Source organism: Bombina bombina, chromosome 2 (assembly GCF_027579735.1).
Source record: "Bombina bombina isolate aBomBom1 chromosome 2, aBomBom1.pri, whole genome shotgun sequence".
Classification (NCBI taxonomy): domain Eukaryota; kingdom Metazoa; phylum Chordata; class Amphibia; order Anura; family Bombinatoridae; genus Bombina; species Bombina bombina.
In genome coordinates, this window is record NC_069500.1 from 424,961,693 (window position 1) to 425,105,871 (window position 144,179).

Here is a 144,179-nt window from a genome sequence, read left to right on the forward strand (position 1 = left end):
TCTGTTTTAACCAATACTAAACTCTACAGCTGTCAGAAGGTAGCAAATCAAGAGGTCGATCACACAATCTATTTAGCTATCTGCTACTAAAAATTATTTTTTGTTTTGGTTGAATTCAGATCTGAGTGATCACAATGCTATATCGTATGGTTTCTTAAAAACTTGTTGCCACAAATGTGTTTTCAACCGAAAAGCTCCGGAAATGGACTGTTAAAGGGATACATTTTTTTTATTTATTTTTTTATTGTTGTGAAAGAGTTTTCACTTAGCATGCATAGAGGCTTGTCCCCTATAAAAACCCGTTCATGATTGTGCAATGTCGTTTAGGGGTCTCTTAGGTACTAAGCAGTAAGGAAGCAGGGTCGAGATTTACAGTTGTAAAGAAATGAAAATCCTGTATATAAAAAAAAAAAGTATGTGTTTTGCATAGAAACTCACAGTTGCTATTTTGTGTAGAGTTCATGCCAAAATAGAACAAGGCCTTTAACAAACAAAAGATATAACTATACACTAATGTGCAAAAGTTTTAGGCAGGTGCGTAAAAATGCTTTCAAGTAAGAATGCTTTCAAAAATAGAAATGTTAATAGTTTATTTTAACCAATCAACAAAGAAAAATCTAAATCAAATTTTTCTAGGTACACTTACATACAGTTTTTAAGGAACTTGGCGGGTAGGTTGTTCCAAACTTCTTGGAGAACTAATCATAGTTCTGTGGATTTAGGCAGCCTCAGTTGCTTCTGTCTTGTAATGTAATTCCAGACAGAATCGATGTTGAAGTGAATGTAAATTTAGATCATAAAGTGCCCGTTTTTTAAAAATCCGATTAAAAACAGGGGCACTTTAATTCATCAAATATTACATTTCACTTGTGTTGTGAAAATACTTACCTTTTAATCTTGACAGCCACTTCATCGCTTCCCCCGCCCGTCGCAAAGCCTCTTCCTGGGTCTAAAATGAGGAATCCGGCTTCCTCCAATCACAGCGTTAACTCAGACACAGATTCCCCGGGGGGGGAGCCGTGATTGGATGATGACCGATCCGTTATTTCTGATGTATGAAGAGGCTTGCGACGACCGGGGGAATCGCTTGAGCGGTTGTCAAGATTAAAAGGTAAGTATTTTCACAACATGAGTAAAATGTAAATTTTGATGAATTAATGTGCCCCCTGTTTTTAATCAGAGTTTTAAAAACCGGGCACTTTATCATCTAAATTTACATTCACTTTAAGATCACATCTATGTGGGGGCCATACCATCACTTCCAGGACTCCTTGTTCTTCTTTATGCTGAAGATAGTTCTTAATGACTTTAGCTATATGTTTTTGGTCATTATCATGCTGCAGAATAAATGTGGGGCTATCCGATGCCTCAGTGATGGGGTTGCATGATAGGTCAGTACAGTTGTGCTCATAAGCTTACATACCCTGGCAGAATTTATGATTTCTTGGCCATTTTTCAGAGAATATGAATGATAACACAAAAACTTTTCTTTCATTCATGGTTAGTGTTTGGCTGAAGCCATTTATTATCAATCAACTGTGTTTACTCTTTTTAAATCAAGCCAAAATCACCAGGGTATGTAAACTTTTGATCAGGGTCATTTGGGTAGTTTCTGTTGTCATTATGATTTAAAAAGAGTAAACACAGTTGATTGATAATAAATGGCTTCAGCCAAACACTAACCATGAGTGAAAGAAAAGTTTTTGTGTTATCATTCATATTCTCTGAAAAATGGCCAAGAAATCATAAATTCTGCCAGGGTATGTAAGCTTATGAGCACAACTGTACTGACCTATCATGCAACCCCATCACTGAGGCATCGGATAGCCCCACATTTATTCTGCAGCATGATAATGACCAAAAACATATAGCTAAAGTCATTAAGAACTATCTTCAGCATAAAGAAGAACAAGGAGTCCTGGAAGTGATGGTATGGCCCCCACATAGCACAACTTGTACATCTCAGCATTGAATAGACCATTCTGACAAAATCTCCAACTCCAATTGCAGAAATGTAGCCACAATCTTGCGAGGAACCTCAACCATGCTTTACTGTTTGCAGACATTCATTTTTGTACCACTCAACAGCCCTTCGGTGAACAAACTGCCTTCTGCTACAGCCAAACAGCCATTTTGACTCATCAGTCCAGAGCACCTGCTTACATTTTTCAAGTGTTAGAAAAACGCACCTTATATTGACAATATAAGTAATCTATATAAATAAATTATGACTAATAATGATCTAAACCAATGAATTCCTAAAGAGAATAACTAACTACTGGACCTAAACTGTGTCAAACTGTAAACTAATTACACATATTAAATAAAAGTAAATAAATAAGAGTAGTATTATTGGTATCTTTAATTAAACCCCACTCCACATAGGTTTTCATATGAAATGTCCACCAGATCTCTCTTTTTAAAAGTGCTTTTTCTATATCTCCCCCTCTCTAATGTGGGACAACTTTTTCAATGTCTATCCATTGAAATGTCTCAATCTTGTAAGACATTTTTACTACTACAGTGTAGGGAAACCTCTGAAGCCCAAAGGTTTCTCCTTTAGCGGTTCTGGGGACAAGGATAAACCACCTAAGGTCTGCCCCCAACAGGACCTTAGGTGTGAGCATTTCCCGGCCGTGTAGGACAAGACTTCAAAAGGTGGCCCTGTAACCCACAATAGAGGCAGAGCCCCTCCCTCCTCCTAAAGGCCCTCTCCGCCGCGGAGAGATGTGTTAATCCCAACTGCATCGGCTCAGCAGTATCTGGTGACTCGGGACCAGGAGGCATGGGAGGAGAGGGAGGCATGGGTGGGAACGAACACGTAGGAGACAACGGTACAGGAGGCTTCCGCAAGCGCTCCTTGAAAGAAGGCCTCTCACTTAGTCTGATGTCAATTAGGATCAAAAAAGACACCAATGCCTCGAGATCTTCTGGTAAATCTCTGGCAGCAACTTCGTCTTTAATCGCATCAGAGAGCTCATGAAAGAAGGCGGCAACAAGGGCGTCATTGTTCCAGCCTACCTCTGCTGCAAGCGTACGGAACTCAATGGCATACTGAGCAACAGATCTTGTACCTTGCTGAATGGACATGAGTCGTTTAGCAGCAGAAGAGGAGCGAGCTGGAACATCAAATACCCTTCAAAAGGAGGCCACAAATTCAGGGTAATTTGAAATCACAGGTTTATTAGTCTCCCACAAAGGATTAGCCTAGGCAAGAGCTGTGTCAGAGAGTAACGAGATGAGAAATCCCACCTTAGCTCTGTCAGAGGGAAACGCCTGAGGTAACATCTCAAAGTAAATGCCCACCTGGTTCAAAAACCCTCTGCACTGATTAGGATCGCCTCCATATCGCTGAGGTAGAGGTGCAGAACTGGACATGCTCCTGGTAGGCATAGGTGCAGCAGTGGAAACAGGAGCAGCCATAACTTGCGGGACACTTTGGTCCAAATGTGCAGTGCGAGTCAGCAGGGTTTGCAGGGCTAGTGCAAATTGATCCAAGCGGTGATCCTGTTCATCTATCCTGGAAATTATGGCAGGTAAAGGTGGATTATTAGCACCATCAGGATTCATGGCCCTTGTGTAATGTCAGGGTGCCAGGAATCAGACTGAGACGAGAAGTGCAAAAATAGTCACACCTTTATTAATAGCAAAAAATAATAAAAAGTCCACAAGTCAAATAACAAGCCAGGAGTCAAAACTAGAGCTGGTAGTCAGACAAGCCGAGTCAGGAGCCAAAGCGAGTAATCAGACGAGCTGGAATCAGGAACAAGGAGAACAGCAGAGTCAGGAACAAGCCAGGGATCAGGAACCAGAAGGGACGTCAGACAGCCAGGTAATACACAGGAGCTCTCACAAACAGGTCTGAGACAACGCAAGGGCAAAGCATACTGAACAAAGGCCCTTTAAATAATAAGTGATGATGGGCGGAGTTAGCTGCCTGTCTGGTAGGACGCACTTGTTAAGAGCTCCAGACACTTTCACCGATAAAACTTCTTATAAACCCACTTTTGCTGCCTTAATCTGGTCTTTTATAAGATATCCTAACTACCAAACCTCTGGACACTCGTTGCCTGTCTGGGTAACATGAACTTTGGTTCTTAAAGTGAGCGGACCAGCCCGACTTGCATCACACCTGACTGAGGACACTTGGCTCTTGATCCACATCTGGCTCCGGAGGGTCGGGGCTACGCTCCGGAGCTAAGTGGCTATCACACAGACCTCGGGGCAGAGTGAGGTTATGTTGGCTGGCCCTGCCTGTGAAGATCGGAAACCAGCAAATTTCCTCACCCGATCGTGCCAGCTGCAGTCCGGTGATGACCGGAATTTAACACGCCAGCTCCCACTAGGCCGGGCATTCTGGAGGTGTAAGAGGAGGAGGAGGTTGGCAGATACCCCATCTAGAGCTAGCGGAGGACAGCCGGAGGTCCGGAGACAAACGCCAGCTTCATTTGGCGCGAAGCACGGCCATCTTGGAAGACCGTGACCAGCAGCCCTAGGAACTACAATTACGCCAGCGCTGAACTCACCTTACAGTGAAGAAGCGGTGCCCGTCTCCTCCAGACACTGGGAATTGGTGGGCACTGTGGTGGAGGTCTGGTGCGAAGCAGGATACCCCTAACAGGACGGGCCTAAGCCTAAAGGTGTTACAGATCCTGGACGGTGTCACAAGGAGCCACGTGGATACGGGTGAGAACTGACCATTTTTATACCTTGTGTGCTCCCCACGCTGTCTGTACTTAACCCATTTAAGAGGCCTCTGGTATTAAATAGGGTGCATGGGCCTCATTGCACAATATTGTAGCACAGCCTGTTTAGCTTAACACGGGCTTCTCTCCCTAAATCAGAGGTTGCACCCGGAACATGCTGCCTATCTGTTTCTATAGCAGTATGCACTTTACCATCTGAAGTGCCTGTGTTTGGCCGGTCTCCCCTCACTGTTGCCTATAATATCATAATCTTTGTGGCCATATTTTAGCAATCTAAGTGGCAGTATCAACATATGTGACAACACCTGGGGCCCCAATATATTGGACTTTGATGCCTACCTACTGACTCACTAACCCAGCCTCCTTTTCTGGATTATTGTTTCTCACCTTAAGCCCACAAGCATTGCTGAAGTCCCATTTAACAGAAGCTTGGCTTCTCTGACCTCAATTTTGTGTCACAGCTCATAAGATTGGGTGTATAGCTAAATAAACCCCTTTATAAGTCTACCAGCTAAGCCCTTGGGGGAAGAGAGAAAATTTTATTTTAACTGGGGTCTAGCACTAGATTCACCCAGTAACAGAAATATTAACTATTTGTATGTGCTATACACTATCAGGACAGCTCCCTACATCTTGTCAAGCCCTTATGCGGGCTACTCTGGACTTAGAGGCTTTTGCCTAGATCAATTACTTCAGAAATATAGGTGCTGCTGCGTCAGCTAAACTGTTCTTGGGCTATCACACCCAAGTGTAGTGTCATTATTTTTTCTAACCTAATATTCTTTTTTACAGGTTACATAAGATTTGAGCAGCTGGGGAAGGGAGATCTGAATAAGCATTACATCTGGTTCCTTCTCCGCATAGCAGGGATATAGCCTCTAGTGAACCAGACATACAGTTGGGATTGGCGGTACGGCTAAATACTGCCCAAACCCCACAGAAGAGAATATATTTAATACCTTCTCCCCTTCCTTTTCCCGCCAGTCCCTAGGGGCGACAGGTCATATCCCCTATACCCTTTCCCGTGATCGTCCTGTGAGGACAACCGCCCTGGGGAGAAGGGTATTTGTAGAGAGCTAGACCTTCTTGCTGAAGAAGGAGGGATACCGGGAGTATTATTGTTTAAAGACTTTGCTCACTTGACACCTCAGTCTCGCAAATAAAAGCAACTCTAAGGCAACATTTAACTCACACCTCCGACCTATAAGTACTGACATGTAGTCTGCATGACAGGGCTTCAGGGAGGAGTCCGTCTAGCAAAATAAAACACAGCAAAGATTAAACCCTCCGGATCTATGGGATAATAATATCCACTTGCCTTCCGGAATACTACATCAACGCCACATGTAAAGGTCCAAAAAAGACTAAAATACTAACTAAGATCTCTCACAGGTGGGGCTTAACCACACAATACAAAGGAACAATACACTTCTTTCACAACAAAATGTCTTCTAGGAGAGTAATGAAGGGAGATAAGTCAATCACTAAACCTCCCACAGTGTCCTCCTTCTTTAAGTCCTCGCAATCTACCAAATCCAATAAAGACATAGAGGCGGAAGAGGATTCGGACCTTGACTCCATTCCACAAACAGAGAATAATACCCCACTAACTAAGGCTGACCTGCAGACTCTGGTCTCCAAGAAAGACATTGCTGACAACTTTGAGAAGCTTTGGGAGAAAATTGATTCCATTCATTCATCGGTTACCAATATCTTAGCAGAGATTAAATCTGATCTGACAGATATGGGGAACAGGATAGACACACTCGAGGACCAGAAGGATGCCATGGTGGAGAATATGGATGAAATGTCGCAAGTGGTCTCAAAACAACAACAACAATTACTAGATTTCCAGGACAAATTAGACGACCTGGAGAACAATCTCAGGTTGAAGGGAGTTACAGAGGAGATCACAGGCGGGGAGCTACCGGCTTATCTAACACAGCTTTTCACCCAGATCACAAGCTCACCCTCAGATTATATTTTCCATGTAGAGAGGGCACACAGAGCGCTAAAAGCCAAACCAAAAGTGGGCCTCCCACCAAGAGATATCGTGATTAAAATGACTTTCTTTCCAGACAAAGAAAAAATCCTCCAGGCGGCTAGGAAACAACCCACCTTCAAGTTCCAAGGCAATGTGATCCAATTTTATCAGGACTTGAGCCTTAGGACCCTGCAGAGGTGTAGTGCTCTACGTCCCCTTACCTCTCTGCTGAGGAAAAATCAGATACAATACAGATGGGGTTTCCCTTTCGCATTAATTATAACAAAGGACACTAAAGTTATAACTATTAAGGAACCAGAAGTTATCCCCGAAGTATGTGAGGCATTGGGTTTAGAGACCCCTCCACTACCTGAGAGAGAAACAACTTCGGCACCTAGACCGACATCCACACGTACAGTGGACCAATCAAAGTGGCACAAATCAAAACACAAGAAGCTGAAGACAAGGGAGCCCAGAGATAAAGAACTTTAATTACAACATTCTTTTTAAACCTCTGGAAAGCTGAGGTTAAAATCCTTGTGTACTGGACTTCAAAGATGAGGCATCTAAGTGGAAGAAGATGCTGAAAAAGAGTGACTCAGGCTTTGTATACTCCATTATTGACAGTTTGGAGTAATAGGTTGATTGTCACTCAAACATGTAGCCTGAATATTATAGGCGAGGCTTAAGTTTACATTATTGTCTTGTTTACATGATTGATATATGTCTAATATTTTCTAATGTTTTCCTTTTCTTATATTAGGATAATGTTGATATGTCTAGACGGGCCCTCCCAGCCCTCCCTCTAATAAAGGGATTAACAGGGACTATGCAAAAGTTAACCAGTTATTTTTTTCAAAGGTTCATCCCCAAAGATGGGGATAAAGTTTTGGTTTTGGTTCCCACTAGTGGGGCATGTTCTCCCCCCCCCCCCCAAATGTTGTTTTTTTTCTTTTCAGAGACGTCTCGGCGGCGCACCCCTGTAGAACCCAGGCTTCAAAGGATGGTAACATAACAGATACGACCTTTCATCTGAAGGTAACAATTGACACATATTACACGCTCAGAGCGAGGATAGGAGATAGAGAACATAATTATGCCTACTAACATACATGTAGTGTCACACAATGTCAGAGGACTCAACACTGTTACCAAATGGAGAGTAGCTATGTCCCAATACACACGTCTAAACGCCAATATCCTGTTCCTTCAGGAGACACATTTCCTTAAAACTAACGTTCCAAAATATTGGGCAAAACATTTCAGCACACACTATCATGCTACCAAAGATACGAAAAAAAGGGGAGTTTCAATCCTTATACATTCCTCCATTAAATTTACTATGGAAAGCACTTTAGCGGATCCGGAGGGTCGATACCTAATAGTCAGAGGGCGGATGCTGGACACTGAAGTTATCTTATGTAATATCTATGCCCCCAATGAAAATCAACATGATTTTTTTAGAGGCATTTCCCTTCTCTTAACTCATTGGTCCCAAACTAAAATTATACTAGCAGGAGATTTTAATATAAATATGGCCCCACATGCAATGGTTAAGAAGGTCTCCTTATCCAATAAACAACACAGACATAATAGATTAGTCAAATCGATACAAGAGTCTCTAGCACCACATTCCATGATGGACTCATGGCACACGCTATATGGGGTGACGAACGACACCACATTTTATTCCACGGCACATAAAACCTACACACGGCTGGATTATATTTACGTTAGTCAAGCTCTCAACCCGTTGCTGCAGAGTTCATCCATACACACATGTGTGTGGTCAGACCACTCTATCCTATCACTAGAGTTGAGTGGGATGCAATATATTAAAAGACAAAGGTCATGGACTTTCGATCCATCACTTATGAAAGACCCACAAAGACATGATAGGATTCTGCGGTCACTGAGGGAGTACTGGGGGATAAATGTGGATACTACAACCAACCCTATAAACACATGGTCAGCTTATACAAGAGAAAGCCAAATTAAATTGTCAAAATAGACACTTATTATACCAGTTGCAAGGAGAGATAGAAAAACTAGAGAGACAACACAAACTAACAGGGAGGGGATCGATATTGCAGACTCTTCAAACTAAGAAAACCATGCTAGCAAAAATATTAAACTCTGAGGCTGCATCTGAGGCTGCAAGAGCGATTCAAAAATTAAAAGCTCACTATTTCATCTGTGCCAACAAGCCAGATAAATATATGGCACACAAAATTAGGGAGAGAGGCAAGGCCTCATTTATCCCTCAGATAGAAACAGAACAAGGGACCCTGACATCTGACCCACAAACCATAGTGGACACATTTGCTACTTTCTACAGTAAACTGTATGACGGACAAAAAGTTTTCCATAGTTTAGAGACAGAAAAACGTACGGAAGAATTCCTTGCTAATTGCCCACTGAAAGTACTTACTAAAGATCAAATCGATAGTCTTAATGCCCCAATTACTACCCTGGAGGTGGTGAAAGCAGTAAAAGGCCTTAAACCTGGTAAGGCAGCAGGCCCAGACGGCTTTTCGGGAGAATACTATAAATTGTTTCGTGACACCTTAATCCCACATTTGACCAAATTCTGCAACCACATCCTAGAGGGGAATTCTATTCTGTGTGAGCTGCAGCTAGCTAAAATAGTGGTGATCCCTAAACCCGATAGAGACCATAAAAGATGTAAAAACTACCGTCCAATTTCATTAATAAATCAAGACTTGAACCTTTTTACTAAAGTATTAGCAAATCGGCTTAAGGAGATCCTCCCTGGTTTGGTTCACCCGGACCAGGTGGGATTTATCAAGGATAGGGAAGCCCCAGATAACATACGCCAAATCACTAACATTATTTGCCACTTAGAAAGACAGAGGACGCCTTCTCTGCTATTATCGCTGGATGCGGAGAAGGCGTTCGACAGAATTGATTGGGAATACATGACCAAGGTTTTACAGAGGATGGGCTTTGAGGGTGCCTTTATGACAGCTATTCGAGCAATCTATTCGCGGCCCCAAGCTCAGGTGACGGCGGAGGACTATAGATCGGCAACCTTCCCCATACTTAATGGCACGAGGCAGGGGTGCCCACTGTCACCCTTATTATTTGCACTATGCATTGAACCATTGGCAGCAGGAATAAGAACACATCCAGACATAGAGGGAGTTAAGATAGCACAGTCAGAATACAAACTGGCCCTATTCGCAGATGATATTTTATTAACAATCACAAAACCTCTCATATCATTACCCAATCTATATGAGGTGTTGGCATCTTTCTCGAGCATCTCAGGCTACAAAATTAACTCAGATAAATGTGAGGTTCTCCCCATTGCCATCCCCCACCAGACTCAGAAATTATTGGAGCTAAACTTCGACTTTAGATGGGTCAAGCATACACTTAAATACTTGGGGATTAATCTTCCACAACAGATACAACACCTATACAAATACAACTACCCATCTTTATTCCAAAGAATCAGACAAGATATTACAAAATGTCGAAAATACAACTTTTCTTGGATGGGAAGACTGGCGGCAGTTAAAATGACCATTTTACCCCGATTACTTTATTTATTTAGAGCACTACCAATAAAGATTTTTACTGCGGATATAGAAAGGCTTCAGACAGATATCTCAGCCTTCATTAGAGGGACAAAATTAGCAAGGATTTCTAAATACTTAATACATAGACATAGATCACTAGGAGGGATCGGAGGCCCCAACTTGATGGACTATTATAGAGCAGCTAGAATAGCACAAGACGCAATGATATTGAAGAGGGAGAAGCCATTTGGATTACCCTAGAGTCGGAATTAGAGGGGAGGGGACACCCAGACTCCATTTTGTGGAGCACACAACAGATTAAGACTGATGACCACCACTTAGAAACGCACACAAGAGACCTTACAGTAAGTCTATGGTCAAAAATAAGGAACAGAGAGGACATAATTCCTAAAAACTCCTTGCTGATGCCAATTAGATACCTCTTACAGGGGGACACACATAAATATCTTAAGAAATGGGAAAACAAAGGCCTTTATAGAGTGGCAGTCATCTTAGAGAAGGGTATGATGTTGCCTTTTTCTCAGCTACAAGAGAGGATTGCACCTTTGAAGCTACACTGGTTTATATATTTACAATTACAATCCTCTCTTCGAGAATTTCTCAAAAATGCACCAGGTAAGGTGGCCACGACATTAGAAGTCTCCAGCATGAGCCCACATAGGCCCAAACACTCAATATCCAGATTATATATAGCAATTCAATCCCCCCCAACCGCATCAAAACACACATAATGCTAGCATGGGAACGGGAATTGGAAATAGTAAAAGATAAACAGGAGTGGGAACTGATATTCCAATTGGGAGACAAGGGCTTATTAAGCGTTGATTTAAAGGAAAACACACTGAAAACAGCCTTTAGATGGTACCTAACCCCAGTTAGGTCCGCACATATTAGTCCCCAGGGAAGCAGCCTGTGTTACATGGGTTGTGGACAGAGAGGCACATATAAACACATGTGGTGGGATTGTGGGGTTGTGCAAGAGGTGTGGAGGAGGCTATCTGCATTTATAGGTCAGCTGATAGACGAGGAGTTTACTCTCAACATACAGCAGGCATTACTACATGAACCCATAGAAAGTTACCATAGGCATCTAAATACTTTCATTAGAATTCTATGTACGGTTACCAGAATCTGTATTGCGAGATACTGGAAGATAGGAGCTCCAACATGGCATGAGATATATAATAAAATACAATTCACATACACTATGTATGAAGAAGCAGCAGGAATTCTAAATAATAGGGAAACATTACAAAAGGTATGGTTCTACTGGATAGGTAGGCAGGAACAAACACCTACAGTCCAAATTTAACGTGAGCCGATGTGGGGTTGTCGGGGTGTGCGCCGTAATAAGAGGCATCTCTACTTTTCAGGTATTGTACTATTTACAAATCGAGACATTGCTCTGCATGAGAAGGGGGGAGCTGTTGGTTTATTTATCGTTACTATTTTGAAGTTTCACTTTTTTCTGTTAGATCAAATTATTACTCATTTCCCAATTACGGTGTTTGGATTTACAAGTAGGTATGCACACAGGAGCACTGATTTTTTTATATGATTTGAATACCTGTATCTCAGAAAGGATGAGTATGTAATGATAAAAGTACCTTTTTTTTTTTCTTTTTTTTTTATGTATATTGCAAAAATTCTTTCAATAAAAAAATTATTTTAGATAAATAATAAGTGATGACATCACAATTCTGAGACTGCATCCTGTCTCACATGGATGATGTAAACCAGTCTGGCCATAAAAGGAAGTACAGGAAGTGAGCATCTCCCAGAATGCACCAAAATCAGCAAGAGAGGTGAGTAAAATGGCTGCCAGCAGCACATGGCAAACAAGTCAGGAAAAAACCCTGACAGATGCCTTGTCTGATTCAAGTTTAGGTGAGACTCCGTTGGAGGAGATCCAAGATAGGATTAAGGCTCTCAAACTAGCCACTTCTTTATTTCTGATGCTAACATGCAGGTTATTAGACTGGGAGCCAAGATGTCTGACTTCACTGTCTTAGCCCGCAGGGCTTTGTGGCTAAAATTTTGGTCAGCTGATGTTACCTCCAAGCTTCTGGCTCTTCCTTACAAGGGTAAAACCTTGTTTGGACCTGTAAAAAGAAATAAGAGGAGCACTGGCAAGGGTAAATTGCAAGTAAAAATGTATTTATTACAAGTCGCGCAAAAGCGCAGTATGAGTGAAAAAACACGTTTGTATAGCAACAAACAAACATGAACAAACACAGTGTGAGGGGGGAAAAACAACCACCCCGGGGTTAGAAACTGAACAAAAATTATCTTACAAGCTGTTGTTTGGACCTGGTCTGGCAGAAATAATTTCTGATATTACCAGGTGGAAAAGGGTCTTTTCTACCACAAGACAAGAAGAATAGACCTAAAGGACGTCAAAGTAATTTTCGTTCGTTTTGTAACTTCAAAGGCCAAAGGTCTTCATCTTCCAAGCAGGAGCAGTCCAAGTCTTCTTGGGAACCCAATCAGTCTTGGAACAAGGGGCAGCAATCAAAGAAACCCTCAGCTGAGTCTAAGTCAGCATGAAGGGTCTGCCCCTGGTCCGGGATCTGATCAAGTGGGGGGCAAACTTTCCCTGTTTTGTCAAGCGTGGATACAAGATGTCCCAGATCCTTGGGCTGTGGACATAGTATTTCAGGGTTACAAAATAGAATTGAAATCTTGTCCTCCCAGGGGCAGATTCTACCTCTTAAGATTATCTGCAGACCAGGTAAAAAGTGAGGCATTCTTGAACTGCGTTCAGGACCTTTTCTCCCTGGGAGTGATTGTTCCAGTTCCACTAAGGGAACAGGGTCTAGGATTTTATTCAAATCTGTTTGTGGTTCCCAAAAAAGAGGGAACTTTTCGACCTATTTTAGACCAGAAGTGTCTAAACAGATTTCTCAGGGTACCGACCTTTAAAATGGAAACCATTTGTTCCATTCTTCCTTTGGTCCAAGAGGGTCAGATCATGATGACCATAGACCTGAAGGACACGTATCTTCATTTTCCCATCCACAGGGATCATCACAAATTCCTGAAATTTGCTTTCCTAGACACGCATTTTCAGTTTGTTGCTCTTCCGTTTGGCCTTGCCACTGCTCCCAGATTTTTTCAAAGGTTTTGAGGGCTCTTTTGGCAGTGATCAGGTCTTGGGGAATTGCAGTGGCGCCCTACCTGGACGACATATTTGTTCAGGCGCCATCTTTTCAACAAGCAAACTCTCATACAGAGATCTTGTTGTCTTTTCTAAGTTCCCACGGATGGAAAGTGAATCTGGAAAAGAGTTCCCTTGTTCCAGCTACAAGGGTGGTTTTCTTAGGGACCATCATAGATTCCCAATCTATGAAGATTTTTCTGCCGGAGGTAAGAAAATCCAAAATTCTTTCCTCTTGCCTCTCTCTTCAGTCTACTGTTCGGCCATCAGTGGCTCAATGTATGGAGGTAATTGGTCTGATGGTCGCTTCCATGGACATCATTCCATTTGCTTGATTCCATTTGATAGCTCTGCAGTTATGCATGCTCAGACAGTGGAGCGGAGACCATTCAGATCTGTCTCAGAGAATAGATCTGGACCAGTTGACAAGAGACTCTCTCTCGTAGTGGCTTTCTCAGGACCAGCTGTCTCAGGGCACATGTTTCCGGAGACCCTCCTGGGTGATTGTGACCACGGACGCCTGGGGAGCAGTCTGGGACTCGTAAAAGGAGCAGGGCCTATGGACTCGGGAGGAGTCTGCTCTCCCCATAAATATCCTGGATTTGAGAGCAATCTACAATGCTCTGATAGCTTGGCCTCAATTGTCCTTAACCCGGTTTATCAGGTTCCAATCGGACAACATCACCTCAGTGGCTTACATCAACCACCAGGGAGGAACTCGGAGTTCCTTAGCCATGAAGGAAGTGGCACGGATTATTCAGTGGGCGGAAGCTCACAATTGTTGTCTGGCATCCACATTCAAGGAGTGGACAACTGGGAGGTGGATTTCCTGAGCAGACAGACATTTCATCCCGGGGAGTGGGCTCTCCATCCGGTGGTGTTTTTCAGGTTAACCCTCAAGTGGCGGGTGCCGGAGTTGGATCTGATGGCAACTCGGCAGAACGCCAAGCTTCCAAGGTACGGTTCAAGGTCAAGAGATCCGCAGGCCGCTCTGATAGATGCTCTTGCGGTTCCTTGGGTTTTCCGTCTAGCATACCTGTTTCCTCCGTTTGCGCTCCTTCCACGAGTCATTGCTCGTATCAAGCAGGAAAGAGCGTTGGTAATTCTAATAGCTCCTGCATGGCCTCGCAGGATCTGGTATGCAGACCTAGTGAAGATGTCATCTCTGCCACCTTGGAAGTTTCCTCTGAGGAAGGACCTTCTAGCTCAGGGTCCATTCCTCCATCCAAATCTCTTTTCTCTGCTTGAAGATTGAACGTTTAGTTCTGGTTAAGTGTGGGTTTTCTTAATCAGTCATTGAGACCATGATACAGGCTTGCAAGCCTGTTACTCGTAAAATTTACCATAAGGTGTGGCGTAAATACCTTTATTGGTGTGAATCAAATGGCCACTCTTGGAGTAGGGTCAGGATTCCGAGAATTTTGTCTTTTCTTCAGGAAGGTCTGGAGAAAGGGTTGTCAGTCAGTTCTCTGAAGGGTCAGATTTCTGTACTATCTATTCTTTTACATAAGCGTTTGGCGGATGTGCCAGATGTTCAATCTTTTTGTCAGGTCCTGGTCAGAATCAGGCCTGTGTTTAAACCCGTTGCTCCTCCTTGGAGCCTTAACCTTGTTCTTAAAGTTTTACAGCAGGCTCCGTTTGAGCCAATGCATTCCATAGATATTAGGTTGTTATCTTGGAAAGTTTTGTTTCTCTCTCTTCTGCTCAGAGAGTTTCTGAACTCTCGGCTTTACAGTGTGATTCTCCTTACCTTATATTTCATGCGGATAAGGCGGTCCTTCGTACTAAATTGGGGTTTCTCCCTAAGTTAGTTTCAGATAGAAATATTAATGAGGTTCCTTCTCTCTGTCCTAATCCTTCTCATAAGGAATGTCTGTTGCACAACTTGGATGTGGTGCATGCTCTAAAATTCTATCTACAGGCTACTAAGGATTTTCGCCAGTCCTCTGCCCTGTTTGTTTGTTTCTCTGAAAAGCATAAGGGTCAGAAGGCTACTGCTACTTCTCTTTCCCTCTGGTTGAGAAATATGATTTGTTTTGCTTATGAGACTGCTAGACAGCAGCCTCCTGAGAGAGTTACAGCTCATTCCACTAGGGCTGTCTCATCTTCGTGGGCTTTCAAAAATGAAGCTTCTGTGGAACAGATGCAAGGCTGCAACTTGGTCCTCTTTGCATACTTTTTCCAAATTCTACAAGTTTGATACTTTGCCTCGGCTGAGGCTTCTTTTAGGAGAAAGGTTCTTCAAGAAAACAAAATTTATGCTTACCTGATAAATTTCTTTCCGGACATGGAGAGTCCACGACCCCACCCTTAATTTAGACAGTTATTTTTTACTAAACCTCAAGCACCTCTACACCTTTGTGTTATCTCCTTTTCTTCCCATTTCCCTTTGTGCAGGGATTATGGGTAAGGGGAGTGACACTTAACAGCTTTGCTGTGGTGCTCTTTGCCTCCTCCTGCTGGCCAGGAGTTAATATACCACTAGTAATTGGAATGACGTCATGGACTCTCCATGTCCGGAAAGAAAGAAATATATCAGGTAAGCATACATTTTGTTTTTATTTAAATGTTATAAGATTCTGTTTCCTAAGAATCTGTTCCAAAATAACTGGGAAAGAATATAAAATAAAATTATTAATTAGCTTTAAATCTTGTAATGTTATTTTATACTTACGCCCTGGTGGATTTGCAATACTAATACATAAAGGTAATCACTCAAAACAAAAACAAAAAATAAGGAAAATTAAAAATGGTCAAGCTATGTTGGACCACTTGAGATGGATTAACCCTGGCCAGGCCTATTACAACATCACAATTGAACAGAAGCTTGTGCTCCAAATCAAGCCACCCTTATCCACTCTGGAGTGAGCATTCCTAGTCTGTCTGCAACATAAGCAGACCACACCCATCAGCTTGGATAATGTAGGTAGCAGATTCTATTTTAGAGATAGAGGTCACCCCTGTTGAAAATCTGGAACAGTCAAAGCCTCCATAATCTTATGTTCACCTATCTTCAATGCTACATCCAACTGCCTTGCAAACTCCTCTATGATGTGCAGCAGACCACAATCACTCACCTATATACTTTCCATTGCAGTGTCTGATTCAAAATGTTGTCAAGGTATGATCAGAGGATGTGATAAATCGTAAAAAAGTTGCTATACCAGGATAACAAGAGGGTTAGGTGAAGGCCATTACCATGTTACATACTTCACTGTAAGCCTCATCGTTCAAGTTCTTCAGGGCTGGCAATTTCTGCAAAATATAATTCAGTTTATGCAACAAACTTAGTTGTAGCAGAAATTGCAGTAGATAAGAATATATAACTATTATATCAGGTGATATACAACAGGTTTATTCACTTGGCTGGAATCATCCCCTAGAATATATCTTTATTGATATCAATTAGTGAATGGGTCTGCAGCCTCACATCTTTTTTTTTCATCCCAAGCCTTGGAATGGCAGGGTGGTGACCTTAAAAAATACTATTGAAAAGGTTCCCAAAGTCATGCTCTTATCTTAGCCCACCGGTAATACTTACCAGTGAGACCCCTTCTCCAGAGGGGCGTGGACAGATCCATCCACTCCCCTAATTACCTAATAAAGGTAGCTTAGAGACACCATCCTCCCTCCTCCTAACTCTGTCCAGCCTTAAGGTGGGCTAGGAGTCCCTCTCAAATTTTTTTTTATGTATTAAGATGGGGAGTGGCTGTTTCCCATGTTTTGCTTACCTTTTTGCCAATTCCGCTTGTAAACTCGATGAAATTAAAATCTTTGACTCTGGTTACTGGTGTGGCGAGAGGCGGCAGAAACTGCTCCCTACAGTTTCTTTCTGGGAGCCGTCATGTTTCCGTGACATCATTGAGAGCAGTCTTTTTTGTGCATGCGCAAGTGATTTCAATAAGTTTGTTTTTCTGCTGCTACAGCTTTGTTTCTTGTTAGTTTCCATTTACTACCAGTGAGTGATTGCTTTTTCTAAAGATTGCAGCATGGGGATAACTTATATCCATGCTTATGCTTTACAATGCATTGATACAGCCTGCTATTTCATTATGGATCCTGAAGATCCTCAGCCTGCTACTGCCCAGGGAGGCTCAGAGCTTTAAGGTATGTTACTTTGTTTTATCCAATGTCATGTTTATACTTAGTATACTGTATATGTATGTATATGTGTATATATATACTGTATATATATATATATATATATATATATATACACACACATGATGCATTTATTGAGGGCTGGCTATATTTTTTCTTTAGTCATGCAACCCAGCCTATCCCCACCTGTTCCCTATGTGCAAATTCCCTGTTGCTGCTGGCAAGTTAAGAAACAATCAGGTAGATTACAAGTTATGCGCATTAGAGGGTATTTAACGAACGCAACAAAAGTTGCGTTATTTCACCCTCTATAGCGCTGCCATTACAAGTTTTGAAACAGCCGGCTTGTGCGTGCGATATGGTTGCGTTGAGCTCCATACTGCACAAAATACAAGCTCTGTTTTAATGTGCTTGTGCACGCTTTCCCCATAGATATCAATGGGGAGAGCGGGTTAGAAAAAACCCTGAGATCGTGGAATGAAAAGCTCCGTAACGCAGCCCCATTGATGTCTATGGGGGGAAAAAAGTTACGTTTAAACCTAACACCCTAACATAAACCCCATGTCTAAACACCCCTAATCTTGTGCCCCCGACATCGCCAACACCTAAATAAAGTTATTAACCCCTAATCTGCCATGTGTGGCGGACGATCACATGAAGAGGACCTCCACGTCGGATCGATGGACCTCCGCCTTGGACCTTCGCCTAGACCTCCGCCTCCGCGCATCGACCGCTACGCCTCCGCAGGGATGAAAAAGATGCCGGTACCACGATGGATGAAGATGGAGCTGCCGGGAAGAAGATCCTTTAAGCGGGACTTCAGCAACTGTGAGTACCTAAAGAGGGGTTAGTGTTTTTTTTAGATTACGGGTTTGGCATCTCTTAAAAGAGCTAAATGCCCTTTTAAGGGCAAGAAAAAGAGCTAAATGCCCATACAAATGCCCTTTTCAGGGCAATGGGTAGATTAGGTTTTTTGGATAGTTTTTTTTTATTTTGTGGGTTTAGCGGGGTGGGGGTTTGTAATGTTAGTGGGTCTTTGTATTTTTTTTTTTTTTAAAAAAGAGCTGATTTCTCTTGCAAGTTATATCCAGTCCACGGATTCATCCTTACTTGTGGGATATTCTCATTCCCTACAGGAAGTGGCAAAGAGAGCACACAGCAGAGCTGTCCATATAGCTCCCCCTCTGGCTCCGCCCCCCAGTCATTCTCTTTGCCGCTCTAACAGATAGGGCATCTCCACGGGAGGGTAAAGTGAATGTGGTGTTAGATTTGTAGTTTTATATCTTCAATCAAAAGTTTGTTATTTTTAAATAGTACCGATTTGTGCTATTTACTCTCTGGCAGAAATGTGATGAAGAATTCTGCTGAGAGGAAAATGATTTTAGCATGTTGTAACTAAAATCCATTGCTGTTCCCACACAGGACTGATGAGTACCAGAAAACTTCAGTTGGGGGGAACAGTTTGCAGGCTTATCTGCTTTGAGGTATGTTTCAGTCATCTTTTTTCTAGTCAAGACAAGATAATGCTAGAAGACTGACAAGATTCCCCATGTGGGAAGGGTAAGCCATGTTCTGAGACTTAGTATAGAACTAGAGGCTTATTTAAGAGGGCTCAATAGACTGGTTATCACTCTTGCAGGGCAATCGATTATTTTATTTAACAAAATACTCTTTATTGACACTTTTAAAGCACTTTTGGTGTGTTTATTTGGGGTTTTATTCCACATGGCATTATTTTTAGTCACCTAAATTGGGTTCTGAAGGCCCCACAGCTCCGGAGTGGAGTGGGAGGGGCCTAATTTCGCGCCTCTGTTACACAGTTTATTCTGACAGATTTCCTTGCATGCTGCTTCACATGGGTCCAGAGACTGCTTGAGGACTTCAGGAGGCTTGCTTTTCTCAAATCCAATCCTTAAGGGAAGGTAGGGCCACAGCAGGCTGCTGTGGCAAGGTGCTGTAGTTTATTAACAGGTTGTTTGCTTTAGGCGGCTCCGGTTTGGGCATTAAAGGGTTAATCAGGCTGAAACTTGCTGTGCAATCATATCGAAGCATTTGGCATATACTGTAAAAATTTCAAGAGATTTGGTTAATTTTTCACCGTTTTTGTAAAATTGTGTGCGCTTTTATTTCTTAAAGGCACAGTACCATTTATTGCAAATTGTATTTTTTACTTGATAAAGTGTTTTTCCAAGCCTGCTTGTGTATAATACTAATCTGTTAAACATGTCTGACACTAAGGAAAAGCCTTGCTCTATGTGTTCAGAAGCCATGGTGGAACCCCCACTCAAAATGTGTCCCAAGTGCACTAATGTGTCTATACACTTTAAAGATCATATTGTGTCACTTAAAAATATAGCCCTAGATGATTCTTTGACTGAAGGTAATGAGGATAGTCCGCCTTCCTCTCCCCATGTGTCATCACCAGTTACACCCGCTCAAGCGATACCTAGTACCTCTAGTGCATTGGCACCTATTACATTGCAACAACTGGCGGCAGTCATGGATAATTCCCTTGCAGCCTTTCTATCCAAACTGCCAGTTTTCCCTAAAAAGCGTGATAGCTCTGTTTTGAGAACAGATGAGGAGCAGTCGGAAGCTTTGGGAGGTTTATCTGATGTACCCTCACAACACTCTGAAGTAGGGGCGAGGGATGTAATGTCTGAGGGAGAAATTTCTGACTCAGGAAAAGTTTCTCAGCGGGCAGAATCAGATTCACTAGCGTTTAAATTTAAATTGGAACACCTCCGCGTACTGCTTAGGGAGGTCTTATCAACTCTGGATGATTGTGACCCTATGGTGGTCCCAGAGAAATTGTGTAAAATGGAAAAATATCTAGAAGTCCCTGTATACACTGATGCGTTTCCGATCCCTAAGAGGGTGGCGGATATTGTTGCTAGGGAGTGGGAGAGACCAGGTGTACCTTTTTGTTCCCCCCCCCCTATCTTTAAGAAAATGTTCCCCATAACTGACCCCAGGCGGGACGCGTGGCAGACGGTCCCTAAGGTAGAGGGGGCAGTTTCAACACTAGCCAAGCGCACAACCATACCAATTGAAGACAGTTGTGCTTTCAAAGATCCTATGGATAAAAAATTAGAAGGTTTACTAAAGAAAATATTTGTTCAACAAGGTTTCCTTCTCCAACCTATTGCCTGCATTATTCCAGTAACTACTGCAGCGGCTTTTTGGTTTGAGGCGCTGGAGGAGTCGATCCAGAGGGAGACTTCATATGACAAAGTCATGTATAGAATTAATGCTCTAAAACTGACTAATTCTTTTATCACAGATGCCGCTTTGCAATTAGCTAAGTTAGCGGCGAAAAATTCTGGTTTTGCCATCATGGCGCGCAGAGCGCTTTGGCTCAAGTCATGGTCGGCCGACGTGTCGTCCAAAACAAAATTACTAAATATTCCTTTCAAGGGAAAGACCCTTTTCAGGCCCGAGTTGAAAGAGATTATTTCGGATATCACTGGGGGAAAGGGCCATGCCCTCCCGCAAGATAGGCCTTTTAAGGCTAAAAACAAGGCTAATTTTCGTTCCTTTCGCAACTTCAGGAGCGGTCCTGCTTCAACCTCTGCAACCGCAAAGCAAGAGGGTAACGCTTCACAGCCCAAGGCAACCTGGAAACCTTTGCAGGGCTGGAACAAGGGTAAACAGGCCAAAAAGCCTGCGGCTACTACTAAGACAACATGAAGGGGTAGCCCCCGATCCGGGACCGGATCTGGTAGGGGGCAGACTCTCTCTCTTTGCTCAGGCTTGGGCAAGAGATGTTCCCGATCCCTGGGCATTAGAGATCGTTGCTCAGGGATATCTTCTAGAATTCAAGGACTCTCCTCCAAGGGGAAGGTTCCACATTTCTCGTCTGTCTACAGACCAGACAAAGAAAGAGACGTTCTTACGCTGTGTAGAAGATCTACTCAAGATGGGAGTGATATATCCAGTTCCAATTACAGAACAAGGACTGGGTTTTTACTCAAACCTGTTTGTGGTTCCCAAAAAGGAAGGAACTTTCAGGCCAATCCTGGATCTAAGAATTCTAAACAAATTCCTCAGAGTTCCATCATTCAAAATCGAGACCATTCAGACAATCTTACCAATGATCCAGGAAGGTCAATTTATGACTACCGTGGATCTAAAGGATGCGTACCTTCATATTCCTATCCACAAAGATCACCATCAGTTCCTAAGGTTCGCCTTTCTGGACAAGCATTACCAGTTTGTGGCCCTTCCCTTCGGGTTGGCCACCGCTCCCAGAATTTTCACAAAAGTGCTAGGGTCCCTTCTAGCGGTACTAAGACCGCGGGGCATTGCAGTAGCACCTTATCTGGACGACATCTTAATACAGGCATCGTCTTTTCCCAGAGCCAAGGCTCATACAGAGATTGTTCTGGCCTTTCTAAGGTCTCACGGGTGGAAGGTGAACACCGAAAAAAGTTCTCTGTCCCCGCTCACAAGGGTTCCCTTCCTGGGAACATTAATAGACTCGGTAGAAATGAAAATATTTCTGACGGAGGTCAGAAGGTTAAAGCTTTTAACTACTTGCCGAGCTCTTCATTCCATTCCTCGGCCATCTGTAGCTCAGTGCATGGAGGTAATCGGATTAATGGTAGCAGCAATGGATGTAGTCCCTTTTGCTTGAATTCATCTCAGGCCACTGCAATTGTGCATGCTCAAACAGTGGAATGGGGATTATGCAGATTTGTCTCCTCAAATCCAACTGGACCAGAAAACCAGAGATTCTCTTCTCTGGTGGTTGTCTCAGGATCACCTGTCTCAGGGAATGTGCTTCCGCAGACCGGAGTGGATCATTGTAACGACCGACGCCAGTCTGTTAGGCTGGGGCACGGTCTGGGGCTCCCTGAAAGCTCAGGGCCTATGGTCTCGGGAAGAGTCTCTTCTCCCGATAAACATTTTGGAACTGAGAGCGATATTCAACACGCTCCAGGCATGGCCTCAGCTAGCGGCGGCCAAATTAATCAGATTTCAGTCGGACAACATCACGACTGTAGCATACATCAATCATCAGGGAGGAACAAAGAGTTCCTTAGCGATGAAGGAAGTAACCAAAATAATCAGGTGGGCGGAGGATCACTCTTGCCATCTATCTGCAATTCACATCCCAGGAGTAGACAACTGCGAAGCGGATTTCCTAAGTTGTCAGACTTTTCACCCGGGGGAGTGGGAACTCCACCCGGAGATTTTTGCTCAGCTGACCCAGCTATGGGGTATTCCAGAGTTGGATCTGATGGCGTCCCATCAGAACACCAAACTTCCTCTTTACGGATCCAGGTCCAGGGACCCCAAGGCAGCATTGATAGATGCTCTAGTAGCGCCTTGGTCCTTCAGTCTAGCTTATGTCTTTCCACCGTTTCCCCTTCTCCCTCGGCTGGTAGCCAGAATCAAACAGGAGAAGGCCTCGGTAATTCTAATAGCGCCTGCGTGGCCACGCAGGACTTGGTATGCAGACCTAGTGGACATGTCATCTGTCCCACCATGGACACTGCCAACGAGGCAGGATCTTCTAATACAGGGTCCATTCAAGCATCCAAATCTAGTTTCTCTGCAGCTGACTGCTTGGAGATTGAACGCTTAATTCTATCCAAGCGTGGGTTCTCTGAATCAGTCATAGATACTCTGATCCAAGCTAGAAAGCCTGTCACCAGGAAAATTTACCATAAGATATGGCGGAAATATCCTTTTTGGTGTGAATCCAAGGGTTACTCGTGGAGTAAGATTAGGATTCCAAGGATATTGTCTTTTCTCCAAGAAGGATTGGAGAAAGGTTTGTCAGCTAGTTCCTTAAAGGGACAGATATCCGCTCTGTCTATCCTTTTACACAAGCGTCTGGCAGAAGTACCAGACGTTCAAGCGTTTGCACAGGCTTTAGTCAGAATCAAGCCTGTCTATAGACCTGTGGCTCCTCCATGGAGTCTAAATTTAGTTCTTTCAGTTCTTCAAGGGGTTCCGTTTGAACCTTTACATTCCATAGATATTAAGTTATTATCTTGGAAAGTTTTGTTTTTGGTAGCTATATCTTCTGCACGAAGAGTTTCAGAATTGTCTGCTTTGCAGTGTAATTCACCCTATCTGGTGTTCCATGCAGATAAGGTAGTTTTGCGTACCAAACCTGGTTTTCTTCCTAAAGTTGTTTCTAATAAGAACATTAACCAGGAAATCATTGTTCCTTCCCTGTGTCCTAATCCAGTTTCTAAGAAGGAACGGCTTTTACACAATCTTGATGTGGTTCGTGCTTTGAAATTCTATTTACAAGCAACCAAGGATTTCAGACAAACATCATCTTTGTTTGTTGTCTATTCCGGTAAGAGGAGAGGTCAGAAAGCGACAGCTACCTCTCTTTCCTTCTGGTTGAAAAGCATCATCCGATTGGCTTATGAGACTGCTGGGCAGCAGCCTCCTGAACGAATTACAGCTCATTCCACCAGAGCTGTGGCTTCCACTTGGGCTTTCAAGAATGAGGCTTCTGTTGAACAGATTTGTAAGGCAGCGACTTGGTCTTCACTGCATACTTTTGCCAAATTTTACAAATTCGATACTTTTGCTTCTTCGGAGGCTATTTTTGGGAGAAAGGTTTTGCAAGCAGTGGTGCCTTCCGTTTAGGTTACCTGTCTTGTTCCCTCCCTTCATCCGTGTCCTAAAGCTTTGGTATTGGTATCCCACAAGTAAGGATGAATCCGTGGACTGGATACACCTTGCAAGAGAAAACAGAATTTATGCTTATCTGATAAATTACTTTCTCTTGCGGTGTATCCAGTCCACGGCCCGCCCTGGCAATTAAGTCAGGTTAAAATTTATTGTTTAAACTACAGTCACCACTGCACCCTATGGTTTCTCCTTTTTCTCCTAACCGTCGGTCGAATGACTGGAGGGCAGAGCCAGTGGGGGAGCTATATGGACAGCTCTGCTGTGTGCTCTCTTTGCCACTTCCTGTAGGGAATGAGAATATCCCACAAGTAAGGATGAATCCGTGGACTGGTATACACCGCAAGAGAAAGTAATTTATCAGGTAAGCATAAATTCTGTTTTCTTTAGGGCAATGCCTTACAAAAGGCCCTTTTAAGGGCTATTGGTAGTCTATTATAGATTAGGTTTCTTTTATTTTGGGGTGTTTTTTTTTTTAAATGGGTATTAGAATAGGAATAATTGTTATTATTTTGGATAATTTGTTTGTTATTTTGTGTATTTTTTTTTTTCATTTTGGGTGGGTTTTTATTTTTAGAATAGCCATTTTTTATTTTTAATGGGCAGCAAAAGAGCTGAATGCCCTTTTAAGGGCAATGCCCATACAAATGCCATTTTCAGGGCAATGGGTAGATTAGGTTTTACTTTATTTTTATTTTGTAGGTTTGGGGGGGTTGGGGTTTGTATACTGTTAAGGGGTTTTTGTTTTTCTTTTGTAGAAAAAGAGCTGATTTATTTAGGGCAATGCTTTACAAAAGGCCCTTTTAAGGGCCCACAAAAGGCTCTTTTAAGGGCCCTTGGTTGTTTATTATAGATTAGGGTTTTTTTTTGGGGTGTTTTTTTTAACCCCTTAATGACCACAGCACTTTTCCATTTTCTGTCCGTTTGGGACCAAGGCTATTTTTACATTTTGCGGTGTTTGTGTTTAGCTGTAATTTTCCTCTTACTCATTTACTGTACCCACACATATTATATACCGTTTTTCTCGCCATTAAATGAACTTTCAAAAGATACCATTATTTTCATCATATCTTATAATTTGCTATAAAAAAAATACTAAATATATGGAAAAAAATTGAAAAAAACACATTTTTTTCTAACTTTGACCCCTAAAATCTGTTACACATCTACAACCACCAAAAAATTGTTTCTAAATTTTGTCCTGAGTTTAGAAATACCCAATATTTACATGTTCTTTGCTTTTTTTGCAAGTTATAGGGCAATAAATACAAGTAGCACTTTGCTATTTCCAAACCACTTTTTTTCAGAATTAGCGCTAGTTACATTGGGACACTGATATCTTTCAGGAATCCCTGAATATCCCTTGATATTTATATATATTTTTTTAGAAGACATCCCAAAGTATTGATCTAGGCCCATTTTGGTATATTTCATGCCACCATTTCACCGCCAAATAGGATCAAATAAAAAAAAAATATTCATTTTTTCTCAAATTGTTTCACAAACTTTAGGTTTCTCACTGAAATTATTTACAAACAACTTATGCAATTATGGCATAAATGGTTGTAAATGCTTCTCTGGGATCCCCTTTGTTCATAAATAGCAGACATATATGGCTTCGGCTTTGCTTTTTGGTAATTAGAAGGCCGCTAAATGCCACTGCGCACCACAGGTGTATTATGCCCAGCAGTGAAGGGGTTAATTAGGAAGCATGTAGGGAGCTTCTAGCGTTAATTTTAACTTTAGTGTAGTGTAGTAGACAACACCAAGTATTAATCTAGGCCCATTTTGGTATATTTCATGCCACTATTTCACCGCCAAATGCGATCAAATTTAAAAAAACTTTACATTTTTCACAATTTTAGGTTTCTCACTGAAATTATTTACAAACAGCTTGTGCAATTATGGCACAAATGGTTGTAAATGCTTCTCTGGGATCCTCTTTCTTCAGAAATAGCAGACATATATGGCTTTGGCGTTGCTTTATGGTAATTAGAAGACGCTAAATGCCGCTGCGCACCACACGTGTATTATGCCCAGCAGTGAAGGGGTTAATTAGAGAGCTTGTAGGGTTAATTTTAGCTTTAGTGTAGTGTAGTAGACAACCCAAAGTATTGGTCTAGGCCCATTTTGGTATATTTCATGCCACCATTTCACCGCCAAAAGCGATCAAATAAATAAAATTGTTCACTTTTTAACAAACTTTTTCACAAACTTTAGGTTTCTCACTGAAATTATTTACAAACAGCTTGTGCAATTATGGCACAAATGGTTGTAAATGCTTCTCTGGGATCCCCTTTGTTCAGAAATAGCAAACATATATGGCTTTGGCGTTGCGTTTTGCTAATTAGAAGGCCGCTAAATGCCGCTGCGCATCACATGTGTATTATGGCTAGCAGTGAAGGGGTTAATTAGGTAGTTTGTAGGGAGCTTGCAGGGTTAATTTTAGCTTTAGTGTAGAGATCAGCCTCCCACCTGACACATCACACCCCCTGATCCCTCCCAAACAGCTTCCTTCTCTCCCCCACCCCACAATTGTCCCCGCCATCTTAAGTACTGGCAGAAAGTTTGCCAGTACTAAAATAAAAGGTATCTTTGTTTTTATTATTTTTGTTAGCATATTCACATATATATTCTCATATATTCTCATATATTTACAGCTCTCTAACCCTCCCCCTCTGTCTTATTGGGGGCCATCTTGGGTACTGGCAGCTGTCTGCCAGTACCCAGTTTGCAGAATTTTTTTTTTTATTATTATTTCCCCCCCCCCCTGTTTTTTTTCTGTAGTGTAGCTTCCCCCCCACAGACCAACCCAACACCCCCTGATTTATCATTTGTTAATTTTTTTTAACTCCCCCCCTTTTTTCCCCACTATTCACTTAAAATTTTCTGTAGTGTAGCGATTCCCACCCGCTCCCTCCCAGAGCACGCACTCGCCTCCCCATGCACGTGCGCGATCCCGCCCCCCTCCACATCACAAGGCCCATCGATGGCCGCCACTTGCCTCCCACCCACCAACGATACCGGCCATCGATGTCCGGTGCATCGGATGGCTAAAAAAGGTTATTGCAGGATGCCTCGATATCGAGGCATCACTGCAATAACTAGAAAGCAGCTGGAAGCGAGCATGATCGCTTCCAGCTGCTTTCCAGACCGAGGACGTGCAGGGTACATCCTCAGGCGTTAACTGTATTTTTTTTTAGGACATACCCTGCACATCCTCGGTCATTAAGGGGTTAAAAAAGGGTATTAGAAAAGGAATAATTTTTATTGTTTTGGATCATTTTGTTTGTTACTTTTTGAAATGGTAGGTTTTATAATTTTTTGTAATTTTAGTGTTTTTTATTTTTGTAATGTTAAGTTTTAGTGTAAGGCAGCTTAGGTTTTATTTCACAGGTAAGTTTGTATTTATTTTAACTAGGTAGTTAGTAAATAGTTAATAACTATTTACTAACTAGTCTACCTAGTTAAAATAAATACAAATGTACCTGTGAAATAAAAATAAAACCTAAGCTAGATACAATATAACTATTAGTTATATTGTAGCTAGTTTAGGTTTTATTTCACAGGAAAGTTTGTATTTAGTTTTAAATAGGTATTATTTAGTTAATAATTGTAACTTTAATTTAGCCCTATTTTAATTATGTTAAAGTTAGGGGGTGTTAGGGTTAGGTTTAGGGTTATGTTTAGGGTTTAATAGTTTAATTTAGGTTGTTGCGATGTGGGGGGGGGGGGCTAGCGGTTTAGGGGTTAATAGGTTTATTTAGTGGTAGTGATGTGGGAGACCAGAGGTTTAGGGGTTAATAACTTTATTTAGTGGCGGCGATGTCTGGGAGCGGTGGAAAAGGGGTTAATAGATTTATTATAGTGTGGGTGATGGGGTGTGGGGGAATAGGGGTTAATAACTTTAGTATAGTGGCGGCAATGTCGGGGAGCGGTGGAATAGGGGTTAATAAATTTTATTAGTGGCAGCATTGTCGGGAGCGGCAGATTAGGGATTAATAAGTTTAATATAGTGTTTGCGATGCGGGAGGGCCTTGGTTTAGGGGTTAATAGGTAGTTTATGGGTGTTAGTGTACTTTGTCACACTTTAGTTATGAGTTTTGTGTAACAGTTTTGCTGCGTAAAACTCACAACTACTGCTCTCAGATGGCGGTACGGATCTTGTCGTTATAGGGTGTAACGCAAGCTTTTTAGCCTCACCGCAAAACTTGTAATGGCTGCGCTATGGAAGTCCCATGAAAAAACGTAATTTTTACGAGTGCGGGACTGACGTTGCGTTACTGTTTTAACGCTGAAATTACCATTTTTTTCAGCGTTAAAAGACGAACGCACAACTCGTAATCTACCTGTTTGTAAAGTGTGTATTGGACAGATATGCAGTGGAAGCTTTTCTGATTCACATGTGGGTTCTATGGATAATTTCCAATTCTTTGATTCTGCCTCTGAAGGGCAAATTCCTGACTCTCCCATGACATTTGACACTGAAACTATTTCTAATTTTCTTAAAGGAATTAAGGTTTTTCTGAGAACTGAAAGGGACAGTTTACTCAAAAAAATTCTCTCCTTTAATTTGTTCCCAATGATCCACTTTAGCTGCTGGAGTGTATTAAATTGTTTACAAGTAGCTCCTTTACCCTTATATTGGCATTTGAAATTGTTAATTTAGCATGTGGTATCCCCACCTATTCTGAAAGTTTGTGGCCGCGCGTACCAGCTATAGATAAGCTTTGTAAACACAGCCAGCAGAAGAAATTACACTCCCAGTGTGATAAAGCAGAGATAAGGTAATAAAATGTTGATTTTCCATTGTTCTCTCAAAGTATTGGTGATTGTTTTAAGGACAGATATAAGATAAAGAAGCAGGTATATGTGCACAATGTGATAAAGTAATGAGATCAGATTATACCTACAAGCTCAACCTATTTTATTAGGCTGTGGCTTCAAAACACAAAATCAGAGCTTTAATATACAGAAATACACCTTAAAAAGCTAATTTTCATACATGTTTTACTCTGCAGTTGGTAAAAAAAGCAATTGTAAACACATTAAGGGAAAAACTATTTTACAGTATACTGTCCCTTGAAGATGAATTGCCTTCTGGTTGCATCTGATTGGTTTAGTTCAAGTTCTGCATCTTATCAGTTACGCAGGATAAAACAAAGCGCTAAGCCTAAAGGTTACCACTCGCCACTCCTAGTCCACCTCCCTAAAAATGGACACAGTTAACAATGCATAAGTAAAAATGAAAGAGAGGGCGCTAGATAGCTTGAGGTAACCAACACATTTATTCTATAAACATCTAGTCAAATATCAAGATATTAAAAATTAAAAAGGTAGGCAAATATTTAAATAAGCAAGGGACGTCTACCTGGTTATATGGTAATATAATGATAGATTTTACATATAGTTAAAAAACATTCCAAAAAACAAAATGATAAGGAATAATGAAAATATAATGAAAAATATAAAATGAAGAGTAAAAAGTAAAAATTAAAAAATTAAAAATAGCTAAAATACCACCTTAATAAATAGAGACCACTTTGAGTGGGTAACGGTAATATATATAATAAACAAATGTACTTCTCCAACTATAGAGATAAAACATCAAGTCCGTGTAGACAAATGAAAGCAACAATTTCGAAAGTTACTGTGGCCACATGTAACAGAGTAACGGCGGAAGACTGAAAGAAACAAATTGTAGCAAGTATCAAATCTTCTTGGAATTAAACGTTGTTGCTTTAAATGAACAGAACAGTCTTGGTACAGAATATTAAACAGCCCGCCGGAACCCTATAGTGACAGGTCGGCAACTGTATACACCACTACTCACCTTCAGGGGAAGTCAGAATGACGGCACTCACCCCATTTGACAAAAAAGCAGCTTGTTTGTATGTATTCAAACTCTCAATCCTACCGGATCACAGATCATTCTGACTTCCCCTGAAGGTGAGTAGTGGTGTATACATTTGCCGACCTGTCACTATAGGGTTCCGGCTGGCTGTTTAATATTCTGTACCAAGACTGTTCTGTTCATTTAAAGCAACAACGTTTAATTCCAAGAAGATTTGATACTTGCTACAATTTGTTTCTTTCAGTCTTTCGCCGTTACTCTGTTACATGTGGCCACAGTAACTTTCAAAATTGTTGCTTTCATTTGTCTACACGGACTTGATGTTTTATCTCTATAGTTGGAGAAGTACATTTGTTTATTATATATATTACCGTTACCCACTCAAAGTGGTCTCTATTTATTAAGGTTGTATTTTGGCTATTTTTTATTTTTTTATTTTTACTTTTTACTCTTCATTTTATATTTTTCATTATATTTTCATTATTCCTTATCATTTTGTTTTTTGGAATGTTTTTTAACTATATGTAAAATCTATCATTATATTACCATATAACCAGGGAGATATCCCTTGCTTATTTAAATATTTATCTACCTTTTTAATTTTTAATATCTTGATATTTGACTAGATGTTTATAGAATAAATGTGTTGGTTACCTCAAGCTATCTAGCGCCCTCTCTTTCATTTTACTTATGCATTGTTAACTGTGTCCATTTTTAGGGAGGTGGACTAGGAGTGGCGAGTGGTAATCTTAGCACTTTGTTTTATCCTGCGTAACTGATAAGATGCAGAACTTGAACTAAACCCCCCCCCCACACACACACACACATATACACACACCCATGCAGACTCACACATACACAAACCCACACATACACAGACCCACAAACACACAGACCCACACATACCTATACATACACAGACCCCCCCCCCACACACACACACACTCACAGACCCACATACACACAGACCCACACATACCTATACATACACAGACCCTCCCCCCCCCCCCCACGCACACACACACCCACACCCACATACACACAGACCCACACATACCTATACGTACACAGACCCCACACACACACACACAGACCCACACATACCTATACATACACAGACCCACCCCCCCCACAAACACACACACACACACACACAAGTTGTAGCATGGCAGTATTTTAAACAAAGCAAGCTATACTGTCCCTCACTTAGATAGGGACACAAAATAAAACTCACTATAAGTAGGGTGACCATATTGCCACTTTAAAAAGGGACACCTATGAAAAATACATATGTCAGGGCTGTTTTAAGAAATGTTTTGTATAAGAACCCTGACATATGTATTTTTATATGTGTCCCTTTTTAAAGCGGCAATATGGTCACCCTACTATAAGGCAACTGTGCTTGGATCATACCTTGCTCAACCCCATTGCTTGCCCTCCTCTGCTGCTGCTCCTGACCGTCCCTGCTGCTGCTCCTGACCGTCTCTGCTGCTGCTCCTGACCGTCTCTGCTGCTGCTCCTGACCGTCTCTGCTGCTGCCTGCTTAGACTCAGTTTGCCCCACAGTCTCACTGAGAGTTACACTACACTCCCCCAGTGAAGTCCTGGGTCCCCTTGTCACTGCCAAACACAAGCTCTGGGCAAAATAATCACAATTTTGGTGTGCTGCACACTCAGGGGCTTATATAGAGGAGTGGGCCTAGAGCTGCAGCTCCTGGCGCCCCCGGAATTATGTCAATCAACCCACAGCTCTCAGTTATGGGGAGTAAATGGAGGGTCGCATTGTAACCGGTTTGTGGGCCGGTACTTTAAGACCCCTGCTTTACAACCTATGTATTTAAATATTTTCTCTAAACTTGGAAAGCAACTTGGAGTACCTGTGAAAATTTTTAAGAACTTTTTATTGGAAAAACATTCATACACAGTTTGCTTCTCCACCTAAGATTGATGCTGCAATTACTAGATTATTATAAATCGTAACCTTTAAACATTGTGAGACCTTTTGAGATATGTATTTTACAATTTGTCCCTATAGCTATTCAGTACTGCAGTCTAAGTACTAATGTACTCAAAGCAGAACTAAGAACTATTTGCAACCTGTGTACTATTCATTGTTAGATAATATAATGTTTTAAGCACAATTACAAACAGGTAAAATGTGTTTCAGCTGCTTTTTAGTAGAAACTTTATTTTCTTTTTTCAAGGCTCTTGTTAATGTCTGTCAGTATTTATTGTTACCTTTGTTTCTCTGCATAGATCAATCTGTTAAGGTGCTGCACCTTTTTTTCCTTGGCCTTTATTTTAAACCCATGTGCTTTTTAATCACCTGTCTTTTATTAGCTAGGGAGCATTTAGGCGACACACCCTGACTGATTCTCTTCTTTTTTACACTTGACTAAAAAAAAATAAAAAATAGAAATGTAGGGAGTCAGAATGACATTTCTACCCTTATTACTACTCAATGCAGTAGGATTGCATAGTTAACAAGTGCATAATAAAAATACAATGATTTAACACTTACTTCAAATAAGCAGTAGATTTTTTTCTGACAAATTTATTTTTTCTCTCATTTTCCGCCCCCCTGTATCATGTGACAGACATCAGCCAATCACAGACTAGTATACGTATACCCAGTGAGCTTGTACATATGCTCAGTAGGATCTTGTTCCCCAGAAAGAGTGCATATACAGAGATTGTACAAAAATGTGATAATGGAAGTAAATTGGAAAGTGTCTTAAAACTGCATGTTCTATCTGAATCACAGGGCCGCCATCAGGGGATGAAAGGGTTGACTCCCGTCAGGGGCTCACTGGGCCAGGGGGCCCCATGAGGCAAGCTTTTTTTAATTTTTTCTTACATTTTGGTAGCCACCACCAGAGGGCGCTACAGCAGAGTGCTATTGAATGGGGGAAATGTCATAAGGAGTAAAGCTTTAGCATTTGAGAGGATTTCTGAGTGTGCACTAAACCACTATGCACAGTGACAGACAGCCTTAGCACTTCAGTTTGTACACTATGTGCCTGAGTCAGACGGCAGATCACTTTCATTTGCAGAGGAGTTAGGACTTACTTAGTAAATGTTTTTTATTTCTTTGCGCAATTTCGGATTGTAACTTCAGTGTGGTAGTTGTATGGTGGGGCCAGGGGTCCATAAAAACATTTTTTTAGCAATATGCAGCAGTGTATTTATGATTATTTGACAATGCTGTAGAAATTCTATATTTAAAACCATGCAGAAAATTTCCTTCTCAATACACAAATCGTAGGTGCCCTTTTGGCAGATATGATTTTTATATATATATATATATATATATATATATATATATATATATATATATATATATATATATATATATATATATATATATATATATATATTAATTAATTACTGTACAGTTTACTGCCCCTTTATGTAAGGACTTTCCACATGCCAGGAGGCATTTTATCTAAGATTTTTACATCTGCATAAAATGGTATACTCTCAGGCTAAGATTGCTCAGTGTTTGAAATGAGACAGGTTAACTTAATACTGTTCAGTTTACACTACAGCTGACTTAATTTTGAAATACATGCAAACAAGCCTAAATCCTGCATTTAACCAGGTTTAATGGTATGAGACTGAGTACCACAGCTTATGGTTCCACCAAGACTATATAGAATACAGCATTTTCAAAATCCATAAGTACAGCTGACAGATGGGAACATTTGTACATCAGATTTGAAGTGGTGCTCTTGGTTGGGGAAAATGGGGGGAAACCCCCCCAAACATATGTCAACCTTTCAAAAGTACTTTTCTTCATCTACCCATTCTTACAGATCATTACTGTACAATTTTGAATTCACAGAAGTATTTTTATTTGCACATTTACAAATATGATTCTTTAAAAAGTGATCTCTTAATTTCTGCTATTTTTTTTATCATGCATGTCACACACTGTTTATTTAGTGGATAGAAATGCACAGAAATATTACCTCCTGTGAGTGTTTCTGTGGGTGTCTGTGTTTATGTCTTTGTGCTTTTGTTGGTGTCTCTATGAGTGCATGTATTTTTTTTCTGTTGGTCTCTGTGAGGGTGTGTGTGTGTGTATGTATGTCTGTTTTTTCTGTGGATGCATCTGTGAGGGTGTGTGCGTATGTCTGTGCATTTTCTGTGGGTGTCTCTGTGAGTGTGTGTGAGTATTTCTTTGTGTGTTTTCTGTGGATGTCTCTGTTAGGATGTGTGCATATGTCTTTGTGCATTTTCTGTGGGTGTCTCTGTGAGTGTGTGTGGTGTGTGTGTATGTCTTTGTGCATTTTCTTTGGCTGTCTCTGTAAGGGTGTGTGCATATTTCTTTGTGCATTTTCTGTGGGTGTCTCTGTGAGGGTGTATGTGTGTGTGTAGGTATGTCTGTGTGTTTTCTGTTTGTGTCTATGTGAGGGTGTGTGCATATGTCTGTGTATTTTCTGTGGGTATCTCTGTAAGGGTGTTTGCATATGTCTGTGTTTTCTGTGCATGTCTCAGTGAGGGTGCTTGTGTATGTATGTCTTTGTGTGTTTTCTGTGGGTGTCTCTGTGTGTGTATGTCTTTGCGTGTTTTCTGTGGGGGTTTGTGTGTGTGTGTATATGTATTTGTGTGTTTTCTGTGGGTGTCTCTCTGTGTGTGTATGTATGTCTTTGTGTGTTTTCTGAGGCTGTCTCTGTGGGTGTTTCCTTGGGTGTATGTGCAAGTTTGTGTTTGAGTTTGTGTGTGTGTCCATTGTCTGTTCCTTTTTAGGAAATTTTGAAATTACTACTGATTATTCACATCTTTTTGACAAAACTGTAGTCTACCTCATTACTTGTCACGTCAATGTAAACAAGTGCTGAGTGTCTGTGTGTGTTTCAGTGTATGAGTGTGTCTGTGTGTTTCTGTGTTTGTGTGTTACTACCTTTACAACATTTCTAACTTTGACTACACTTAAGAATAAACTGCATATAAGTTTTAGTCCCTTGGTCAAAAAATGCACGTCAATGGGGGGGAGGGGGCTGATCAATGGTTAAGTAAGGGGGCCCAAAATTTCTAGTGGCGGCCCTGCTGAATCATAAAAGTTTATTTCTTTCATGTAATTGGCAAGAGTCCATGAGCTAGTGACGTATGGGATATACAATCCTACCAGGAGGGGCAAAGTTTCTCAAAATGCCTATAAATACACCCCTCACCACACCCACAATTAAGTTTTACAAACTTTGCCTCCTTTGGAGGTGGTGAAGTAAGTTTGTGCTAAAATTTCTACGTTGACATGCGCTTCTCAGCATTTTGAAGCCCGATTCCTCTCAGAGTACAGCAAATGTCAGAGGGACGTGGAGAGTATCACCTATTGAATGCAATGATTTTCCTAACGGGTGTCTTTTTCATAGGTTCTCTGTTATCGGTTATAGAGATTCATCTCCTACCTCCCTTTTCAGATCGACGCTATATACTCTCATATACCATTACCTCTACTGATAACTGTTTTAGTACTGGTTTGGATATCTGCTATATGTGGATGGGTGTCTTTGGGTAAGTATGTTTTTATTACTTAAGACACCTCAGCTATGGTTTGGCACTTTATGCATTTATATAAAGTTCTAAATATATGTATTGTACTTATATTTGCCATGAGTCAGGTTCATGTATTCCCTTTTTCAGATTGTCAGTTTCATATTTGGGGAAAGTTAATATTAATAAATATTTTTTTCTTACCTGGGGTTTAGTCTTTTTTTCAATTGACTACTTTGTTTCAAATTGCGGGCTGACTTCGGCTTGCGGGTGCGCCAAATGCTTCACTTTATTACGTCATTCTTGGCGCAAGAATTTTTTGGCGTGAAAGGCACGTCCATTGATGCAAGTTCATCATTTCCATCATCGTAATTGACGCAGAGGTTTCACACAGGGTTGCGTCGTTAGTGACGCGAGTGTGTTATTTGCAGACATGGTTGGCGGCAAAAAAAATTTAAGTTACGTTGTGCGTCATACTTGGCGCCAAACTTTTTTCATTATTTATTTGCCCCATTGCTCTTTGCGTCTTGCCTTTTTCTATGTCAGAGGGCTATGCTATTTGCATTTTTTCCCATTCCTGAAACTGTCATATAAGGAAATTGATAATTTTGCTTTATATGTTGTTGTTTTTTTTACATTCTGCAAGATGTCTCAATCTGATCCTGCCTCAGAAGTATCTGTTGGAACTCTGCTGCCTGACATCGGTTCTACCAAAGCTAAGTGCATTTGTTGTAAAATTGTGGAGATTATATCTCCTAATGTCATTTGTATTAGTTGCCATGATAAACTTTTACATGCAGATAGTGTGTCCATTAGTAATAGTACATTGCCGGTTGCAGTTCCTTCAACTTCTAATGTACATGATATTCTGTACCTATGAATTTTAAAGAATTTGTTACTGATTCTATTCAGAAGGCTTTATCTGCATTTCCGCCTTCTAATAAGCATAAGAGGTCTTTTAAAACTTCTCATAAAGTTGATGAAATTTCAAATGACCGACAACATAATGAATTATCTTCCTCTGATGAGGATCTATCTGATTCAGAAGATCCTTCCTCAGATATTGACACTGACAAATCTAGTTATTTATTTAAAATGGAATATATGCGTTCTTTGTTAAAATAAGTGTTAATTACTTTGGATATTGAGGAAGCTAGTCCTCTTGATATTAAAACCAGTAAACGTTTAAATTCTGTTTTAACCCTCCTGTGGTTACTCCAGAGGTTTTTCCTATTCCTGATGCTATTTCTCATATGATTTCTAAGGAATGGAATAAGCTGAGTACTCCTTTTAATCCTTCTGCAAGGTTTAAAAAATTGTATCCTTTACCAGCAATTTCAATAGAGTTTTGGGAAAAGATCCCCAAAGTTGATAGGGCTATTTCTACTCTTGCTAAACGAACCACTATTCCTATGGAAGATAATACTTCCTTTAAAGATCCTTTAGATAGGAAGCTTGAATCTTATCTAAGGAAAGCCTATTTATATTCAGGTCATCTTCTTAGGCCTGCAATTTCTATGGCTGATGTTGCAGCTGCTTCAACTTTTTGGTTGGAGAATTTAGCGCAACAAGAATTGGATTCTGACTTATATAGCATTGTTCGTTTACTACAACATGCTAATCATTTTATTTGTGATGCAATTTTTGATATTATCAAGATTGATGTTAGATCCATGTCTTTAGCTATTTTAGCTAGACGAGCTTTGTGGCTTAAATCTTGGACTGCTGATATGAGATTACTATCTCTTTCTTTCCAAGGTAATAATTTATTTGGTTCTCAGTTGGATTCTATTATTACAACTGTTACTGGGGGGGAAGGGAGTTTTTTTGCTTCAGGATAAAAAACCTAAGGGTAAATCTAAGGATTCTAATAGTTTTCGTTCCTTTCGTCAAAATAAGGAACAAAAACCTAATCCTTCCCCCAAGAAAACTGTTTCCAATTGGAAACCTTCCTCAACTTAGAATAAATCCAAGCCTTTTAAGAAACCAAAGTCAGCCCCTAAGTCCGCATGAAGGTTCGGCCCTCATTCCAGCTCAGCTGGTAGGGGGCAGATTATGGTTTTTCAAGGATGTTTGGGCAAATTCTGTCCAAAATCAATGGGTTCAGAGCATTGTCTCTCAGGGGTACCGAATAGGATTCAGAGTAAGACCTCCTGTGAGAAGATTTTTTCTCTCACGCATCCCAGTAAATCCAGTAAAAGCTCAGGCTTTCCTGAAGTGTGTTTCAGACCTGGAGGTTTCATGGGTAATCATGCCGGTTCCTTTTCAGGAAGAAGGTCTGGGGTTTTATTCAAATCTATTCATTGTCCCAAAGTAAGAAAATTCATTCAGACCAGTTCTGGATCTGAAAATTTTGAATCGTTATGTAAGAGTACCAACTTTCAAGATGGTGACCATAAGGACTATTCTGCCTTTTGTTCAGCAAGGACATTATATGTCTACAATAGACTTGCAGGATGATTACCTTCATATTCCGATTCATCCAGAACATTATCAGTTCCTGAGATTCTATTTTCTAGACAAGCATTACCAATTTGTTGCTCTTCCATTTGGCCTAGCAACAGCTCCAAGAATCTTTTCAAAGGTTCTAGCCCTACTCTCTGTAATCAGAGAACAGGGTGTTGTGGTGTTTCCTTATTTGGACAATATCTTGGTACTAGCTCAGTCTTTACGTTCTGCAGAATCTCACATGAATCAACTAGTGTTGTTTCTTCGAAAACATGGTTGAAGGATCAATTTACCAAAAAGTTTCTTGATTCCTCAGACAAGGGTCACCTTTTTAGGTTTCCAGATAGATTCAGTGTCCATGACTCTAACAGACAAGAGACGTTTGAAATTGGTTGCAGCATGTCGGCACCTTCAGTCTCAGTCATTCCCTTCAGTGGCTATGTGCATGGAAGTTTTAGGCCTCATGACTGCAGCATCGGACGGGATTCCTTTTGCTCATTTTCACATGAGACCTCTCCAGCTTTGTATGCTGAATCAATGGTGCCGGGATTATACAAAGATATCACAATTAATATCCTTAAATCCCAATGTTCGACACTCTCTGACGTGGTGGTTAAATCACCAGCGTTTAGTTCAAGGGGCCTCTTTTGTTCGGTCGGCCTGGACTGTAATCACAACAGATGCGAGTCTTTCAGTTTGGGGAGCTGTCTGGGGATCTCTGACAGCACAAGGGGTTTGGAAATCTCAAGAGGCGAGATTACCAATCAATATTTTAGAACTCCGTGCAATTCTCAGAGCTCTTCGGTTTTGGCCTCTGTTGAAGAGAGAACCGTTCATTTGTTTTCAGACAGACAATATTACAACGGTGGCATATGTCAATCATCAGGGTGGGACTCACAGTCCTCAAGCTATGAAAGAAGTATCTCGGATACTTGTTTGGGCGGAATCCAGCTCCTAATTTCTGCGGTTCATATCCCAGGTGTAGACAATTGGGAGGCGGATTATCTCAGCCGTCAGACTTTACATCCAGGGGAATTGTCTCTCCATCCAGATGTGTTTTCTCAGATTGTTCAGATGTGGGGTCTTCCAGAAATCGATCTGATGGCTTCTCATCTAAACAAGAAACTTCCCAGATACCTGTCCAGGTCCAGGGATTCTCAGGCGGAAGCAGTGGATGCGCTGACACTTCCTTGGTGTTATCAACCTGCTTATATCTTCCCGCCTCTAGTTCTTCTTCCAAGAGTGATCTCCAAAATCATCATGGAACAATCGTTTGTGTTGCTGGTGGCTCCAGCATGGCCCCACAGGTTTTGGTATGCGGATCTTGTTCGGATGTCCTTGGCCACTTCCATTAAGGCCGGACCTACTGTCTCAAAGTCCGCTTTTCCATCAGGATCTCAAATCATTAAATTTAAAGGTATGGAAATTGAACGCTTAGTGCTAAGTCATAGAGGTTTCTCTGACTCAGTAATTAATACTATGTTACAAGCTTGTAGATCTGTCTCTAGAAAGATTTATTATCGAGTTTGGAAGACTTACATTTCATGGTGTTCTTCTCATAAATTCTCTTGGCATTCTTTTAGAATTTCTAGAATTTTACAGTTTCTTCAGGATGGTTTGGATAAAGGTTTGTCTGCAAGTACTTTGAAGGGACAAATCTCTGCTCTTTCTGTTTTATTTCACAGAAAGATTGCTACTCTTCGTGATATTCACTGTTTTGTTCAGGCTTTAGTATGTATTAAGCCTGTCATTAAATCAATTTCTCCTCCGTGGAGTCTTAATTTGGTTTTGAGGGCGTTAAAGGCTCCTCCATTTGAGCCTATGCACTCTTTGGACATTAAACTACTTTCTTGGAAAGTGTTGTTCCTTTTGGCCATCTCTTCTGCTAGAAGAGTTTCTGAGCTTTTTGCTCTTTCTTGTGAATCTCCTTTTCTGATTTTTCATCAGGATAAGGCAGTTTTGCGGACTTCATTTAAGTTCTTACCTAAGGTTGTGAATTCTAACAACATTAGTAGAGAAATTGTTGTTCCTTCCTTGTGTCCTAATCCTAAGAATTCTTTGGAACAATCCTTACATTCTTTGGATGTGGTGAGAGCTTTGAAATATTATGTTGAAGCTACTAAAGATTTCAGAAAGAACTTGGTCCTCTTTGCATACATTTACTAAATTCTACCGTTTTGATGTATTTGCTTCTTCAGCAGCAGTTTTTGGTAGAAAAGTTCTTCAGGCAGCTGTTTCAGTTTGATTCTTCTGCTGATGTTTTAAGTTTTTCTTTTCTTCATGAGAATAACTTATATTTTGGGTTGTGGATTAATTTTTCAGCATATGGCTGTTGTTTATTTTTTATCCCTCCCTCTCTAGTGACTCTTGCGTAGAGTTCCACATCTTGGGTATTTGATATCCCATACATCACTAGCTCATGGACTCTTGCCAATTACATGAAAGAAAACATAATTTATGTAAGAACTAACATGATAAATTAATTTCTTTCATATTGGCAAGAGTCCATGAGGCCCACCCTTTTCTTATGGTGGTTATGGTTTTTTTGTATAAAGCACAATTATTTCCAGATTCCTTTGTTGATGCTTTTTACTCCTTTCTTTATCACCCCACTACTTGGCTATTGATTAAACTGAATTGTGGGTGTGGTGAAGGGTGTATTTATAGGCATTTTAAAGTTTAGGAAACTTTGCCCCTCCTGGTAGGATTGTATATCCCATACGTCACTAGCTCATGGACTCTTGCCAATATGAAAGAAATGAATTTATCAGGTTGTTACATAAATTATGTTTTTGTCTTGAGTGTCCCTTTAACTGTTCAGCCTCTTGATGTATTTTCTGTCTATTTTTTCTAAAGTTTACACTCTTTTTACCTTCTCTTGCAGATTTTTAGGAAACAAAACACTTTCTTTCCTATGACATGGATTTGCTATGACATAGTAATTTCCTATGAAATTACTAGTGGGATATTCAACTCCTGGTCAGCAGGAGGAGGCAAAGAGCACCCCAGCAAAGCTGTTACGTGTAACTTCCCTTACCCATAATCTCCAGTCATTCTCTATGCCTCTGTCAATGAAGGTTGTGTGAAGTTAGTGTCTGAAGATATTTAATCCTTTTATGGGTATCTTTCCCTGCAAGCAAGGATTGGGGTCTAGCTGTGTCCACGTCAATCTCTTGAGTAAGAGTAGTGGTGGCTTTTAGCAGTTAGAAGGCGGTGGGGTAGTCTTTACTTTACTTCTATCAATTTTGCTACCCCTTTGTAGAAAGCCAGGGTTGGTTACTCTGCTCTTTCTTTTACTACAGGTCCATGACGGGGAGCGCAGTGCCTGTCACACCTATGTAGCTGCCTTCTGCCCTGCAGCCAGATTCACAGGTAAGTGGCTCTTCCTTCTAGGTTAAGAAGGACAACCCTCTAGTGGATCACATTATGGGACATAGTTACCCTATTGTCTTAGGGGTACAGTGTTGGGGCAGCTTTTATTGGGGGTCAATAGATCCTAAAGTAATATCTGGCACTTTATTGGTATGAGAACAAAAGAGAGACTTAAGGGGTTAATTTCTCTAATTCTTGGCAGAGTGTATTGCATACTGTTCCCTTATAAGGTCTTGGAACATACGTGGGAGGCAGATTATACCAGCTTAAAACTGCAGAGAGGGCTGACGGCTTTAAAACTTATGCAGCCGTTTGTTATTTTGCGCTCTTATGTGTGGCGCAGTAAGTTTTCCAGGCCACTCATGTGACTTCCGCACTTCCAGTTTTACGGAGCGGACCTTCGTGAACTCAGAGTGTCGGATTGAAGTGGATGAGGAGAGGTGTCTGCTTAGTTATCTTGCCGATTGGAGTGACTCCAGTTGAGAATCGTTTAGCTGACAGTTCACAGCTTCTTATTATTATTAGTGGGGTTATCTCTCTGGTCCGGTAGGAACTTCAGATAACTTGTCTGAAGTTGATTTTCATACTTGTTTTCCAACCTTGTTAAACATTATATTTCTCATTAAAAGAAAGAAAAAAATATTTTGTATTTTTTATTTTTGTTCAGCAATCTTGTTATTACTAGTGGGACCTGTCCTTTTGAGCTATGGACTCAGAACAGGATCAGCCCATCTCTCTGGATAAATGTTTTCTATGTTTAGAGAATCAGATTGCCCTACCAGTGCAGTTTTGTTCCTCATGTTTAGCAAACGTCCCAAGCCTTAATTGTTTCTCATACTGTGCTTTCTGTGTCCTCTCAACCACCTGGGGTGTTTATTTACCTGGGGATTTTGCCGCTCAGATTACTTCAGCAGTATCTGCGGCTTTATCTGCTTTCCCTTCTTCGGGTAAGCGTAAGAGGAAATCTAAACATATGCCTGCTAGTAAGGTTTCTGACCCCTCTAAGTCGACGTTAGTTAATCTTTCTCAATTGTCTGATGAAAATACTTTAGTAGCTTCTGAGGGTGAAATCTCAGACTTTAGCAGAAAAATCTTCAGAATCTGAAGAAGTAAATTTTAGATTTAGGAGACTTCCAGGCGGCGGCCATGATAGGTCGCACAATTCCACACTGCTCCTGCATCCTATACATTTTTGTCTGATATAACTCTCCAGATGGCTCAACTGTCAGCTACACAAACAGATTTTCGACTCACTAAAGATCCCGCATCGGATGAGCCTAAAATAGTAAAATTGCTGAGATATATGTGGCTTTGAGTACCTGGAGCAAAACCTAAGGTTGAGGCCTTTAATTTACCCCCCGGCGAGGCACATCTGGGCCTTGTCATTAAGCAGCACATAGTGCTGAATGCAATGTACCATGAGAGTACTAGCGTAATATACCTTGTGTATACAAGCACCGGGAGTGCAACCACACATTTTTACTTATTGTGCTGACCTAAAGAACTCAATAGTAGGTCGATATGGACATGGAGAATGCTGCCATCTTTCTAGAGGCGCTGCACAATTTCCTGGCAGAACACCATGAGGCCCTTGCTGATAAGCTAAACTTGGTGTTTAAAACTGAAGCCCTGCAAATATCCCAGCAACCTATGCAAGTCAAGTCTGTTTTGGCGGAGTGCCTAGACAACAGCGCATTGGGACACCAGCGCTCCATAGCTACTAGGGGCAGTTATGAAAAAATTGAGTCACAAGCTATCACAGAGCCCGAGACCGGGGATGTAATGATTACAGATCAGGTCTATCGCAAGCTACGCTGCCTCTTTACAGATCAGCATTAATTGCACAGCTGTGACCCAACTATTCTCTATACCTGTTCCGATTATTTGGATATCTACAAGTAAGAGAGCCCGTGTCATGGATCTGCCCCAGGACCAAAGAGATACACAATTGCAAAAAACATGCTTCTCATCTACTTTCCTGCTCATGGGAGTCCCTTGCTGTACAGAACTGCTGCTGCTCAATTGGGAGGCTATCCGGGAACAGAGACATTACCTTTCTGCCTTTTCACCCTTATGGCTAGCACCTCTGGAGTTTCTGCAGCTGACTGGTAAAATAGGCTACCTCCGGGGGATCCGTTCAGGAGTTGGTTAAATTTAAGACATGCCCGGAGTAGTGGAACTATGATAATTATTTTGTTGATCTCTTTTATTTCTTTCATGTAATTGGCAAGAGTCCATGAGCTAGTGATGTATGGGATATACATTCCTACCAGGAGGGGCAAAGTTTCCCAAACCTCAAAATGCCTATAAATATACCCCCCACCACACCCACAATTCAGTTTTACAAACTTTGCCTCCTATGGAGGTGGTGAAGTAAGTTTGTGCTAGATTTCTACGTTGATATGCGCTTCACAGCATGCTGAAGCCCGGTTTCCTCTCAGAGTGCAGTGAATGACAGAGGGATGTGAAGGGAGTATTGCCTATTGAATGCAATGGTCATCCTATCGGGGATCTATTTCATAGGTTCTCTGTTTTCGGTCGTAGAGATTCATCTCCTACCTCCCTTTTCAGATCGACAATATACTTTTATATACCATTACCTCTGCTGATTCTCGTTTCAGTACTGGTTTGGCTATCTGCTATATGTAGATGAGTGTCTTTTGGTTAGTATATCTTATTTTATTTATGACACTCTCAGCTATGGTTTGGCACTTTATATGTAAAGTTCTAAATATATGTTTTATACTTATATTTGCCATGATTCAGGTTAATCAGCATACTTCCTTCTTACAGACTGTCAGTTTCATTTTGGGAAATGCATATGAATACATTTTTTTCTTACCTGAAAATTTTTTCAATTGACTTTTCTTCCTAAATTGTGGGCTGTTAGGCTCGCGGGAGCAAAAAATGCTATAATTTATTGCGTCATTCTTGGCGCAAGATTTTTTGGCGCGAGAATTACGTTTGTTGACGTAATGTCGTCATTTCTGGCGTCTTAGTTGGCGCTGAGAGTTTTCACGTAGTTGCGTCATCTATGACGCACGTGTTTGTTGCAGACGTTTTTGGCGCCAAAAAATTTGTCAATTGTGGGCGTCATACTTGGCGCCAGTTTTTTTGACATTATTTAAGTCTTTGTTTCTTTTTGCTTCTAGTCTCCAGAGGCTTATTCTGTTTGCATTTTTTCCCATTCCTGAAACTGTCATTTAAGGAATTTGATAATTTTGCTTTATATGTTGTTTTTTCTATTACATATTGCAAGATGTCTCAGTCTGACCCTGTATCAGAATCTACTTCTGGAATGCTGCTGCCTGATGTCGGTTCTACCAAAGCTCAGTGCATTTGTTGCAAACTTGTGGTAACTGTTCCTCCGGCTGTAGTTTGTGTTAGTTGTCATGATAAACTTTCAAAAGCAGACAATATTTCCATTAGTAGTAGTCAATTACCTGTTGTTGTTCCTTCAACATCTAATGTTCAGGATATTCCTGTTAATGTGAGAGAATTTGTTTCTAATTCTATTCAGAAGGCCCTGTCTGTTTATACCTCCTTCTAATAAACGTAAATGGTCTTTTAAAACTTCTCATAAATTAGATTAATTTTTAAATGACCGCCAGCATTCTGATTTATCTATCTCTGATGAGGATCTATCTGGTTCAGAAGATTCTGCCTCACATATTGACACTGACAAATCTTCATATTTATTTAAAATGGAGTTTATTCTTTCTTTATTAAAAGAGGTGTTGATTGCATTAGATATGGAGGAGACTAGTCCTCTTGATATTAAAACCAGTAAACATTTAAATTCGGTTTTTAAACCTCATGTAGTTATTCCAGAGGTTTTTCCAGTTCCTGATGCTATTTCAGATGTAATTTCTAGGGAATGGAATAGTTTGGGTACTTCATTTACTCCTTTTTTAATGTTTAAGAGACTGTACCCTTTGCCGTCTGATAGATTGTAGTTTTGGGAAAAAATCCCCAAAGTTGATGGGGCTATCTCTACTCTTGCTAAACGTTCTACAATTCCTACGGCAGATAGTACTTCTTTTAAAGATCCTTTAGATAGGAAGCTTGAATCTTATCTAAGGAAGGCTTATTTATGTTCAGGTCATTTTCTTAGGCCTGCTGTTTCTTTGGCTGATGTTGCTGCGGCTTTAACTTTTTGGTTGGAGGCTTTAGCGCAACAAGTACCAGATCATAATGTGTATAGCATTGTTAAGCTACTTCAACATGCTAATAATTTCATTTGTGATGCCATTTTTGATATCATTAGAATTGATGTCAGGTATATGTCTTTAGCTATTTTAGCTAGAAGAGCTTTAGGGCTTAAATCTTGGAATGCGGATATGACTTCTAAGTCAACGTTGCTATCTCTTTCTTTCCAAGGTAATAAATTGTTTGGTTCTCAGTTGGATTCGATAATTTCAACTGTCACTGGGGGGAAGGGAGCTTTTTTGCCTCAGGATAAAAAATCTAAGGGTAAATTTAGGGCGGCTAACCGTTTTCGTTCCTTTCGTCAGAATAAGGAACAGAAGCCTGACCCTTCCCCTAAAGGAACGGTTTCCAATTGGAAGCCTTCTCCAGTCTGGAATAAATCCAAGCCTTTTAAAAAATCAAAACCAGCCCCCAAGTCCGCATGAAGGTGCGGCCCTCATTCCAGCACAGCTGGTAGGGTGCAGACTACGATTTTTCAAAGATGTTTGGATCAATTCAATTCAAAATCATTGGATTCAGAACATTGTTTCTCATGGGTACAGAATAGGTTTCAAGGTAAGACCGCCTGTGAGAAGGTTCTTTCTCTCACGCATTCCAGTGAACCCAGTAAAGGCTCAGGCTTTCCTAAAGTGTGTTTCAGACCTGGAGTCATCTGGGGTAATTGTGCCAGTTCCATATCTGGAACGGGGTCTGGGGTTTTATTCAAATCTGTTCATTGTACCAAAGAGAGAATTCTTTCAGACCAGTTCTGGATCTAAAAATTTTGAATCGTTATGTAAGAATACCAACATTCAAAATGGTGACTATAAGGACTATTCTGCCTTTTGTTCTGCAAGGGCATTATATGTCCACAATAGACTTACAGGATGCTTATCTTCATATTCCAATTCATCCAGATCACTATCAGTTCCTGAGATTCTCTTTTCTAGACAAGCATTACCAATTTGTTGCTCTTCCTTTTGGCCTTAGCAACAGCTCCAAGGATCTTCTCAAAGGTTCTCGGTGCCATTCTCTCTGTAATCAGAGAGCGAGGGTATTGCAGTGTTTCCTTATTTGGACGATATCTTGGTACTTGCTCAGTCTGCAGAATCTCACACGAATCAACTTGTGTTGTTTCTTCAAAAACATGGTTGGAGGATCAATTTACCAAAAAGTTCCTTGATTCCTCAGACAAGGGTAACCTTTTTAGGATTCCAAATAGATTCAGTATCCATGACTTTGTCTCTAACAGACAAAAGACGTCTGAAATTGGTTTCAGCTTGTCAGAACCTTCAGTCTCAGTTATTCCTTTCAGTAGCTATGTGCATGGAGGTTTTAGGTCTCATGACTGCAGCATCGGACGCGATCCCCTTTGCTTGTTTTCACATGAGACCTCTTCAGCTTTGTATGCTGAACCTATGGTGCAGGGATTATACAAAGATATCACAATTGATATCCTTAAATCCCAATACTTGACTATCTCTGTCGTGGTGGTTAAATAACCACCGTTTGGTTCAGGGGGCCGTCTTTTCTTCATCCAACCTGGACTGTGATTTCAACAGATGCGAGTCTTTCAGGTTGGGGAGCTGTCTGGGGATCTCTGACAGCGCAGGGAGTTTGGAAATCTCAAGAGGCGAGATTACCAATCAATATTTTGGAACTCTGTGCGATTTTCAGAGCTCTTCAGTTCTGGCCTCTTCTGAAGAGAGAAACGTTTTATTTGTTTTCAGACAGACAATGTCACAACCGTGGCGTATGTCAATCATCAAGGTGGGACTCACAGTCCTCAAGCTATGAAAGAAGTATCTCGGATACTTGCATGGGCGGAATCCAGCTCCTGTCTAATCTCTGCGGTCCATATCCCAGGTATAGACAATTGGGAAGCGGATTATCTCAGTCGCCAGACTTTACATCCAGGAGAATGGTCTCTTCACCCAGATGTGTTTCTTCAGATTGTTCAGATATGGGGGCTTCCAAAAATAGATCTGATGGCTTCTCATCTAAACAGGAAACTTCCCAGGTACCTGTCCAGGTCCAGGGATCCTCAGGCGGAAGCAGTGGATGCGTTGTCACTTCCTTGGAATTATCATCCTGCTTATATCTTTCCGCCTCTAGTTCTTCTTCCAAGAGTGATTTCCAAAATCATAATGGAGTGTTCATTTGTACTGCTGGTGGCTCCAGCATGGCCACACAGGTTCTGGTATGCGGATCTTGTTCGGATGTCCAGTTGCCAACCTTGGCCACTTCTGTTAAGGCCAGACCTTTTATCTTAAGGCCCGTTTTTCCATCAGGATTTCAAATCATTAAATTTGAAGGTATGGAGATTGAACGCTTAGTGCTTAGTCATAGAGGTTTCTCTGACTCAGTGATCAATACTATGTTGCAGGCTCGTAAATCTGTATCTAGAAAGATTTATTACCGAGTTTGGAAGACTTACATTTCATGGTGTTCTTCTCATAAGTTTTCTTGGGATTCTTTTAGAATTCCTAGAATTTTACAGTTTCTTCAGGTTAGTTTGGATAAGGGTTGTCTGCAAGTTCCTTGAAAGGACAAATCTCTGCTCTTTCTGTTCTGTTTCACAGAAAAATTGCTAATCTTCCTGACATTCATTGTTTTGTACAGGCTTTGGTTCGTATCAAGCCTGTCATTAAGTCAATCTCTCCTCCTTGGAGTCTTAATTTGGTTTTGAGAGCTTTAACAGGCTCCTTCGTTTGAGCATATGCATTCTCTGGACATTAATTACTTTCTTGGAAAGTATTGTTTCTTTTGGCTATCTCTTCTGCTAGAAGAGTTTCTGAATTATCTGCTCTTTCTTGTGAGTCTCCTTTCTGATTTTTCATCAGGATAAGGCGGTTTTGCGGACTTCATTAAAATTTTTACCTAAGGTTGTGAATTCCAACAACATTAGTAGAGAAATTGTTGTCCCTTCGTTGTGTCCTAATCCTAAGAATTCTTTGGAAAGATCTTTGCATTCTTTGGATGTGGTAAGAGCTTTGAAATATTATGTTGAAGCTACTAAAGATTTCAGAGAAGACTTCTAGTCTATTTGTTATCTTCTCTGGTTCTAGGAAAGGTCAGAAAGCTTCTACCATTTCTTTGGCTTCTTGGTTAAAGCTTTTGATTCATCATGCTTATTTGGAGTCGGGTAAATCACCCGCCTCAGAGGATTACGGCTCATTCTACCAGGTCAGTTTCTACTTCCTGGGCTTTTAAGAATGAAGCTTCTGTTGATCAGATTTGCAAAGCAGCAACTTGGTCTTCTTTGCATACCTTTACTAAATTCTACCATTTTGATGTTTTCTCTTCTTCAGAAGCAGTTTTTGATAGAAAAGTTCTTCAGGCAGCTGTTTCAGTTTGATTCTTCTGCTTATAATTTCAGTTTTTTTCATTATAAGATTAAAACTTTTTGATTTGGGTTGTGGATTCTTTTTTCAGCGGAATTGGCTGTCTTTATTTTTATCCCTCCCTCTCTAGTGACTCTTGCGTGGAGTTCCACATCTTGGGCATTTGCTATCCCATACGTCACTAGCTCATGGACTCTTGCCAAATTACATGAAAGAAAACATAATTTATGTAAGAACTTACCTGATAAATTCATTTCTTTCATATTGGCAAGAGTCCATGAGGCCCACCCTTTTTGTGGTGGTTATGATTTTTTTGTATAAAGCACAATTATTCCAATTCCTTGTTGATGCTTTCGCTCCTTTCTTATCACCCCACTTCTTGGCTATTCATTAAACTGAATTGTGGGTGTGGTGGGGGTGTATTTATAGGCATTTTGAGGTTTGGGAAACTTTGCCCTCCTGGTAGGAATGTATATCCCATATGTCACTAGCTCATGGACTCTTGCCAATATGAAAGGAAATGAATTTATCAGTTAAGTTCTTACATAAATATGTTTTTGCTAATATAAGAATATAGTTTTTTCCATGGTGTTTTGTTTCATGGTTCATATCGGATTTTGCCTTTTTCTGTAACTGTACTTTTGTTTACATGTCTATGGAGCTCCATATAGCATATTTATTTGACATAGGGACTTAGCTAGCTGTAAATTTGCTGACTTAAGCTGCTTATATATATTTTCTCTCCACAGAATATCATATCGCCATATAAGGGGTCCCATTATTGTTTTGCACTAAACATTGTTTCCCATAGCTGAGTAACCCTATGTGTTGTCAATACCTACCCTACTGTTATTATAAATTTAATGCGTGGCATCACGCTGTCAGCGGCCTAGATGGTGCGCTTTATATGCAGCTACATAACCATTTTCCAGAGACGTTATCTTCCAGATCTACAGCAACTTTTGATGTATATAAAATTATTTGATGACATCTACTATAGTGTGCCCCTAAACTGTGCTGATTATCCCAGATTTCATAGTTTACCTATTATTTAGTTAGTTTTCTGTGAGAGTGCAGTCGTGGACCTTTTGGACCTTTTATAATGTACAGCAGTGACCTCCTTATAGATACAAACAGCTTTGTATCCATCTATTGTAAATAACTCCTGAGATTACAATATATATATCTTATTAATGCTAGCTGGAATAAATATTATAAAGATATAAATATTGCTTCCCTGGCAAGCTATACATTGACACCCTTATATCAATGTTGAATAATATATTTAATACTTTTGCCTTAACCATGTTTCACATAATGTCCTGAGATCATTATTTACTCCGAACTGGTCAGCACAGAGAATTTCATGTTCTACAACACAATAATAAAATAAAACCTGAGGTCCAAATAATGAGATCCATAAGTGGTCTCCTCCTTTTTAGATAGCCCTCTACTAATACCATCACCCCATGAGTATGAGGTCCAAGAGAGACCTCCTGGACAATATAGAAGGCTTAAATTGCTAGTGACACGTTTTCTTTCTTTAGGTGTTTTTCTTTTTTTCGGGACAATTCATCTTTAACAGCGTCTGACAAACCCAGACGAAACTGATTTCTTAAGGATAAATTGTTCCATGGTGAATCTTTTGCCCACCTCTTGAAGTCTGTTATATAATCTTCCACTATTCTTTTTTTTTTTTGCTTTAGAGCCTAAGAGCAGTTTCTGCAGTTTTGCTGTTTAAAGGGGGTCTTCGTATAACTGACCCATAGCTGAGAAGAAATTATCTAATGAATTAAGTATAGTCTCATTTGGACTCAAAGAAACTATTGGCCCAGCTACGTGGTTCCCCACTTAGGAATGAAATGGTAGTTAACACTCTAATCCTGTCGTTGGGGTATGACTGGGGCTTAAGTGTAAAGAGCAGTAGGCAAGCATTCTTAAAGTCTCTATAGTGTGCCCTTTCACCATAAAACTTTTCTGGCAACAGACTTGAGGCTCTGGTGCATGTACTTTTGTTTCTAAGTAATCCTTAATGTAAGCTTTTAATGCAACATTTTCAGCTTTTAGTGTATTGAGGCCGTCAGTCAGCTAAATCAACTCTTTGACTGAGAGTCTGTAAATGTGCAGTCATCTCAGCTGGGTCCATATTATCAGGCTTGGTATTCTGTCAGGCAAGCTAGAATCTCTAAGAGAACAAAAATTACTAGTATTAAACCACAGCTGCTGAGATGAATAAATGTGGTGTTGTTGCTAAGAAGTGTGAGGAAAACACATGAATCACCTAGATGGTAATCTGCAACCCTCATTAACCACTTAGCAGATAATCGCAGGATCTGTCTGACGTCAGAGACAAAATGGAAAGTAGGAGGCCTTTTACACTGAAAAAATAAACAAAGAGAGCGGTAACACTGCCACTAAAAGGAAAAAATTCACAATAAATAATAAAAAAAAATAATTTGTGAGATGGGTAGAGGAGGGGAAAAATATTCGCCTCCTGTCTTTAATAAAATCTAGATTATTTAGTTACCAAGGCTATAATAATCCGGATTTTATGGCAAGACAGGAGACTTCATATTTTATGCATTTTTAACACCCAGAAAGGACAGACTGGAATGCATGATGAAACTGGTTTGAAATAGAATTGAGAAAACGTAGAGGCAGAAGACCAATCTGCCACTGACAATAAATCTTGAAGATTGCAACCGGCAGAAAGGCACTGGAAGCCGCAGCTTCCTCTGACAGAATGAGCCCCAAGAAGAGGGGGAAACTCCTGACTCTGTCATAAGCCATCGAACCCATCTCGCCAAGGTAGGGGAAGAGACAAGGACGATGAGGAGGAACAAAAGAAATCAGAAGAGGACCCGACATGGGATCCATGAAGACTGCTCAGTCCTTGGAACACATATGCTTTAAGGCACAAGGCTACGCAACGTTGGGGTTCAGATGGAAAATAAGGGTAAAACAAATGATTTCGAGGGATGACTTAGTCCTGCGGGAAAGGAAAAGGAAATTCCTTCAGGAGAAAAAGAGATGGAGATGAACATCCGGGCCCTGATGTCAGAGGACTCAAACGAAAATAAATCAATTTGCAGATAGCTGCTTAAGGAAAGCAAAGAGTTATCGGTGCCCAATCTCTAAGAAAAGATAAAACCAGATTGACGTCCAAAGGCTCGAATAATGAGATTGGGGAGGATTCTTAAAGACGAATTGCTTTAAGAACACAAACATAGCTAAAGGGTGTTTGCCCGCGAGTGGACATTTTCAAAGGGAAGATGACCCGCAGAAATGGCTGAACAAAAAATATAAGATTAATAGTTCGATAGGCCTTACCCTGCGAAAAAAGTTCTGTAAGAAAATTCACAATCATGAAGGAGAGGAAGAAAAGGGATCAACATTCTGGTCCCATGCACAACGAACCCAGACTGCCCAGGCTGAAGCATAAGATTTCCTAGTACCTGGTGCCCAAGATTCACGCAAGAGGAGGAAGCCTCTCGCTAAAGGCCCTCGGAGGACCAGGATCCCCTGAAAATCTGCCAAACCAGAAGGTTTAGATGGCCTTAGATCAAGAAAGGATGCGGGAGATCCTGGGGGCGTCCACAAGGAGATTGGGAAGAAGGTAAGGGGGGCCTAACACATCTCCAGAAGGGGGAGCAAACAAGGTTTGGGGCTGGCCACCAAGGAGTGATCAACGTCAGAAGACACTGAAATCGTTGTACACTCAAATGGTCCTCGCCAGAAGAGCGAAAGGAGGGAAGGCATAAGCCCCGAGGGGAAGGCCAAACTTGCAGAAAAGCGTCTACTCCTTCGCTCTCTGGGTCAGGGAGCCAGCTGGAAAAATCTCGGTAACTGGTGGTTGGTCCGAGATGCGAAAAGATCCACTAAAAGGGGTCCAAAGATGCAATTGATTTTCTAGAAGAAAACTTGACGGTTCAGCATCCAGTCGCTTGAATTCCTCCAGTGCGAGAAAACCAGTTCGCTGTTAGGTTGGAAACGGGCCCGGTATAAATTGGGCGCGGACAGAAATCCTGCTTACCAAATAAAACAGATAAAAATGAACATTAAGTCTGACAAAGCTTTCAAGCAAGGTCCCACCCAGTCGGTTGATATAAAGTACAGCTGAAAAATTGTTCCATATGTAACAGAATGCAACAATCGGTCATAATTTTTTTGAAAAAACTGGCGGAACGGCAAAAGAGACAGCTAATAATTCCAAGCAATTTATGTGAAGGTTGGATTCCTTCACACTCCAAGGGCCACACGTAGAGGATATACCACAAGAGTGCATCCCAGCCTAAAAGGCTTGCATCGGAAGAGAGAATGAAATCCGGGGGGGGAAGATCCGAAAATCGCTCTCCCATTCCAAGCCTCCATGTGCTGCAGCCACCAAGACATCTCCAATTGGAATCTTCATCAGAAAAACCTGTTGTTGTAGGAACAGAACTCTCGGAAAAGATTGGAATCTTCAACCACTGCATGGCGCGGTAGTGAAGGGGAGTTGGAAATATGGCTGGATTGAAGAGGGAAAGGAGACCAATGATCCTCACAAATTGGCGGATGAAGAATGAAGCGGCTCTTAGAGGCTGATTGAATCTCTGCTTTGATACAATCTATCTTCTCTTGTGGAAGGAGAAGATGACCAAGAGTAGAATCTATGGAGAATCCAGAAACTTCGCAATTGGGTAGAGGGGAAAGGCTCGACTTCTCTTCGTTGATTATAAAAACCCAGGGAGGAGAGGAGAGAGGACATTTCTTGAAGCTGAGAGAGCAACAGGTCTTTATCTTGTGCCATCAGAAGAATATCGTCCAAGTATACCATTAGACACAATCCTCGAGCCCTGAGGGCAGGCTGAATACCAGTTTGAGAAGCTTCGTAAAGCACCAAGTGGCTGAGCTGAGTCCGAAAGGGAGACAGGTAAACTGCCAAAGGTGATCTGTCCATCTGAACTGAAGATACTTCGACAGAGGAGGGGCCACCGGCACAGTTAAATAAGCGTCCTTCAAGTCCAAACGAACCGTCCAATCATTCAGATGGAGGAGGTCTCTCAGCATATGGATGCCCTCCATTTGAAGTGGCAATATACTACAAAAAAGTTGACGCCCCTCAAGTTGATGACAGACGAAAACCTCCGGACTTTTTTGAGACCAGGAAGAGATTGCTCAGGAAGGGCCTGGAGGAGAATTATGTGAAACATTTCTATAGCTCCTTTTGGAGAGGAGGAAAAGACTTCTTCTTTGATAAGGTTCTGACCTTCCATAGGACAGATGTAAGCGGAATGGGGTAGTTGGGATTGGAAGGGAGGGCAAATGAATTCTATGACAAAACCCTGAACGGTTTTGAGAACCCAGGGAATCTGCAGACAGAGGACAACCAATTTTGGAAAAAATGGGCGAGTCTGCCAGCAAACAACAAGTGGAACGAAGGATGGGGGACTCACCTTGGTTGACGTTAGGAAGGGCCGAAGGAATTTGTGACCGTCGATCGTTTGGGGTCCCGCAGGTCTGGCTCTGAACGGGAACATGGCTCTGTGATATCCTGGTGGATATTGAGGTTGATAGTATCCTGGTGGTACCCCGAGGTTTGATTTAGGTCCATGAACTGGCATTAGCCAAAATTTTGGCGGGCCGGGCAGACGACCTCTGTATCTGCCGGCCCTGGCAAAAACCCATCTGGGTTGGAAAACCTTTCTGAGGAGGCCTTGAATTTTATCAATTAGATATGAAAGTCGAAACATAGTGTCTCATAATAGTGAGAAAGGGGTCTCTGAATAATAAGCCTTTGGCTTGAGAGCCTGCCTCTTCCGTAGCGTAGAACAGCCCAATTTGGGGTCAATGCGAAGTAATGCAGCTCTGCATATTTCACTGGAGATAGCCGCATTGGCAGTTACCCCTGTAAATAAAAGGCTCTAAAAGCCCAATCCCCTGATCATGGAAGGATCCAAAGAAGAACCAGAAAGATGGGCATCGTTGGCAAGAAGCAGAATCTAAACCAAACCGCCGCAAAATGTCAAGAGTTTATCCTGAGCCCCACAAAGGGGATCTTTCAAGCCCTTTCCTTAGATCCTTACCTTTCCTAGTCAGAAAGGTAACCAGCGTTAGGGTCAAACTCGGGGGTGATAGATTCTCTGCCTGGTAGTGAAGGTCTACTACATTCTGCTCTGAGGAGAGCCCTGTCCTCTCGATCTAGAGGTTTGCGAAGATGTTTCTGAAGGAACCTATACATATGAGGAGGGAGAGACCACTCGGAAGAGCGGGGATGACTGATATGTTTGGGATTAAAAATGGGATTTCCAGCGGGTTCCAAAAGATCCCATCCGCATCTTCATCTGTAAGAGTCCTCCCAAAGGGGCCTTGAGGATGAGCTTGATGGGTTAAAGGGAATCTCCATCAGAGGGACCTGCCCGAATCCCAATCGATTTCGGACAAAAATCCCTCTGATCCAGATCCCTCCAATCAAAAATTTCAGAGTCCAGACTTCCCTGATTAAAATCCTTAGGGTTAAGGATTCTTTTACCACCCGATTTACCTCCGGGGAAGAGGTTCTAATGCCCCCTATTGGTTTTGCCCGGGGGAAGGGCTTTCATTTTGCGTGCCGGGTCTTTCCCTTTTTAGAGAGAGGAATAGATTGGGAACAGCCACCGTCTTTTACGGTCTTGAGGGCACTCTTCTCTGAATCAGAGGAAAGGAGGAATTCACATTTGGAGAATTTCAGGGGGAGGGGCAGAAGTGGGAGGGTTGTTCCCTCTGCGCTAATGCTAGTTGTACTGTAAGATTAATTAGATCCAAAACTTCCTCTTTGGTAAAAGAGACTTATCTGAGGACTCCATTATTGAAAACCTGCAATTGCAGATAAGGGACTGTAATTAATAAGGGGAAAATATATTTGAAAGCATGATAAAATATCATGCAATATATTAAAGAGAAAATCATTTATAAAATAATTTATAAAATATATTAATCAAATAAGGCTATATAGATATGCCTACTAAGGATGATAATAAAATCTAAAAAAATGCCTCAGGATTAAAAAATAATAATGTGCCAATACAGTCTATTAGTTTACCATAAGGTTATAACTTACATTTACCCTCAAATAAGAATTTGTTACTATAAAAATTTGTTACTGTCACTTTAATTTAGTGTTTCCTTTTTAAAAGTACTTTAGTAAACTCTTCATACAACTTTGCTTAAATACATTACATTGGCTGAGGAAAAAATAAATAACGCAACACGCATATCATTCGGCCACAATCCCACAGCCTGATGCGCGTCTGCAGGGAGACACAAAACTAGGCCTGTGAGGAAAATAAAAATATAAAAGATATAAATTTAATGGAAAATAAAGAATTCCCTAACTAAGGAATACATATGAGTAATTAAACTAAAATAAACAATATATGGGACTAATATATAAAATATAAATATATAAATTAAAACATGAGGAAAGAAAAACATCCACTGCTGACTGGAAGAGCAGCAAAGAAAAGAGGAAGATAATTTTTACTGTTTCTATGGGATTATTTTATCGCTGATTGTGCTGATTGGTTGTTTTTGTTTCTATGTTATTGTCTCTTTGCTGCTGTTTGAAGGTCAAATAAGATTATGCATAAAATATGAAGCCTCCTGTCTTGGGTTCTTAGGTTCTTTCTACAGAATGAGTTATGTTGAAGTCTGAGTACATCGTTTTCCTGTAATCCTATTATATTTTAGGTACAGCCATTCTCTAGTTTATTTAATTGTATTTATTTTAGATAATTGTAGTTAAATTTATTTAATTAATTTATTGATAGTGTAGTGTTAGGTATATTTGTAACTTAGGTTAGGATTTATTTTACATGTATATTTGTAATTATTATAACTAGGTAGCTATTAAATAGTTATTAACTATTTAATAGCTATTGTACCTATCTAAAATAAATACAAGTTACCTGTAAATAAATATAAATCCTAAAATAGCTACAATGTAATTATTAATTATATTGTAGCTATCTTAGGGTTTATTTTATAGGTAAGTATTTAGTTTTAAATAGGAATAATTTAGTTAATAATATTAATATTATTTAGATTTATTTAAATAATAATTAAGTTAGGGGCTGTTAGGGTTAGACTTAGGTTTAGGGGGTAATATATTTTATGTAGGTGGCGGCGGTGTAGGGGGGTCGGATTAGAGGTTACTATATTTAATGTAGGTGGATGGCGGTGTAGGGGGGTCAGATTAGGGGTTAATAAATTTAATGTAGGTGGCGGCGGTTGTAGGGGGATCAGATTAGGGGTTAATACATTTAATGTAGGTGGCGGCGGGGTCCGGGGAGCGGCGGTTTAGGGGTTAAACACTTTATTAGGTGCGGCGGGGTCCGGGGAGCGGCGGTTTAGGGGTTAATACTAGGATAGGTTTATGCGTTGTGGCTATGGCAATTTTAGGGGTTAATAATTAGCTTATTGCGTTGTGGGGGGTTGTCGGTCTAGGGGTTAATACATTTATTATATAGGAGTGAGAGGGGGGATTGCGGATATAGGGGTATACGTGTCGGGCTATTTTTGGGAGGCATGTTAGACAGTTACGGGATATTTAATACTTTAGGCGCATGGCAGTTTCTAAAGTGACGTAAGTCACTGGCGACTCCAGAAATTTGTAGTTACGCTCATTTCTGGACATCGCTAGTTTGTCCAACTTACGGCACTTTAGCAACTGCTGGCGGGTATATGTTAATACCCGATGTGCGAGGTGAAACTACGGGGCGCGCGGGTTACCTCGCTTGCGCTGAAAACTACGCCGTATATTGGATCGCCGCCCCATATTTTTTTTTTTTTTTTTTTATTATTTTATTTTTGATTAGGACATACATAATGAATAAACAGGGTGCAAAGATAGATTATATAAAAGGTAATTTCACCTGGTGTGAGAAAGCACTTGTAAACAAACTGTCCTCTTTCTGGTCCCTTAAAAAGTCTTTCGTAATCACTTTTGGATTACTAGTACCTAAGCATTCTTTTAAACATAGGGATTTTAAGATAAGGGGAGACAAAACAAAAACATAAAACATAAAATCGCTCCCAAACCACATATCTACCTGGCGTGATTGCATACTGGATTATCATAAGTGATAGTTGAGAGCAAGGCTGCTAAGTGATCATACTGCAGTGAAAAAAGGTGTGTTTGCCACTTGTGGGGGTTTGTAATATTTTAGGCATGGGTTGGTTTCCATTTAGGTTATATAGCATGTTATGCAAGGAATCTGTTCTCATGTTAACCATTAAAGCAACATAGCCTGGGAGTTTTCTGGGGTAATTTAATATTCACTGTGTACTAATGTGAGCTGTTATATGGTGAGGTACATTGAGACTATGTGGCTGATTAGTAAAGCCTGCAGGTTAAATTACAGAGTGGGTCAGTCTGCCATGTGTTATATAAAGGAACATTTTGAGGCTGAAATTAATACAACAGAAAATTCAGATGTTAAAAGTAGAGAAACGTTTGAACTCTGGAGGTAAACAATTAGAAACAGTAAGTGGTTATATTGTATGATAACTTTTAAGGATTAACCCCCACTGTCCCAGCTCTTTTTTATAGGCGTTTGGCTGAGATTGAGATATAAACATTTCCATGTGATGTTTTTGTAGCATGGAGTCTTTAATTTGTATGAGATCGCTCTGAGGTGTCGGACACTTCTCCTGCTAGCCTCTGCTTGCTGCTTCATCGTGATAGTGGATGAACCGATCAGTACCTGGTGCCCAGGATAGATTGCATCATAGAGGCGATCTCCCACCTGTCCAATACCCAGATGTGAAAGTCCAATCTTCTAAGTTAGCTAAAACGGGGAATGCCCCAGGAGCCATTGCTAGGTAGATCCTGTGATTGCCCTCATATTAGGTGATAGATACTTCCATCTCACAGCCCCCGGTGAGCAAAGGGGTTCTGAAAAAAACATGTGGCTCTCAGTAGGAGCGGGTTGTAACAGAGTCACAGCATCTTTTAATCTCCCCGCGGATATTACCTCCGAGATAATTTGTAGTGACAGGAGGGTCCAGGGCCTTAGAGAGATGTGCTCGGTCTGCCGCTTGTACACTTTGCGATGATGGGAGTGATGATTCCCGGCTCCGAATTGTCAGCGTTTATGTAAGAGGGGACCTGCCAGAACTGAGGAGCTGCTCTTCACAAGTAAGTTCTATCCGCCAGCTGAATAAGCAAATGGCATTCTAGCTGCATCTGTGCGTCGGCACTGGATTACACCATTTCTCCTTGTGTGTTGCGATGTGCTGCTCACAATTCCTTCATGTACATGCTGGATTGGTAGATCCGCAGCTTCTAGCTCTGAGCCAGGCCAGCATTTTTGCCATGATTTCAGCCATATGGCCTCCAGTCTGGCGAATCTTTCGTCTGTAGTCAGATGTACCATGGGTTCTGATATGTCCGCCATTTTTTGCAACACCCTCACGACCCCGATGCTATCAATCTGGTAGTCACTTTTTAGCAAGAGGTCTGTGATTTCAGATGTTGAGTGTGGTTGGGAGCAGCTGAAGTGTAAAAGATTCAGTATGTCAGATTTATCTGACCTGCACTGTTAACCCGGTTCTCCAGGGGGGGATGTTACCTAGAATAGTGGGGCCGCTGCCTTAGGTCTTTCTTTCCGATCTGCGATCCTCGGTGTCATATAAACAGCAAAGGATATATAGCGATAAAGCAATTAGTAGTGAGGATGTAATTTCTTTATATAATTCTTTCTGTTAAGGTACAATAATCAGCGGATTATTGGGTATTCTACCAGAGCTCTCAGAAGATGCGTCTTATCCAGAACGCTGCACGGACACGCCCCCCCCGCGCCCCATATTTTTAATTCTATTCACTTGCTCACGAGCCTCTGCTTGCAAGCAACTTTCAAGCTTGGAGACATTTGAACTAGATTTTCATTGTTTGCTTGGGTATATTTCCACTCCCTAAGAATCTTTGAAATTAAACCCTAAATTTCAGTTTAAGGGACAGTCTAGTCCAAAATAAACTTTCATGATTCAGATAGGGCATGTAATTTTTAAACAATTTTCCAATTTACTTTATCACCAATTTTGCTTTGTTCTCTTGGTATTCTTAGTTGAAAGCTTAACCTAGGGGATTCATCTGCTAATTTCTTAGACCTTGAAGGGCACCGCTTTTCAGAATGCTTTTTAAACAGTTTTTTCACCACTAGAGGGTGTTAGTTCATGTGTTTCATATAGATAACACTGTAACTCATGCACGTGAAGTTATCTTGGAGCCAGCACTGATTGGCTAAACTGCAAGTCTGTCAAAAAGAACTGAAATAAAGAGGGCAGTTTGCAGAGGCATAGATACAGAGATAATCACAGAGGTAAAAGGTATAATAAATATAACTGTGTTGGTTATGCAAAACTGGGGAGATGGGTAATAAAGGCATTATCTATCTTTTAAAACAATAACAATTCTGTTGTAGACTGTCCCTTTAATAAGAAGTTTTTGAATAAACTGGAGTTTATATAATTCCAGTATTTGAATCATTATTTCTAGAAACAACTGGCTCTTTTTTCACTGCATTCTCCTTTTTAGTTGTACTAAAGAAGTTCTTCGTTAGTGAATTCAGAATTTTAATCTGTTAGAAGTCCTATTCTGTTAGAGCCAAATTGTTTCATTTTGCTATGGAATGACAAGAAAATCAGTTAGTCCTGAAGGAGATCTTTTTCTATATTTTTGTGGGCTCAATGCAGGCTTTTAAACTTGATTGATGTTATTTTATTGCTGCGAAACAGAAATGGAATTGTATGTAGAAGGTATTTGTGATGGGCAGGACCGTCTTTAACACAGGGCAAAAGGGGCAGCTGCCCAGGGCCCAGTTTCTGTTGAGGGGCCCAAGAGTCCTAAAAAAAAAAAAAAAAAAAATTTTTTTTTTTTTTTTTTTTTATGGTTCATACCAGACTGCTGATGTGACACGGGGAACACATACATTCAATCCTAATACTGTTACAGTCAAAAGTACTCTGTTTATATATATATATTTTTTTTAAACTGTGCCAGTACGTGCCGGGTGTCATGTGACATGCAAGCTATTGCCATGTGCTGTATTAGATGTGCACTGTGCAGCACTGAATGCAAAGTCTTACTTGGTATCCAGCCATTCCCACTGCATCAGAAAAGGGTCCTACTGGGGGTTACACTGTTAACCAGGTCACTGCTGTGGTGGTGGGGATTGTTTCTGGGTAGGGGCTGACTGTAGGCGCATGCAACAGAAAGCAGTAGCGGCAAGGACGTGAGGATTTGAGCATCTGTGCAGCTGTATACACTGATCTCTTCAGTCTTGAGGCTGTGTGACTCATCCCACACTGTATCCATGCAGCCTGGGACAGACAGCATCCTGTCTGCTGGTCCCCTTAGCCCTGCCTCTTTTGCTGGTGGCCCCTAAGATCAACTAACCGACAGTTTGTTAGGGGAACAGTGCTTTGTAGAAAGGTGTCAGTGGGAAGAATAAGTGTGTGCACACACGCCACTCCCCATGCAGCATTGTCTAGCGCAGGGTGTGAGGGAACTTTTCCTAGCAAGATGAAGTGACATTGCTGCTGTGGGCTGATGTATAGTGTCATGCTGATACTCTCACAGATTAATGTAAGTTTTATTTTTATAGTCTCTGTCTCCGATTTACAGATTCCCATAGGTAGTTCTGCTGTTCCAGTCAGTAAACTTATTTTTGTCTACACCTCCATGCTTCCCTCCTCAGTCTTTACCTTGCTTTGCTCATGTTGGCTGCCCTAAATCTCTTTAAACCAGCTAACCTCACACTAGAATACCATTCAAAAGAATCATTAATGAATCACAGTGGAGGAATTTATATATTTATTTACTTATTAGTTCTGCTTAGGTCCAGTTTCACATATTGCAATGTATTTAATTTTTTTTTTTAAATTATTAGCCCACGCAGTGGATGATCCACTGCTGGGCTAATAATTAAAAAAAATATTGATTTAGTTGTTTTTTGGATGTTGGGGTGGAGAGCGAAATTACATGGGGGGGCCAAGAAATTTTGCCCAGGGTCCAGTCAATATTAAAGGACGGCCCTGGTGATGGGACCTTATACCCTGAGTGAGGTCCAGAGCAGTCCTGCTGTGCTGGGCACCACAGTTTTCCAAGTGCCACCAGAGATCTCCACGGACCAGTGTTCCTGCTTTTGGGAGTGGAACTCAGCTAGTAACACCTATCCCCAGTGATTAGGTCTGTAGTGAAAGAACCGTCTTTCCCTCCCATACAAATACTAGGGGGTGTTGAAAATAATAATTAGCCGATGCATCGTGAGCGGCCTTGAACAATGCTGCATCGATCGATTGCAGTGAAGCCCATATAGCTCTAGATAAAAGGGCTTGGTTAACCAGCTCTATTATCCTGCCCCTTGTTCCAATCAGCATTCACAATTTGATTATATGCAAACGTCACACCTATTTGCTATGTGCATGCACAATAGGTCTCAAGCCCGTGCGTTACCCATCATTATTGTGCACGTGATCTTGTGGGCGTGCAAGTGAGTACAGAAGTTTATGTAGGGCTAATTTGTTAGAGAATTCTGTGGAGCATCTTAGCAGCAATCAAACGGGCCCAAGGTACAACTAGTGTATGTCAGCCAATAGTAGCAATGCGGTTCCTCTGTCCCATTAGAATGTCAGCTGTGACACAGGGTGCAATGCAGGTGCTTATGCCCACTGATAGGTGTCAGAAGTGAAAACAAACTGCCATTGCCACGTGTCAGAACAGAGTGGGCACTGCATGCTCACTCACTTAGTGCTGGAGAGTTCAGAGAATATCAGTGACTGTTTGCAGTTCTAATGTGCTATGCCCACTGAAAACACCTTTACCCCACAGATGACTATTCACAGTTTCACCCAGAGGAAGTGTCTGCAGCTTTTGTGTATGTTTTGCAGAGGCAACACTGGAAGGGTGACACTGACAGGTCAGAGAGCCGGATATGCTGCAGGTAGTGTTTGGGATTGATCTGTGAATGGATAATGCAGAAACTTAGGAACCAGAAATAAAATGTTAAGAACTGTGGGCTCGATTAGTCAAATTTGATAATATTTCTGGTTCCTACATTTCTGGCATTGTCCATTCACACAGATCAATCCAAACACTACCTGCAGCATTTTAGCCCCTCTGACCTCTCAGTGTCACCCTTTCATGTGTTGCCATGCAGCAAATCTCACCCCACTGCCTTACAACCAAATACCAGTACCTCACTACCCACGTCCAGTCTGCACTGTTATAGTATATATATATATATATATTTATATATATATATATATATATATATATATATATCTTATATATATACTGTATGTATATATGGGTTGTGTGATATATATATATATATGTTGTGGGTGTGTGTATATATATATTAATATATCTTGTGAGTGTGTATAGATAGTTAGATATATTATATATACTATACACACACACACACACACACACACAAACAGTACCATTTTTACACTAATAATATAGGTGGTAAGCAAACCATGGGCAGTAATCGTGATTGCATTGGGCAATCGAATCGTTGACAGGATAATCGAGATCGTGAGACTAGTGAAGATGTGGCAGCCTTAACAAACACCACACAAGGCTTAGTGCAGTAAAGAGTAACTCACTTTTAGTGGTCAAGACACCAGGGTTTTTTATACAGTACAGGTGTAACATGTAAAAGCCAATAACATACAGTCCCCTGCTCTCCCCTCTTGTGTTCAGATCCAGCCCGGGAGGATAAGCTTTCCGCTATAGCAATTAGCTCCACGCCTTTTATGTCTGGTAACTTTAATGGCGAAGCATCAAGCTCTAGAGGGAGTACCCCCATTAATTTGAAAGCTCTCATTCAGGCACACACTCTGTGCAAATTTTGGTCCATTTCAGTCACAGGGGTGTGGGAGCAACAAGCCCTTTTGTGTTTAACAGGTGCTCACAATAGGTGAGGGTGGGTTGTGGGGTTAACCTAAGACACTTTCCAGGCGGTGCTTTTCTGTGGGTATGGGGGCAGAGTTTGCTTCACATTATTAAAAGGATAAAACTTAGGGCAAAAGAAAAGAAATAATGGGACTTGTAGCTAGGAATCATCTTTTTAACTCATGAATGGCTGGGCTGTAGAAGAAGCAACAGGCAAGGGGGTCCATTTATCATTGTGTGGACGGACATGATCCGCTATAGCGAATCATGTCCGCCGCACATCCTATAAATGCCTACTGCAATACTCTGTCAGCATTTATCATTGCACACAGCAGTTCTTGTGAACTGCTGGTGCAACGCCGCCGTCCAGCAGGGGGTGTCAATCAACCCGATCGTATTGGGATGGGGTTGATTTCCGGTGATGTTTGTGCCGCCGGGCGCCAGCCTCAGAGCAGGCGGGACAGGTTATGGAGCACTGGTCCACATGGCTTGATAAATAGACCCCTTGTGTCACAGTATTTACTGTCCCTTTAAAAGGCTGGCCTGTTAGGGCTTCTGAAGACTGCAACTTGACAAACACTGGATGTAGGAGAAATAATTTTTCCTAAATTGAGGTTGTTTATTATATACCCTATAGAAAGATCACACACACCAAAACTACATTGCAATCTGTATGTTGTTTTTTGCTATTAATAGGTATTTCTTCAAACAATTTGTTTAGGTAGCTCTCAATAAAAGGGTTGCAAGGGCCACTAAGTACAAAAGACTAAAGCACAGGAGTAAGAAGTGGCTCAGCAGAAAGGGGTGTTAAAGGGCCATTATACACTCATTTTTTCTTTTCATAAATGTTTTGTAGATGATCTATTTATAAAGCCCATAAAGTTTGTTTTTTTAAAAATGTATAATTTTGCTTATTTTTAAAGAACATTGCTCTGATTTTCAGACTCCTAACCAAGCCCCAAAGTTTTATGTGAATACCGTCAGCTAACTTCTCCAGCTTGCTCCTGTTTGTGTAAAGGGTCTTTTCATATGCAAAAGGGGGCTTATTTCTCACTTGCAGTGGGCTTTCCAACTGCCTTTTCAACAGAGCTAAACTGAAAGCTTCTAAGTACGTTTTTAAAAAGGTTTTATACTGGATTTTTTATATCGGTATCTTGCATCTTATTCTTTATAGTAGTGTCTATTACATGCAGTTATATGAAAATGAGTGTAATACTGTCCCTTTAATGAGCCTGGAAAAGAAGATGCTGGTTGGATAGAGTTTGCAGAGAGATTACCCTAATAAAACGTAATGGGCGTGGGCTGGGAAATGTACAGGTAGGTGTAGGAAGGAGGCTTTAATAGCTACATCAGCCAAAGTTACTTCTCTTCACTTTTGTGTCCTCCTACATGTTGGTGTCTGATACATAATAACTGCCATGTCAGAAATCACTGCTTATGTGGAACCTCATATCTCAGTCCCTGTCGTTCAGTCTTCATTTTTACCAAAGTCCAATAATCTACCAGTCACTTTCCATCATAATTAATCTCTTCAAGGTGAGCACACTTTGTGGTGGTCGGCATTGTGGAGGGTAATGGTGAAAAGGGGGTGTTGGAGTAACTATCTGAAGAAACTTAGTCCCCAATATTACATTTATCGGGGTTCGGTGTACTATTTGGTCAGCATAATTGTCTGAAATTGTGCAAAATAACACAATCACAGAACAGGCTGTAATATCTTTGCTACATATTTATCCTTCATACCTGTAATTTTTACCTCTGATTGCTAGAAAGGGCGTTAGTGGCAGTTACCCAATCGGGCGGTTTTATACTTGCATTAAAGGAGCATTCTAGCCCCAAATAAAATGCACATGGGGGTGCATTTCAGTTTTGCATAGAAGCATTTTGTAATATACATTTATTAGCAAAAGTGCTTCTAATAAAAGCTATTAGCTGTTTCAAACATGTATTTAAGTATGCTCCGTGCACCAGCATTTTAAACACAGCAACTGCTCAGAGAGCCTAAGTTGCTGTAAACTATCTGGTAATGACTCAATTTGTTAATTGCTCACATGAAACAAGACCCACTGGTGCTCTGAGCAGCTGCAGTATTTAAAATGCTGGTTCACCTGCCAATATCTGGCTATGGATTTCACATGCACGTGCAGAGAAAAATGCTCACACTAATTCAGTGATAAACTTTTTACCAGAAGAAATTTTTGCTAATACATTTATATAACAAATAATTTTCTATTCAAAGGTGTAATTCATCTTGTGTATTTAAATTTTGACTGGAATGTCTCCTTTAATTGCTTAATTTAACTCTTTTTTTCCCTATTTTATGTGCCTATGGGGCCTAATTATTATTGTTCGAGCGGACATGAGCCGATATTGTGGATCTATGTCTGCTGGCAAATCAATAAATGCCGGACAGCATTTATCATTGCACCAACAGTTCTTCGTGAACTGCTGGTGCAATGCTGCCCCCTGCGATTCGCTGGCCGGCTAGCAGGGGGTGTCAATCAACCCGATCGTATTGGATCGGGTGTGATTTTCGGGCAATGTCTGTCCGCCCGTCTCAGAGGCAGGCGGGACAGGTTAGGAGCAGCAGTCTTTAGACCGCTGCTTCATAACTTGTGTTTCCGGTGAGCCTGAAGACCTCGCCAGAAACACGGGGCATCAAGCACCATACGGAACTTTATAAATATGCCCCAAGTGCGGGATTGAGTAGCTAACGCAGTCTTGTAGGTCACATATAGTACGGCAGAATCTAATCATTTCTAAGTCTTTAATAAAGGAACATTAAACACAAAATAATTCTTGATATACTGATATAAAGCAAAGGAGGTATCCTGAGAATAATATGCATTTATTTTAAATTATATTAGATGTTTAAATATTTACAGAATAACTTAGTGTTTTAGTTTCTTTTAAGTAATGGTTTCCCATATTGTAATCTCCTCTGCTAGAACAATTAGGGGCAGATATAAAAGAGTCACAAAAGTGAACAAGCAATGTCTGTGTGGAATATAGCAATGTTAAATTAACTTTAAACCTTGTAGGATAGTTAATCAGCTCAATTTATAGGTGTTGTTAACTCGTTTTCAGCAGGGAAATTATATAATAGAAGACAGGCTTTTAAAGGGACATTCTAGTCCAAAATAAACTTTCATGGATTCAGGATAGAGAATGTAATTTTAAACAATTTTCCAATTGACTTTATCACCAATTTTGCTTTGTACTCTTGGTATTCTTAGTTGAAAGCTAAACACTAGGAGGTTCATATGCTAATTTCTAAGCCCTGAAGGCCGCCTCTTCTCTCGCGGCATTTTGACAGTTTGTACCACTAGAGGGTGTTGTTAGTTCATGTGTGTCATAGATATACACTGTGCTCATGCGACGTGGAGTTCAGGTGAAGCCAGCTCGATTGGCTAAAAGGGATGTCTGTCAAAAGAACTGAAATAAGGGGGCAGTTTGCAGAGGCTTAGATACACAGGTTATCACAAGAGGTAAAAAAGTGTATTTATATAACTGTGTTGATTGTGCAAAACTAGGAATGGGTAATAAAGGGATTATCTATCTCTTTAAAACAATGAAAATCGTGGGGTAGAACGTCCCTTTAAATCTTGTCACAACATGGCAGCGCCCATCATTTTATTTATAGAAAATAAAGGGATTGAAAATCCCACAATCTTCAAAGTTAAAGGGACAGTCTACACCAGAATTTTTATTGTTTAAAAAGATAGATAATCCCTTTATTACCCAGTTCCCTAGTTTTGCATAAACAGCACAGTTATAGAAATACACTTTTTACCTCTGTGATTACCTTGTATCTAAGCCTCTGCAAACTGCCCCCTTATTTCAGTTCTTTTGATAGACATCCATTTATAGCCAATCAGAGCTGGCTCACCCTGAACTCCACGGTGCGTGAGCACAGGTGTTATCTATATGACACACATGAACTAACACCCCTCTAGTGGGTGGAAAAACTGTCAAAATGCCCCTGAGAGAAGAGGCGGCCTTCAAGGGTTTAGGAAATTAGCATATGAACCTCCTAGGGTTTAGCTTTCAACTAAGAATACCAAGAGAACAAAGCAAAATTGGTGATAAAAAGTAAATTGGGAAAACTGTTTAAAATGACATTCTCTATACTGGAATCATGAAAGTTTATTTTGGACTAGACTGTCCCCTTTAAATTATAGGAAAAGGGGACAAAATAAATAAATTAAGTATATTGCAATTTTTACTACACGTTTTTCAACTTCAATTTATATTAGAATTTCAAAGTGTTTGGTATACTTTTAAATGCCTTAAAACCAGGGCACACTAATGTACTATGATTCACTGGATGAAAAACAATGTTCCAGTTATGTTAACCATCAAGTAAACACCAATACCCTACCAAACTGGAATTATTTGATTACTTAAAATTACAAGAGTGATCACACAAGATGCTGGATCATAATAGTACTGTACCAAAGAAGAGAAGTACCACCTGGCATGTGGCTGGCTCATACTATACATACATTTTCTTCTGTCTTTTCTCTTTTTCTCGCTTTCTTTCTTTCTTTCTTTCTCTCTTTCTTTTCTTGATTTCCTGAATTTATGAAGATTTGTGGCTGAGCCAACTTGAAATAGTCAGAGTGCCTATGAGGCCTATTTATTAAAGGTCTGTCGGACCTGATCCGACAGTGTGGATCAGGTCTGAGAGACCTTCGCTGAATGCGGAGAGCAATACGATCTCTGTATTCAGCATTGCACCCAAGCAGCTCTTGTGAGCAGCTGGTGCGAATGGCCGCCCCCTGCAGACTCGCAGCCAATCGGCCCCCGCCAGCTGGGGGGTGATCCATCAACCCGATCCTATCGATCAGGTGATGAATTGTGATGATCTCTGTCCGCCTGCTCAGAGTCTTTGTGACCGCTGCTTTATAACTGCTGTTCTGGCGAGCCTGCAGGCTCGCCAGAAACACGGGCCCCTCAAGCTCCATTCAGAGCTTGATAAATGGGACCTCTTTCAGGTCGATTTATCAAAGCTTTCACCAGCCTTTGAAACCCTACGGCTGCAGGTTCTCACAAGAGAACCTCCACGCCATATTTAACAAGCAGCGGTCATCAGGACCGCTGCTTGTTAAAGCCTTTCGCCAACTCAACAGTGGCAAAATACAATCTCCTGCGGTCTAGTCTGGACCGAGGAGTATTGGACAGTTCCTGTCTGTGCGTGATTGCTGTGCGCGGGGGCAGGGGGCGGGATTGCACTCGAGCGCAAAATAGCGCTCACGTGCAATGGTAAATTTCCCTCCTGGGAAATTCCTCTCGCCAGAGGTGAGCTGAGGCAGACAGGGGGCGCGTATATGGCGCTCCTGTCCGGCCTCAGCTTTGATAAATCAACCCCTTTGTGTGAACATCCTCTTTCCTCCTTAGACCAATAAGAAGGGCTACTGCATTCACAAAGCACCATATTAGCTGAAAGCAACTCCCTTAAAACTAACATTCTTTAATCCAATATCCAAGAGTTTTATAACAAATGTTCCAAAATGATAAACAAGATACAGACTTTCAGTAATGAATAGCAGTAAAGTATGCACGGTCTAAGCTTACAAAACAGGTATTACAAAACAGGTATTATCAGTTAGCGTGTCCCGGTTGAAAAGTGGACCCTTTTGATTAGTATAATCCTGCACTCTAGATTCCAGTTCACAGGTTAACAGACCACATTTGTAGAATAGCTGTATTTGAGCATAGGTGAAATAATAAAGGCTTGTATTGCTCTAATACAGATATACTAAAATTCAATTTATCAGTGGGTCCCTGTAGTGTGAAAGACACTACACTAAAATCTAAATCTTATGCTTCTTTACTTCATAAGTCTTAATAAAGCAGTAGTTTTAATTCTATGAGTGCCAAGTGCGTACTCAGATGTATATAGATCTGAGTACGCACCTGGCACTCACAGAAATATATGCATATTATCCTCAACCAGAGGAGCACATTTTTGTGAGATCACTTAAATAAAATGTATTTATCTTAAGAATATGATAGGATCAAAATTTGAATTTAAAATATCTTGTGGGTAAGGTATGCACATAGAACAGCAATATACTAGTTACCCTTATTGTTCTACGTACCTGTTTTTTCAGAAAAGTAAGTGGCATAGCATTTAGAAATAACTATATGCTCATCTCATTCTCAGAACATTACATTATTTTATACTGCATATAAATAGAATAAATCAACAATTAAGCAAAATGTGTAGCATTTTGCAGTTTCAGAGCACTACAGTGACACACCCCTTGAAAAGCATTTTGAGTATTTTTATCTTTTTTTTCTTTGGCCTATTAGAGTTATAGGTAAATATGTTCCTGTACTGAACAATCTCTGTTGCAAAGTGATCTTTTGTTTGTACATCTCTTAAGCAATATAAGCTGATTGACACCCCCTGCTAGCGGCCGATTGGCCGTGAATCTGCAGGGGGCAGTATTGCATTAGCAGTTAACCAGAACTGCTGGTGCAATGATAAATGCCGACAGCCTATGCTGTTGGCATTTATCGATGTGCCGCGACATGATATGCTACATCGTATCATGTCCGTCCGCACAATATAATTTGACCCCTAAGAACCATTATTTAATAGAAATAATACAAATAAGCTAGTAACTAGTAAAATCATCAGTCTGTGTTTTCTGAACTAGAACCTCAAGTGCAGTAAGTGCAGAAACAAAGCACCAATGAAAGCTTAATTATGCTTATTATGAAATTTAATACCCCCTACCTAAAATAATATTTTAGAAGGATTGGGTTAATAGAGAAATCTGAATCTTAAATACAAATCTTCTGTATAAAAGTTGTATCACAGTCTTTTGACTTTGTTCTTGCATATTTTGGAGACCTTTTCTGTATATGATGCAGGTAATCTTAGGCTGAGCCAAGTATCATTAATACTGGAAAAACCTGTGACTAAATGCGCCACCTTCCACTCACTATGAACAAGAGAATCCACAGGCTCTGTACGAAGCTCATTTTCATTCACAATGTTTACCTTCTTTTATTTAAACAGTGTCTTTATAAGGGACAAATTTAGCCTGGACCCAAGTGGAATTTACCTTCAACTGGACTACAGGTGTCCAGAGGTGCCAAGCTACTGGAGTGTCCCATACGTACAATACAAGAAAACTAAAGTTTGAATTAATTGAATTAGTTTGAGCTCTCATAAAGAGCTGACTGAAAAAAAGAAGCTAATTCAGCATTTAATTTTTAAAGTGTAAAAACCAGAACTACTTGTTTTCGTATATGGCACTCCTTGCATGCAAGTCTGTAATTATTTTCATAGCCCTGAAAGGCGTAATAAACGCTGTGGGATTGCTACTTTATTTACTTGTTTATAACTGTCCCTCAGCAGAGGAGATAAGAAAAGAGAAGACTTTTTCTAAAAGCGAAGTCTAGTTTACAACACTGTGGTAACTTTATGGACAGTGAGGGTTCAATTTATCAAGCTCCGTACGGAAACAGAAGTTATAAAGCAGCGGTCTAAAGATTGCTCTGAGGCGGCAGACTGAAATCAACCCGATCGGATACAATTGGGTTGATTGATACCCCCTGCTATGGCCGCGAATCTGCAGGGGGCGGTATTGCACCAGCAGTTCACAAGAATGCTGGTGCAATGATAAATGCCGACAGCGTATGCTGTCTGCATTTATTGATGTGCAGCGGACATGATACGCTACATCGTATCATGTCCACTCGCAGATTAGTAAATTGACCCCTAAAACTTTACACTTATATCATCATTATAGCCAGTATTATATTTGGTATTAAATGTTCCTTTAAAGGAATACTAAACCCAAATTTTTCCTTTCATGAGTCAGATAGAGCATGCAATTTTAACCCCTTAATGACCGGACCATTTTCAATTTTCTTACCCTTAATGACAATGGCTATTTTTACATTTCTGCAGTGTTTGTGTTTAGCTGTAATTTCCCTCTTACTCGTTTACTGTACCCACACATATTATATACTGTTTTTCTCGCCATTAAATGGACTTTCTAAAGATACCATTATTTTCATCATGTCTTATAATTTACTAAAAAAAAAATAATAAAATATGAGGAAAAAATGGAAAAAAACACACTTTTTCTAACTTTGACCCCCAAAATCTGTTACACATCTACAATCACCAAAAACACCCATGCTAAATAGTTTCTAAATTTTGTCCTGAGTTTATAAATACCCAATGTTTACATCTTCTTTGCTTTTTTTGCAAGTTATGGGGCAATAAATACAAGTAGCACTTCGCTATTTCTAAACCACTTTTTTTCAAAATTAGCGCTAGTTACATTGGAACCCTGATATCTGTCAGGAATACCTGAATATCCCTTGACATGTATATATTTTTTTTTAGAAGACAACCCAAAGTATTGATCTAGGCCCATTTTGGTATATTTCATTCCACCATTTCACCGCCAAATGCGATCAAAAAAAAAAAAGTTCACTTTTTCACAAAATTTGTCACAAACTTTAGGTTTCCCACTGAAATTATTTACAAACAGCTTCTGCAATTATGGCACAAATGGTTGTAAATGCTTCTCTGGGATCCCCTTTTTCAGAAATAGCAGACTTATATGGCTTTTGGGTTGCTTTTTGGTAATTAGAAGGCCGCTAAATGCCGCTGCGCACCACACGTGTTTTATGCCCAGGAGTGAAGGGGTTAATTAGGGAGCTTGTAGGGAGCTTGTAGGGTTAATTTTAGCTTTAGTGTAGTGTAGTAGACAACCCCAAGTATTGATCTAGGCCCATTTTGGTATATTTTATGCCACCATTTCACCGCCAAATGCGAGCAAATAAAAAAAAAACTTAACATTTTTCACAATTTTAGGTTTCTCACTGAAATTATTTACAAACAGCTTTTGCAATTATGGCAGAAATTGTTGTAAAAGCTTCTCTGGGATCCCCTTTGTTCAGAAATAGCAGACTTATATGGCTTTCGCGTTGCTTTTTGGTAATTAGAAGGCCGCTAAATGCTGCTGCGCACCACACGTTAATTATGCCCAGCAGTGAAGGGGTTAAATTAGGTAGCTTGTAGGGACCTTGCAGGGTTAATTTTAGAGATCAGACTCCCACCTGACACATCCCACCCCCTGATCCCTCCCAAACAGCTCTCTTCCCTCCCCCACCCCACAATTGTTCCCGCCATCTTAAGTACTGGCAGAAAGTCTGCCAGTACTAAATAAAAGAGGTTTGTTTTTTTTTTTAAATAAAAATAATAAAGTAATTTAGCTGTGATGGACTCCTGCCTTAGCCCCAACCTCCCTGATCCCCCCTCCAGCTCTCTAACCCTCTCCCCTACCTAATTACCGCCATCTTGGGTACTGGCAGCTGTCTGCCAGTACCCAGTTTGGCCCCAAAAACCCCCCAAAAAGTATTTTTATTTTATTTTTACTTAAAAAACTATTTCTGTAGTGTAGCAGCCCCCCACAATACCCCCACCCCCACCACCTCTCAGATCCTTTATATTTTTTTTTTTTTTTTAAATCCCTTTTTTTTCCCCTTTCTGTCCTCATTCATTGGTGTCAGTGTGGCTAATGGGGGCACGTGCACGCGCGCACATGCATGCTCACGTGCACACACGCGCATCGTGCACGCGCATCCTCACACCCGGCACTATCGCTACCAGTGCAGAGAGGGCCACAGAGTGGTTCTCTCTGCATCGGGGGCTTGTAAAGTGGTATTGCAGGATGCCTCCATATCGAGGCATCACTGCAATACCCTCAGAGCTGCTGGAAGCGATTGTGATCGCTTCCAGCACTCTGTTAGACAACTACGTCCATTGTCATTAACTGCTTGTTAATGCATGACGTACCTGGTACGTCAGTTGTCATTAAGGGGTTAAGCAACGTTCTGATTTACTCCTATTACTAATTTTTCTTTGTTCTCTTGCTATTTTTATTTAAAAAGCAGGAATGTAAAGCTTAAGAGCTGGCCTGTTTTAGGTTAAGCACCCTGGCTACATTTAGACACCAATAAGCAAGCGTAACCCAGATTCTGAACCAAAAATTGGATGACTTCTAAGCTTTACATTCCTGCTTTTTAAATAAAAATAGCAAGAGAATGAAGAAAAATTAATAATAGGAGTAAATTAGAAAGTTGCTTAAAATCGCATGCTCTATCTGAATCACAAAGGAAAAATGTTGGGTTTAGTATCCCTTTAAGACAGGGCTTTATAACGCTATGTGCTACAAATGTTCATTTTTCTTTTTAATTTGCTATCCTTGGGTTTAGCGTTGTAACCCACTCACTTCAGTGCTCAGCTTCCCCCTTCTTATTGGTTGGCTATTATGGGAGAGCCCACAATAAGAGAGTACCACCAAACTGCATGGTGCTCTTAGATATGCAGGCAATATCATGCATATACATCCTGCAATCCTGGCAGCTGTGCTACAACATAAATGATAAATTATACATATGTGGTTGCCTCTTATTTGTATTTATTTTTTGTTTTATTCTAAACTATTAATGGCAGCGTTATTGCTACTAGTGCAGGTTTGGCTGCAGGTCCCGCTATCTATATTTCTAATCACATAGCACTACTACTGAAGTTCTTTATCTAGCAAACCCCCCTCACATGATGCACATACTATATAGTTCTGAGATTGTCTTTCTGTGTACAGGGCAATGCTGCAGTGAGTGCTAAATTTTACCTTATTTAACAGCGCCACTGGCCACGGCAAAGGTTACCAGAAGCAGGCATTCTATTCGGCTTCTCAAGGGGTGTATTCCTGAACTGTTCTAGAACCTTTACTTAGACAAATACCATTTTAAATGTTTTAAAATGTTTCTTCTGGGGTTTTTGTTGCTACAATATTTAATTGCTGATCTTTGCTATGCTTACATAAACAGATAGATTTTTGTATGTGCTTTTATTGTTGGCTGCTAAACCACATGTTCAGAAACCTTTTAAAATTTTGCCTATGTATGTTTTATTTATTTATTGTTATGTAGGAGATCACCTATCAGAAGAATTTGGTAATGTGAATTCTGTACATAAAGTGCCAGCTCTGAAAGATGGAGATTTCACAATGGCTGAGAGGTGAGTTTTATGTCCTAATTAAAGGGACATGAAAAACATTTTTTTTCTTTCATGATTCAGATAGGCATACAATTTTAAATAACTTTCCAATGTACTTACTTTCATAAGGTTAGAAACCATGGGCCCGATCCGATATAAATCATCACCCCAAAAGCCGGCGACGCCAAATTTTGCGCGGGTTTGGTATCCTATATACGGCGTAACCTAGAAGTTACGCTCGTATATTTCTATAGTAGTTTTTTGGCCCATAGACAGGTATACCAAACCCGCGCAGTTTGGTATCCATATAGAGCGTAAGGACTTACGTGGCAAAAATGGAGAAATCTTACTCCATTTTCACCTCGCTACAAATTGCAGGTAGTAAGCCTTACGCTGATAATTGGAGCCCCGTAACTCCCTAAACTACCTGCAAAATAAAACCTAACACCTAACGCATGTGCAATGTCTATCTACCTGTCAACCGCAATCCCCGCCGCAATCCCTAATAAAGTGTTTAACCCCTAAACCGCCGCTCTCTCACCCGCCGCCACCTACATTAAATGTCTAACCCCCTAATGTAACCCCCTACACCGCCGCCACCTATTTAAACTATATTAACCCCTAATGTGAGCCCCCTAAACCGCCGCCACCTATTTAAACTATATTAACCCCTAATATGATCCCCCTACACTGCCGCCACCTATTTAAACTATATTAACCCCTAATATGATCCCCCTACACCGCCGCCACCTATTTAAACTATATTAACCCCTAATATGATCCCCCTACACCGCCGCCACCTATTTAAACTATATTAACCCCTAATGTGAGCCCCCTACACCGCCGCCACCTATATTCTATGTACTACCCCCTAATCTGACCACCTTACACTGCCATGCAACAGAGATAATATTGGCACAGTTCTTCCCCCTTTTCCTTCTAGTGCACCTTACACTGCCGCCACCTATATTAAAATTATTAACCCCTACTCTCATCCCCCTACACCGCCGCCACCTATATTAAATTTATTAACCCCTAAAATATTAAAATTTCCCTACCACTAAACCTAAGTCTAACCCTACAAAGAGCCCTGAAAAGGGCCTTTTGCGTGGCATTGCCCCAAAGTAACCAGCTCTATTACCAGCCCTTAAAAGGGCCTTTTGCGAGGCATTGTCCCAAAGTAATCAGCTCTTTTACCTGTAATCTAATCCCCCTACACCGTCGCCACCTATATTAAATATATTAACCCCTAATCTAATCCCCCTACACCGCCGCCACCTATATTAAATGTATTTACCCCTAATCTGACCCCCCTACACCGCCGCCACCTATATTAACTATATTAACACTAATTATATTAGGGTTAATATAGTTAATATAGTTATTATATTATATATATATTACCTATATTAACCCTTTCTAACTCTAACACCCCTAACTTAATTATTATTAAAATAAATAATATTAATAATATTAACTAAATTATTCCTATTTAAAACTAAATACTTACCTATAAAATAAACCCTACGATATCTGCAATATAATTAATAATTACATTGTAGCTATTTTAGGGTTTATATTTATTTTACAGGTAACTTGGTATTTATTTTAACTAGGTACAATAGCTATTAAATAGTTCATAACTATTTAATAGCTACCTAGTTAAAATAATTACCAAATTACCTGTAAAATAAATTCTAACCTAAGTTACAAATACACCTACACTATCAATAAATGAATTAAATAAACTACAAATATCTAAACTAAAATACAATTAAATACACTAAACTAAATTACAAAAAAACAAACACTAAATTACAAAAAATAAAAAAAAGATTACAAGAATTTTAAGCTAATTACACCTATTCTAAGCCCCCTAATAAAATAATAAAGCCCCCCAAAATAAAAAAAATTCCCTACCCTAATCTAAATTACAAAAGTAATCAGTTCTATTACCAGCCCTTAAAAGGGCCTTTTGTGGGGCATTGCCCAAAAGTAATCAGCTCTTTTACCTGTAAAAAAAGAACAACCCCCCCATTACAACCCACCACCCACATACCCCAACTCTAACCCACCCAATCCCCCCTTAAAAAAACCTAAGTCTAACCCCCAAGTGCTCCTTACCTGTCCTGAAGACCGGCGGAGAAGGTCCTGTTCCAGGCGGAGAAGTCTTCTTCCAGGCGGCGATCTCTTCTTCTTCCAGGATCCAGCCGGCGCGGAGCGGAGGAGTTGAAGACCGATGACCGCGGAACTGAAGACCGTCCATCTGGAACTGAAGACCGGCGATGCTGGAACTGAAGATCGGCGACGCTGGAACTGAAGACCGGAGCCGGAGCGTGGAGGATCCTCTTCATACGATCGCCGCCGTACACTGAATAGGAATTCAAGGTACGCGATTAAAAATGGAGTCCCTTGAATTCCTATAAGCAAGCGCTAACCATGGTGCTGAACCTAAAATGGGCTGGCTGCTAAGATTATATAATATAATAACTATATTAATTATTAACTATATTAATAATATATATAATATAATAACTATATTAACTATATTAACCCTAATATAATTAGGGTTAATATAGGTGGCGGCAGTGTAGGGGGGTCAGATTAGGGGTTAATATATTTAATATAGGTGGCGGCGGTGTAGGGGGATTAGATTAGGGGTAAATATATTTAATATAGGTGACGGCGGTATAGGGGGATTAGATTACAGGTAAAAGAGCTGATTACTTTGGGGCAATGCCCCGCAAAAGGCCCTTTTAAGGGCTGGTAATAGAGCTGATTACTTTGGGGCAATGCCCCGCAAAAGGCCCTTTTCAGGGCTATTTGTAGGGTTAGACTTAGGTTTAGTGGTAGGGAAATTTTAGTATTTTAGGGGTTAATAAATTTAATATAGGTGGCGACGGTATAGTTGGATTAGATTAGGGGTTAATAATTTTATATAGGTGGCGGCGGTGTAAGGGGGTCAGATTAGGGGGTAGTACATATAATGTAGGTGGCGGCGGGGTAGGGGGCTCACATTAGGGGTAATAATTTTAATGTAGCTGGCGGCGGTGTAGGGGGATCACATTAGGGGGTAAAACATTTCATGTAGCTGGCAGCGGTGTAGGGGGGTCAGATTAGGGGGTAAAACATATGTAACTAGCGGCGGGGTCTGGGAGCGGCGATTTAGGGGTTAATATATTTATTTTAGGAGTGAGAGGGGGATTGCGGATAGAGGGGTATAGGTGTCGGGTTATTTTTGGGAGGCGTGTTAGAGACAGTACGGGAGATTTAATACTTTAGTAAGGTTTTGTAGGCTGCGGCAGTTTCTAAAGTGCCGTAAGTCACTGGCGACTCCAGAAATTTGTACTTACGCAGATTTCTGGACATCGCTAATTTGTCCGATTTACGGCACTTTAGCATCTGATGGTGCCGTATATGTGATAGCTCGAGTTGCGAGCTGAAACTACGGGCGACGCAGGTTTCCACGCTTGCGCCGAAACCTGCGCCGTATATCGGATCGCGCCCCATGAGCCTTTACTCCTGGGAATTCAACTACTGGCCACTAGGAGGAGGCAAAGAAACCCAAACACTTAACAAGCTTTTAATCCCTCTTAAGCCATGGATTTTAAATCCCTGTAAGTTTTATCTGTTTTTCAGGGCTTTTGGACCATTATTCCATGAAAGCTATGCTTGAATATATATCAATTAAACAGGTTTTGTATTTTGAATAAGCCACATGTAGAAAGATAATGAAACCCCAGCCTGTCTGGACAATTGAACATATCTGTCCCAAAGATAATTTTCAGTACTGAATGCTCTATGATACTGCATAATTATAGAAAATAAGTTTAATATTAATCCTTCACTGGAAATTGCAAATGTTGTGCAACATTTTGTCACCAGTGAGTAATAGTGGCACCACCCTCATTGCTCATGCTGATAATTTATGTGTACAAACTAGCAATTTTATGCAGATTAAAAACAAAACATTACAAAAAATAAAATTTGTGAACCATACTTAAAGGGACAGTTTACTCAAAAATATTATCCTCTTTAATGTGTTCCCAATGATCCACTTTAACTGCTGGAGTGTATTAAATTGTTTATTAGGTTTCCATTACCCTTAGATTGGCATATGAAATAGTTTATTTAAACTGTGGTATCCCCGCCCATCCTGAAAGTTTTTGGTCGCGAGGCCAAGCTGTGTTAACACAGCCAGTAGAAGAAATTACACTCCCAGTGGGTTATAGAAGAGATAAGGTAATAAAATGTTAATTTGCCATTGTTCTCTCCCCAAGTATTGGTGATTGTTTTATGGACAGATATAAGATAAAGAAGCAGGTATATGTACACAATGTGATAAAGTAATGAGATCTAATTATACCTACAAGCTCAACCCATTTTATTAGGTTGTTGCTTCAAAACACAAAATCAGCTAATTCATATACACAAATAAGCCTTAAAAAAGCAAATCTCATATATTTTATACTCTGCAGCTGGTAAAAAAAATAATTGAAAACACATTAAGGGAAAAACTATTTTATAGTATACTGTCCCTTTAATTGATTGTATTGTATGACAGGGTTTGAGAAACCCATGAGTAAGAGTGCCCACTGTGCTTTAAATAGTACCTGAATTTGTGAACCCTGAAGCTACCATAGTACAGCCTGTGACCCATTACTTACAGACTAGTTTTAGTGGTTCACAATCACAGTGGGTAGGTGGGTGCTGTCTGTTTGAGAACATAAACTGCTGTGCGTCATGCTTTATCTGCTTCTGGGATCCCTGCAGTGTGAATTTGCCTGTGAAATCACCTATTATCTACTTTGGGACTGTCACACTTGCACATTGCAGGTGAGATGAAGTGCTTGTTTGATGCGCAATATATATACTACACCCACAACAATGACTAAAAATGTCTGGCTGGCTCCTATAAATAAGAACAACTTGACAATACACTTTTAAAAATGTTTTGCCCAGATAGTTCTATTCTGTGTATGTTTAGCAATAAATGTGTTAAATGCATTCTCAAATAATATGGGCGAAGAGGCAAACTATTCCTGAAAAATCTCTGCTTCCCTCCAAGTACTGCAATCCTTCTTTATCTGGCGCGTAAATTTAAGACCGCCGATCACTGGTACCCATCAGATTTACAGAAACGTGCTCGTGTGGATGAATACCTTGCCTGGCAGCACACAAACACGCGCCTTCATGGGTCCAATGTCTTTTTGGTAACGGTAAGTTTATATATAGTACTCACAAACCATACCAGTTGATATCAAACAACTATGTAGAAGACAGCTTTGATGTATGGCCCCAGTTAGGTTGAGTTTCAAGGAGCCATAAGTTCCAGAGCAAAATATATAAGCACGTGTAAGGCCCTAGCCTGGAACACCACTAAGGGTTGAGAACTCGAGATTCCTTAAGATAAGCAGATCTGGATTAAGGAGGTTTATGGCAGGTTAAGGGGCTTACCTTGAAACCCTCTTTAGCAGGATGCCCAGCCTCTTCACCTGCTGCTTGCCTGGAAGAGTCTCCAGGTGCCAGCCTGGGGGTGCCTCACTTTTGGGTAGCAACAGGTCAAACACCTCCTAGTTGTTGTCCATGGCTGAGGGTATTGTAGCCGTGCTCCGCTATTGTCAGCAATTCTGGGCTATGACCATCTATGCAGGGGTTAATTTAGTATCTGATTGCCACGACTTATGATCATCTTGCCTATGATCAGTTTTGCCATCATATTCTTAAAGGGACACTAAAGTCAAAATTAAACTTTCATGATTCAGCTAGAGCATGCAATTTTATTCAACTTTCTAATTTACTCCTATTATCTTTATTTTAAAAGTAGGAATGTAAGCTTAAGAGCTGTTTTTTGGTTCAGAACGTGGGTTGCACTTGCTTATTGGTGGCTAAATGTAGCCACCAATCAGCAAGCGCTAGCCAGGGTGCTGAACACCAAAAATGGGCGGGCTCCTTAGCTTACATTCCTACTTTTTCAAATAAAGATACCAAGATCGCCAAAAACTTAAGAAGCAGTAGTCATAAGACCGTAGTGCCTTAACTCATCCTCTGAGGTGTCGGACAGCAATCATCCCGATCAGATACGATCGGGATAATTGACACCCACTGCTAGTGGCGAATGTGCAAGGGGCGGAATACCAGAAATGCTTGTGCAATGTTAAATGCCGATGTTGGGTGAACATGATTCACCACAGCGAATTATGTCCGCTTGCCGCTTGATAATTCGGCCTCATTGTCTCTATATTTTTGATACAATAATAGTTTCACCTTTCCAGTTGTCTCTTTATGTTTAGTAACATACAAACTTTTCACTTCTTAAATGTTGCAATCTTACATCAGGATAAGGCAATCAATGATTTCTAGGTATTGTATACATTGTTACAACACAGCTACACAAGAGTATAATACACAATCTTACTTTGCTGGTGTATGCGCCAACGTATAATAGATACTATCAAGTTTTGGTATTATACTCTTGTGTAGCTGTGTTGTAACAATGTATACAATACCTAGAAATCATTGATTGCCTTATCCTGATGTAAGATTGCAACATTTAAGAAGTGAAAAGTTTGTATGTTATTGAACATAGAGACACAACTGGAAAGGTGAAACTATTATTGTATCAAAAATATAGAGACAATGAGGCCTAATAATTTTTTTAATTTTGAAATCCTGCAAACTAAAAATAGGAATAAAGAAGTATTTTCTATCGGCTAGATTTAGAGTTTTGTCGGTAACGACCCGCGTATCTAACACTGGCTTTTTTCTGGCCGCACCTTTAAAATAACTCTGGTATTGAGAGTCCACAGAATGGCTGCGTTAGGCTCCAAAAAAGGAGCGTAGAGCATATTTAACGCAACTTCAACTCTCGATACCAGAGTTGCTTACGGACGCGGCCAGCCTCAAAAACGTGCTCGTGCACGATTCCCCCATAGGAAACAACGGGGCTGTTTGAGCTAAAAAAAAACTAACACCTGCAAAAAAGCCGCGTTCAGCTCCTAACGCAGCCCCATTGTTTCCTATGGGGAAACACTTCCTACGTCTGCACCTAACACTCTAACATGTACCCCGAGTCTAAACACCCCTAACCTTACACTTATTAACCCCTATTCTGCCGCCCCCGCTATTGCTGACCCCTGCATATTATTATTAACCCCTAATCTGCCGCTCCGTAAACCGTCGCTACTTACATTATCCCTATGTACCCCTAATCTGCTGCCCCTAACACCGCCGACCCCTATATTATATTTATTAACCCCTAATCTGCCCCCCACAACGTCGCCTCCACCTGCCTACACTTATTAACCCCTAATCTGCTGAGCGGACCGCACCGCTATTATTATAAAGTTATTAACCCCTAATCCGCCTCACTAACCCTATAATAAATAGTATTAACCCCTAATCTGCCCTCCCTTACATCGCCGACACCTAACTTCAATTATTAACCCCTAATCTGCCGACTGGAGCTCACCGCTATTCTAATAAATGTATTAACCCCTAAAGCTAAATCTAACCATAACACTAACACCCCCCTAAATTAAATATAATTTTAATCTAACGAAATTAATTAACTCTTATTAAATAAATTATTCCTATTTAAATCTAAATACTTACCTGTAAAATAAATCCTAATATAGCTACAATATAAATTATAATTATATTATATCTATTTTAGGATTTATATTTATTTTACAGGTAACTTTGTATTTATTTTAACCAGGTACAATAGCTATTAAATAGTTAAGAACTATTTAATAGCTAAAATAGTTAAAATAATTAAAAATTTACCTGTAAAATAAATCCTAACCTAAGTTACAATTAAACCTAACACTACACTATCAATAAATTAATTAAATAAAATACCTATAATTATCTACAATTAAACCTAACACTACACTATCAATAAATAAATTAAATACAATTCCTACAAATAAATACAATGAAATAAACTAACTAAAGTACAAAAAATAAAAAATAACTAAGTTACAAAAAATAAAAAAATATTTACAAACATTAGAAAAATATTACAACAATTTTAAACTAATTACACCTACTCTAAGCCCCCTAATAAAATAACGTATTCTAAATTACTAAAGTTCAAAGCTCTTTTACCTTACCAGCCCTGAACAGGGCCCTTTGCGGGGCATGCCCCGAGAAGTTCAGCTCTTTTGCCTGTAAAAAAAAACATACAATACCCCCCCCAACATTACAACCCACCACCCACATACCCCTAATCTAACCCAAACCCCCCTTAAATAAACCTAACACTAAGCCCCTGAAGATCTTCCTACCTTATCTTCACCATACCAGGTTCACCAATCGATCCAGAAGAGCTCCTCCGATGTCCTGATGCAAGCCCAAAGCGGGGGGCTGAAGAGGTCCATGATCCGGCTGAAGTCATCATCCAAGCGGGAGCTGAAGAGGTCCATGACCCCTGAAGTCTTCATCCAAGCGGGAGCTGAAGAGGTCCATGATCCGGATGAAGTCTTCTATCAACGGCATCTTCAATCTTCTTTCTTCGGGAGCCATCATCTTCCATCCGACGCGGAACATCCTCTTCTCCCGACGCCTACTTGCCGAATGATGGTTCCTTTAAATGACGTCATCCAAGATGGCGTCCCTCGAATTCCGATTGGCTGATAGGATTCTATCAGCCAATCGGAATTAAGGTAGGAATATTCTGATTGGCTGATGGAATCAGCCAATCAGAATATTCCTACCTTAATTCCAATTGGCTGATAGAATCCTATCAGCCAATCGGAATTCGAGGGATGCCATCTTGGATGACGTCATTTAAAGGAACCGTCATTCGTCGGTAAGTCGTCAGCCAGGATGGATGTTCCGCGTCGGAGGTCTTCACGATGCTGCCGCTCCGCTCCGGATGGATGACGATAAAAGATGCCTCTTGGATGAAGACTTCAATCGGATGGAAGACCTCTTCTGCCCCGCTTGGATGAAGACTTCTACCGGATGGAGGACCTCTTCTTGCTCCGCTTGGATGAAGAATTTGGCTCGGCTGGGTGAAGACGACTCAAGGTAGGGAGATCTTCAGGGGCTTAGTGTTAGGTTTATTTAAGGGGGGTTTGGGTTAGATTAGGGGTATGTGGGTGGTGGGTTGTAATGTTGGGGGGGGGTATTGTATGGGTTTTTTTTACAGGTAAAAGAGCTGAACTTCTTGGGGCATGCCCCGCAAAGGGCCCTGTTCAGGGCTGGTAAGGTAAAAGAGCTTTGAACTTTAGTAATTTAGAATAGGGTAGGGCATTTTTTTTTTATTTTGGGGGCTTTGTTATTTTATTAGGGGCTTAGAGTAGGTGTAATTAGTTTAAAATTGTTGTAACTTAGTTCTTTTTTATTTTTTGTACTTTAGTTAGTTTATTTCATTGTATTTATTTGCACATATTGTATTTAATTAATTTATTGATAGTGTAGTGTAAGGTTTAATTGTAGATAATTATAGGTATTTTATTTAATTAATTTATTGATAGTGTAGTGTTAGGTTTAATTGTAACTTAGGTTAGGATTTATTTTACAGGTAAATTTGTAATTATTTTAACTATTTTAGCTATTAAATAGTTCTTAACTATTTAATAGCTATTGTACCTGGTTAAAATAAATACAAAGTTACCTGTAAAATAAATATTAATCCTAAAATAGCTATAATATAAATATAATTTATATTGTAGCTATATTAGGATTTATTTTACAGGTAAGTATTTATCTTTAAATAGGAATAATTTATTTAATAAGAGTTAATTAATTTCCTTAGATTAAAATTATATTTAATTTAGGGGGGTGTTAGTGTTAGGGTTAGACTTAGCTTTAGGGGTTAATACATTTATTAGAATAGCGGTGAGCTCCAGTCGGCAGATTAGGGGTTAATAATTGAAGTTAGGTGTCGGCGATGTTAGGGAGGGCAGATTAGGGGTTAATACTATTTATTATAGGGTTAGTGAGGCGGATTAGGTGTTAATAACTTTTTATAGTAGCGGTGCGGTCCGCTCAGCAGATTAGGGGTTAATAAGTGTAGGCAGGTGGAGGCGACGTTGTGGGGGGCAGATTAGGGGTTAATAAATATAATATAGGGGTCGGCGGTGTTAGGGGCAGCAGATTAGGGGTACATAGCTATAATGTAGGTGGCGGCTCTTTGCGGTCGGCAGATTAGGGGTTAATTATTGTAGGTAGCTGGCTGCGACGTTGTGGGGGGCAGGTTAGGGGTTAATAAATATAATATAGGGTTGGCGGTGTTAGGGGCAGCAGATTAGGGGTACATAAGTATAACATAGGTGGCGGTCGGCAGATTAGGGGTTAAAAAAATTTAATCGAGTGTCAGTGATGTGGGGGGACCTCGGTTTAGGGTACATAGGTAGTTTATGGGTGTTAGTGTACTTTAGGGCCAGTAGTTAAGAGCTTTATAAACCGGCGTTAGCCCAGAAAGCTCTTAACTACTGACTTTTTTCTGCGGCTGGAGTTTTGTCGTTAGATTTCTAATGCTCACTTTAGACACGACTCTAAATACCGGAGTTAGAAAGATCCCATTGAAAAGATAGGATACGCAATTAACGTAAGGGGATCTGTGGTATGGAAAAGTTGCGGCTGAAAAGTGAGCGTTAGACCCTTTTTTGAATGACTCCAAATACCGGCGGTAGCCTAAAACCAGCGTTAGGAGCCTCTAACGCTGGTTTTCACGGCTACCGCCAAACTCCAAATCTAGGCCTAAGTATCTTATATATTATTTCACAAATATACAAAAGTGTTTTTCTGTTTACAATGTTTATTCTATCTCTTCTACTTTTACATTAGCAGATACAAAAATTCCAAAACAATATTGTCTATGGGCCAGATTACAAGTGGAGCTCTAGAAGTAAACTTTTTGCACTCGTCGGGTTGCACTCGTATTATGAGTTGAAAGTAAACTTTTTTTCGCTCCCGTGCTAATGCGAGAAGCACAAAAAGACAAACTTAAAATATTGCGTGCACATTCCCATATTACCCCATAGAAATCAATGGAGCAAAAAAACTGGAAAAACACCCTACCCACGCACATAACCGCTTGTGTACTCTCATATGCGCTAACTTTGAATATTTCACATTCCATTGTTTATCTATAGATGATTATATATAGGCATAGATATATACATGAATATCTATTTATTTATATATATATATATATATATATATAAATATATATATATATATATATATATATATATATATATATATAAACGAGCAAAGTGCACTCCAGATTCTAAACAAGCAACAGCTTCGGGTGCTAGCAAAAATCGAATTATAGCAGAAGACAAGAAGCACTCCAGAAGTCTTTCAAATAATGTCACCTTTATTTAGTGAACGTTTTCGGGCAATAAACTGCCCGTCCTAAAACTTACAAGGTTACCAAACTTACCACCCAGCTGTGTTATGAACCCCACCAGAGAAAAGTGCGCCACGCTCTCCGCGGTGGATGCGCCGCCCCTAACGAGTGACGTCATCGCCCGCGGCAACGTGTGAGGACTGGAAAAAGCAAAACAACAACAGGCAAATTATTATACAGGCATACAATAAGCCCTAAGCCTAAACAATAAGCCTATAAAATAAGCATACCAAATAAGTACAATGCAACATTACTGACTAGAACGGGAATAGGTTATATCGCAAAATGTAAATATACGGTTGTCATAGCAACCAGTAAACAATAGATGCCATATATAGCAAGTCATGAATTACATAGCAAAAATAACATAACATAAATATAGACAAAATGACACTGCACATCCAATTACGTGGCTCACCAACAGAAAGGCTACCAAAATAGATTCCGAAGATTCGGTATAACATATAAAACAAAAAGCTGCAGCATGGAGTCACATACTGGATAAACAGAAAGGAAATTGCTAAACAAGCTACTGATATTACAGTAATTGGAATGGACCATGGCTCTCACAAAGTAATAACAGTAATATGAATGACCATGGACTCCCACAGAAACATGGAAGAACCCCATATTTCAAAGCAATATCAGTTAATGGACAGGGATCATAGGAACACCTGCCAATCTAGCTGTGTGTTCAGCCCATAAGGCACAAGAGTGTTCAATTCAAATGTCCATTTGGCTTCTTTTTGGAGAAGCAGTCGATTCCTATCGCCTCCTCTTGACAACGGTGGCACATGGTCATAATTGTATATTTAAGGTCCATGACACTGTGTTTGTGTTCCAAAAGTGTCTGGCCACTGGTTGTCCGATGTGCCTTTATTAAGCGCCGTTTTGATAGCAGATCGATGATTTGCCATACGTGTACGCAAATCATCGCAGGTCTTTCCTACATAATACAACCCACAAATACATGTAAAAGATGCACTATATGTGTGGTAGTACACGTCAGGCGGAATTTATGTTTATAAATTTTGCGTTTTTGTGGATGAGTAAAGCTCGGTCCAGTGATTAGACCCCCACATGTTGTGCAGCCAAGGCATCGAAAAACCCCTGGTTTTTTAATATCCAACCATGTTGAAGATTTATAGCTTTGTATCGGGTCAGTTTTGATTAGCAAGTCCCGCAGAGACCTGGACCTCTTATAGCCCACTCTTGGTGGTTCAGCTTTATGTAAGGGTAACGATCTGTCCGTGTTAATGATCTCCCAATGCTTGTTAAGTATGTCCTTTAAGGGGCCTTTGTCACCTGTGAAGGTTGTGATGAATGTCATCCTTTTATCCTCCTTTTTGGGTACCAAATCCCTGGCCTGGCAGACCTGAGCCCGCTGTTCATTCAGTAGTTTGTCAGGATAACTCTACTTTCAAAGCGTTGCACCATCTCAGTGAGTTGTTCTTCTCTTTTATCAATTTCAGAGTTATTCCTCACCACTCTAAGCAATTGGATTTAGGCAATGCTTTCTTCAATGTGGGAGGATGGCAACTGGTGTAATGTAGTAAGGAGTTTCTATCGGTCTCCTTTCTATACAGAGTTGACTGAATCCTACCAAAGCTTGTGTATAATCTCACATCTAGAAAGTCAATTTGTATTTTGCTTGATGTCATTTTAAACTTCAGAGCCATATTCGCCATTAAGCTCTTGAAACCAATTATCCAGGCTAGCTGACGTTCCAGACCAGATCAAAAACAGGTCATCTATATATCGCTTAAAAAGCGAATATTTTTGACCTTAAATAATTCCGTCCCAAACTCCTCGAAATGGGCCATAAACAAATTGGCGTAAGATGGGGCCATATTTGACCCGCCGTCCCCTTCAACTGTAAATAGAAGGATTGTTCAAAGCGGAAATAATTGGTAGTCAGGCAAAATTCCAATAATTGTAGATTATCTCAGGAGGTGGTCCAATATATGGATATCTGCAGAGATGAAATAGACAGCAAGTAACCCCTCATCATGAGGGATTACAGTATAAAGACTAGTCACATCCAGTGTGACTAGCCATGTGTCTTCATCTATATCTTCAAATTGTTTCAGCATCTCCAGTAGTGCCATTGAATCCCTCAGGTATGACGGTGTATTATATACCAAAGGTTGTAAAAATCTGTCAACTAAGGTGGCAATGGGCTGTTGTATTGACCCTATTGAGGATACAATGGGTCTTCCGGGGGGAGGTGAGATCCCCTTATGTATTTTGGGGAGGGTGTATAGAACCGGGGTTCTGGATATAGTACCACCAAATACAGGTAGGTATCCTTGTTAATAAAACCCTGATCATATATCAATTGGTATATTCATCCAGCTGTTTCTTAAATGCCTGTGTAGGGTCAGTGGTAGCGGTCTATATGTACCTGTATCCGCAAGCTGAGATATGATCTCCATCCTGTAATCTCTATAATTGAGAATAACCACTGCCCCACCTTTGTCGGCTTCACGTATGATTAAATCCTTGTTGTCCGCAAGGTTTCTTAAGACTTTCCAATCTTCTTTAGAGAAGTTATTGAACGTCTCCTTATGTTGTATGGCTAGAGAATGATTCATATCCTCCTGTAACCGTCGCGTGAAAGTATTGATACTGGCGTTGCCAAATTGGGATGTATATAGATTTTTTCTTCAGTTGGCTGTGATCTGTATCCATTTCTCCAAATTTTTCTTTTAGGGATAGTAGTCTCTGAAATTTTTTTGTATCTATATAGAAGTCAAATGGTCAGTTCTAGAAGTTGGCACAAAAGTGAGACCCTTATTTAGAATCTCAATTTCAGAGTCACTCAGGGGGTAATCACTCAGATTGACTACTATGTCATTTTGCATCGTTACTTCTGTATTGGTGGTTTTCCTCTTATACCCGCCTCTCTGATCCTCTCCCTCTTCCTCTTCCCCTGTAGTTTTTTGAGCGTGTTGTTACTCCTTTAGGGTGTTGTATCTCTTGAGAGGGGTTTTGTGCTTGATCTGTGTCAGAACCTGAACCAGACCCTGAACTTTCAATAGTGGTCAAATCCTTGGATTTGTAATAGCGTGGTCGTCTCCTCCTGGCAATATGCTGCCTCTGTCTCTCACTAGCAGACAGTTGCCATAAATAGACACGTTTGTCTCTATAGTCGCTAATCACAGCTTCCAATTTTTTATTTTTGAATTGTATAAATCAGTTTCATATTTGTCAATCTTAATCTGTAATTTGTTCAGCCAATCCTCTGTATGATCCGCCTGTAGTCTGGACAAATTAGGTAATTCATAAGCTGTAATCTCTGCTTTGATTAATTGTAGCAATCTACCCACTTCTTGTATAACACCAGATCTAGTGAGCATTTGTTTTCAATGCTACACCACCTTTCACAGAATAAAGGGTTATTTCTGCCCAAAGTGGGCACGTTTCTGATTCGAAATCCCCTTGGGATAAAGCCTCTGCGATAATACTCAGAGAGCTATGCCCCATAAGGTAAGATCCTTCTCCTTTTGTTTTAACTTTAATAAGTGGGTGTAGATATAAGATGGTTTGTCCAACACCGGCCGTAGTGTTATTTTGTCAAACAGAATCCCCTCTACATCCGCTTCCGTAAAATGGAAGTACTGGCTCCAGGGATTGTCAATATCCCCAATGTCCTCAGCAATGCCAGATGTAATATCCGTTGTCATGCTGTGTCCAATGAGTCCCCAGAAAAAATTGTAAGTCCAACAACAGCAAGGAGATATACTCCAAAAATGTAATCAGGTGCAAGCAAAAAATCAAATACATAAACGACCAAAGTGACACAATCCATGGAGCCAGTACCTTCCATTTTACGGAAGCGGATGCAGAGGGGATTCTGTTTGACAAAATAACACTACGCCGGTGTTGGACAAACCAGCTTATATCTACACCCATTTATTAAAGTTAAAACAAAAGGAGAAGGATCTTACCTTACATGGGGCATATCTCTCTGAGTATTATCGCAGAGGCTTTATCCCAAGGGGATTTCGAATCAGAAACGTGCCCACTTTGGGCAGAAATAACCCTTTATTCTGTGAAAGGTGGTGCAGCATTGAAAACAAATGCTCACTAGATCTGGTGTTATTAGTTATACAAGAAGTGGGTAGATTGCTACAATTAATCAAAGCAGAGATTACAGTTTACGAATTACCTAATTTGTCCAGACTACAGGCGGATCATACAGAGGATTGGCTGAACAAATTACAGATTAAGATTGACAAATATGAAACTGATCTTATACAATTCAAAATAAAAAATTGGAAGCTGTGATTAGCGACTATAGAGACAAACGTGTCTATTTATGGCAACTGTCTGCTAGTGAGAGACAGAGGCAGCATATTGCCAGGAGGAGACGACCAAGCTATTACAAATCCCAGGATTTGACCACTATTGAAAGTTCAGGTCTGGTTCAGGTTCTGACACAGATCAAGCACAAAACCCCTCTCAAGAGATACAACACCCTAAAGGAGTAACAACACGCTCAAAAAACTACAGGGGAAGAGGAAGAGGGAGAGGATCAGGAGAGGCGGGTATAAGAGGAAAACCACCAATACAGAAGTAACGATGCAAAATGACATAGTAGTCAATCTGAGTGATTACCCCCTGAGTGACTCTGAAATTGAGATTCTAAATAAGGGTCTCACTTTTGTGCCAACTTCTAGAACTGACTCATTTGACTTCTATATAGATACAAAAAAATTTCAGAGACTACTATCCCTAAAAGAAAAATTTGGAGAAATGGATACAGATCACAGCCAACTGAAGAAAAAATCTACATACACTCCCAATTTGGCAACGCCAGTATCAATACTTTCACGCGACGGTTACAGGAGGATATGAATCATTCTCTAGCCATACAACATAAGGAGACGTTCAATAACTTCTCTAAAGAAGATTGGAAAGTCTTAAGAAACCTTGCGGACAACAAGGATTTAATCATACGTGAAGCCGACAAAGGTGGGGCAGTGGTTATTCTCAATTATAGAGATTACAGGATGGAGATCATTCTCAGCTGCGGATACAGGTACATATAGACCGCTACCACACGACCCTACACAGGCATTTAAGAAACAGCTGGATGAATATACCAAATTGATATATGATCAGGGTTTTATTAACAAGGATACCTACCTGTATTTGGTGGTACTATATCCCAGAACCCCGGTTCTATACACCCTCCCCAAAATACATAAGGGGATCTCACCTCCCCCGGAAGACCCATTGTATCCTCAATAGGGTCAATACAACAGCCCATTGCCACCTTAGTTGACAGATTTTTACAACCTTTGGTATATAATACACCGTCATACTGAGGGATTCAATGGCACTACTGGAGATGCTGAAACAATTTGAAGATATAGATGAAGACACATGGCTAGTCACACTGGATGTGACTAGTCTTATACTGTAATCCCTCATGATGAGGGGTTACTTGCTGTCTATTTCATCTCTGCAGAATCCATATATTGGACCACCTCCTGAGATAATCCTACAATTATTGGAATTTTGCCTGACTACCAATTATTTCCGCTTTGAACAATCCTTCTATTTACAGTTGAAGGGGACGGCGATGGGGTCAAATATGGCCCCATCTTACGCCAATTTGTTTATGGCCCATTTCGAGGAGTTTGGGACGGAATTATTTAAGGTCAAAAATATTCGCTTCTTTAAGCGATATATAGATGACCTGTTTTTGATCTGGTCTGGAACGTCAGCTAGCTTGGATAATTGGTTTCAAGAGCTTAATGAGGCGAATATGGCTCTGAAGTTTAAAATGACATCAAGCAAAATACAAATGACTTTCTATGTGAGATTATACACAAGCTTTGGTAGGATTCAGTCAACTCTGTATAGAAAGGAGACCGATAGAAACTCCTTACTACATTACACCAGTTGCCATCCTCCCGCATTGAAGAAAGCATTGCCTAAATCCCAATTGCTTATGAGTGAGTGAGGAATAATCTGAAAATTGATAAAAGAGAAGAACAACTCACTGAGATGGTTGGCAACGCCTTTGAAAGTAGGAGTTATCCTGACAAACTACTGAATGAACAGCGGGCTCAGGTCTGCGATGCCCAGGGATTTGGTACCCAAAAAGGAGGATTAAAAAGGATGACATTCATCACAACCTTTCACAGGTGACAAAAGGCCCCTGTAATGGACATACTTAACAAGCATTGGGGAGATCATTAACACGACAGGTCGTTACCCTTACATAAAGCTGAACCACCAAGAGTGGGCTAAAAGTGGTCCAGGTCTCTGCGGGACTTGCTAATCAAAACTGACCCGATACAAAGCTGATAAAATCTTCACTATGGGGGGTAGTTATCAACGTGTCCTACATTCCTGCCTTCGCCGGCCCAATACGCCCGCCTATGCTCGCCTACCTCGCCGCCGCGGACCTTGAAAAAATACGCATAAGTTATCAAAAAAAGCTGTCAAAAAGCCGCGGGGCGATGAGCAGCGGACTGTGAGAGTTATCACTCATCCGATCTCGCTGCTCTTCGGCTGTTTGACAGCTTTCTTGCTAGCCTGTCACTAAGCACTCACACTAAACTACACTGTTCTACCCCCTATACCGGGCGCCCCCGGAAGGCCCCCGCAACTAAATAAAGTTACTAACCCTAAACCGCCGCTCCTAGACCCCGCCGCAAGTCTTATAAATGTATTAACCCCCTAAACTTGCCGCTCCTAGACCCTGCCGCAACTCTTATAAATGTATTAACCCTAAACCGCTGCTCCCGGACACCGCTGCCACCTACATTATACCTAGTAACCCCCTATCCTGCCCCCCTATAACCGTCGCCCTCTATAATAAAATTATTAACCCCTATCCTGCTGATCCCGCACCTCGCCGCAAATAAATAAGTAATTTAACCCCTAAACCGCCGCTCCCTGAACCGCCGCAACCTTTATTACATTATTATCCCCTATCCTGCCCCCCTACACCGTCGCCACCTATTATAAATTTATTAACCCCTATCCTGCCCCCCCTACACCGCCCCACTGTAATAAAATTATTAACCCCTAAACCTAAGTCTAACACTAACCCTAACACCCCCCTAACTTAAATATTAATTAAATAAATCTAAATAATATTTTTATTATTAACTAAATTATTCCTATTTAAAACTAAATACTTCTACAATATAAATAATAATTATATGCTAGCTATTTTAGGATTTATTTTTATTTACAGGCAACTTTCAATTTATTTTAACTAGGTACAATAGCTATTAAATAGTTATTAACTATTTAATAGCTTACCTAGCTAAAATAAAACTGAAATTTACCTGTAAAAATAATCCTAACCTAAGTTACAATTAAACCTAACACTACACTATCATTAAATTAATTAAATAAACTACCTACAAATAACTACAATTAAATACAATTACATAAACTAACTAAAGTACAAAAAATAAAAAAGCTAAGTTACAAAAAATAAAAAAATAGGTTACAAACATTTACAAATATTACAACATTTTAAGCTACTTACACCTAATCTAAGCCCCCTAATAAAATAACAAACCCCCCCAAAATAAAAAAATGCCCTACCCTATTCTAAATTAAAAAGCTCTTTTACCTTACCAGCCCTTAAAAGGGCCTTTTGTGGGGGCATGCCGCGAAAAGTTCAGCTCTTTTGCCTGTAAAAGAAAAATACAATCAGATTGAGCTTGCATTCTATTGGCTGATCGGAACAGCCAATAGAATGCAAGCTCATCTGATTGGCTGATTGGATCAGCCAATCGGATTGAACTTGAATCTGATTGGCTGATTCTAATCAGCCAATCAGATTTTTCCTACCTTAATTCCGATTGGCTGATAGAATCCTATCAGCCAATCGGGAATTGAAGGGACGCCATCTTGGATGACGTCCCTTAAAGGAGCCTTCATTCGTCGGTAGTTCGTCGGGAAAGGAGGATGTTCCGCGTCGGCGGGATGAACATTCAAGACCCGGCTTCGACGATGACCTCCGCCCGGATAGAAGACTTCTTCAGCGCCTCTTGGAAGATGACCTCGCCCGGATGGAAGATTTCTTCAGCGCCGCTTGGAGAATCACTTTCATCGGATGGAAGAATTCTTCAGCGCCCCTTGGAGGATAACTTCTGCCGGTCCGGATGTCCTCTTCAGTTCCATCGGTGGCTCGGCTGAGTGAAGACAACCTAAAGGTAGGATGATCTTCAGGGGGATTAGTGTTAGGTTATTTTAAGGGGGGTTTGGGTTAGATTAGGGGTATGTGGGTGGTGGGTTTTAATGTTGGGGGGGTTGTATTTTTCTTTTACAGGCAAAAGAGCTGAACTTTGGGGCATGTGCCCCCACAAAAGCCCTTTTAAGGGCTGGTAAGGTAAAAGAGCTTTGAACTTTATTTAATTTAGAATAGGGTAGGGGCATTTTTTTATTTTGGGGGGTTTTGTTATTTTATTAGGGGGCTTAGATTAGGTGTAAGTAGCTTAAAATTGTTGTAATATTTGTAAAATGTTTGTAACTTATTTTTTTATTTTTTGTAACTTAGCTTTTTTTATTTTTTGTACTTTAGTTAGTTAGTAATTGTATTTAATTGTAGTTATTTTGTAGGTAGTTATTTAATTAATTAATGATAGTGTAGTATTAGGTTTAATTGTAACCTAGGTTAGGATTTATTTTACAGGTAATTTTGTATTTCTTTTAGCTAGGTAGTTATTAAATAGTTATTAACTATTTAATAACAATTCTAAACTAGCTAAAATAAATACAAAGTTACCTGTAAAATAAATATAAATCCTAAGATAGCTACAATATAATTATTATTTATATTGTAGCTATATTAGGGTTTATTTTACAGGTAAGTATTTCGTTTTAAATAGAATAATTTATTAAAGTATAGTGTAGTGTTAGGTGTAATTATAACTTAGGTTAGGATTTATTTTACAGGTACATTTCTGTTTATTTTAGCTAGGTAAGCTATTAAATAGTTAATAACTATTTAATAGCTATTGTACCTAGTTAAAATAAATTGAAAGTTGCCTGTAAAATAAAAATAAATCCTAAGATAGCTAGAATATAATTATTATTTATATTGTAGCTTATATTAGGGTTTATTTTTAAAGGTAAGTATTTAGTTTTAAATAGGATTAATTTAGTTAATAATAAAAAATTATTTAGATTTATTTAATTAATATTTAAGTTAGGGGGGGGGGGGCGTTAGGGTTAGACTAGGTTTAGGGGTTAATAATTTTATTACAGTGGCGGCGGGCGGTAGTGGGGGGCAGGATAGGGGGTTAATATATTTATTATAGGTGTGGCTGACGGTGTAGGTGGGGGGGCAGGATAGGGGTTAATACATTTAATATAGGTTGCGGCGGGTTCAGGGTAGCGGCGGTTTAGGGGTTAATACATTTATTATAGTTGCGGTGGGCTCCGGGAGCGCGGTTTAGGGGTTAATATGTATAGAGTAGCTTGCGGTGGGCTCCGGGAGCGGCGGTTTAGGGGGTAATAACTTTATTTAGTTGCGGCAGTGTAGGGGGGACCAGATTAGTGGTGTTTAGACTCAGGGTACATGTTAGGGTGTTAGGTGCAGACAGCTCCCATAGAAATCAATGGGATGTCTGGCAGCAGGCGAACTTGTACTTTCGCTATGGTCAGACTCCCATTGATTCCTATGGGATCCGCCGCCTCCAGGGGCGGCAGATTGAAAACCAGGTACGCTGGGCCGTAAAAGTGCCGAGCGTAGCTGCTAGTCCATTTTGATAACTAGCAAAGTAGTGAGAATGTGCTGCACTTGTGTGCGGAACATCTGGAGTGACGTAAGAATCCGATCTGTGTCGGACTGAGTCCGGGGGATCGAAGCTTACGTCACAAAATTCTACTTTTGCCGGTCTCAGCCTTTGATAACTAAGGCGTATCAGCCTCGCCACAAATACGCTGCGGAATTCCAGCGTATTTGAGGTTGACGGCTTGATAACTACCCCCCATGGTTGGATATTAAAAAAACAGGGGTTTTTCGATGCCTTGGCTGCACAACATGTGGGGGTCTAATCACTCTGGACCGAGCTTTACTCATTCACAAAAACGCAAAATTTATAAACATAAATTCTGCCTGACGTGTACTACCACACATATAGTGTATCTTTTACACTGTATTTGTGGGTTGTATTACGTAGGAAAGACCTGCGATGATTTGCGTACACGTATGGCAAATTATCGATCTGCTATCAAAACAGCGCTTAATAAGGCACATCGGAGCAACCAGTGGCCAGACACTTTCTGGAACACAAACACAGTGTCATGGACCTTAAATATACATTATAGACCATGTGCCACCGTTGTCAGGAGGAGGCGATAGGAATCGACTGCTTCTCCAAAAAGAAGCCAAATGGACATTTGAATTGAACACTCTTGTGCCTTATGGGCTGAACACACAGCTAGATTGGCAGGTGTTCCTATGATCCCTGTCCTTAACTGATATTTGCTTTGAAATATGGGGTTTTTTCTATGTTTCAGTGGGAGTCCATGGTCATACATATTACTGTTGATTACTTTGTGAGAGCCATGGTCCATTCCAATTACTGTAATATCAGTAGCTTGTTTAGCAATTTCTTTCTGTTTATCCAGTATGTGACTCCACGCTGCAGCTTTTTGTTTTATATGTTATACCGAATCTTTCGGAATCTATTTTGGTAGCCTTTCTGTTCTGTGGAACCACGTAATTGGATGTGCAGTGTCATTTTGTCCTATATTTATGTTTATGTTTATTTTTGCTTATGTAATTCATGACTTGCTATATATGGCGTCTATTGTTTACTGGTTGCTATGACAACCGTATATTTACATTTTGCGATATAACCTATTCCCCGTTCTAGTCAGTAATGTTGCATTGTACTTATTTGGTATGCTTATTTTATAGGCTTATTGTTTAGGCTTAGGGCTTATTGTATGCCTGTATAATAATTTGCCTGTTGTTGTTGTTTTGCTTTTATCCAGTCCTCACACGTTGCCGCGGGCGATGATGTCACTCGTTAGGGGCGGCGCATCCACCGCGGAGAGCGTGGCGCACTTTTCTCTGGTGGCGGTTCATAACACAGCTGGGTGGTAAGTTTGGTAACCTTGTAAGTTTCAGGACGGGCAGTTTATTGCCCGAAAAACGTTCACTAATTAAAGGTGACATTTATTTGAAAGACTTCTGGAGTGCTTCTTGTCTTCTGCTATATATATATATATATATATATATATATATATATATATATATATACACACAGTATATGAAATGTACATCTCTTTACTCTTTAGGTCCCAAATGTTCTTAATCAAAAAAGTATCGCCTAGAATACGAGTTTTGCGGTAGGTGAAAAAGCAGCGTTAACAGGTCCTAACGCTGCTCTTTTATTCCCGCTGGTATTACGAGTCTTGCAGGTATAGGTGTACCGCACAATTTTTTGGCCTTACCGTAAACCGACTTACGTAAAGTTCATAAAACCCTTTTTTCTATGGGACTTCCATAGTGCTGGTAATACGAGTTTTGTCTTGGGAGGCCACAAAAGTGAGCGGTACAGCCTCTACCGACAAGATTCCTAGTGCATTTTAAAGTCAGTAGTTATGAGTTTTATGGTACAACGCTGTAGCATAAAACTCATAAACTAAAGTGCTAAAAAGTACCACAAACACCCATCTAACTACCAATTAACCCCCTAAACTGAGGCCCTTCCGCATCACAAACACTATAATAAAAGTTTAACCCCTAATCTCTGCCGCTCCGGACATCGCTGCCACTAGAATAAACATATTAACCCCTAAACCGCCCGCCACTCCCGCCCTCACAAACACTAGTTAAATATTATTAACTCCTAATCTGCCGCCCCTAACATCGCTACCACCTACATTATACTTATTAACCCTAATTTTCCCGCTCTGGACATCGCCGCAACCTACATTAATTTATTAACCCCCTAATCTGCTGCCCCCAACATCGCCGCCACCTACATTCTTTAACCCCTAATCTGTCGTCCCCAACGTCGCCGCCATATTTTAAATGTATTAACCCTTTAAACCTAAGTCTAACCCTAAACCCTAACACCCCCCTAACTTAAATATAATTTAAATAAATCTAAATAAAATTACTAAATTATATTAACTAAATTATTCCTATTTAAAACTAAATACCTATAAAATAAACCCTAAGCTAGCTACAATATAACTAATAGTTACATTGTAGCTAGCTTAGGGTTTATTTTAATTTTACAGGCAAGTTTGTATTTATTTTAACTTGGTAGAATAGTTTACTAAATACTTATTAACTACCTTACTAACTACCTAGCTAAAATAAATACAAATTGCCTGTAAAATAAAACCTAACCTATGTTACAATAGCACCTAACACTACACTACAATTAAATCAATTCCCTACATTAAATACAATTAATTAAATAAATTAAATTAAATTAAATTAGCTAAATCACAAACAAAACACCTCTAAATTACAGAAAATAAAAAACAAATTACAAGATCTTTAAACTAATTACACCTAATCTAATAGCCCTATCAAAATAAAAAGCCCCCCAAAATAAAATAAAAAACCTAGCCTAAACTAAACTATCAATAGCCCTTAAAAGGGCCTTTTTGGGGGGCATTGCCCAAAGAAATCAGCTCTTTTACCTGTAAAAAAAAATACAAACAACCCCCCAACAGTAAAACCCACCACCCACACAACCAACCCCCCAAATAAAAGCCTAACTCAAAAAACCTAAGCTCCCCATTGCTCTGAAAAGAACATTAGAATGGGCATTGCCCTTATAAGGGCATTTAGCTCTATTGCTGCCCAAAGCCCTAACCTAAAAAATAAACCCACCCCCTAACACCCTTAAAAAAATCCTAACACTAACCCCCAAAGCTTCACTTACCGGGAGAAGTCTTCATCCAAGCGGCAAGATGTCTCAACGAAGCCAGCAGAAGTGGTCCTCCAGACAGGCAGAAGTCTTCAATCCAGACGTCATCTTCTATCTTCATCCTTCCGACGCGGATCGGCTCCATCTTCAAGACATCCGGGCCCGGAGCATCCTCTTCAAACGACGGCTTCTTCGGAATGAATGTACCTTTAAGTGACGTCAATCCAAGATGGCGTCCTTAGATTCCGATTGGCTGATAGAACTTCTATCAGCCAATCGGAATTAAGGTAGAAAAAATCCTATTGGTGGATGCAATCAGCAATAGGATTGAACTTCAATCCTATTGGCTGATCTAATCAGCCATAGGATAGAGCTTGCATTCTACTTGGCTGATTGGAACAGCCAATAGAATGCCAGCTCAATCCTATTGGCTGATTGCATCAGCCAATAGGATTATTTCTACCTTAATTCCGATTGGCTGATAGAATTCTGGATGACGTCTACTTAAAGAGATATTCATTCTGAAAAAGACGTTGATTGAAGTGGATACTCCGCGCCCAGATGGCTTGAAGATGGAGCCCACTCCGCATCGGAAGGAGGAAGATAGAAGATGCCGTCTGGATGAAGACTTCTGCCCGTCTGGAGGACCACTTCTGCCCCATCTGGAGGACCACTTCTGCCGGCTTTGTTGAGGACATCTTGCCGCTTGGATGAAGACTTCCGTAAGTGAATCTTCGGGGGTTAGTGTTAAGATTTTTTAAGGGTGTATTGGGTGGGTTTTATTTTTAGGTTAGGGCTTTGGGCAGCAATAGAAACTAAAGCCCTTTTAAGGGCAATGCCCATCCAAATGCCCTTTTCAGGGCAATGGGGAGCTTAGTTTTTGGGGGTTGGTTGTGTGGGTGGTGGGTTTTAACTGTTGGGGGGTTGTTTGTATTTTATCTTTTACAGGTAAAAGAGCCGATTTCTTTGGGGCAATGCCCCGAAAAAGGACCTTTTAATGGCTATTGGTAGTTTAGTTTAGGCTAGGGTTTTTTTTTATCTTGGGGGGTCTTTTTTATTTTGATAGGGCCATTAGATTAGGTGTAATTAGTTTAAAGATCTTGTAATTTGTTTGTTATTTTCTGTAATTTAGTGGGGTTTTTTTTTTGTGATTTAGCTAATTTAATTTAATTTATTTAATTGTATTTAATGTAGGGAATTATTAATTGTAGTGTAGTGTTAGGTGTTAGTGTAACTTAGGTTAGGTTTTATTTTACAGGTAAATTTGTATTATTTAAGCTAGGTAGTTATTAAATAGTTAATAACTATTTAGTAACTATTCTCGTAGTTAAAATAAATACAAACTTGCCTGTAAAATAAAAATAAACCCTAAGCTAGCTACAATGTAACTATTAGTTATATTGTAGGCTAGCTTAGGGTTTATTTTACAGGTAAGTATTTAGTTTTAAATAGGAATAATTTAGTTAATGATAGTAATTTTATTTAGATGTATTTAAATTATATTTAAGTTAGGGGGTGTTAGGGTTAGGGTTAGACTTAGGGGTTAATAAATTTAGAATAGTGGTGGCAACGTTGGGGGCGGCAGATTAGGGGTTAATAAATGTAGGTAGGTTGTAGCGACATTGGGGGAGGGAGATTAGGGGTTAATAAATATAATGTAGGTGTCTGCGATGTTGGGGGCAGCAGATTAGGGGTTAATAAGTATAATGTAGGTGGCGGCGATGTCCAGAGCGGCAGAATAGGAGTTAATAAGTATAATGTAGGTGTCGGCGATGTCTGGGGCGGCAGATTAGGGGTTAATAAGTGTAAGATTAGGGGTGTTTAGACTCGGGTTCATGTTAGGGTGTTAGGTGTAAACATAAAATGTGTTTCCCCATAGGAATCAATGGGGCTGCGTTACGGAGCTTTACGCTGCTTTTTTTGCAGGTGTTAGACTTTTTCTCAGCCAGCTCTCCCCCCCATTGATGTCTATGGGGAAATCAAACACGAGCACGTACGACCAGCTCACCGCTGACTTAAGCAGCGCTGGTATTGGAGTGCGGTATGGAGCACATTTTTGCTCTATGCTCACTTCTTGCCTTTTAACGCCGGTTTGTAAAAACCCATAATACCAGCGCTGCCGGTAAGTGAGCGGTGAGAAAAAACTGCACGTTAGCACCACAGAGCTCATAACGCAAGACTCGTAATCTACCCGTATATAAGCTGTTATTTCTAGTGTGTTCATAAAATATATGTATAATTCTACATGTTTTACAGGGAGTGCAGAATTATTAGGCAAGTTGTATTTTTGAGAATAATTTTATTATTGAACAACAACCATGTTCTCAATGAACCCAAAAAACTCATAATATCAAAAGCTAAATAGTTTTGGAAGTAGTTTTTAGTTTGTTTTTTAGTTATAGCTTATTTTAGGGGGATATCTGTGTGTGCAGGTGACTATTACTGTGCATAATTATTAGGCAACTTAACAAAAAACAAATATATACCCATTTCAATTATTTATTTTTACCAGTGAACCAATATAACATCTCAACATTCACAAATATACATTTCTGACATACAAAAACAAAACAAAAACAAATCAGTGACCAATATAGCCACCTTTCTTTGCAAGGACACTCAAAAGCCTGCCATCCATGGATTCTGTCAGTGTTTTGATCTGTCACCATCAACATTGCGTGCAGCAGCAACCACAGCCTCCCAGACACTGTCTCAGAGAGGTGTACTGTTTTCCCTCCTTGTAAATCTCACATTTGATGATGGACCACAGGTTCTCAATGGGGTTCAGATCAGGTGAACAAGGAGGCCATGTCATTAGATTTTCTTCTTTATACCCTTTCTTGCCCAGCCACGCTGTGGAGTACTTGGACGCGTGTGATGGAGCATTGTCCTGCATGAAAATCATGTTTTTCTTGAAGGATGCAGACTTCTTCCTGCACCACTGCTTGAAGAAGGATGTCTTCCAGAAACTGGCAGTAGGACTGGGAGTTGAGCTTGACTCCATCCTCAACCCGAAAAGGCCCCACAAGCTCATCTTTGATGATACCAGCCCAAACCAGTACTCCACCTCCACCTTGCTGGCGTCTGAGTCGGACTGGAGCTCTCTGCCCTTTACCAATCCAGCCACGGGCCCATCCATCTGGCCCATCAAGACTCACTCTCATTTCTTCAGTCCATAAAACCTTAGAAAAATCAGTCTTGCGATATTTCTTGGCCCAGTCTTGACGTTTTAGCTTGTGTGTCTTGTTCAGTGGTGGTCGTCTTTCAGCCCTTTCTTACCTTGGCCATGTCTCTGAGTATTGCACACCTTGTGCTTTTGGGCACTCCAGTGATGTTGCAGCTCTGAAATATGGCCAAACTGGTGGCAAGTGGCATCTTGGCAGCTGCACGCTTGACTTTTCTCAGTTCATGGGCAGTTATTTTGCGCCTTGGTTTTTCCACACGCTTCTTGCGACCCTGTTGACTATTTTGAATGAAACGCTTGATTGTTCGATGATCACGCTTCAGAAGCTTTGCAATTTTAAGAGTGCTGCATCCCTCTGCAAGATATCTCACTATTTTTGACTTTTCTGAGCCTGTCAAGTCCTTCTTTTGACCCATTTTGCCAAAGGAAAGGAAGTTGCCTAATAATTATGCACACCTGATATAGGGTATTGATGTAATTAGACCCACACCCCTTCTCATTACAGAGATGCACATCACCTAATATGCTTAATTGGTAGTAGGCTTTCGAGCCTATACAGCTTGGAGTAAGACAACATGCATAAAGAGGATGATGTGGTCAAAATACTAATTTGCCTAATAATTCTGCACTCCCTGTATTGTTGGAATTGAAACTGTTTTCAGTGGTTTACTCTTATTGTAAGCATGATCACAGCCTACAAAATGAAACTGTTTTGCTACCTATCTATCTATCTATCTATCTATCTATCTATCTATCTATATATATATATATATATATATATATATATATATATAAAATATTCATTCTATTAGTCAACGTTTGTGTGAAAAATGTTTCAGCTTCTCTGTAGGCAGTTATAATTAAAAATCCTTTTATTACATTGCACCCCATATACCTCCTTTGGATTGTATGACTGATAACCTTAAATAAACACAATATTTTTGTACACCTTATAGGCAGGGTCACCATTACTTTTAAATAAATCTTTACTTTAACAGATGGTCGTCTCAGAAAAATAGTAGTTTATCTATGATTTTATATCTTTTATGTTTTAAGTTGTTTTTGTTTTTTTTAACATTAACATAACATCTTTATATATGTCTTCCTGTCTCAAGTACCTGTAGACCCACAGTCCTTTAACAAAATGACAATTGCAAGGATTCTACATTACATTTATTTATTTTTTCTTACAGATTGTGACCCCAATTATCCTAGGCCATGAGTGTGACCCAGTAACGCTGTCTCCCCTCCTTACAGAGCTCCAAACAAGTATGACTTACATAGAGGAGAAATTTTTGCAGGATAAACCATTCATTGCTGGGGAAGAGATTTCTTTTGCAGATTTGGTGGCAATTGTGGAGATCATGCAGGTAACCTATTAACAGGAACTAGGAGCCATAGACTGGTAAAAAAAAATAAAAAAATGTCTTCTTAAACGGGAAGAGTCCACAGCTGCATTTATTACTTTTGGGAATTCAGAACCTGGCCACCAGGAGGAGGCAAAGATACCCCAGCCAAATGCTTAAATACATCCCCCACTTCCCTCATCCCCAAGTCATTCTTTGCCTTTCATCACAGGAGGTTGGCAGAGAAGTGTCGGAAGATTTTATATAGTCTCTTAAGGAGGGTAGTACTCTTCGAAATGGGACTGAAGTTTTAAGTAGTCCTGTCAGTCTCTCAGTGTCCGGAGATGCAGGGAGAGTCTTTTTGCGAAACCATCCCGACTCATATTAACAGCTCCTTAGCAATTAGCGTTGATGAGTTTTGCTGCCTGCTTTCTTCTCTCAAGTCCATGTCAGAAGCGAGGCTACTATATGTCACACTTGAAGGGCCGTGTTCCTGTTCCACTGCGTTGATTCTGGTAAGACCGTTTCATTTTACTTCGATGATGTGATAAGTAATGTAAACAATTAAGTCTGGGTCTCAGTGGGACTCCTTCCAAACACCTCTGCTGTGTTACCTGTGTATGCTTACCTTGCTGCTGAGACTAAGCACCTCTGCTGTGATATCTGTGTATGCTTACCTTGCTGCTGAGACCAAACATCTCTGCTGTGATACCTGTGTATGCTTGCCTTGCTGCTGAAAAAAGCACCTCTGCTGTGATACCAGTGTATGGTTATCTCTCTGCTGACACCAAGCACCCCTGCTGTGATATGCATGTATGCTTATTTTGCTGCTGAGACCAAACACCTCTGCTGTGATACCTGTACATTCTTACCTTTTAACTGAGACCAAGCACCTCTGCTGTGATACCTGTGTATGCTTACATTGTTGCTGAGACCAAGCACCTCTGCTGTGATACCTTTGTATACTTACCTCACTGCTGAGACTAAGCATCTCTGCTGTGATACCTGTGTATGCTTACCTTGCTGCTGAGACCAAGCACCTCTGCTGTGATACCTGTGTATGCTTACATTGTTGCTGAGACCAAGCACCTCTGCTGTGATACCTGTGTATGCTTACCTTACTGCTGAGACTGAGCACCTCTGCTATGATTCCTGAGTAGGCTGACCTTGCTGCTAAAACCAAGCACCTCTGCTGTGATACCTATGTATGTTTACCTTGTTGCTGAAACCAAGCATCTCTGCTGTGATTCCTGTGTATGCTTACCTTGCTGCTGAGACCAAACACCTCTGCTGTGATTTCTGTGTATGCTTACCTGTATCCTGGAAATCCAAGATCCCTAATTTTGGTGTGTTATTTCCCCAACTTGTGTCCGTGTTTTCCAATGGACTTTTAAAAGAAACCTCACCAATAATACCCACTAGGTAGTCTGTGCTTGTTGAGAGACTTGTGCCTAAAGTGTTCTTTTGCAAAAGACTTTTGTTTGACTATTATCAGGTTGGATTACAACCTCATATTGCTTGAGGTCCTTTACTTCAGTAAAGTTTGTTCAAGAAAATATTTTTTTTGTTCTGCCTATTATAAGTGCCTAGACACCCCCTTATTAAATTTAGATCTGAAAGCAGCCCCCCCCCCCCCCGGATTACGCAACATGGTTGTCATTCAAGCTGAAAGTATTGCTTGAATGATGACCATGTGTCATCATGCTTATTAAGAGGGTTAAATTTAGAGTGGTTGTCTTACCTCGCTCAGAAGTTACTTATGAGATGTGCAATTAGGCTGCTTTTGGCAGTATAGTTCTGCAGGCCATAGTGGCTGATCAGTAACATACCTTCCTTCACTGTTTATCCCCCACATTTCATGGTGATCCCGTGGACTTCACTGCTTGGGTATACCCTCATGTGATCGTGGACTCTCGCCATCTGAATGTTTTTCTTTTTGTTCAAGTTGCTGCAGTGTTTTATTTTGCACTTCTTTTGTCCCACTTTATTATTCCTGCTTTTCTGTTTTCCTCAATTACTTGGCTATATATATGACTGAGGATCATGTGAAGTGGGAGGGATTTAAAGCTCTAGTGTGTTGGCTTATCTTTTGCCTCCTAGTGGTCAGCAGGGGAATTCCCACACATGATGACTTGTGGACTCTCACCGTCTGATGAAAGAAATGAATTTATCAGGAAAGCATACATTATTGTAAATAAAATAAAAAACTATTAAAGGGCAATGTTATTTTGATGCTTTGTAAATTTTGCTAAATTTCTATAAAATATATAAACATAAAAATGTTATAAGATATTCAGAAAATAAAGTAAGAAAGAGTAAGTAATGTGAGACAGTATACAGTGTGACTGTTTGGTTTATAAAGCATTTAAATTTATGTGTCAACAATTAACTTCACAGGCAGTGGCAAGTGGAGTAGATGTGTTTGAGGAAAAACCAAACCTGGGTGCCTGGAAGCAGCGTGTTGTAGAAGCACTGGGAGAGGACCTGTTCAAAGAGGCCCACAATGATCTCCTTAACCCCAAGGATAAAGCACAAATGTCAATTGCTCCTGAAATTATGGAGAGTCTTAAAGTCAGACTACATAGGTTGTCTCACTAATTACAGCTTGTCTGGATTTTTTCACATCTTCCTAATTCAGAGAGTGTTACCTTTTACAGGGATATGCAGAGCATTTTCTAATTATTACATTTTCGTCTATTTATATAAATATATATATCACAAAAAATGTTAAGCCAGGCAGTTCCAAAAGACAGATTGTCTTCTACTATAGATTAATTGCTGACCAGTAAATCTCAAGAATGTTGTGTAATTTCTCATTTTCTGTTTTGCCCATGGTGGCAATGTTTTTTAAAAAAAATGTGTACATTTCACAAATAAATTCTGCACAGCAGTGGTAACCTCAAATAAAATTTACGTTGTGAATTATAACAAAAATATTTAAACATTTGCAGACATGTTGACACTGAAATCATTCTTCTTTTGCACATTCACTGGGTCCCAGGTTATTAATCTCTGGGCACCTTTGGTGTAAATAAAGGCTGGTAGAGTTTTCTCAGAATATACACCTACAGTATCTCACAAAAGTGAGTACACCCCTCACATTTTTGTAAATATTTTATTATATCTTTTCATGTGACAACACTGAAGAAATGACACTTTGCTACAATGTAAAGTAGTGAGTGTACAGCCTGTATAACAGTGTAAATTTGCTGTCCCCTCAAAATAACTCAACACACAGCCATTAATATCCAAACCGTTGGCAACAAAAGTGAGTACACCCCTAAGTGGAAATGTATAAATTAGGCCCAATGTGTCAATATTTTGTGTGGCCACCATTATTTTCCAGCACTGCCTTAAGCCTCTTGGGCATGGAGTTCACTAGAGCTTCACAGGTTGCCACTGGAGTCCTCTTCCACTCCTCAATGACGACATCACGAAGCTGGTGGATGTTAGAGACCTTGCACTCCCCCACCTTCTGTTTGAGGATGCCCCACAGATGATGAATAGTGTTTAGGTCTGGAGACATGCATGGCCAGTCCATCACTTTTAACCTCAGCTTCTTTAGCAAGGCAGTGGTCGTCTTGGAGGTGTGTTTGGGGTCGTTATCATGTTGGAATACTGCCCTGTGGCCCAGTCTTCAAAGGGAGGGGATCATGCTCTGCTTCAGTATGTCACAGTACATGATGGCATTCATGGTTCCCTCAATGAACTGTAGCTTCCATGACACTCCCACCAACATACTTGACTGTAGGCAAGACACACTTGTCTTTGTACTCCTCACCTGGTTGCCGCCACACATGCTTGACACCATTTGAACCAAATAAGTTTATCTTGGTCTCATCGGACCACAGGACATGGTTCCAGTAATCCATGTCCTCAGTCTGCTTGTTTGCAGGCTTTCTTGTGCATCATCTTTAGAAGAGGCTTCCTTCTGGGACGACAGCCATGCAGACCAATTTGATGTAGTGTGCGGCAAATGGTCTGAGCACTGACAGGCTGACCCCCCACCCCCCTTCAACCTCTGCAGCAATGCTGGCAGCACTCATAGGTCTATTTCCCAAAGACAACCTCTGGATATAATGCTGACCACGTGCACTCAACTTCTTTGGTCAACCATGGCGAGGCCTGTTCTGAGTGGAATCTGTCCTGTGAAACCGCTATATGGTCTTTCCCACCGTGGTGCAGCTCAGTTTCAGGGTCTTAGCAATCTTCTTATAGCCTAGGCCATCTTTATGTAGAGCAACAATTCTTTTTTTCAGATCCTCAGAGAGTTCTTGGCCATGAGGTGCCATGTTGAACTTCCACTGACCAGTATGAGAGAGTGTGAGAGCGATAACACCAAATTTAACACACCTGCTCCCCATTCACACCTGAGACCTTGTAACACTAACGAGTCACATGACACCGGGGAGGGAAAATGGCTAATTGGGCCCAATTTGTAAATTTCCACTTAGGGGTGTACTCACTTTTGTTGCCAACAATTTAGACATTAATGGCTGTGTGCTGAGTTATATTGAGGGGACAGAAAATTCACACTGTTATACAGGCTGTACACTCACTACTTTACATTGTAGCAAAGTGTCATTTCTTCAGTGTTGTCACATGAAAAGATATAATAAAATATTTACAAAAATGTGAAGGGTGTACTCACGTTTGTGAGATATTGTATGCCTATATTACGAGTGGACGTAATCGCGTGAGCACAATCGTGATTTACGCTAGAATGATTACCGCGACTTCAGAGCTCTGGTTAGCTGTTTTGCAAAACAAAAAAGTGTCACAAAAAACATCAAAAATACATTACAAAGTAAAATTACACTCATAATAACATAATAATATTGCATACAAAAGTTATAAAGGCTTGAAGATATGAGGTCTCAGGTGTTAGGAAAAAAAAGCAGACAAAGGGCTTTAACATTGAGATACATACATATACATGTCTAAATATGTATATATGTGTGTGTGTATATATATATATATATATATATATATATATATATATATATATATATATATATATTTGTAACTATTTATGTATTTATATGTGTATTTATGTATTTACAGACGTATATACACATATAAACACAATAACATATGTATACATATATAGACATAGAAGTGCTTTGGAGTCCTTTGCCGTTTTGTAAATGAAAACATGTAAAAAGCATATTTATGCAATATTTATATTTAATAAAGATTTTAACTATGTATTTACTGTAAATATTAAACATTCCAATGTTCTGCACATAGAAAAATATATTCTATGTATTTCTAAATAGATATTCCTGTATATATCCTATATATCTATACCTATATATAATTATCTATTTATACACATAGGTATAGATGTATATTATACAAAAAAAACTTTAGATACATGTAGCAATATTTATTTGTCAATAAATAGAACATATTCTTGTATGTGCAGAACATTGGAATGTGAAAAATTCATATTTTCATGTCGGGTTAGTGCAAATGAGAACATGTGATCGTGTTTGCGCGAGAGTAGGATGTTATTTTTTTTCACTTTTTTTCTTCATTGACTTCTTTTGGGGAATATGTGACTGAACGCGTACGCAATATTCGCTTGGCTTTGTTTGATGACTTGTGACCATCCATCTTCCTCTTGATCACATTCCAGAGGTTTTCAATGGGGTTCAGGTCTGGAGATTGGGGTGGCCATGGTAGGGTGTTGATCTGTTTTTCCTCCATCCACACCTTGATTGACCTGGCAGTGTGGCATGGAGCATTGTCCTGCTGGAAAAACCAATCCCCAGAGTTGGGGAACATTGTCAGAGCAGAAGGAAGGAAGTTTTCTTCCAGGATAACCTTGTACGTGGCTTGATTCATGCGTCCTTAACAAAGATATTTTTTTACAGAGCTTTATACATACATACACATACACATATTTAGACATGCTTATGTATGCTTATATATGTTAAAGCCCTTTGCAGCCCTTTTTGTTTTTCAAAACACCTTATACCATATATTTTTGAGCCATTATAACTTTAATTTTTTTTATTATCAGTTTTATCAGATAGTGTTTATATGAGTGTAATTATACTTTTAAGTGTATTTATGTTGTGTTTAATAAAAAAAAAAAATATATTCCCCTACCTTCATGTGAACTTTCAAGTCGCGATAACCCAATGAGCGTAAATCGCTATTTACTTTCAACTTGGAATACGCTCGCTATTTCCGGTGTGTGAAAAAAGCCAAAAAAAGGCAACATCGCTCATGCACCAAAAATAGCTCTCCACTCATAATCTAGCCCTTAGTTTACATCTCATAGATGGGAAGTCAGTTAAAGGGATATTAAACCCAAAATTTTTCTTTCATGATTCAGATAGAGAATACAATTATTTAGATATTTAGTGCTTTCAGGTAAACTTGTGCTAAAACAAATCTATAACATCAGAAGTGTTAAAAAATTAGGAGAGATTTACCCCAATTAACCAAAATATAAAAATAAGAGGGTATTTTATAGGGGTAGAGAGATATATAAAGAACCAATCACAAAGTTTACATAGGTTGCATAAGAATATGATTACAAACGCGATATTTGCAAGATAAACCGCAAAGTTAGTTTCCGAGCATGATTAAGAAATGCCAGAGTACATTAGGGAGGGAGGGGGGTGAGTACATGAGGAGCCAGCTAGGTGATATAAGTGCTAAAATCAGCATTTCATAAGTGTGACACGTTTAAGCAATTTTAAAGGTTGTTTATAAAAGCGAGTGCCCAGACACAATCTAAGGAAGGAAGAAAATGAATTAGACACTATAAAATAAGTATGCCACTAAACCTAGTGAACACTAAATGCTGCCTCGGCAGCTGGCAACATAGTTACACCAAGTGAATGAGCTGTGGCAAGTATAGTGTTAAAAATAGCTCCCTAAGATTATCTGGAAAAATATAGTTGCTTAGCTAAGGGGGGTCCCTTGTTATGAAAACTATAAATACATTTCTAGGGCAAAATTCACACATATGCATATATATCAGACAGTATTATAAGATATATTAGAATTTGTCTGGCGCAAACTAAAGCACATAAAAAAAATATGACTGCACAGTATATTATCTAAACTACTAGGGGGAAAACAGACCACTTAAACATAATATACTACAGTGGGAGCTGGTCTAAACTATATATAAATGTGCAAACAGTGCACTACAGCAATCAGTGTTAAACAGGTAATAGGGTAACCTCAATAAGCTTGCTGAACTTAGTATAGTAATCTAGAATATAAAATACCCTAAGAAGAAAGAGCAATATGTTGAGTTGTAAGCATTGCTCAATATATACATAGATCAGTCAATACCCATTTTAAATTGCAGCAACCGTCCCATAACATATTAACCAAAGTCAAATTGTGTTTGGTGTTGCCAAGACATCAGGGAAGGCTGTATGGCGAAAGGTGCTCAGGCATTGTTATGGAGAAGTGTAAATGTGTAACAATATGCAGTTTGTTGGTTACCCTAGGCCGATTAGCAGAATGACCTGTCAGCTCCTCAGGGTATCCACTAAAGGTAAGCCTCCAGGATCCCACTTCAAAGTCAATGGATGCACATATCGGTGATAACTGGGCTGCTGAGCGGATGGTAGGCCACACAGAGCCGACAGGCAGAAATATCTTGAGTGCAGACTCAGTATAAACACCTCCCAGGATCTTCACGGGTTTGAGAACCATAGAGGTCTGGGTCATCAAGAAAGATGGTAGGTGATAAGGAGACTGTGCCAAACCTGGGTTGCTGGTTCGCTGCTCAGCAATTTAGACAGCAATTTAGACTACAAATCCATAACCACTGAATCACTCTGAGATCCTAGGGAAACTGGCAGTGAGCGCTGGGACCCCAGAGCGCTACTGTTCCCGAACTCCACCAGAACATGGTCAAAAGAGATAGTATATGTAGTAGTCTTGGTGTCCTCCTGGTTGATTGTCCTATACAGTGTTTCTGTAAATGCAGTATAATGTCTGTCAAACAGGCAGCACAACTCTTCAATAATTAACAAGTAAGTCGCCATGATTCTTTTGCAGGCTTGCCTGTGTGTATATGCCCTGAGCAAGGGAAGAGCCCTCTGTCTGTTTGTTGTATAGGGATTTGAATGCTGTCTACTCAAGCGTGATCACACTCACTGACGTAGGTAAGGAAACAGAACAAAACTCCGCAACAGTGGTGTAAAGAGGACCGGGAGAGATGTGCAGATTAAAAATGTATTTTATTTCATATTAAAGTATAAAAGTCATTACAGGCACAGCAAACAGACCCCTCTGACGCGTTTCTCGCCTCACAGGCGGTTCATCAGAGCTCTGATTATTTTAAAAGATAGATAATCCTTTTATTATCCATTCCCCAGTTTTGCATAACCAACACAGTTATATTAATATACTTTTTACCTCTGTGATTACCTTGTATCTAAGCCTTTTCTGACAGCCCCCTGATCACATTACTTTTTATTATCTATTGTCTTCAATTTAGCCAATTAGTGCTGTGTTGTGCTGACTCTTAAATAACTGTCTGTATTGGTTTAGAAACAGGTAGAAATGTAGAGGTTTAAATGTTATAAAGTATATTAATATAACAATGTTTGTAGTGCAAAGCTGGGGAATGGGTAGTAAAGGCATTATCTTTTTAAACAATAACAATTTTGGTGCTGACTGTCCCTTTAAATAAGTTTGTATAATACTTAAAGGGACATGAAACTCAAATGTTTTCTTTTATGATTTAGAAAGAGCAGGCAATTTTAAACAGCTTTCTAATTTACTTCTATTATCTAATTTGCTTTATTCTCTTGACATACTGTGCTGAAAAGCATATCTAGATATGCTCAGTAGCTGCTGATTGGTTGCTGTACATAGATGCCTCATATGATTGGCTCACCAATGTGCATTGCTATTTTTTCAACAAAGGATATCTAAATAATGAAGCAAACTAGATAATAGAAGTAAATTGGAATGTTGTTTAAAATTGTATTCTCTACTTGAATCATGAAAGAAAATTTTTGGGTTTAGTGTCCCTTTAACTTGCTATGCTTTATGCCCTTCTCTATCATATAAAGTTTGCGTCATAATGTCAGAAAGTGGCCTTTCTATTACTAGAAGGAAATTATATATTATAAATGTGTTTTGGCAAAATTGGAAAAAATTGAAAGCATATAATTTTGTTGACAATCAGCTAGATTTTGAGTTTTGCGTTATGAGTCAAATAGCATCGTTATGGCCTATAATGCTTAATTTTCCCTAACACTGCTATTACAAGTCTTGTCGGTATAGGTGTACCGCACACCTTTTAGCCAGTCACGCAACGTCAGTACCGCACTTTTAAAAAAGTCCCTTTTCAATGGGACTCTCATATCGCCGGTATTATAAGTTTGCCTGGGAGGCCAAAAAGTGAGCGGTACACTCTATAACCACAAGATCCGTACCGCCATCTGAAGTCAGTAGTTATGAGTTTTACATTACAAAGCTATACCATAAAACTCATAACTAAAGTGTTAAAAAGTACACTAACACCCATAAACTACCTATTAACCCCTAAACCGAGACCCTCCCGCATCGCAAACACTATAATAAAGTTATTAACCCCTAATCTGCCGCTCCGGACATCGCCGCCACTTTTAAAATGTATTAACCCCTATTCCGCCACTCCCCGACATCGTCGCCACTATAATAAACCTATTAACCCCTAAACCGCCGCCCTCCCGCATCGCAAACACTATTTAAATATAATTAACCACTAATCTGCTGTCCGCACCCACACCGCTACTATAATAAACCTATAAACCAATAAACCACAAGCCCCCCACAACGAAACTAAAATAAACTATTAACCCCTAAACCTAACACCCCCCAACTTTATATTAAAATTACAATTTCCCTATCTTAAATTAAATTAAAACTTACCTGTCAAATGAAATAAATTAATTTTAAACTAACAATTAAACTAAGATATGTATTAAACTACAATTAAACTAACTACTAATTAAATTAAACTAAACTACACATTAAAAAAATCCTAACACTACTCTAAAAATTACAAAAAGTATCTAATTAAAAAAAAAATTAAAAAATTACAGACAAACACTAATTTACGAAAAATAAGAAACAAATTATCAAAAAATAAAAATACACCTAATCTAATAGCCCTATCAAAATAAAAAAAGCCCCCCCCAAAAAATAAAAAAACCCTATCCTACAATAAACTACCAATGGCCCTTAAAGGGCCACTGTAAGTAAATATTTTCTATGCCTGTTACTAACTAACTACCCCAAATACGCTTTTTATCAATAGCATTTCATTATCATATCTCTACCGTATATCAGAAATCTTGTCTACAAATTTAATTGTTTTCCAAACCCACTCCGTGGGTATCCTTTGCTCTGTACCAATCCGTTTACAATACCTAGGTTTCAAAATGGCGCTTTAAACACAAAGTTATTGGTTTAAGTATTTTGAACATGCAGTGCTGAAAATAGTGGGCAGGATAACGTGACATCATCGGCGAATAAAAGATATAACTTTTAGAACATTATGAAACTTCGTTTTGGAGAAAATATAGGTCAGTAGGTTTTAATTAATGTTTATTAACTTTAATATGTTAGTTGTTTAGCTTAAAAATTATAACAGAAAGTAATCCTTTAAAATGGCCTTTTGTGGGGCTTTGCCACAAAGATATCAGCTCTTTTATCTGTAAAAAAAAATACAAACACCCACCCAACAGTACCCACCACCCCCACAACCAACCCCCCCCAAATAAAATAACTATCTAAAAAAAATTAAGCTCCCCATTACCCCGAAAAGGGCATTTGTGTGGGCATTGCCCTTAAAAGGGCATTTAGCTCTTTTACATGCCCAGATCCTAAACTAAAAATAAAACCCACCCAAAAAACCCTTAAAAAAACCTAACACTAACCCCCGACGATCCACTTACAGTTCTTGAAGTCCCGCTTGAACGATCCATCCAGCCGGCGAAGTCCTCATCCATGCAGCAGAAGTCCTCATCCATGCGGCAAGAGGTCTTCATCCGAACGGCCTCTTCCATCTTCATCCAGCCGGCGAACTCCTCATCCAGGCGGCAAGAAGTCTTCATCCAGACGGCATCTTCTATCTTCATCCATCCGGCGCGGCACAGAGCGGGTCCATCCTGAAGACATCCGGCGCGGAGCATCCTCTTTATACGGTCGCCGCCATAAACTGGAACTTCAATGCAAGTGACGTCATCCAAGATGGCGTCCCTTGCATTCCTATTGGCTGAAAGATTTCAATCAGCCAATAGGATTAGAGCTGCTAAAATCCTATTGGCTGTTCCAATCAGCCAATAGGATTAGAACTGCTAAAATCATATTGGCTGTTGCAATCAGCCAATAGGATTGTTTTTTTTTTTACAGATAAAAGAGCTGATATCTTTGGGGCAATGCCCCACAAAATGCCCTTTTAAGGGCCATTAGTAGTTTGTTGTAGGCTAGGGTTTTTTTTATTTTGGGGGACTTTTTTTATTTTGATAGGGCTATTAGATTAGGTGTAATTCTTTTTATTTTTTGATCATTTGTTTCTTATTTTTTGTAATTTAGTGATTTTTAGTGATTTTAGTGTTTATTTTTTTGTAATGTTAGGTTTTAGTGTAAGGCAGGTTAGGTTTTATTTCACAGGTAAATTTGTATTTATTTTAACTAGGTAGTTAGTAAATAGTTAATAACTATTTACTAACTAGTCTACCTAGTTAAAATAAACACAAACCTACCTGTGAAATAAAAATAAAACCTAAGCTAGCTACAATATAACTATTAGTTATATTGTAGCTAGCTTAGGTTTTATTTCACAGGTAAGTTTGTATTTAGTTTTCAATAGGTATTATTTAGTTAATAATTGTAACTTTAATTTAGCTCTATTTTATTTATGTTAAAGTTAGGGGTGTTAGGGTTAGGTTTAGGGGTTAATATATTTATTTAGTGGTAGTGATATGGGAGTTTTAGGACAAACAATTGGCGCAATGTCTAAAGTTAAGATAGGAGTCTTTAAGGTATCAGTTAAACCTTGGTGCTGCCCCTTTAAGTGATATTCAAATGCAGGAATGGGGAGAGTGACATGGGAGGCCAGAGGTTTAAGGGTTAATAACTTTAGTATAGTGGCGGAAACATCGGGAGCGGCAGATTAGGGGTTAATAGTTTTATGTAGGTGGCGGCGATGTTGGGGGTGGCAGATTAGGGGTTAATAACTGTATGTAGGTGGCGGCGATGTCGGGGGCAGCATATTAGGGGTTAATAACGGTATGTAGGTGACAGCGATATCGGGCGGCAGATTAGGGGTTAATAACTTATGTAGGTGGCGTCGATGTCAGGTGCGGCGGATTAGGGATGTTTAGACTCGGGGTTTATATTAGGGTGTTAGGTTTAAACATAACTTTTTATTTCCCAATAGACATCAAAGGGGATGCGTTACAGAGCTTTTGTTTCCACGATCGCAGGTGTTAGGCTTTTTTTTTGCCGGCTCTCCCCATTGATGTCTATGGGGAAATCGTGCATGAGCATGTCAAAGCAGCGCTTGATTTTGGTGCGGTATGGAGCTCAACGCTACCATATCGCCCGCACAAGTCTGCTTTTTTTAAGCTTGTAATAGCAGCGCTATAGGAAGGTGAAATAACGCCGCTTTTGTGGCGGTCGTTAAAAATCCCTATAGCACTCAAAACTCGTAATCTAGCTGAATGTGATTTATGTTTTTTACTATTTTGAGTTTACTTTATATTTGCTGACAGTGTCAATGTGAAATGATCATTGCTTGAAATGTTAATCTTTTGTAATCCTTGTAACCTCAATAAGCAAAACAGATGTTTTCCTGGGAAAATGATGACAATGACCAACCTTTTACTAAACAAGGACATCCATTTTCACATAGTGAATTCATCTTATTTTTGCAATATATTTTATAATGGCAGAATAGTGACACCTTGAGGTAAAAAATATATTATATTTCTGTTTAATATTCATTATTACAATTATGCATATTACAAGTAACCAGTCACAGTCATACACATGTCAAAAGTGGTCTGAACATTTACATATGAGATTTCACCATAAAAAGGAGACCTCCGAATAAACAGTTGCCAGACTGACAAGGGGCCAACTGCTGCACCGGCAAGCAAAGCCAGGCACGATGACCATATTATACCCAACTCCGATGGGGTTAACCTGAGATGAGTCCAAAACCTGCCGCATCTCACAGACTACTTAGTAGTATATATATAAGCAAGTAATTATGTGTTATTTTAGTCCTTTATTTTATATCAAGAACAAAGCTAAATTCATCAATGTGAGTATACAGGGAGTGCAGAATTATTAGGCAAATTAGTATTTTGACCACATCATCCTCTTTATGCATGTTGTTTTACTCCAAGCTGTATAGGCTCGAAAGCCTACTACCAATTAAGCATATTAGGTGATGTGCATCTCTGTAATGAGAAGGGGTGTGGTCTAATGACATCAACACCCTATATCAGGTGTGCATAATTATTAGGCAACTTCCTTTCCTTTGGCAAAATGGGTCAAAAGAAGGACTTGACAGGCTCAGAAAAGTCAAAAATAGTGAGATATCTTGCAGAGGGATGCAGCACTCTTAAAATTGCAAAGCTTCTGAAGCGTGATCATCGAACAATCAAGCGTTTCATTCAAAATAGTCAACAGGGTCGCAAGAAGCGTGTGGAAAAACCAAGGCGCAAAATAACTGCCCATGAACTGAGAAAAGTCAAGCGTGCAGCTGCCAAGATGCCACTTGCCACCAGTTTGGCCATATTTCAGAGCTGCAACATCACTGGAGTGCCCAAAAGCACAAGGTGTGCAATACTCAGAGACATGGCCAAGGTAAGAAAGGCTGAAAGACGACCACCACTGAACAAGACACACAAGCTGAAACGTCAAGACTGGGCCAAGAAATATCTCAAGACTGATTTTTCTAAGGTTTTATGGACTGATGAAATGAGAGTGAGTCTTGATGGGCCAGATGGATGGGCCCGTGGCTGGATTGGTAAAGGGCAGAGAGCTCCAGTCCGACTCAGACGCCAGCAAGGTGGAGGTGGAGTACTGGTTTGGGCTGGTATCATCAAAGGTGAGCTTGTGGGGCCTTTTTGGGTTGAGGATGGAGTCAAGCTCAACTCCCAGTCCTACTGCCAGTTTCTGGAAGACACCTTCTTCAAGCAGTGGTACAGGAAGAAGTCTGCATCCTTCAAGAAAAACATGATTTTCATGCAGGACAATGCTCCATCACACGCGTCCAAGTACTCCACAGCGTGGCTGGCAAGAAAGGGTATAAAAGAAGAAAATCTAATGACATGGCCTCCTTGTTCACCTGATCTGAACCCCATTGAGAACCTGTGGTCCATCATCAAATGTGAGATTTACAAGGAGGGAAAACAGTACCTCTCTGAACAGTGTCTGGGACAGTGGCTGTGGTTGCTGCTGCACGCAATGTTGATGGTGAACAGATCAAAACACTGACAGAATCCATGGATGGCAGGCTTTTGAGTGTCCTTGCAAAGAAAGGTGGCTATATTGGTCACTGATTTGTTTTTGTTTTGTTTTTGAATGTCAGAAATGTATATTTGTGAATGTTGAGATGTTATATTGGTTTCACTGGTAAAAATAAATAATTGAAATGGGTATATATTTGTTTTTTGTTAAGTTGCCTAATAATTATGCACAGTAATAGTCACCTGCACACACAGATATCCCCCTAAAATAGCTATAACTAAAAACAAACTAAAAACTACTTCCAAAACTATTCAGCTTTGATATTAATGAGTTTTTTGGGTTCATTGAGAACATGGTTGTTGTTCAATAATAAAATTAATCCTCAAAAATACAACTTGCCTAATAATTCTGCACTCCCTGTATATTAAGCACATGGGTTTCACCTTGTAAGTCCGGTCTATGATGCAGGGTTCTTTAAACCATGGGTTGGACCCATTACTCGGCCACAACACCATATTTACTTGGTTGAGACTTGTGTGTGTGTGTGTGTTATATGAGAGAGTGTGTGTTGCATGAGCGTATGGGGTTGATTTATCAACCCGTCAATGCTGCATTTTCCGTGCAAGTTAAGAAGCAGTGGTCTTAAGACCGCTTCTCCTTAACTCGTCCATCACCTCTGAGACGGGGACTGCAGTCAGCCTGATTGTATACGATCGGGTTGATTGACACCCGCGGCGGACATGATCTACTATAGCGGATCATGTCCACTCTCACTATGATAAATCGGCCCCCATGTATGATGTGTGTGTGTGTTGTATGAGAGTGATTGTGTGGTGTTACCTTTTAAAACACTTTCAAGTTTGACTACAAACAGGAATAAAGTATGCACACATTTTAGTATGCCAAAAATTGCAGCTATCATATAGTATATTACTTCAGAAATTTTCAGACAAAGCATAAAAATAGGGTTGCGAAGGTATGTGGTATCATGGCACTTGATCTTGGGAAAAAAGTTGGAAGAACCCTGCACTAGTGGTTCTCCTGACTAATCAAAACATACGGGACCCACCTCATCTGCTTCATCTAGTGATACTCACTGGAAGTCCTCCTGATCAAAGTTCAGGCCTTTTGAAGTAAATAATATTGCCTTGATAAAGATCATAAAATCGAGAAACACCTGGTTATATATACTGTATATATATATATATATATATATATATATATATATATATATTGCTTTCATGTAATTGGCAAGAGTCCATGAGCTAGTGACGTATGGGATATACAATCCTACCAGGAGGGGCAAAGTTTCCCAAACCTCAAAATGCCTATAAATACACCCCTCACCACACCCACAATTCAGTTTTACAAACTTTGCCTCCTATGGAGGTGGTGAAGTAAGTTTGTGCTAAGATTTCTACGTTGATATGCGCTTCTCAGCATTTTTAAGCCTGATTCCTCTCAGAGTACAGTGAATGTCAGAGGGATGTGAAGGGAGTATCACCTTTTCAATGCAATGGTTTTCCTCACGGGAGATCTATTTCTTAGGTTCTCTGTTATCGGTCGTAGAGATTCATCTCCTACCTCCCTTTTCAGATCGACGATATACTCTCATATTCCATTACCTCTACTGATAACCGTTTCAGTACTGGTTTGGCTATCTGCTATATCTGGATGGGTGTCTTTGATAAGTATGTTTTCATTACTTAAAAAACTCTCAGCTATGGTTTGGCACTTTATGTATTTTATAAAGTTCTAAATATATGTATTGTACTTATATTTGCCATGATTCAGGTTTTCAGTATATTTTCTTTTTGCAGATTGTCAGTTTCATATCTGGGAAATGTTTTTTTAGGAAAAATGTATTTCTTACCTGGGGTGTAGTCTTTTTCAAATTGACTATCTTTTAAATTCTCTGGCAGAATTGGCTTGCGAGGGCGCAAAATGCTAAAGTTTATTGCGTCATTCTTGGCGCGAGATATTTTTGGCGCCAAGTTACGTTCGTTGATGCAATTTCGTCATTTCTGGCGTCTTAGTTGACGCCGAGTCCTTCACAAGGTTGCATCTTCTGTAACATTTCCAGACGTTTTTGACGCCCAAAAATATTTTTCTGTTTGTGCCGTGCGTCATACTTGACGCCAAATATTTTCATTATTTAAGACCCCATTCCTATATGCCTCTTGCCTTTTCTCTATGTCAGAGGGCTATGCTGTTTGCATTTTTTTCCCATTCCTGAAACTGCCATATAAGGAAATGGATAATTTTGCTTTATATGTTGTTTTTTCTCTTACATTTTGCAAGATGTCTCAATCTGATCCTGTTTCAGAAGTCACTGTTGGAACTCTGCTGCCGGATAACGGTTCTACCAAAGCTAAGTGCATTTGTTGTAAACTTGTGGAGGTTATATCTCCAGCTGTGGTTTGTAATAGCTGTCATGATAAACTTTTACATGCAGAAAATGTATCCATCAGTAGTAATTCATTACCTGTTGCTGTTCCCTCAACATCTAATGCACAAGATATACCTGTAAATTTAAAATAATTTATTTCTGATTTTATACAGAAGGCTTTGTCTGCTATTCCGCCTTCTAATAAACGTAAAAGGGTTTTAAAACTTCTCATAAAGTTGATGAAATTTCAAATGACCGACAACATACTGAATTATCCTTCTCTGATGAGGAGCTATCTGGTTCAGAAGATCCTGCCTCAGATATTGACACTGAAAAATCTTCTTATTTGTTTAAAATGGAGTATATTTGTTCTTTGTTTAAAGAAGTGTTGATTACTTTGGATATGGAGGAAAATAGTCCTCTTGATATTAAAACTAGTAAACGTTTAAATTCTGTTTATAAACCTCCTGTGGTTATTCCAGACGTTTTTCCAGTTCCTGATGCTATTTCTGATATGATTTCTAAGGAATGGAATAGGCCTGGTACTTCTTTTATTCCATATTCAAGGTTTAAAAAATTGTACCCTTTGTCAGCAGTTTCTTTAGAGTTTTGGGAAAAGATCCCTAAAGTTGATGGGGCTATCTCTACTATTGCTAAATGTACTACTATTCCTACAGAAGATAGTACTTCTTTTAAAGATCCTTTAGATAGAAGACTTGAATCTTATCTAAGGAAAGCCTATTTATATGCTGGTCATCTTCTCAGGCCTGCAATTTCTTTGGCTGATGTTGCAGCTGCATGAACTTTTTGGTTGGAACATTTAGCGCAACAAGAATTGGATTCTGATTTGTCTAGCATTGTTCGCTTACTCCAACATGCTAATAATTTTATCTGTGATGCTACTTTTGATATCATCAAAATTGATATTAAATCAATGTCTTTAGCTATTTTAGCTAGAAGAGCTTTGTGGCTTAAATCTTGGAATGCTGACATGACTTCTAAGTCCAGATTGCTATCTCTTTCTTTCCAAGGTAATAAGTTATTTGGTTCTCAGTTGGATTCAATAATTTCAACTGTCACTGGGTTTTTTTTGCCTCAGGATAAAAGACCTAAGAGCAAATCTAAAGCTTCTAACCGTTTTCGTTCCTTTCGACAAAATAAAGAACAGAAATCTAATCCTTCACCCAAGGAATCTGTTTCCAATTGGAAGCCTTCCTCAAATTGGAATAAGTCCAAGCCATTTAAGAGATCAAAGCCAGCCCCCAAGTCCACATGAAGGTGCGACCCTCATTTCAGCTCAGCTGGTGGGGGGCAGATTAAGATTTTTCAAAGATGTTTAGATCATTTCGGTCCAAAATCAATGGATTTAGAGTATTGTCTCTCAGGGGTACAAAATAGGATTCAGAGTAAGACCGCCTGTGATAAGATTTTTTCTTTCACGCATTCCAGCAAACCCAGTAAAGGCTCAGGCTTTCCTGAAGTGTGTTTCAGACCTGGAGTCAGGGGTAATAATGCCAGTTCCGTTTCAGGAACAGGGTCTGGGGTTTTATTCAAATATATTCATTGACCCAAAGAAAGAAAATTCATTCAGACCAGTTTTGGATCTAGAGATTTTGAATCGATATGTAAGAGTACCAATTTTCAAAATGGTGACTATAAGGACTATTCTGTCTTTTGTTCAGCAAGGGCATTATATGTCCACAATCGACTTACAGGATGCATATCTTCATATTCCGATTCATCCAGATCACTATCAGTTCCTGAGATTCTCTTTTCTAGACAAGCATTACCAATTTGTTGCTCTTTCTTTTGGCCTAGCGACAGCTCCAAGAATCTTTTCAAAGGTTCTCGTGCCCTACTCTCTGTAATCAGAGAATGGGGTATTGCAGTGTTTCCTTATTTGGACGATATCTTGGTACTTGCTCAGTCTTTACGTTCTGCAGAATCTCACACAAATAAACTAGTGTTGTTTCTTTGAAGACATGGTTGGAGGATCAATTTACCAAAAAGATTTTTGATTCCTCAAACAAGGGTAACCTTTTTAGGTTTCCAGATAGGGAAAGAGTCATGGACACTGAATCTAACAGACAAGAGACGATTAAAATTGGTTTCAGCTTGTCTGAACCTTCAGTCTCAATCATTCCCTTCAGTGGCTATGTGCATGGAAGTTTTAGGTCTCATGACTGCAGCATTGGACGCGATCCCCTTTGCTTGTTTTCATATGAGACCTCTCCAGCTTTGTATGCTGAACCAATGGTGCAGGGATTATACAAGGATATCACAATTAATATCCTTAAATCCCAATGTTCGACTCTCTCTGACTTGGTGGTTAGATCACCATCGTATGTTTCTAGGGGCCTTTTTCGTTCATCCAACCTGGACTGTAAACACAACAGATGCAAGTCTTTCAGGTTGGGGGGCTGTTTGGGGATCTCTGACAGCACAAGGAGTTTGGAAATCTCAAGAGGCGAGATTACCAATAAATATTTTGGAACTCCGTGCAATTTTCAGGGCTCTTCAGTTTTGGCCTCTGTTGAAGAGAGAACCGTTCATTTGTTTTCAGACAGACAATATCACAACTGTGGCTTATGTCAATCATCAGGGTGGGACTCACAGTCCTCAAGCTATGAAAGAAGTATTTTGGATACTTGTTTGGCTGGAATCCAGCTCCTGTCTGATTTCTGCGGTTCATATTCCAGGTATAGACAATTGGGAAGCGGATTACCTCAGTCGTCAGACTTTACATCCAGGGGAGTGGTCTCTCCACCCAGAGGTGTTTTCTCAAGTTGTTCAGATGTGGGGTCTTCCAGAAATAGATTTGATGGCATCTCATCTAAACAAGAAACTTCCCAGGTACCTGTCCAGGTCCAGGGATCCTCAGGCGGAAGCAGTGGATGTGTTAACACTTCCTTGGTGTTATCAACCTGCTTATATTTTCCCGACTCTAGTTCTTCTGCCAAGAGTGATCTCCAAAATCATCATGGAGCAATTGTTTGTGCTGCTGGTGGCTCCAGCATGGCCTCACAGGTTTTGGTATGCAGATCTTGTCCGGATGTCCAGTTGCCAACTTTGGCCACTTCCATTAAGGCCAGATCTTCTATCTCAAGGTCCATTTTTCCATCAGGATCTCAAATCATTAAATTTGAAGGTATGGAAACTGAACGCTTAGTCATAGAGGTTTTTCTGACTCTGTGATTAATACTATGTTACAAGCTTGTAAATCTGTTTCTAGAAAGATTTATTATCGAGTTTAGAAGGCTTACATTTCATGGTGTTCTTCTCATAAATTTTCTTGGCATTCTTTTAGAATTCCTAGAATTTTACAGTTTCTTCAGGATGGTTTGGATAAAGGTTTGTCTGCAAGTTCCTTGAAAGGACAAATCTCGGCTCTTTCTGTTTTATTTCACAGAAAAATTGCTAAGCTTCCTGATATTCATTGTTTTGTACAGGCTTTGGTTCATAGTAAGCCTGTCATTAAATCAATCTCTCCTCCTTGGAGTCTTAATTTGGTTTTGAAGGCTTTACAGGCTCCTCCATTTGACCCTATGCATTCTTTGGACATTAAACTACTTTCTTGGAAAGTGTTGTTCCTTTTGGCCATCTCTTCTGCTAGAAGAGTTTCTGAATTGTCTGCTCTCTCTTGTGAGTCTCCTTTTCTGATTTTTCATCAGGATAAGGCAGTTTTGCAGACTTCATTTAAATTCTTACCTAAGGTTCTGAATTCTAACATTTATAGAGAAATTGCTGTCCCTTCTTTGTGTCCTAATCCTAAGAATTCTTTAGAGAGATCTTTACATTCTTTGGATGTGGTGAGAGCATTTACTAAATTCTATCATTTTGATGTATTTGCTTCTTCGGAAGCAGTTTTTGGTAGAAAAGTTCTTCAGGCATCTGTTTCAGTTTGATTCTTCTGCTTCTAATTTAATTTTTTCTTTTCAATTATGAGACTAAACTTATGATTTGGGTTGTGGATTAATTTTTTTTCAGCTGAAAATGGCTGTTTTTTATTTTTATCCCTCCCTCTCTAGTGACTCTTGCGTGGAGTTCCACTTCTTGGGTATTGCTATCCCATACGTCACTAGCTCATGGACTCTTGCCAATTACATGAAAGAAAACATAATTTATGTAAGAACTTACCTGATAAATTAATTTCTTTCATATTGGCAAGAGTCCATGAGGCACGCCCTTTTTATGGTGGTTATGATTTTTTTGTATAAAGCACAATTATTTCAAATTCCTTTATCACCCCACTACTTGGCTAGCTCATGGACTCTTGCCAATATGAAAGAAATTAATTTATCAGGTAAGTTCTTACATAAATTAGGTTATATATATATATATATATATATATATATATATATATATATATATATATATATATATATATATATATATATACACACAGTATCTCACATTTTTGTAAATATTTTATAATATTATTTCATGTGAAAGCACTGAAGAAATGACACTTTGCTACAATGTAAAGTAGTGAGTGTACAGCCTGTATAACAGTGTACATTTGCTGTCCCCTCAAAATAACTCAACACACAGCCATTAATGTCTAAACCGTTGGCAACAAAAGTGAGTAAACCCCTAAGTGGAAATGTCCAAATTGGGCCCAATTAGCCATTTTCCCTCCCCGGTGTCATGTGACTTGTTAGTGTTACAAGGTCTCAGGTGTGAATGGGGAGCAGGTGTGTTAAATTTGGTGTTATTGCTCTCACACTCTCTCATACTGATTACTGGAAGTTCAACATGGCACCTCATGGCAAATAACTCTCTGAGGATCTGAAAAAAGAATTGTTGCTCTACATAAAGATGGCCTAGGCTATAAGAAAATTGCCAAGACCCTGAAACTGAGCTGCAGCACGGTGGACAAGACCATACAGTGGTTTCACAGGACAGGTTCCACTCAGAACAGGCCATGCCTTTGGGAAATAGACTTATGAGTGCTGCCAGCATTGCTGCAGAGGTTGAAGTGGTGGGGGGTCAGCCGGTCAGTGCTCAGACCATACGCAGCACACTGCATCAAATTGGTTTGCATTGCTGTTGTCCCAGAAGGAAAACTCTTCTAAAGATGATGCACAAGAAAGCCCGCAAACAGTTTGCTGAAGACAAGCAGACTAAGGACATGGATAACTGGAACCATGTCCTGTGGTCCGATGAGACCAAGATAAACTTATTTGGTTCAGATGGTGTCAAGCGTGTGTGGCGGCAACCAGGAGAGGAAAACAAAGACAAGTGTGTCTTGCCTACAGTCAAGCATGGTGGTGGGAGTGTCATGGTCTGCATGAGTGCTGCTGGCACTGGGGAGCTACAGTTCATTGAGGGAACCATGAATGCCAACATGTACTGTGACATACTGAAGCAGAGCATGATCCCCTCGCTTTGGAGACTGGGTCGCAGGGCAGTATTCCAACATGATAACAACCCCAAACACACCTCCAAGATGACCACTGTCTTGCTAAAGAAGCTGAGGGTAAAGCTGATGGACTGGCCAAGCATGTCTCCAGACCTAAACCCTATTAAGCATCTGTAGGGCACCCTCAAACGGAAGATGGGGGAGCTCAAGGTCTCTAACATCCACCAGCTCTGTGATGTCGTCATGGTGGAGTGGAAGAGGACTCCAGTGGCAACCTATAAAGCTCTGGTGAACTCCATGCCCAAGAGGGTTAAGGCAGTGCTGGAAAATACTGGTGGCCACACAAAATATTGATACTTTGGGCCCAATTTGGGCATTTCCACTTAGGGGTGTACTCACTTTTGTTGCCAACGGTTTAGACATTAATGGCTGTGTGTTGAGTTATTTTTGGGGGGACAGCAAATTTACACTGTTATACAGGCTGTACACTCACTACTTTACATTGTAGCAAAGTGTCATTTCTTCAGTGTTGTCACATGAAAAGATATAATAAAATATTTACAAAAATGTGAGGGGTGTACTCACTTTTGTGAGATACTGTATGGTGCTTGCCCCTTAGTGTCTAGTAAAAAATAATCACTCCAAAAGTTAGTTAATTCTCATTTTTTGTTATGCTCCTAAAGTCTCACTGAGATTATAGGTTTTAATTTGGGTAGATGCTGAATTTCTTCCAGTGTTAATTATTTATTTGACAGATACAATGATTATCTATAATGATAATAATAATAATCTACAGTGTGTTACTGAAGCCAATGCACAGAGTTGTAACATGGTGTCTCATTTAGCGCAACACTGTGGCTGTATCCTTGTGTCAGAAACCTTCCTTAAGCCCATCCTACTTCCTCTATAAATCCTGCACACACCTTTTCCAGGTGCTTGGTATTTTGAGTTAGTGGAAGACTTTGCTTGCTCTCTGTCTGAGCTCATTTTACTATTTGCTGTTTCTTCCTTTGGCTGAATAATAATATTGTGACTTTTCATCGTATGCCAAGCAGCACTTTTCTTGGATTCTATAGCTGCCATCCTTTGACTGTTTATCGTAACGACATACTAAAATACCTCATAGATAAATGAGTTACAAAGTCTGTAACAAAAAAAGATTGCTTTACCCCTGCAATTATTTAGAAAAAATTCTCCCTGAATAATACAGGAACGATTTTTAACCATTCATACTTTATCTTAATTGGTTTAACTATTCAATCATACACATTTAAAAACACTTACGCCTAGATTACGAGTCTTGCGTTAGCCTTAAAAAGCAGCGTTGAGGGGTCCAAACGCTGCTTTTTAACGCCCGCTGGTATTACGAGTCTGACAGGTACAGGTGTACCGCTCACTTTTTTTCCGCGATTTTCGCATACCGCAAATCCCCTTACATCAATTGCGTATCCTATCTTTTTAATGGGATTTTCCTAACGCCGGTATTACGGTTGCTGGAAAAAGTGAGCGGTACACCCTCTCCTGTCCAGACTCTTAACGCCGTAACATAAAACTCTTAACTAAAGTGCTAAAAGTACACTAACACCCATAAACTATCTATTAACCCCTAAACCGAGCCCCCCCCCCACATCGAAACACTTAACTAAAATGTTTAACCCCTAATCTGCCGACCGGACATCGCCGCCACTTTAATAAATATATTAACCCCTAAACCACCGCACTCCCGCCTCGCAGACACTAGTTTAATTTTATTAACCCCTAATCTGCCGTCCCTAACATCGCCAACACCTACCTACATTTATTAACCCCTAATCTGCCGCCCCCAACGTCACCGCTACTTTATTAAATTTATTAACCCCTAAACCTAAGTCTAAACCTAACCCTAACACCCCCCTAACTTAAATATAATTTAAATAAAACTAAATAAAATAACCAAAATTAAATAAATTAATCCTATTTAAAACTAAATACTTACCGATAAAATAAACCCTAAGATAGCTACAATATAACTAATAGTTACATTGTAGCTAGCTTAGGAATTATATTTATTTTACAGGCAACTTTGTATTTATTTTAACTAGGTAGAATAGTTATTAAATAGTTATTAACTATTTAATAGCTACCTAGTTAAAATAAGTACAAATTTACCGGTAAGATAAATCCTAACCTAAAATTACAATTACACCTAACATGACTACAGGTACACTATCATTAAATTTATCACATAAACTAACTATAATTAACTACAATTAAATTAAATTAACTAAAGTACAAACCCCCCCCCCACTAAATTACAGAAAATAAAAAAATAATTACAATTTTTTAAGCTAATTACACCTTTTCTAATCCCCCTAATAAAATAAAAAGCCCCCCAAAATAATAAAATTCCCTACCCTACACTAAATTACAAATAGCCCTTAAAAGGGCCTTTTGCAGGGCATTGCCCCAAAGTAATCGTCATATTAGGGGTTAATAAGTGTAAGATTACTTGGTTTGTATAATATCAAGCAGTCAGATGCAAACAATATCTTTTGTAGACGGCTATTAATAAATTAAAAAATAATGCTGTAACAAGAGGACCTGTTAATATGTGGAATGTCAGGTTATGAGATTAAAGCTATCTAGCTAATAATCGATCTGTAATTATCCTTGCTTGCACAGTTAACTTTAGCATAGCTGCTCAATGTAATAGATTCTGTCTGCTTAAGCCCCTTCTATAGCGAGGGCTAGATTAACATTTAACTGACTTCTTTCACTAACATAGCACAACATCTAATCTCAGAATATAACACACATTTACAAGCTATTGGCAATCAACAGTTATCATAGATAGTAAACGGTTAAAAAATGAGAGTATGAACTCTCTGAAGCCAGACCCCTGACACATGTTTCGCTCACGGTTCCTCAGAGGGGTTACACGCCAGCTGTTACGTAAATCAATTTACTGGTTCATAAATCCCACCTTGTGTGTGGGATTGGATGATCATGAGGAATTATCTTGATTCTGATTGGTAGCATTGCATGTCAATCATGTTTAGGCATCCAGTGGTTATACATTTTTCATTTGAAGCCTTATGCTATACTCTGTTACATGTTGCGAACTTATGCATGTTGGTTGCGATAATATATGTTACTTTACGAACTTATGCATGTGGCCTAGGGGCGTATTACGGCCTAGGCCAACAAGGCCGTACCTAGGGCGACAGGTTTGGGAGGGGCAGCAGATTTGGAGAGCGGCAAGCACCATTAACTTCAAAGTTCTAAGGCATTTCTCAATTATCCCAGGCGCAGTCACGCTGCGCACAGTTTAAACTGGCCTGAAAGAAAAGCGATATGGAGGTGGAGCTAGAGAAGAAATTCAGCGTGGGACACATCTTCACAGGTAAAAAGCGCGCCCCACTGACACCAATACTGTTTATTTGTGGCTGCAGCAAAGGAAAGAAACAGTAAAGTTATAACAGGAGCCAGTCTCAAAGATCTGTAGTCAAACTTGACACGCAGCTTTTATTTCAGTACAGTAAAATATAAGCCGTAGAACAGGACACAGTGTGTCCTGTTTTTCTACGGCATATATTGGAATAAAAGCTACATGTTTCAAGTTAGACTACAGATCTGATAGACCGGCTCCTTCACTAGCTATGCTGATTGTTAATTAAAAAAAAAAAGATCATAGGCATATACCCTATCTTAAAATTATCATTTTAGTGCCAAGATGTCAGCAAAGCAACAAGTGTTTGCACAAGGGAGTAGCACTTCTTAATGTGCGCTATTTACTTAGGCAGGCTGAAGACTTGGAGGGAATTGGTGGGAGGGAGCACTGCTCTTCCGTGACTCTTCAAACTCTACTTAATTGCTAGAGCCTTCTGCAGCCTGTCTTTACAAGTACTGCTGATGGCCAGCACGGACTTATGCTGCTTCCCCTCCCCCTGCTATTGTCAGCGTGTGTTGCTTTTCATGGTCCAGTGAGTATCACACACAAATTTGCATTCCTCAAAGCTATGCAGCACCTTCCCTTCCTGGGGCGCGATCCGATATAGATCGTAGTTTGCGGCGCAAGCGAGGGAACCCGTGTCGCCCGCAGTTTCAGCTCGCAACTTGAGCTATCCCATATACAGCGCCGTCAGATGCTAACGTGCCGTAAGTCTGACAAACCAGCGATGTCCAGAAATCTGCGCAAGTACAAATTTCTGACCGCCGCTCCCGGAGCCCGCCGCTACCTAATAAAGTTATTAACCCCTAAACCGCCACCAGCTATATTAAATCTATAACCCCCTAAAGTGAGCCCCTAACACCGCCGCCATCTACCTTACCTACCCCCTAAAGTGAGCTCCTACCCCGCCGCCATCTATTTTAAAATTATTAACCCCTAATCTAATCCCCCTACCCCGCCGCCATCTATATTAAATTATTCAACCCCTAAAATACTAAACTATCCCTACCACTAAACCTAAGTCTAACCCTACAAATAGCCCTGAAAAGGGCTTTTTGCGTGACATTGCCCCAAAGTAACAGCTCTTTTGCCAGCCCTTAAAAGGGCTTTTTGCGGGGCATGCCCCAAAGTAACAGCTCTTTTGCCAGCCCTTAAAAGGGCTTTTGGCGGGGCTTTGTCACAAAGTAAACTGCTCTTTTGCCTACAATCTACATCCCCCTACACCGCGGCCACCTATAATAAATGTATTAACCCTTAATCTAATCCCCCTACACCGCCTGCCAGCTATATTAACTATATTAACCCTAATTATATTAGGGTTAATATAGTTAATATAGTTATTATATTATATATATTAACTATATTAACCCTAATTATATTAGGGTTCATATAGTTAATATCGTTATTATATTATATATATTAAGTATAATAACCCTATCTAACTCTAACATCCTAACTAAACTCTTATTAAAATAAATCTAATATTAATATTATTAATTAAAATATTCCTATTTAAATCTAAATACTTACCTATAAAATAAACCCTAAGATAGCTACAATATAATTAATAATTAAATTATAGTTATGTTAGGGTTTATATTTATTTTACAGGTAAATTGTTAATTATTTTAACTAGGTATAATAGCTATTAAATAGGTATTACCTATTTAATAGCTACCTAGTTAAAATAATTACCCAATTACCTGTAAAATAAATCCTAACCTAAGTTACAAATACACCTACACTATCAATAAATTAAATAAACTACAAATATCTATCTAAAAATACAATTAAATAAACTAAACTAAATTACAAAAAATAAAAAAAAGATTACAAGATTTTTAAGCTAATTACACCTATTCTAAGCCCCCTAATAAAATAATAAAGCCCCCCAAAATAAAAAAATTCCCTACCCTATTCTAAATTAAAACAAGTTCAAAGCTCTTTTACCTTACCAGCCCTTAAAAGAAAAAAAAAAAACACAATACCACCCCCCAACATTACAACCCACCACCCACATACCCCTAATCTAACCCAAACCCCCCTTAAATAAACCTAACACTACCCCCCCTGAAGATCTCCCTACCTTGTCTTCACCCACCCGGGCAGAACTCCTCATCCGATCCAGGCGATGTGTTCCAGCAAGCGGCAGTGAAGTGTTCTTCCATCCGGGCGATGTCTTGAAGCAAGCGGCAGAGAGTCTTCTTCCATCGGCGATGTCTTCAAGCAAATCGGCATCTTCAATCTTCTTAGTTCGCTCCTCCGCCGCGGAGCATCCTTCCGGCACGACGACTTCCCGACGAATGAGGTTCCTTTAAATGACGTCATCCAAGATGGCGTCTGCCGAATTCCGATTGGCTGATAGGATTCTATCAGCCAATCGGAATTAAGGTAGAAAAATATGATTGGCTGATTGAATCAGCCAATCAGATTCAAGCTCAATCCGATTGGCTGATTGTTTTAGGGGCTCACAGTAGGGGGTTAGTTTATGTAGATGGCGACGGTTTAGGGGTTAAATACTTTATTAGGGATTGCGGCGGGGGATCGCGGTTGACAGGAAGATAGACATTGCGCATGCGTTAGGTTTATTTTAGCAGATCGCGGTTGACAGGGAGATAGACATTGCGCATGCGTTAGGTGTGGTTTATTTTAGCAGCCAGTTTAGGGAGTTACGGGGCTCCAATACTCAGCGTAAGGCTTCTTACGGCTGCTTTTTGTGGCGAGGTGAAAATGGAGTAAGATTTCTCCATTTTCGCCACGTAAGTCCTTACGCTGTATATTGGATACCAAACTGCGTGGGTTTGGTATACCTGCCTATGGCCCAAAAAACTACGGGCGACGGCAGAAATATACGCGCGTAACTTCTAGGTTACGCCGTATATAGGATACCAAACCCGCGCAAATATTGGCGTCGCTGACTTTTGCTGGCGACGATTTTTATCGGATCGACCCCCTGATTCCGCTCTCCCAACAAAGTTTTGTTAACTCCTTGGCTGCCAGAGGGGATTGCAGTCAAGTGAGTTATTAAAGCATTCTTTGATTATAAACACTACTACATTGTGTGAGTATGTGTGTGTGTATATATATATATATATATATATATATATATATACTGTGTGTGTGTGTATATATATATATATATATATATATATATATACACACACACACACACACAGATACTCACACAATGTAGTAGTGTTTATAATCAAAGAATGCTGTGTGTATGTATATATACTGTGTATGTGTATGTATGTATATACATATATATATATATATATATATATATATATATATATACTGTGTGTGTGTGTATATAAATATATATATATATATATACACACTGTGTATGTGTATATATATATATATACACTGTGTGTGTACTGTACTGTGTGTAACACTTTCTTTTTTGCTTTTCAACACGTGTTTTGCTAGCCCTGGAAAAAATGAAAACATTTACTTTAAAATTATGAAAAATAAATAAAATATAATTTTACACCCTGGCCAGAAAAATATAAAGGGGAAAAAGGCCTAAAACCTTTAGTGTGTGTAGGAGGGGGGGGGGGGGGGGGAAGCAGAATTTTGAGTCCCTAGGGCAGCACAAAACCTAAATACGCCACTGGTTACGATGATACATGTTACTTTATCAGGAAGTTCTTTATGTTACTGCTAAAGAATAAGTTCTAATTTTCTTATTTTACATACTTTCACTTGTGTGTATTTTGTATTATACCACAGCGATATTGTTTGGTAATAGGACCATATGCAGGGTCTTCAATCTGTTTATTACAGGTTGGTATTTGTAATAAAGGTATTGAATACATCAGTAGCATGACAATAATGACAGATGTTCAGAAGCAGGATTATGCAGAACACTGTGTTTACCATTTCTGACATATTATAATAGAGTATCATAGGGGTATGGTGTCTAATAAAGTTAGTATTTCTCTAGGGTTAAGTGGGTTGTTTATAACTTTATAGGGCAATAGATACCAGTGTTGTTTTGAAGAGGAAAGTAGTTTAATTTAGTTCACATTAGTATGTGTAGATTTTAAGGGTGCAGGAATAAATGTTTCCAAATATTATGTGAAAGTCAGTTTCTATGAATTTGTTACTTAAAAGTGTGTTATATTCTGCTACTTCCAATAATATCCAATGTATTTTTGATACATTCAAAAATGTAAAGGTATATACTACCACTTTTTGTTCTGCAGCTGTGGTCTTACATTTTTGCAACAATCTCAGCAAATTCTTACGAATCATTACACCTTGTATACTTCTTATACCTTACTTGCCTCTTCTATCGCTTCTCTACCTCTTAGAAGTATAGAATTTTAGAGTATTGCAGAACAGATAAGCCGAAAGATCATAACAGTAATCTCACCAAATCAGTTTTGTATCTCTGTCCTATTACATTCTAACATAGCACTACGTTTTTGATGTGTACGGTGTAAAAAGCAGTATCGTGATTAGTGTGAAACAGTCGAGAAAAAAAAACATTTTTTGCACTGTAAATAAGGAACGGCTGCATTGGATGGGAAACGGTTGCATTGGAAGAGGAATGGTTGCGTTGGGAGAGGTATTAGTAGAAGAAATAGCACAGTACTTATGTCACTTAGCTGGAATATTGTGTACTGTTCTGGAGACCATATCTCCAAAAGGTTATAAATAAACCAGAAACTGCCCAAAGGATAGCTACTAAAATGGTACATGGTCTAAAATAAAAACATACAAAGAAAGAGAGAAAGAAAGAGGTGACACGATAGAAACCAAATATATGAAAGGACTTAATAAAGTGGAAGCAGAAAGCATTTTACATTAAAAAAAAGAATACTAAAACAAGGGGTCACAATCTTAAGTTAGAGTGTAGCAGATATAGGAGAAATGTGAGCAAGCATTTTTTTTTTACTGAAAGGATATTAGATTCATGGAATAAACTTCCAATAGAGGTGGTAAATACAAGGACTGTAAAATAATTAAAAAATTGCCTGGGACATGCACAAGGCTACCATAAGAAAGCCGTAACATGTAATATAGGTAGACTTGATGGACCTTTTTGGTTCTTATCTACCGTCAAATTCTATGTTGAACATTGTGGACAGATTGAGGATAAAAAGTATAAACATATTATTGTGACAAATCATCCAGTGCATAGAATATGTCAGTACTGGGGACCTGACCACATGATTTATTGGTCAATAATTCTTGAGCTCTATCAAATATAATTTTCTGATCACATTCAGTACCTGTACATCTGTAAGGCTACCAGACCTCCACAAACAATGACAGTGATGCTCACAGCATCTTGTTTGCGTTTGAGCTTTCCAGTTTTGGGAGTGAAAGGTGTCTCTAGACACAAACAGGAGAAGCAGCATTAGACTAACATGAAGAAAAAAAAAGGTTCTAAGACCTTTAATGCTTGCCTCTTTGTTCTTCCTTTAACATCAGGTCCACCATGTTCACTACTTTAAGAGTTTGACATTGTACACCCAAGAGGATAGCTCTAAGTAAATTGGCTGCCCTCTTTTAAACTAGAACTATAAATTTCCCCAAACAGCATAATGGTGGCATCAGTAACCCTACTTACTGGCATTCCATTCAGCCCTATAATTACTTCTATTAACCGGCCTTCACTACTGGGACTTTCAGAGAAGAACTTGCCCAAAATACCACGGATTTTAGCATTTTTGCTATCACTGAATTTAAACAGATACAGAGCCTTGTTTTTTTCTATTTACCTGTCAAAACTATATATATATTTTTAAGTAGACAACCCAAGGTATTGATCTAGGCTCATTGTGGCATATTTCATGCCACCATTTCACCGCCAAATGCGATCATATAAAAAACCAGTACAGTAAAGTCAAAATTAAACTTTCATGATTCAGATAGAGCATGTAATTTTAAACAACTTTCCAATTTAATTCTGTTATCAAATTTATTTTGTTCTCGTTGTATCTTTTATTGAAGAATAAAACTAGGTAGGCTCATAAGAGCTCAGGAGTGTGCATGTGTCTTTAGTACTCCTATGAGCAAAACAATGAATGACATAGCAAAACAATGAATGACTGATCTAAATATCAGTGTAACTCAGTCTGACAAACACATTTTCAAGTTTTAGCACAAATCGCAAACTCACTGCCCTATTACAGTAATTACCTAGCTGTCTGTTTGCTGAGTGCTTATCTGCCAATAATAATAATTGCTTCATATATTTTTTCTATATAACCTCAGATACATAGGTCCTTATTGGCATATTGTGTGTGTGTGTGTGTGTTAGTAAACATGCATTATACAAGAAATAGATAATATATAGTCCCCTATTTAGTAGCCTATAATCTGTATATTATATATGTACATATAGAGGAGCCTGTATATACACCACGCATGCAAAGAGTAGTCTATAAGACTCTGCCTGTTAGGTAATGTACTGGGTACTAAGTACCTGCGTAGTGCACGCTCCCTGTTCCGTTACAGCATATAGGTACTAACTAACCTGGGGTTCCATCAGCCAGCTGCCCTCACCACTGGCTGCATCCTCTGTATAGAGAATGAAAGGCGGAATACACTGGGATTTTGTGCTCGGTGCTATATAGTGTAGCAAACTGAGTCCCACTCCCCCCCGTTGAGTTTCTGACAGATCTTGGCATGGGATGGATCACTAAATCCCTGCGGCGGGCTACCCTGATAGAAGTATTTATTACACTTAACAAATCCGTCCTCTCCGTGCTCCCAGAAGATACTGTATCTCTATCTCAAATTACTGCAGAGCTAAATATCATGAACCCCAGGCAGGCTGGATTGCTAAAGTGCACTTCCTGACTGACCGCAGACGCTCTCTCTCATACCCCAGCCAGCCTTCCACTGCACTGACTGAGTGCACATTTGAGCGCGCACAAGGGCCCCGCCCCCAGAAAAGTTGCAGGGCAAAAAAATTAAAACTTTTAAGTAAAAAAATTTAAAAAAAATAATTTAAAAAATCCTGTGTTTTGAGGGGGCACAGAATTCCATTTGGGTGGGCATTGCCCCCCAAAGCCCCCCTTGGAGCCGACCCTGCACTACACTATCATTAAATTAATTACATAAACTAACTATAATTAACTACAATTAAATTAACTAAAGTACAAAACCCCCCCACTAAATTACAGAAAATAAAAAAATAATTAAAAAATTTTTAAGCTAATTACACCTACTCTAATCCCCCTAATAAAATAAAAAGCCCCCCAAAATAATAAAATTCCCTACCCTATACTAAATTACAAATAGCCCTTAAAAGGGCCTTTTGCGGGGCATTGCCCCAAATTAATCGGCATATTAGGGGTTAATAAGTGTAAGATTAGGGGTGTTTAGACTCAGGGTTCATGTTAGGGTGTTAGGTGTAGACATAACTTTTATTTCCCCATAGGAAACAATGGGGCTGCGTTAGGAGCTGAACGCTGCTTTTTTGCAGGTGTTAGGTTTTTTTCAGCCAGCTCAGCTCCATTGTTTCATATGGGGAAATCGTGCACGAGCACGTTCAGCCAGCTCACCGCTGACTTAAGCAACGCTGGTATTGAGACGAGATGTGGAGCTAAATTTTGCTCAACGCTCACTTTTCTGAGGCTAACGCCGGCTTGAAGAAAACTCGTAATACCAGCATTGTCTTAAGTGAGCAGTGAGAAAAAAAGGCTTATGTTAGCCCCGCACACCATTACCGACAAAAACTCGTAATCTATCCGTTAAACTCTCTAGATATCAATATATAGCATAGATGTGTGAATAATACCTCCGAGAATCATGTATCTATATGTGAAACATTATACTTGGTTTTTAGATTAACGTTTAACTGACTTGTTTCACTAACATAGCACAACATCTGATCTCAGAATATAACACACATTTACAAGCTATTGGCAATCAACAGTTATCATAGATAGTAAGCGGTTAAAAAACGAGAGTATGAACTCTCTGAAGCCAGACCCCTGACACGTGTTTTGCTCACGGTTCCTCAGAGGGGTTACACGCCAGCTGTTCCGTAAATCAATTTACTGGTTCATAAATCCCACCTTGTGTGTGGGATTGGATGATCATGAGGAATTATCTTGATTCTGATTGGTAGCATTGCATGTCAATCATGTTTAGGCATCCAGTGGGGATACATTTTTCATTTGAAGCCTTATGCTATACTCTGTTACATGTTGCGAACTTATGCATGTTGGTTGCGATAATATATGTTACTTTACGAACTTATGCATGTGGGTTACGATGATATATGTTACTTTATCAGGAAGTTCTTTATGTTACTGCTAAAGAATAAGTTCTAAATTTTCTTATTGTACATAGTTACACTTGTGTGTATTTTGTATTATACCACAGAGATATTGTTTGGTAATAGGACCATATGCAGGGTCTTCAATCTGTTTATTACAGGTTGGTATTTGTAATAAAGGTATTGAATACATCAGTAGCATGACTATAATGACAGATGTTCAGAAGCAGGATTATGCAGAACACTGTGTTTACCATTTCTGACATATTATAATAGAGTATCATAGGGGTATGGTGTCTAATAAAGTTAGTATTTCTCTAGGGTTAAGTGGGTTGTTTATAACTTTATAGGGCAATAGATACCAGTGTTGTTTTGAAGAGGAAAGTAGTTTAATTTAGTTCACATTAGTATGTGTAGATTTTAAGGGTGCAGGAATAAATGTTTCCAAATATTATGTGAAAGTCAGTTTCTATGAATTTGTTACTTAAAAGTGTGTTATATTCTGCTACTTCCAATAATATCCAATGTATTTTTGATACATTCAAAAATGTAAAGGTATATACTACCACTTTTTGTTCTGCAGCTGTGGTCTTACATTTTTGCAACAATCTCAGCAAATTCTTACGAATCATTACACCTTGTATACTTCTTATACCTTACTTGCCTCTTCTATCGCTTCTCTACCTCTTAGAAGTATAGAATTTTAGAGCATTGCAGGACAGATAAGCCGAAAGATCATAACAGTAATCTCACCAAATCAGTTTTGTATCTCTGTCCTATTACATTCTAACATAGCACTACGTTTTTGATGTGTACGGTGTAAAAAGCAGTACCATGATTAGTGTGAAACAGTCGAGAAAAGAAACATTTTTTGCACTGTAAATAAGGAACGGCTGCATTGGATGGGAAACGTTTGCATTGGAAGAGGAATGGTTGCGTTGGGAGAGGTATTAGTAGAAGAAATAGCAAAGTTCTTATGTCACTTTAAAGATCACTAGTTAGGCCTTATCTGGAATATTGTGTACTGTTCTGGAGACCATATCTCCAAAAGGATATAAATAAACTAGAAACTGCCCAAAGGATAGCTACTAAAATGGTACATGGTCTAAAATAAAAACATACAAAGAAAGAGAGAAGTGAAAGAGATGACACGATAGAAACCTTCAAATATATGAAAGGACTTAAGTGGAAGCAGAAAGCATTTTCCACAAAAAAAAGAATGCTAAAACAAGGGGTCAAATAAACCAAGTCCTCGCACACTAAAGGGTAGATCTGGGTAAGGAATCAAAGCCGCCAGTCCTTGCTTGAAAGTAAAAGCTTCTTTAGTGAGAAACACTAAAAGGCATACCTTGCCGTCAGGAGCAATAGGTCAATCTTGATTCCTTACCCAGATCTACCCTTTAGTGTGCGAGGACTTGGTTTATTTGAATTTTCTGCTTTCAATGGGGATTTGGTGAAGTTCCCCGTACATCCTGCGCACCTGATCGGACCGGACCGGAACTGAATGTGGCGTTGCAGCTCCCGGGGGGGGGGGGGGCGCTGAGGAGGAGACACAGTGCAGTGTTTGAAGAGCATTGGCTATTCAGCGCGGCACACAGGTAGAGAGAGACCGTATGCACACTGGATCGTTTACCAACGGATTTACATTGTAAAACAAGGGGTCACAATCTTAAGTTAGAGTGTAGCAGATATAGGAGAAATGCGAGCAAGCATTTTTTTTTACTGAAAGGATATTGGATTCATGGAATAAACTTCCAATAGAGGTGGTAAGGACTGTAAAATAATTAAAAAATTGCCTGGGACATGCACAAGGCTACCATAAGAAAGCCGTAACATGTAATATAGGTAGACTTGATGGACCTTTTTGGTTCTTATCTACCGTCAAATTCTATGTTGAACATTGTGGACAGATTGAGGATAAAAAGTATAAACATATTATTGTGACAAATCATCCAGTGCATAGAATATGTCAGTACTGGGGACCTGACCACATGATTTATTGGTCAATAATTCTTGAGCTCTATCAAATATAATTTTCTGATCACATTCAGTACCTGTACATCTGTAAGGCTACCAGACCTCCACAAACAATGACAGTGATGCTCACAGCATCTTGTTTGCGTTTGAGCTTTCCAGTTTTGGGAGTGAAAGGTGTCTCTAGACACAAACAGGAGAAGCAGCATTAGACTAACATGAAGAAAAAAAAAGGTTCTAAGACCTTTAATGCTTGCCTCTTTGTTCTTCCTTTAACATCAGCTCCACCATGTTCACTACTTTAAGAGTTTGACATTGTACACCCAAGAGGATAGCTCTAAGTAAATTGGCTGGCCCTCTTTTAAACTAGAACTATAAATTTCCCCAAACAGCATAATGGTGGCATCAGTAACCCTACTTACTGGCATTCCATTCAGCCCTATAATTACTTCTATTAACCGGCCTTCACTACTGGGACTTTCAGAGAAGAACTTGCCCAAAATACCACGGTTTTTAGCATTTTTGCTATCACTCCATTTAAACAGATACAGAGCCTTGTTTTTTTCTATTTACCTGTCAAAGCTATACAGTTGCAAGAAAAAGTATGTGAACCCTTTGGAATGATATGGATTTCTGCACAAATTGGTCATAAAATGTGATCTGATCATCATCTAAGTCACAACAATAGACAATCACAGTCTGCTTAAATTAATAACACACAAAGAATGAAATGTTGCAATGTTTTTATTGAACACACCATGTAAACATTCACAGTGCAGGTGGAAAAAGTATGTGAACCCCTAGACTAATGACATCTCCAAGAGCTAATTGGAGTGAGATGTCAGCCAACTGGAGTCCAATCAATGAGGTGAGATTGGAGGTGTTGGTTACAGCTGCCCTGCCCTATAAAAACACACACCAGTTCTGGGTTTGCTTTTCACAAGAAGCATTGCCTGATGTGAATGATGCCTTGCACAAAAGAGCTCTCAAAAGACCTACGATTAAGAATTGTTGACTTGCATAAAGCTGGAAAGGGTTATAAAAGTTTCTCCAAAAGCCTTGCTGTTCATCAGTCCACGGTAAGACAAAATTGTCTATAAATGGAGAAAGTTCAGCACTGCTGCTACTCTCCCTAGAAGTGGCCATCCTGTAAAGATGACTGCAAGAGCACATTGCAGACTGCTCAATGAGGTGAAGAAGAATCCTAGAGTGTCAGCTAAAGACTTACAAAAGTCACTGGCAAATGCTAACATCCCTGTTAGCGAATCTACAATACGTAAAACACTAAACAAGAATGGATTTCATGGGAGGATACCACAGAGGAAGCCACTGCTGTCCAAACAAAACATTGCTGCACGTTTACAGTTTGCTCAAGAGCACCTGGATGTTCTACAGCAGTAATGGCAAAATATTCTGTGGACAGATGAAACCAAAGTTGAGTTGTTTGGAAGAAACACACAACACTATGACCTAGATTTGAAGTTTGGCGTTAGCCGAGAAAACCAGCGTTAGAGGCTCCTAACGCTGGTTTTAGGCTACCGCCGGTATTTGGAGTCACTCAAAATAGGGTCTAACGCTCACTTTTCAGCCGCGACTTTTCCATACCGCAGATCCCCTTACGTCAATTGCGTATCCTATCTTTTCAATGGAATTTTTCTAACTCCGGTATTTAGAGTCGTTTCTGAAGTGAGCGTTAGACATCTAACGACAAAACTCCAGCCGCAGGAAAAAAGTCAGTAGTTAAGAGCTTTCTGGGCTAACGCCGGTTTCTAAAGCTCTTAACTACTGTACTCTAAAGTACACTAACACCCATAAACTACCTATGTACCCCTAAACCGAGGTCCCCCCCACATCGCCACCACTCGATTAAATTTTTTTAACCCCTAATCTGCCGACCACCAACTACGTTATCCTTATGTACCCCTAATCTGCTCCCCCTAACACCGCCGACCCCTGTATTATATTTATTAACCCCTAATCTGCCCCCCTCAACGTCGCCTCCATCTGCCTACACTTATTAACCCCTAATCTGCCGACCGCAAAGCGCTGCCACCTACGTTATCCTTATGTACCCCTAATCTGCTGCCCCTAACACCGCCGACCCCTATATTATATTTATTAACCCCTAATCTGCCCCCCTCAACGTCGCCTCCACCTGCCTACACTTATTAATCTGCCGAGCGGACCTGAGCGCTACTATAATAAAGTTATTAACCCCTAATCCGCATCACTAACCCTATAATAAATAGTATTAACCCCTAATCTGCCCTCCCTAACATCGCCGACACCTAACTTCAATTATTAAACCCTAATCTGCCGACTGGAGCTCACCGCTACTCTAATAAATGTATTAACCCCTAAAGCTAAGTCTAACCCTAACACTAACAACCCCCTAAGTTAAATATAATTTACATCTAACGAAATTAATTAACTCTTATTAAATAAATTATTCCTATTTAAAGCTAAATACTTACCTGTAAAATAAATCCTAATATAGCTACAATATAAATTATAATTATATTATAGCTATTTTAGGATTTATATTTATTTTACAGGTAACTTTGTATTTATTTTAACCAGGTACAATAGCTATTAAATAGTTAAGAACTATTTAATAGCTAAAATAGTTAAAATAATTACAAAATTACCTGTAAAATAAATACTAACCTAAGTTACAATTAAACCTAACACTACACTATCAATAAATTAATTAAATAAACTACCTACAATTACCTACAATTAACCTAACACTACACTATCAATAAATTAATTAAATACAATTCCTAAAAATAAATACAATTAAATAAACTAGCTAAAGTACAAAAAATAAAAAAGAACTAAGTTACAAAAAATAAAAAAATATTTACAAACATAAGAAAAATATTACAACAATTTAAAACTAATTACACCTACTCTAAGCCCCCTAATAAAACAACAAAGCCCCCCAAAATAAAAAATGCCCTACCCTATTCTAAATTACTAAAGTTAAAAGCTCTTTTACCTTACCAGCCCTGAACAGGGCCCTTTGCGGGGCATGCCCCAAGAAGTTCAGCTCTTTTGCCTGTAAAAAAAAAACATACAATACCCCCCCCAACATTACAACCCACCACCCACATACCCCTAATCTAACCCAAACCCCCCTTAAATAAACCTAACACTAAGCCCCTGAAGATCATCCTACCTTGTCTTCACCTCACCAGGTATCACCGATCCGTCCTGGCTCCAAAATCTTCATCCAACCCAAGCGGGGGTTGGCGATCCATCATCCGGTGGCTGAAGAGGTCCAGAAGAGGCTCCAAAGTCTTCATCCTATCCGGGAAGAAGAGGCGATCCGGACCGGCAACCATCTTGATCCAAGTGGCATCTTCTATCTTCATCCGATGACGACCGGCTCCATCCTGAAGACCTCCACCGCGGACCCATCTTCTTCCGGTGACGTCCAACTGAAGAATGACGGTTCCTTTAAGGGAGGTCACCCAAGATGGCGTCCCTCGAATTCCGATTGGCTGATAGGATAGGAAGTGGCCCAGTCAGAGTCCTGACCTCAACCCGATTGAGATGGTATGGCATGACCTCAAGAAAGCGATTCACACCAGACATCCCAAGAATATTGCTGAACTGAAACAGTTCTGTAAAGAGGAATGGTCAAGAATTACTCCTGACCGTTGTGCACGTCTGATCTGCAACTACAGGAAACATTTGGTTGAAGTTATTGCTGCCAAAGGAGGTTCAACCAGTTATTAAAACCAAGGGTTCACATACTTTTTCCACCTGCACTGTGAACGTTTACATGGTGTGTTCAATAAAAACATGGCAACATTATATTCTTTGTGTGTTATTAGTTTAAGCAGACTGTGAATGTCTATTGTTGTGACTTTCTTAGATGATTATCAGATCACATTTTATGACCAATTTGTGCAGAAAAAGAAAGGGTTCACATACTTTTTCTTGCAACTGTATATATATATATATATATATATATATATATATATATATACACAGGGAGTGCAGAATTATTAGGCAAGTTGTATTTTTGAGGATTAATTTTATTATTGAACAACAACCATGTTCTCAATGAACTCAAAAACTCATTAATATCAAAGCTGAATAGTTTTGGAAGTAGTTTTTAGTTTGTTTTTAGTTATAGCTATTTTAGGGGGATATCTGAGTGTGCAGGTGACTATTACTGTGCATAATTATTAGGCAACTTAACAAAAAACAAATATATACCCATTTCAATTATTTATTTTTACCAGTGAAACCAATATAACATCTCAACATTCACAAATATACATTTCTGACATTCAAAAACAAAACAAAAACAAATCAGTGACCAATATAGCCACCTTTCTTTGCAAGGACACTCAAAAGCCTGCCATCCATGGATTCTGTCAGTGTTTTGATCTGTTCACCATCAACACTGCGTGCAGCAGCAACCACAGCCTCCCAGACACTGTTCAGAGAGGTGTACTGTTTTCCCTTCTTGTAAATCTCACATTTGATGATGGACCACAGGTTCTCAATGGGGTTCAGATCAGGTGAACAAGGAGGCCATGTCATTAGATTTTCTTCTTTTATACCCTTTCTTGCCAGCCACGCTGTGGAGTACTTGGACGCGTGTGATGGAGCATTGTCCTGCATGAAAATCATGTTTTTCTTGAAAGATACAGACTTCTTCCTGTACCACTGCTTGAAGAAGGTGTCTTCCAGAAA

At 39.8% G+C, this 144,179-nt stretch overlaps 1 protein-coding gene across 1 annotated transcript; it reads left to right on the plus strand.

Moving 5' to 3' along the window:
* The first annotated feature begins 43,255 nt into the window (after nucleotides 1-43,255).
* LOC128646982 (glutathione S-transferase theta-1-like) lies at nucleotides 43,256-106,509 on the plus strand. Its single transcript, XM_053699794.1, has 5 exons — nucleotides 43,256-43,448; nucleotides 74,761-74,848; nucleotides 79,896-80,046; nucleotides 103,454-103,630; nucleotides 106,004-106,509. The coding sequence occupies exons 1-5, from the start codon at nucleotides 43,256-43,258 to the stop codon at nucleotides 106,202-106,204; spliced, it is 810 nt and encodes a 269-aa protein (XP_053555769.1). The 3' UTR covers nucleotides 106,205-106,509.
* Nucleotides 106,510-144,179: the final 37,670 nt, after the last annotated feature.

Excerpts from the sequence above, each read along its gene's own strand:
- LOC128646982 (XM_053699794.1), top strand. The coding sequence starts at position 43,256 with ATGGATCTGCCCCAGGACCAAAGAGATACACAATTGCAAAAAACATGC. Across the intron at positions 80,047-103,453 it reads CCAATGTCTTTTTGGTAACG|ATTGTGACCCCAATTATCCT; the intron begins GTAAGTTTATAT and ends TTTTTCTTACAG. Across the intron at positions 103,631-106,003 it reads CAATTGTGGAGATCATGCAG|GCAGTGGCAAGTGGAGTAGA; the intron begins GTAACCTATTAA and ends TTAACTTCACAG.